General features: G+C 42.7%; 3 protein-coding genes and 1 long non-coding RNA gene across 5 annotated transcripts; 3 read left to right on the forward strand and 1 right to left on the reverse strand.

Annotated features, from left to right (window-relative positions):
• Nucleotides 1-12,115: 12,115 nt before the first annotated feature.
• LOC115175219 (B2 bradykinin receptor-like) lies at nt 12,116-14,890 on the forward strand. The gene is made up of 2 exons (XM_029734466.1): nt 12,116-12,197; nt 12,952-14,890. Exon 2 carries the CDS (start codon nt 12,959-12,961, stop codon nt 14,108-14,110), a length of 1,152 nt encoding a protein of 383 aa, XP_029590326.1. The 5' UTR covers nt 12,116-12,197; nt 12,952-12,958; the 3' UTR covers nt 14,111-14,890.
• Nucleotides 14,891-38,058: 23,168 nt separating this feature from the next.
• Nucleotides 38,059-50,727, forward strand: LOC115174581 (uncharacterized). Of its 2 annotated transcripts, XR_003871803.1 has the most exons (4): nt 38,059-38,314; nt 38,519-38,533; nt 41,574-41,689; nt 50,416-50,727. It is a non-coding gene; the product is annotated as an uncharacterized LOC115174581 (long non-coding RNA). The 2 variants fall into 2 exon arrangements; XR_003871802.1 differs by lacking the exon at nt 38,059-38,314 and having other exon boundaries at nt 38,341-38,533.
• Nucleotides 47,089-76,137, reverse strand: LOC115174580 (potassium channel subfamily K member 10). The gene is made up of 7 exons (XM_029733247.1): nt 75,708-76,137; nt 71,412-71,797; nt 58,025-58,142; nt 56,447-56,607; nt 54,960-55,152; nt 50,392-50,534; nt 47,089-49,477 (listed from the first exon to the last, which is right to left on the reverse strand). The coding sequence occupies exons 1-7, from the start codon at nt 75,760-75,762 to the stop codon at nt 48,794-48,796; spliced, it is 1,740 nt and encodes a 579-aa protein (XP_029589107.1). The 5' UTR covers nt 75,763-76,137; the 3' UTR covers nt 47,089-48,793.
• A 48,927-nt stretch (nt 76,138-125,064) lies between these two features.
• Nucleotides 125,065-142,988, forward strand: LOC115174582 (homeobox protein Meis2). The gene is made up of 13 exons (XM_029733249.1): nt 125,065-125,653; nt 125,931-126,163; nt 126,537-126,678; nt 126,895-126,945; nt 127,629-127,679; nt 127,905-128,051; nt 130,875-130,989; nt 135,483-135,622; nt 138,043-138,119; nt 139,243-139,301; nt 139,553-139,642; nt 140,433-140,530; nt 141,696-142,988. The coding sequence occupies exons 1-12, from the start codon at nt 125,636-125,638 to the stop codon at nt 140,489-140,491; spliced, it is 1,182 nt and encodes a 393-aa protein (XP_029589109.1). The 5' UTR covers nt 125,065-125,635; the 3' UTR covers nt 140,492-140,530; nt 141,696-142,988.
• The last annotated feature ends 1,191 nt before the right edge of the window (nt 142,989-144,179 follow it).

Here is a 144,179-nt window from a genome sequence, read left to right on the forward strand (position 1 = left end):
GTTCCAACCCCTGCTGTGTGCCACCCATATTAGCACATAGATTTACATTGTACACAAGTGATTGGACATGGATTGGAGTGCAACATGGATAACACCAAACCAGAGGACCTTCTTCCTCATGCCCCCAACACACACCTTAGTCTCCCACTAAAATAGTCCTATACTGCTACAAACTTTAATTAAGTCGTTCATCTCGGTTGACAGGCTGATCTGCAGATTGTGGTGCAGTTTGCCTTCCTGCATGCTCCTGCCTGACCTGATTCAAGAGAGAGGGAAAGAGAGAGAGAGGGAGAGAGAGAGAGAGAGAGAGAGAGCGAGAGAGAGAGAGGAGTGAGCGATAGTGAGCGAGAGAGAGAGAGAGAGAGAGAGAGAGAGAGAGAGAGAGAGAGAGAGAGAGAGAGAGAGAGAGGCAGCAGTGACAGAGATAGCTCGGCCAGCCTGTCACAGCAACAGCGCTTGGTTGTTCTTGGCACAGCTGTGGCTCCTAGGCATCGAGAGGATCTCCTTCCGATAAATACATGCTGATCGACATGATGGATGGCGAAGACTAACCTGGTGTCAGTGTGTTGTCTTTTCCAGGGAAACGGGAATCGACCCAGCATGCTTTGTTCCTGGCTTAGATGACCCCCTGGGGAACCAACTGTGGCCAGCGTCTGCTGCTCTCCTCTGTAGCCTCTGGACAGGATGATACCTGATTATCATGTGAATGGGGCACACTCGCCGCCCTCACCGGCCTTTCATTCATTTCTTGATTGATTTAGCTATTCTAGCTATTTCAGCTTTCAACCATGTGGCCAATGGATAACTCACAAATATACAAAGAAAGTGAAGATAAGCAACAGAGTGTTAAGCCTGTTTTTGTGCGAGAAAGAGGTCTCTATTGTGGGGAATGCACTGAATGAGAATGAGACAATATTAAAACGAATAAGACTATTGGAAATGGCTACTGGTAATATAGGCCTAGAGAAAATAGAGTAATTCTCACACCAATAAGTGGGACTGCGAAATTGATTTTTGTCATTGATCTACACAAAATACTTGAGGAATTCTTGAAATGTGGTCTTAAATGCTGTCCCTTGACTTTGGCACCATGTAAAAAATGACATATAATACAGTAGGATACTAGAAGCACGGAACTAGAATCACAAGCATTTCGCTGCACTCGCTACACTCACATTAACATCTGCTAACCATGTATATGTGACCAATAAAATCTGATTTGATTTGATATACAGCACCTTCAGAAAGTTTTCAGACCCCTTGACTTTTTCCATATTGTGTTACGTTACCGCCTAATTCTAAAATGGATAAAACATTTAAAAATCCTCAGCAATCTACACATAATACTCCATAATGACAAAGCAAAAACATGTTTTTAGACATTTTTGTAAATGTATTAAAAATGAAAGACAGAAATACCTTATTTTCATGAGTATTCATCCCTTTGCTATGAGACTCTAAATTAAGCTCAGGTGTTTCCTGTTTCCATTGATCATCCTTCAGATGTTTCTACAACTTGATTGGAGTCCACTTGTGGTAAATTAAATTCATTGGACATGATTTGGAAAGGCACACAACTGTCTATATAAGGTCCCACAGTTCACAGTGCATGTCAGAGCAAAAACCAAGCCATGATGTTGATGGAATTGTCCGTAGAGCTCCGAGACAGGATTGTGTCGAGGCACAGATCTGGGAAAGGGGACAAAAAACATTTATTTAGCATTGAAGGTCCCCAAGAAAACAGTGGCCTCCATAATTTTAAATGGAAGAAGTTTGGAACCACCAAGAGTCTTCCTAGAGCTGGCCGCCCGGCCAAACTGAGCAATCGGGGGAGAAGGGCCATGGTTAGGGAGGTGACCAAGAACCTGATGGTCATTCTGACAGAGCTCTAGAGTTTACCTGTGGAGATGGGAGAACCTTCCAGAAGGACAACCATGTCTGCAGCACTCCACCAATCAGGCCTTCACGGTAGAGTGGCCAGAGAGAAGCCACTCCTCAGTAAAAGGCACATGACAGCCCGCTTGGAGTTTGCCAAGAGGCACCTAAAGAACACTCAGACCATGAGAAACAAAAATGAACTCTTTGGCCTGAATGCCAAGCGTCATGTCTGGAGGAAACCTGGCACCATGAAGCATGGTGGTGGCAGCATCATTGAATGGCGCCTGAGAAGAAGGCAGACGTTTTACGTGTCCCAAAGCAATTGTGTTTTTTGTTCGTTTATTTGCGGTTTTTGTAACTTATTTTTGTACTTATTTTGTAAATAATGTTGCCACTACCGTCTCTTATGACCGAAAATAACTTCTGGACATCAGGACTGCGATTACTCACCACGGACTGGCAGAATACTTTTTTCCCTTTAACGAGACTGACGAGCCCAAAGCGAACGATATACTGCTTTCTCGGGAACAAGCCCAGATCCCCGTGATTTGCGTGAAGAGGAGGCGGAGAAAAAGGGGTCACTTCCTTCCATTCTGCTAGCAAACGTGCAATTTTTGGAGAATAAAATAGATGACCTACGTGCAAGATTAAACTACCAACGGGACATTCAAAACTGTAATATCTTACGCTTCACGGAGTCGTAGCTGAAATACGACACAATCAACATCAAGTTGGCTTGTTATACGCTATACTGGTAGGATAGAACAGCGGCGTCTGGTAAGACAAGGCAGCGGACTATGTATTTTTGAAAATAACAGCTGGTGCACGATATCAAAGGAAGTCTCGAGCTATTGCTCACCTGAGGTAGAGTTTCTCATGATAAGCTGTAGACCACACTATCTACCTAGTTGTGGTCATCTGTATTTTTCGTAGCTGTTTATATACCACCACAGTAAGAGGCTGGCACTAAGCAGCATTGAATGAGCTGTATTCCGCCATAAGCAAACAAGAAAATGCTCACCCAGAGGCGGCGCTACTAGTAACCGGGGACGTTAATGCAGGGAAACTTAAATCCGTTTGACCAAATTTCTATCAGCATGTTAAATGTGCAACCAGAGGGGGAAAAAACTCTGGACCACCTTTACTCCACACACAGAGATGCATACAAAGCTCTCCCTCGCCCTCCATTTGGAAAATCTGACCATAATCTTATCCTCCTGATTCCTGCTTACAAGGAAAAATTAAAGCAGGATGCATCAGTGACTAGATCAATTAAAAACTGGTCAGATGAAGCGGATGCTACGCTACAGGACTGTTTTGCTAGCACAGACTGAAATATGTTCTGGGATTCCTCTGATGGCATTGAGCAGTACACCACACCAGTCATTGGCTTCATCAATAAGTGCATCGATGACGTCATCCCAACGTTGACCGTACGTACATACCCCAACCAGAAGCCATGGATTACAGGCAACATCCACACTTAGCTAAAGGCTAGAGATGCTGCTTTCAAGGAGCAGGACTCTAAACCGGAAGCTTATAAGAAATCCAGCTATGCCCTCTGACGAACCATCAAACAGGCAAAGCATCAATACAGGACTAAGATCGAATCGTACTACACCAGCCCTGATGCTCGTCGGATGTGGCAGGTCTTGCAAACCATTACAGACTACAAAGGGAAACACAGCCGAGAGCTGCCCAGTGACACAAGCCTATCAGACAAGCTAAACTACTTCTATGCTCGCTTCAATGCAAATTGCACTGAAACATGCATTAGAGCACCAGCTGTTCCGGAAGACTGTGCAGCCGATGTGAGTAAGACCTTTAAACAGGTCAACATTCACAAGGCCGTAGGGCCAGACAGATTAGCAGGACGTGTACTGCGAGCACGCACTGACATTTTAAACCTCTCCCTGTCCGAGTCTGTAATACCAACATATTTTAAGCAGTGCCCAAGAACACTAAGGTAACATGCCTTAATGACTACTGACCCGTAGCACTCATGTCTGTAGCCATGAAGTGCTTTGAATGGCTGGTCATGGCTCACATCAACACCATTATCCCAAAAACCCTAGACCCACTCCAATTTGCATACCGCCCCAACAGATATGTGGGATGCCCATTTTAAAGATACACGTCTCGTTAATCCAACCACATTGTCCGATTTCAAAAAGGCTTTACGGCGAAAGCATAACATTAGATTATGTTAGGTCAGCGCAGAGACAAGAAAAACCACACAGCCATTTTCCAAGCAAGGAGAGGCATCACAAAAAAACAGAAATACAGCTAAAAAACCCCATTTTACATTAGCGCGTGATGTTCAGAAAATGTATTTCCCCCAAAACTGCCGGTGAATCAGCACAACAATATACATAAATACTTGTCATAAACGTTGATAAAATATTAAACTGTTATTCAAAGAATTATAGATTATTATCTCCTGAATGCAACTGCTGTGACAGATTTCAAAATAACTTTACTGGGAAAGCACACTTGCAATAATCTGAGTACTGCGCTCAGAAAAATACATCAGGCAATTACAGATAGCCGCCATTTTGGAGTCATCTAAATGCATAAATAGCATTATAAATATTCACTTACCTTTAATAATCTTCATCAGAAGGCACTTCCAGGAATCCCAGGTCCACAATAAATGTTGTTTTGTTCGATAAAGTTCATAATTTATGTCCAAAAAACTCCATGTTGTTTGCGCGTTCAGTAAGCTACTCAAAATGTAGGATGCGCGAGGAAAATGTCACGAAGAAAAGTCAAAAAAAGTTATATTTACGTTCGTTCAAACATGTCAAACGTTGTATAGCATCAATCTTTAGGGCTTTTTCAATCAGAACTTCAGTAATATTACAACCGCACGATTCCAGTGTCTTGAAAAACGTTTTGGAACACAGCTAACTCTCACGTGAATGCGCGCAAATGAACTGATGCCCTTCCCTGGGTCACCAACTTCCAACTTCCTTTGTTGGCTCTCTGTTCACCATAGAAGCCTCAAACAACTTTCTAAAGACTGTTGACATCTAGTGGAAGGCTTAGGAAGTGTAAAATGAACCCTAACTCACTGTGTGTTCGATTGGCAATGACTTGAAAAAACTACACGAACCAGAATTTGATTTCCTGCTTGTATTTTTCTCAGGTTTTTGCCTGCCATATGAGTTCTGTTATACTCACAGAAATCATTCAAACAGTTTTGGAAACTTTAGAGTGTTTTCTATCCACATCTACTAATAATTTGCAAATATTTGACTCTGGGCCCGAGTATTAGGCCATTTACTCTGGGCATGCTTTTAATCTGAAATCGAAAATACTGCCCCCTATACCTTGACAGGTTAACTTCTATGGGCTAGGTGGGACGTCACCGTCCTACTCTATTCAACAGCCAGTGGAACAGCGTGGCGCGAAATACAAAACCTCAAAAATGCAATAATTTCAATTTTCAAACATACAACTATTTTACACCATTTTAAAGACAAGACTCGTTAATCTAACCACATTGTCCAATTTCAAAAAGGCTTTACAGCGAAAGCAAAACATTAGATTATGTTAGGAGAGTACATAGCCACAAATAATCACACAGCCATTTTCCAAGCAAGCATATATGTCACATAAACCCAAAACACAGCTAAATGAAGCACTAACCTTTGATGATCTTCATCAGAAGACACTCCTAGGACATTATGTTATACAATACATGCATGTTTTGTTCAATCAAGTTCATATTTATATCCAAAAACAGCTTTTTAAATTGGCATGTGATGTTCAGAACATGCCTTCCCACCCAAAACTTCCGGTGAATTTACTAAGTTACTCATCATAAACGTTGACAAAATACATAACAATTATTTTCAGAATTATAGATACAGAACTCCTTTATGCAATCGCGGTGTCAGATTTTAAAATAGCTTTTCGGCGAAAGCACATTTTGCAATATTCTGAGTACATAGCTTAGCTATCACGGCTAGCTATTTTGACACCCGCCAAGTTCGGGGCTCACTAAACTCAGAATTACTATTAGAAAAATTGTATTACCTTTGCTGATCTTCGTCAGAATGCACTCCCAGGACTGCTACTTCCACAAGAAATTATGTTTTTGTTCGAAATAATCCATAGTTATGTCCAAATACCTCCGTTTTGTTCATGCGTTCAGGTCACTATCCAAAGGGTAACGTGCGAGCGCATTTCGAGACAAACAAATTCTAAATGTTCCTTTACCGTACTTAGAAGCATGTCAAATGCTGTTTAAAATCAATTTTTATGGTATTTTTCTCGTAAAATGCCGATAATATTCCAACCGGACAATAGTGTATTCATTCAAAGAGTAAAAGAAAAAACAGCATGGTCGCAGGACCGCGCATATCCAATCTCTTAGTCACCAGGCAGACCACTGACAAACTGAGCTACCATACTCTGCCCAGAGACAGGAGATGCCTCAATCCGCTTTCTGAAGGCTTTAGAGAGCCAATGGAAGCCTTAGAAAGTGCCACGTAACCCCAGAGATACTGTAGTTTCGAAAGGGACTAGAAAGAAGAACTACAAATTCTCAGACAGGCCACTTCCTGCTTGGAATCTTCTCAGGTTTTTGCCTGCCATATGAGTTCTGTTATACTCACAGACACCATTCAAACAGTTTTAGAAACTTCAGAGGGTTTTCTATCCAAATCTACTAATAATATGCATATTCTTGTTTCTGGGAAAGAGTAGTAACCAGTTTAAATCGGGTACGTTTTTTATCCGGCCATGAAAATACTGCCCCCTAGCCCAGATAGGTTAATGTAACCGCTGTGTCAGATTTCAAAATAGCTTTACGGCGAAAGCACATTGTTCAATATTCTGAGTAAAGAGCTCAGCCATCAAAGCAAGCTATACAGTTACCCGCCAAGTTCTGGAGTCAACAAAACTCAGAAATAGTATTATAAATCTTCACTTACCTTTGCTGATCTTCGTCGGAATGCACTCCCAGGACTCCCACTTCCACAAGAAATGTTCATTTTGTTCGATAAACTCCATATTTATGTCCAAATACCTACATTTTGTTCGCGCGTTCAGATCACTATTCCAAAGGCATAATACGCAAGCGCAAAACCCGAGACGAAAAGTCAAAAAGTTCCATTACCGTTCGTAGAAACATGTCGAACGATGTTTACAATCAATCCTTACAGTCTTTTTATCATAAATATTTGATAATATTCCAACCGGACAATAGCGTATTCATTACAGAGGAAAAAGAAGGAACGGCACGCCTGCGTGACTGCGCAGTAAACAACTAATTTGCCTCAGGCAGTCCAATTGTTGAGTCAGCTCTTATTCTCTCCCCAGTAACAGTAGAAGCATGAAACAAGGTTCTAAAGACTGTTGACATCTAGTGGAAGCCTTAGGAAGTGCAAAATGAACCCTAAGTCAATGTATACTGTATAGGCAATCACTTGAAAAACTACAAACCTCAGATTTCCATACTTCCTGGTTGGATTTTTCTCAGGTTTTTGCCTGCCATATGAGTTCTGTTATACTCACCGACATCATTCAAACAGTTTTAGAAACTTCAGAGTGTTTTCTAGAGTAGCAGGCAGTTTACTATTGGCATGCCTTTCATCCGGATGTCAAACTTCTGCCCCCTACCCTAGAGAAGTTGAAGGTAAGCAACAACACATCTGCCACGCTGATCCTCAACACAGGGGCCCCTCAGTTGTGCATGCTCAGTCCCCTCCTGTACTCTCTGTTCACTCATGACTGCACGGCCAGGCACGACTGGAACACCATCATTAAGTTAGCCGATGACACAACAGTGGTAGGCCTGATCACCGATAATGCCGAGACAGCCTATAGGGAGGCTGTCAGAGACCCGTGTGGTGCCAGGACAACAACCTCTCCCTCAACGTGATCAAGACAAAGGAGATGATTGTAGACTACAGGAAAAAGAGGACAGAGCACACCCCCATTCTCAACAACAGGGCTGCAGCGGAGGAGGTTAAGAGTTTCAAGTTCCTTGGTGTCCACACCACCAACAAACTAACATGGTCCAAGCACACCAAGACAGTCGTGAAGAGGGCACAACAAAACCAATTACCCCTCAGGAAACTGAAAAGATTTGGCATGGGTCCTCAGATCCTCAAAAGGTTCTACAGCTGCACCATCGAGAGCATCCTGTCTGGTTGCATCACTGCCTGGAATGGCAACTGCTCGGCCTCCGACAGCAAGGCACTACAGAGGGTAATGCGAACGGCCCTGTACATCACTAGGGTCATGCTCCCTGCCATCCAGGACCTCTATACCAGGCGGTGTCAGAGGAAGGCCCTAAAAATTGTCAGTCTCCAGCCACCCTAGTCATAGACTGCTCTCTCTGCTACCGCATGGCAAGCGGTACCGGAGTGCCAAGTCTAGGTCCAAGAGGCTTCTAAACAGCTTCTACCCCCAAGCCATAAGACTCCTGAACACCTTGACATTGACTCTGTACCGGTACCCCCATGTATATAGTCTCGCTATTGTTATTTTACTGCTGTTCTTTAATTACTTGATACTTTTTTTTCTTATTCTTATACGTATTTTTTTATTTTTAAACTGCATTGTTGGTTAGGGGCTCGTTAGTAAGCATTTCACTGTAAGGTTGTATTCGGCGCATGTGACTAATAGAATTTGATTTTGATTTGATTTTGATCATGCTGTGGGGATTTGTTTCATGGTGGCAGCATCATGCTATGAGGGTGTTTTTGCTGGTGGAAGCATCATGCTGTGGGGATGTTTTTCAGCGGCAGGGACAGCGAGACTAGTCAGGATTGAGGCAAAGGTGAACGAACCTCAGTCTGGGACGAAGGTTCACCTTCCAACAGGACAATGACCCTAAGCACACAGCAAAGACATTGCAGGAGTGGCTTCAGGACAAGTCTCTGAATGTCCTTGAGTGGCCCAACAAAGTAAATAAAGGGTCTGAATACTTAAGTAAATGTGATATTTCAGTTTTTTATGAATCAGCAAAAATGTCTATAAACCTGTTTTTGCTTTGTCATTATGGGGTATTGTATTTAGATTGATGAGGGGGAAAAAACAATTTAATCAATTTTAGAATGAGGCTGTAACGTAACAAAATGTGGAAAAAGTAAAGGGGTCTGAATACTTTCCGAAGGCGCTGTATTTGTATGCATTGTAGAAACTACAGGGGACAAACAAATTGGCTTGTCCCACTGGTGATGTTTAGAGGTGTAGTGACATGTTTTGGGGATTTAGAGAGAGCTATCTATTATTTTGAATGCTAGACAGTGAGCAAAAGTATTTCATATATTTATAGATCAATTTAAGCAAAGATGTCTATTAAAATACCTATTTTTTTTACTAGTGTGTCCCTCAATTGTGTGTAATTGGTGTGACCGCCTTGAAAAACCCTGATTACAAAGATATGCAAGGACCTTGAGCATTCTGAAGAAAAAAAAACGATTAGCTAATCAAACTCTTTTAGAATGTCATACATTTAAGGATTCCGTCAATAATTTGGTGTATAAATCCAAAGTGTCATTTCAATTTAAATGAAGGGAAATAAAATAGACTGTAACTTTATTGTCCATCCAGGATGGAAATGTTTCTTTGGCATCATCTTACATTAAAAGGATCACATACATTCTCACATTATACACATTTATACCAGTCAGTCCATCATACTGCATACACTAAAATCATGGAGGACATTGATGCATTCACTCACAACTAACTGCTGCCCCAACTGCACTGGATAGATAAGTACATATACCGATACAATTGCATTTAGTAGCCCAAAAGCACAAGGAACAAATCCATGTTTGAGCATGTTCTTTTAGGCCATGGGCATTCTGAAGCGCCGGCCAGAGGGAAGCCTCTCGAACTGAGGGTGTAGAGGTTGGCAGGGGTCCCCAATGACAGCCAGTGCCTTCTTTTTGGTTGCCTTGTGGAACAAACTGCTCCTGTGCCTGTGGTCGACCAATTACTTTTTTTCCTCACGCTCAGATTACCATACCAGACTGTCATATTGAACGTGAGGATGCTTTCCATCAAGCTGCTTTCCAGAACATCCTGGCTGAGCCCAAACCCCTTCAATTTCCTGATTAAAAGCTTGCGCTGTCTTGCTTTAAAAAAAGTATGCATTCTCTGTAAAACTCAGCTTGTTATCAATTTGTGTCCCTAGGTATTTTAAACACTTAACAACATCCACTGGTTGAGCAAAATGATTAATCATATCACTTTAGTAAATGTTTTTTAAAGGATGATTTAGAACGTGAAGATGTACCCAAATACATTTAAATAAAGACAAAGTAAAATAAAAAACGGGGCAATATATTTTCTAAAATGCCAGGATCAAATGCCACCGTTATGAAAGAACGTCCCACTCCATAACGTCAAATTGAAAAGCAAATGCTGTAAATATTTACAAATTATTTTTTTTTAAATAACTAAAATGTCTTGGTTGTATATATATATATAAGTATTCACCCCCTTTGTTATGGCAAGCCTAAATAAGTTCAGGAGCCTTATTAACAATTCACATAATAATTCCATGTTCCTCAGTGTGCAAGGACTGGGAGTTTTTCAGGATGAAAATAAACGGAATTGACCTAAGCACAGCTAAAATCCTGGAGGAAAACCTGGTTCAGTTTGCTTTCCTCCAGACACTGGGACATGAATTCACCTTTCAGCAAGACAATAATCTACACTAAATCTGCTTGAAAATCTATGCAAGATTTGAAAATGACTGTCTAGCAATAATCAACAACCAACTTGATAGAGCTTGAAGAATTTTTAATAGAATAATGGGAAAATACTGCACAATCCAAGTGTGCAAAAGCTATTACAGACTTGCCCAAAAATACTAACAGCTGTAATCGCTGCCAAAATAATAATAATTTGGGGAGTGCATATATTTGTCCTGTCACACACAACCCACTGTTACACACAACTGAATTCAACATTGGTTCAATGGTATTAAGTGGAAACAATGTTGATTCAACCAGTGTGTGCCCAGTGGGAAGTGTGTTTCTTGTATATCCCAACTCCCCCACAGGGAGTGGAGTCAGAGCCGGGGTCACCATTGTCCAGCACCCCTGGAGTTAAGTGCCTTGCTCAAGGGCACAGGAACAGATTTTTTTTACCTTGTCGCCTCCGGGATTCGAGCCAGCGACCCTTTGGTTACTGGCTCAAGATATATTCATTATTTTTCATTAAAAACATTTTTGGGGACATTACAGTGTATTTTGTGTAGATCGTTGACAGAAAATAACAATTAAATCCATTTGAATCCCACTTTGTAACACAAAAATAATTGAAGAAATCCAAGGGGGTGAATACTTATGTATTTTACTCTACTTTCTGTAATATTATAGAACAATGCCCTAGAAGCAAAAAAAAACAGCAAGGATGGCAAGTAAATTTGATCCCTGTAGTGACCATTTACCTAGATTCAGGTCCAGGCCAAGGTCATAAAATATATACCCTAAAGACAATGACAGGCTTTATAAGGAGAGAAAACCATATGTTCCACAAATCTAATAGCTTTTCTGTGCGAACATGATAAACAAATTATATCGGGGGTTGCTGGCCGTACTTTACAAGATTAGGCTGTAGAAGCCCAGAGGCTCAGGGGATTCAAAGGCCAGTGTTCCCACTGGTCCAGAAATATTTAGGAGGCTGGTTGCTTTAGTGCAATACAGTCTTATATCCTAGCCATGGCTCTTTTCTGTAGAAATTGTTTCATTATTAGTGCTGGAAAAACCGTCCAAACTTCCAACCAAATTTACATTGAACGCGACAGAAAAAGTTCCAAAATGTACAGTGTGTTCCATCAGTCACATAGACTTTTTAGTTTACCCTGTGAAATGAATCTGGCAAGTTTGTTGGAAAGAGAACTGAGACAAGCTCCGCAGCCAATTTATAATATCCTCAGATTGAATCAAACAAAATAGGACAAGGTTTAACTCTGGATACATGTATTCAAAATATTTTTACTTCTCTAATGGACTTTCCCACACTTATATGGATCTAGCACAATGCAGTTTACTTGCAAAACATTCCTACTGTAAATATGCCTCCTTTTATATCTCTCAAATGAAACAGTGGGTCACGGTTTTGATAAATAGCTGAGCCAGAAGAAGTAGGTCTACTTAGGGGAAAAACTGGTTTGTGTTGGAGGCCAAGTGACGACATTGTGATGATCTGTGTTCGGCTCATATAAGAGTGGCCATCCTCCCAGAACGCTCTTCAGAGGAGGCCAGATGGTGATGATGATAATATATGGCGAATGAACACGGAGAAACAGCACATCTTGACTGAGACCACAAAGCACTGGAGATAAGGTGAGTTAGCCTCAAGGGCAACTGGGATCTTCGTGGAATGAGAAAGATAAAGGGGGGAAATGTTTCGTTGTGATTAACGGCAGTGTTTTATGTTTTTTAAGTTTATTGTATGAGGTGCATGCTACATTTGGGCAAGATGGATAAAGTTATTCTAAGGACGTAAAGAGATATAATTCAAAGTGGCTGAATTGGGATGGATCCAAGTAGAAAAAATAGGTTGAACACACATCTCAACATATAATGAATGGGCCATTTTTACGGTCAGGAAAAGGAATACTGTTTAAAAATTGAGCACAGATAGACAACACACGCAGAAGCTAAACAGAGGACAAACTGAGCTTTTATTTTTTTTGCATAGTTTTGAAAATGTGCTATTGCTTCAGTTATGTAATGTACCAACACAAGTCAGGGCGCTGCTATCTTTTCTTATCAGAATGAATCAAGGTCTAGTAATGTTAGCAGACTTGAGGGATTCCTGAGCAGTTAGTCTACTCCCATCAGTGAAACACCACACTGGTACCTGTTTCTTGTTAGTCATGAACAGTATTTCACATTTTCCACTGTTAAAAGTACAGGAATGACTCAGTACGCACAGGAAAAACCCATGAATCCTTATGTCACCCCTTATGTGGATTCTAAAATTGTGTCTCCTTTTCCTTAGGATGTTGCAGTTCAATGATTTCAAAAATGTTTGACACCCGTGTGAACAAACGTGGAAAAAAAGACTAATAGATAAATCATTATTTTCTTCCAGGTTCCCAATGTTCCGGAACACAACCGAGAGGCTCCTCCCCACTGAGGACCCTCACTCAGAGCTGGATTGGACTGAGTTTGACCCCTACAACTGTACACTACTGTACAACTACACTGCAGCCTGGGACTGGCTCTCCACCTACCAGCCAGCCTACCTGGTTCTGCTCAGTGTGGTAGGCGTGTTGGCCAACGGCCTGGTTCTCAATGTCTTTTGCCTGCAGAGAAAGCAATGCACCGTGGCCGATGTCTACCTGGGCAACCTGGCCGCTGCCGACCTGGTCATAGTGTCCTGTCTACCCTTCTGGGCCGCTACCATTGCTAACGGCTACCACTGGGCGTTCGGCGAGCCAATGTGCAAGCTGGTCAACGTGGCCATCTCCATGAACTACTACTGTAGTGTTTTCTTCCTGGTGCTGGTTAGTGTCGATCGCTACCTGGCTCTGGTCCGGCCCATGTGCCAAAGCCGACTGCGGAGGGCGGCCTGGGCCAAGCGCATCTGCCTGGGGATCTGGATCATGGGGTTCCTGCTGAGTTTGCCCATCCTGTTCTTCCGCAAGGTGAAATACGTGGCCAAGGCGGGGGTGACAGCCTGCTACTTGGCTTACCCCCATCCGGACTGGGAGATCCAGCGCAATATCACCAATAACGTGGTTGGGTTCCTGCTTCCTGTGATAGTGGTGGCGTACTGCAGTCGCCACATTGTGATCGCTCTGAAAAATGGTCAGATCAGAAAAACTCCTGGTGTGAGGTCAGAGAGGAAGGCCACACAACTGGTCCTAACCGTCCTCACAGTCTTCCTCATCTGCTGGACACCCTACCAGGTGGTGCGCTTCCTGGACACGCTGGATTATTTCCAGGTCACTCCAGGGTGCCTCTGGGGTCACATTCTGGACATTAGCATACAGCTGTCCACATACCTGGCATACGCCAACAGCGCCATTAACCCTTTCCTGTATGTCATTGTGGGGAGACACTTCAGGAAGAGAGCAAAAGAAGTGTTCAGGACAATGTTAAACCGCAGATTGACAGAGAAATCGTTCCTGACGGTCAATTTCACTTCCAGTGGAAAACTGGACACTCAAAGGATACAATGTAAACAGCTAGTGAAACAAACTGTGATGATACAATGTGAACAACTTGTGAAACAAATTGTGACGTGACAAGAGTGTCTGTCTTGAAGTCTGTCCGTTCGTCCATCTGAACTGATCCAGACTGAACATTTAATTTTCAGCTGTTTTTACTTGTAAATTGTAAATATGTTCTTTCTTCTAATCGGATCGATCTCCATCAGTCGTTTGTGTGAGACCAAATGAGGTGAACAAGTGATCAGGGACTTCCAGATGATTTCTGTCTTTGTTAAACTTGTAATTACCGGAGGACATCTGTTCCGGATCATTAAGACGTTTATTAATACAAATAGTCAATTTATCTGTCTACAATATTCTACCTCGTAAGCAATCTAACTCCTGTTTTAATTCCTTTTTTGATTTATGGAGAAATACAGACTACAGACTCCATTCGGGTGCACGACACTGAAGATTTATGCTGTAATATAGGCACTAAATTACGACTGTCCGGTGTAGAAGATGAATCTAAATGTGATCTATGAAGTATTTTATTGTCATTGAGACCCTTTTCACTTTGATGGAGTGTGCGACTATGAGAAATGATTCTCCTAGAGCAGGACCAGGAATGGGACGTGTTGCACTGTGGACTAATTTAAATGTAAAAGGTCATATTGTCCTTTAAGCTCATATCATGTTTGCTTCTTGGCCACTAAATCAAGAGGTTCTGGTTGAAAGGTCAGTATTTCTTATCAATCCGGTGCAAAAAAATATTTTGTTGTAAAAATAACTTTTGTATGTATCAAAATGCTGTCCACTACCGTGATGACGTAAATAAATCAATGCGGGGTTTGAGTGCTAAGCAGAGCTCTATTACCCAGTAGTCTTTGTGCTCTGTTGACCAGACTAATACTTGTGTTATGACAACTCCTAACACTGATATACTGCGTGGAGCACTTTGCTTGTACCAACAATCAGCTTGTCTCAGACCACACTGTTCTCACAATTCTTCTGGCTACTTACAGTACACCCTCTATGACATCCCTCTAATGATACATTCATCAAGTGTTAGACTAAATATTTTAGATTTTTTCCCCCATTCATAGTGGATGTTGAGCCAAAAATGAGAGTTTATATGAGCATAAACTGAAAACCTGTGGGACATTCTCTAAACTTAAATGAACCTTATAAAGAAACATTCCAATGTACCTGGAGTTGTACTGTATGCTGTTTGAAGGTCACAGAGTAATTACCAGAAAGGTCTTTCTCCTCTGTTGTCCTGCGTGCAGGTTTACTACTGTTTGCCCTCGTTGGTTCCGAGACAGATGGAAATGTTCTGCACAGGCTCAGTAGGGCCACTGTAAAATGGGCACACTGGCGCTGCCAATGGCAGCCATCAAATAGCTTTCAAGAGGTCTAATAGAGATTGGCATAGATTACGGTGCATGTGTTTAACTCACCTCTAATCAGGGCGAAACACTGTTTAACTCAAACAAGTATATTTACATTAAAGAAACACCTTCACCCCATAGACATAGCATGGCACTGCTCCATTGTTCATTGTATTGCATGATAATATATGAGCTATGATAATAGCCCATCAATCTGCCTATGATCAGGTTCTTCACATGCTAACCAGGAATAGACTATGCTCCTTCTATGCCCCCTTGGGGTGACACACTGGCCATTATGGCAGTGTAATGATGTTTGAAGAGTCTGCCATGATGCTGCCATTAGAGATAAGGCGCATCTGGAAATAACAACAACCGTAACATTGGGGCTCACTGTGCTTCACTGCTATTGGATCGATCATTTAGGCGGTTATGGATAGAATACATGAATAAAATGAGCTCCCTCAGGGCATGTAGTTGTACTGGGTTATAAACTGGGTTGTGTTCAGTCGGGACAAAACGTTTTGAAATGGAGTGAAATGGGGTGGTACTACCTGAACGTGTCCAATAAGAATACACATCTTTGTCTTTCGTGGCTAAATGTTATGCTACAGCGTGCCCCACTGAGCATGACCCTGATGTTAACCCATAATACATTGATGAGTGTAGATGGACTTGGATCTGTCGGCCGTTCAGAAGGCAGCCACAAGAGGTCAGTATGTTACCACAGATTGCAATTCATTGCAACGCACTCATAAATGATGTTAAAAAGAATAACAACTATGCTGTAAATGACTATGTTCAGACTACTTACATACATTGCACAAAGGAAAACAAGGGCATATTCCCTATATGCATTTGAAAGCAAGACACACACGGGCACTCACTGCAGACATGTACCAAAAAGAACAACTCATATCACAAAAGAAATCATAACTACTGCAACTGTTTTTCATGCCTTTGCTATTCAGTCAGGACCCATAATGGTATACTCATTGCGGTGGTATAATCAATGGTTTGATCATGATCAGGTATTTCAATTATGACTTTAAATATAGACTTCCACAGGGCCTCTCTGTATTCCCTGGCATTCTTAGCTCTGATGTCACATACCACCTATTGGGCTTTAGCACATCTTCAGACATTTACTTCTGTATAACCAGTTGCCCCACTGAAAAAAATGGCTGTTTAGACAGCATATGCTGCCCCCTAGTGCTTACAGAGATACCATAGTATTGGCTACATCAGGAAATAACTTTCAAGTTTAAAGTGTTTGTATTAGTCCTGTGTTACGGTATACGCATGGTATACATCGTCAGACAAAATGCTTTCTTGCAGGTTCCTTATCAACAGTGCAACAGCAATAAGAACTAGTAAAAAATAAGAATATGAACATAAAGTAAATGGCAGCAGAATATATATATTTTTAGCATAAATATAATACACGTGTATTGGGGAAGGGGGAGCAAGTGTATAAATGTAGCAGTATAATAAGAGCCTGGTAGCAGCAGTTGTGATGTGTGCTAAGGTGTGGAGAATCCGAGCAGGTGGTCAGTTGAAACCACTTACAGTATGTGTGATAATCATACATTTACATGCTCACATAAACACTGAGTGTACAAAACATTAAGGACACCTGCTCTTTCCATGACATAGACTGATCAGGTGAATCCAGGTGAAAGTTATGATCCCTTATTAATGTCACTTGTTAAATCCACTTCAATCAGTGTAGACGATGGGGAGGAGACAGGTTAAATGAAGGATTTGTAAGCATTGAGACAATTGAGACATGGATTGTGTGCGTGTGCCATTCAGAGGGTAAATTGACAAAACAAAAGATGTAAGTGCCTTTGAACGGGGTGTGGTAGGAGGTCCTGGGCGCGCTCACTTGAGTGTGTCAAGAACTGCAACGCTGCTGGGTTTTTCACGCTCAACAGTTTCCCGTGTGTATCAAGAATGGTCCATCACCCAGAGGGCATCTAGCCAACTTGACACAACTGTGGGAAGCATTGCAGTCAACATGTGCCAGCATCCCTGTGGAATGTTTACAACACCTTGTAGAGTCCATGCCCCAACCAATTGAGGTTGTTCTGAGGTAAAAAGTGGGTGCAACTCAATATTAGGAAGGTGTTCGTAATGTTTTGTTCAATCAGTGTATACTTTTCTTTTAGACATATAGACATAGCTGGACTCATAAGAGCCCATTCATTTTATCCCTAAGTATTTCCAATGAAATTATGCATCTAGTGGTCTAGAGCTCTTGAACTTCACATTATTTCAACAGGTTTGCTATGAAGCTTGTATCTAACCACCACCATTCTCTGGAGGCAGTAAGCTGTTGGACACAGACATCGCCACAAAAACACTATGAATGCCAGACGGCCAGGCTTCAGTTGCCTTGGTAACAATACACAGACGTCTGGCGTATCATCTTGAACAGATTTCAGAGCTGTAAAAGTTGTCACTGCTCGTTGGCGAATAAACTCTCTGTCTCTACAGCCTTGAGAGTAATATACAGTTTAATCCTTTTCATATATACTCCCTCTCTTTGCAGATCTTTACTTGCAGATATTCATTAACCTCTAAGGACCTATGACTCAACCTATCCAGTTTATAACCTCTTTCAATGGTGGTTTTGTACAGTACAGTCAGTTTGCTGGAAATTCTTCATACTCTGTTGTGACCAAGGACATGAGTCTCTTTACTGACATCAAACAGAAAGTATCGATCTGAAGAGAAATCCTGACTCAAACTATAAAGCCCTGTTTAAATCCACTCCGCTGCCCCTCCAGTCCTCGGTGCTGTGGGCTCCTGTCCTCTCTCACACATTATTACAGTGCAGAGAAAAAAACAGGTCTGAATTGGATACGGTTATTAATATGGATATAGCCGCTGTTTCTAGTCTGTTTTTGTCAACAACCAAGAGAGTGAGTCATGATGGTAATACATTCTGCCTAATCCCTGGCAGAGGAGCCTCAGCTGGAAACAGACAGAAGCAACAGAAGCCTGTGGGATGTGCTCCCCACACAGCCTCAGACCTGTGCTTTAAATAGCATTTGTTTTCTTTCAGCATTTGGTTGAGCCTGCTTGGAGAGCCAGGTGGACGAGGTTTGGGGGTTTGCACTAGTTGCTAGTCCATTGGGTTCCACTGTGCCAGACGAGCTCAATCGAGCCCAGCTAAAGTATTTGGAAGAAAACTAAGCCTTTTTGAACCCAGGTCTGTCTCACCGTAACCCAGACGAAGAGAAGACTGTCACAAAGCCCACTGCCAGCAAAGCTTCTTAATCCTACTGTGACAAAGGACATGAGCATTGGACCAGGTAGACAATAACTGACCTAATAAAACAGACAGCGCACCTTCCAAATCTACAATTGAATACAAGTGTAATCTGAATTAGACATGACACCAGAGATGTGATTATTTGACCTGCTCAGTGCAGCCTGCTGCATATCTTAGCCAGTTGAATGCATATGACATGCAGGAATTGGAGGGTGACTGATTCAGAGCAAGAAAGGTATTCATGAAATAGAAACAGCATATTCCTCCACTAGCAGCAATGAAAAAGGTGTACGTAGGCAAACAGAGTTTGACTAAATCAAAAAACCAACCGAGCCTTACTCACATTCATCAGTCATCTAGACTAATGCAACATGGCGCATCAAGGACTCTCATTACCCAAACCTAATCCAAGTGATTTGTCCTCTTCACTTATTAGATTATTTATATGAAATATACAGCACAGGCCAGGCTGGGAAAGTCTCCAAAAGCACAGAGCTGGGATGCCTGGTGGGGTAATAATCCACTAGAGTCCTCCAATATTGACAGAGTCTTGTCTGATTGGCTAAGATCATGTCCATTTAAGTTGTTATTCCATTCCAGATTTGTCACTAATCTCTCGTTGCACTTATAACTGAAAAACAAATGAAAAACCATGTAAAGTCAAACAGTGATGGTCCCAGTTCTAACAATGACCTAGGAGTTGGCAAGACAGCACAAACAGGTCTGGAACCAGGGGAGTAAAAGCATACCCAAATGCATTTTGGACTCCAACATTCATTAGTTTAGCGCATAAACCATTTGTTAGTGTTTCAGATAATATTAGCTTGTGCTATCATTCTTTTTGTGTATTCAAAGTTCCAACTTAGAATTTTGTAGTCGAATGGGAAGAAGTTTGTAGCTGGACGCCATCTCTCATTAATTCGTTTTGCTAATGTTAGCTCATAGCCTACTGTACTATCATACTTTTATTTAGGTATTAGCCTAATGTAACCACTACAAGTGCACATGTTTTGGGATTGAGATCGCTATTTCCATATTAACAAATGCTTGGCTACCTTTATTGCTCGTAATTTAAGAAGTGAATTGTTTGGTCCTTCCTGCCATGCTCGGATAGCAAACAGAAGCTAAATCCCAAATCAGTCCTTCGCCCCTACCAATTCGCTTGGAGGGCCCTCTGTCGTCACATGTTGCTGACGAAACACAGGATGACTTCAAGAGTACAGAGGGGATTGTATAAACCAATCAACTTCGGGACACACTCATAACTTGAATGCTGTAATTCAAGTACCACATTTAAATAATAAAACAAGCATGAAATTCAAATGCAAAAATTCCCCCTGTAATTTTACAAGATATAAACCTCAGAAATGTATAAACATTTAATTTGGGAGGTATTTCATATGTTGCATGTGTGAAGCCTTAATATCGGACATGAACAAATAATTAGGCATGCCTCTCCATTCTTTAGTGTGAAATTGCGTTATGGGATACCCCCTATCTTTTGAAGCCGGCAGCGTAGCTGACTCGGTCAGAGTGGCTATCGGAAGGTCTAATTAGCCCCTACACCCTCCATGATTTGCACTGCCTCAGCTTTTGAATACTTTTGCTTATGGCAAAAGTATGAGTGAATGCGCAAATGGAGGAGCAAGGTGAATAGGGAAGGAGAAGTGGGTGATTTTGGATGCCAGCCAGAGCATAGAGAATGATAGAGGCCTCTAGTGGCCAAAAGTCAGTATTAGTATGAGCAGCGCCACTGAGGGCTTCCACCATGCTTATGCCATTTTAAAGTAGTCAAAGTAGTTAACTGGTTGGGGATTACTGGGGTTGTAGCCTCAATAGCGCTGCCCATGCTGTCATAGACACTATAATGGCACAGATGTAAAGATGAGTCTTCTATCTATCTCTATGAGCCAGAGCTACTTTTTGTTCTTTTTTGAGATTTAATGGCGGACTACAACCTCTACGTTGTATTGCCCCCACCGTCTGTACGGGGTAGTGAACTGGAGAAAAAATAAAACGACAGCATACAAGAAACTAAAATAGGTTCATCAAAAACCCATCCCACTCCTTCAGTTACAGTCCAGTCAAGATCACATCCCTCGGGGGCCTGGGAGGGGGGACATCTTCTGACAGTATTCGCTCTGCATTGTTTCAGCTGTTAGTTCCTGAAGACAGAAAAACCTTTCAGCCGCAGATAGAATTATGTCCAGTTTCTTTGACTCCTTGTTAGTTTAGGCAGTACAATTGATCACCTGCGCAATAAACGCCACAAATTCCACCTTCTGCATGATCAGTGTGTCAGTTTCCCTCAACTGGTGAACAACATTCTGAATCTTCATAGGCTGCGGGGCATACACTGTCATAGCTTCCTCAGCTCCACTCTCTCCTTCAAATACGTCCTTCGACCTCCCTGTAAGAGACCTGCTTGACAGCCCTGACCCTTGTCACTTCAAACTCCTTCACCCAGCAGGGCACTCCGGGGATTTGGGAGATCATATGATTCTTCAACAACACGTCCCCTGAACCGTATAGTGGATGGAAAGAGAGAGGAAAGCCTATAGGTTTTATTGACGTTTGATGAGTATCTAACCTATTTTTCTTTCCATTCACTACACGGTTCAGGCAATGTGCATCAACTACTCCTGGCATGTTCATGCTAACTCTGAAGAGTACATTTCCAACGAGACCCCCGAGGTGATACCTTTTTACCTGAAATTTTCTAATATAAACTCTCATTTTCATTGCAAAACGTTTTCTGTTTGGAGTAAACAGTTTCTGTGAAAATGTTTTGCAACCATTTGCTACGGTCTTGGTTTGAATGAACACACCCCAGGTGAGGGCAATACTGGGAGAATAGGCATGCCTGTCATTCCTCTGCTAGGGAGACGGGCATGATTAATGCCTTGTTATTTTGAGTGCTACTTGTCTGCCTCCTCACTGAAACCTCCACCGCCTAGATTGGCACTTTACATACAGTGATATACTGTATATTTACTTGTTAGATCAACCCATGTCTACTTGCTACTATTGGCATGTACTATTGAGGCCATTCAATTAAGCTAGCCTTGGTGGTATAGAGTTTTCATTGTGACATATATTTGATGTAAAAGACATGTGTGTTTCTGAACATTGCACTATGCTGTCTTGTTGACAGTATGACCAGGCTGTGCAGTTTACTGGGCACTACTCGCTAATCACTTTTGCCCGGTCATATGGTGGTTCATAGCCCGGCCCTTACAAAAAGTCCTACAGGAATCCTGCAGGAATTCAATCTTTTGTGAAGGAATTGTGCAGGTGTCCTGCAGGAATCGTGTAGGATTGACAAAATCCTGCAGGAAAAGTCCCTGATGCTCCTGTAGGACTCCTGTAGGACTAGAGAAAAAAGGAGTATGACTTACCTGCAGAAATGTTGAAAATCATGCACAAACATGACAATTCCTGCAGGAAACCTGCAGGACTGAAACCTGCAGGATTTTAATATTCCTGCACGATATGTCAATTCCTGCAGGACATGGCAATTCCTGCATGACCAAGTAAATCCCAGCACAAAACCTGCAGGATTTTGATATACAGTTGAAGTCGGAAGTTTACATACACTAAGGTTGGGGTCATTAAAACTCGTTTTTCAACCACTCCACAAATTTCTTGTTAACAAACTATACTTTTGGCAAGTCGGTTAGGACATCTACATTGTGCATGACACAAGTAATTCTTCCAACAATTGTTTACAGACAGATTATTTCACTTATCATTCACTGTATCACAATTCCAGTTTACATCCTCTAAGTTGACTGTGCCTTTAACCTGTTGGGGTGTAGGGGGCAGTATTTTCATGGCCGGATGAAAAATGTACCCAATTTAAACAGGTTACTACTCTGGCCCGGAAACTAGAATATGCATATTATTAGTGGATTTGGATAGAAAACACTATGAAGTTTCTAAAACTGTTTGAATGGTGTCTGTGAGTATAACAGAACTCAGATGGCAGGCAAAAACCTGAGAAAAATCCAAGCAGGAAGTGGAAAGTCTGAGAATTGTAGTTCTTCTTTTGATTCTCTATCAAAACTACAGTGTCTGTGGGGTGACGCTGCACTTCCTAAGGCTTCCATTGGCTGTCAACAGCCTTCAGAAAGTGGTTTGAGCATTCTCCTGTCACTGGGCAGATAATAGGAGCTCAGTTACTGAGTGGACTGCCTGGCAACAAAGTGATTGGATATGCTCGGTCCCGCGAGCGCGCCGTTCCTTCTTTTTCTTCTTGAATGAATATCCTATTGTCCGGTTGGAATATTATCGCAATTTTACGTTAAAAATACCATAAAGATTGATTTTAAACAGCGTTTGACATGCTTCTAAGTACGGTAATGGAACATTTTGACTTTTCGTCTCTGGTACCGCGCGAGCCTTTGGATAGTGACCTGAACGCATGAACAAAACGGAGGTATTTGGACATGAATATGGATTATTTCGAACAAAAACAACATTTCTTGTGGAAGTAGCAGTCCTGGGAGTGCATTCTGACGAAGATCAGCAAAGGTAAGACAATATTTCTAATACTAATTCTGAGTTTAGGTTGCCCTGAAATTGACGGGTGTCTGTATAGCTTGCTGTGATGGCTGAGCTATGTACTCAGAATATTGAAAAATGTGCTTTCGCCGTAAAGCTATTTTAAAATCTGACACAGCGGTTGCATCCAGGGGTAGTCTATCTATAATTCTCTAAATAATTGTTATATATTTTGTCAACGTTTATGATGAGTATTTTTGTAAATTGATGTGCACATTCACCGGAAGTTTTGCTGGGAATACATTTTCTGAACATCACGAGCCAATGTAAAATGATGTTTTTGGATATAAATATGAACTTTATCGAACAAAACATACATGTATTGTGTAACATAATGTCCTAGGAGTGTCATCTGATGAAGATCGTCAAAGGTTAGTGCTTCATTTAGCTGTGTTTTGGGTTTTATTGATACATGTCCTTGCTTGGAAAATGGCTGTGTGATTATTTTTGTCTATGTACTCTCCTAACATAATCGAATGTTTTGCTTTCCCTGTAAAGCCTTTTTGAAATTGTACAATGTGGTTACATCAAGGAGAAGTGTATCTTTAAAATCGTGTAAAATAGTTGTATGTTTGAGAAAGTTGAATTATGACATTTTGTTGTTTTTGAATTTGCCGCCCTGATATTTCACTGGCTGTGTTCCGCAGATGGGACGCTAGTGTCCCACTTAGCCCATAGAAGTTAAACAGCTTGGAAAATTCAGAAGTTTACATACACTAAGTTGACTGTGCCTTTCAACAGCTTGAAAAATTTCTGAAAATGATGTCATGGCTTTAGAAGCTTCTGATAGGCTAATTGACATCATTTGAGTCAATTGGAGGTGTACCTGTGGATGTATTTCAAGGCCTACCTTCAAACTCAGTGCCTCTTTGCTTGACATCATGGGAAAATTAAAAGAAATCAGCCAAGACCTCAGAAAAAAATGCCACAAGTCTGGTTCATCTTTGGGAGCAATTTTCAAATGCCTGAAGGTACCACGTTCATCTGTACAAACAATAGTATGCAAGTATAAATACCATCGGACCACGCAGCCGTCATACCTCTCAGGAAGGAGACGTGTTCTGTCTCATAAAGATGAACGTACTTTGGTGCGAAAAGTGCAAATCAATCCCAGAACAACAGCAAAGGACCTTGTGAAGATGCTGGAGGAAACAGGTACAAAAGTATCTATATCCACAGTTAAACGAGTCCTATATCGACATAACCTGAAAGGCCGCTCAGCAAGGGAGAAGCCATTGCTCCAAAACCGCCATAAAAAAGCCAGACTATGGTTTGCAATTGCACATAGGGACAACGATCGTACTTTTTGGAGAAATTTCCTCTGGTCTGATGAAACAAAAATAGAACTATTTGGCCATAATGACCATTGTTATGTTTGGAGGAATAATGGGGAGGCTTGCAAGCTGAAGAACACCATCCCAACCGTGAAGCACGGGGGCATGTTGTGGGGGTGTTTGCTGCAGGAGGGACTGGTGCACATAATTTTGTATATTAGCTAGATAGTTTTTGATTTAAAAAGTGTTTTAAACTCTCCTTTACAATTTACAACAAGAAGACGAATAGTCATGTGACATCTTGGTCACAGTGGACAGTTGGCAGTTGAGGAAATGGCTGCAGGCAGTTTAGCTAGCTAGTTGAAGTACTACTTATGAGTATGTTAGCTAGTTTAGCTAGCATGTTCTTTACCACTGGCTGCTAGCTAGCCAGCTAGCTTTGGCAAAATAAATACATTTAAAACTTTTACTTCCATGGAAAGTGACAAATGACGTTTGATATCCCTCTGTTTATGTCTCTATCCCAGAATGGAAAATGTGAACATGAATAACAAGTAACAGAATCGATTTTCTCAGTACCTGTTAGGGAATTAAGCTGACATCGTGCAGAATAATTTTACGCAGGGTCCTTTTCTCGCAAATTGCTTGGTCTGCTGCTATATCGTTGTGGACGTATGACAGGTAAGGTTTCATGCATTGTACAGAGGCTGAAGCTAAAAATAAATAAAAAATAGCTATTTTGCTTGCCATTTAAAAAAATTATAAATAGCCAGAATAGTGGTGTTTCACTGTGAAGCTAATATTGCATTGCATTAGGACTGCTGGTTTTTTATTTACAATGAGCAGGTTTGCATTGGGATAAATTCATTCAACTTTAACACCCATGCATATTATTAAATGACACTGCTATTCACAATAGCTTGGTTTTATATTCACCTTACGCATTGATAACTAAATTATAGACGATATGTTGCAATACAACTAGATTAGAAGGCCTAGACTAATTCATCCTAATGTAAGATAACTTCCCTAGGGTAGGGGGCAGTATTTCGACGTCCGGATGAAAGGCATGCCCGTAGTAAACTGCCTGCTACTCGGGCTCAGAAGGTAGGATATGCATATCATAAGTAGATTTGGATAGAAAACACTCTGAAGTTTCTAAAACTGTTTGAATGATGTCTGTGGGTATAACAGAACTCATATGGCAGGCAAAAACCCGAGAAAAATCCAACCAGGAAGTGTGAAGTGTGGAAATCTGAGGTTTGTAGTTTTTCAAGTGATTGCCTATACAGTATACAGTGACTTAGGGTTAATTTTGCACTTCCTAAGGCTTCCACTAGATGTCAACAGTCTTAAGAACGTTGTTTTATGCTTCTACTGTGAAAGGGGAGAGAATAAGAGCTCCTGGAAGTAGATGAGTGAGAAAATGACATGAGCTCAGTGGCGCGCGCTCACATGAGAGTTAGTTGTGTTCCTTTTCTTTTTTGAAGACAAAGGTCTTGTCCGGTTGGAATATTATGGAAGATTTATGATAAAAACATCCTAAAGATCGATTCTATACATCGTTTGACATGTTTCTACGAACTGTAATATAACTTTTTTGACTTTTCGTCTGAACTTAATGCGCGAGCTCAGCGCATTTGGAGTACTCGACCGAACACGCAAACAAAAAGGAGGTATTTGGACATATATTTGGACTTTATCGACACAAATAAACATTTATTGGGGAACTGGGATTCCGTGCATTCCGACGAAGATCATCAAAGGTAAGCAAATATTTATAATATTATTTCTGAGTTTTGTTGACTCCACAAAATGGCGGGTTTTGTTTCGTGTCTGACCGCTGTACTCAGATTATTGCAAAGTGTGCTTTCGCTGTAAAGTCTTTTTGAAATCTGACACAGCAGTTGCATTAAGGAGAAGTGTATCTATAATTTTTTGAATAACAGTTTAATATTTTATCAACGTTTATGATGTGTATTTCTAATAAATTGATGTGCTCATTCACCGGGAGTTTTGGGCGGCAAAACATTTCTGAACATTACACGCCAATCTAAAATTGGGTTTTTGGATATAAATATGAACTTTATCAAGCAAACCATACATGTATTGTGTAACATGAAGTCCTATGAGTGCCATCTGATGAAGATCATCAAAGGTTAGTGATTCATTTTAGCTGTATTTCTGGTTTTTGTGACACCTCTCCTTGCTTGGAAAATGGCTGTGTGGTTTTTCTTGTCTAGGTGCTGTCCTAACATAATCTAATGTTATGCTTTTGCCATAAAGCCTTATTAAAATCAGACAATGTGGTTGGATTAACGAGAAGTTCATCTTTAAAATGGTGTAAAATAGTTGTATGTTTGAGAAATTTGAATTATGAGATTTTTGTTGTTTTGAATTTGGCGCCCTGCTATTTCACTGGCTGTTGGCAGTGTGTCCCGCCGGTGGGAAGCTAGCGTCCCACATACCCCAGACAGGATAAATGCATTGGATACAAAATAAATGCTGTACAATTTTATTATATGCATGCATATCAAACAGGAATATGTATTCAATTAAATGAATACACCATTGTAATATTATTAATGCCTTTCTCTCTCCCTGCAGGGGATTAGACAGATGATCTGCAGCTCCCAGATGCCCAAGCCTCAAAACCAGAACTGTGGGGAGACATCAACACTTGTTATTTTTAAGAAATATTAACCCTTTTATTGTGTTTCCTGTATCTGTGCATGAATGCTTAGAACACAGTCCATTGTGCAACAGTTTTATTAGTCCTATGTTGGCGGCACCTTAATTGGGGAGGACATTGATGGGGAGATGTAGCCAAATTGTAAGCCACGCTCTTTTTGCTCCGTTAGCCTAATATTTTATTTTGTCATTCAGACTACCTCACATTGTGTACAAGTTTTTTAATGTCAACTACTTCAGTGGAATTCCAGACTAACTCGTCATTAGCAGTGGATAAGATCCACAAATGTGGGAATTACCCCATAGCATCCATAAATTGCTAGCAAGTGAAGGCTCCCCTGAGCAGTCCCGACTATGGTCTGGAGGCGAGGCAGGAAAGGAAACACTGGGAGCTCGTCTGGGATTTATCCTGCCTGAATCGGTGAGTTATTCACATATCATAGAGAAATCAACCTTTCAAAAAAAAGAAGTTAATCATCGTTGTCCGAGTAGTGGCTGACGTTCTAGCTAAAGTTGTGAAATGGCGGCTACATGCAGGAAATCTGTTATTACGAGAAAACATTTGCCTGAGGATTCGACGTGCTACTCAAAAGCATTCATGTCGCTAACTACAGTGAATGAAGACATGCAATCACAAATCTCACTTGCCAACTGGATGATCGAATTTGATGTTGCAAATGCAAACTGTAACTGCAAACCAAGTTCAGATAGTTTGCAGCCAGCCGCAGCTAATATGGCTGACTCGTGCCGTGAGTCAAAGATGTCTCCTCAACGGCCAAGGAGAGAAACTTATCCATTCAAGTCTCGTGAAAAACGGAAATGTGGGTGACAGTGGAATCAAATCACAGCTAAGTCACAACCAAAACTATGCCTGCAGCTGAAAATGCTATCTCTGGAAATGCGTTTCAACCAACTACTGAAATGCTGTATATTCCATGCACTAAACCTTTCAACTCTGCCAACCACAGACTCTATGCAGCGAGTACATCTGTAGATGCTGCTTAGTCCCATTACCCACGCAGGATGCCAGCAGCTCTGCCCTCCACTCCAGCCATGCCTCCTGTGGAAAACCCCCGCTCACAGTCGCAGGACAGCCATGGATGTATCCGGCGTGATGCTCTGCCCACTGAAGGTAATGACATCTGCTGTTATGAAAACGAATAGTCTCTCCCCAGGCGAGCAAGATCCAGTTCACATGGCAGGCAGCCCCAGCATGTACGTTATGATATCTCATCTGACAGTGAGGATGAATACGCTACTCAGAAGGAGAGGATCCCCGCACTACGACCAGGTCAGTTTGATGGTTCGGCCTCATGGAAAGAGCTCTTACATCACTTTGAGAGCTGTGCTAGAGCTAATCACTGGTCAGAAAGGACAATGTCAGTCCAGATGAGATTCTGTTTAGTGGGCACTGCAGGGCCTGTGGTCCACAAGAACCCTAGGTCTTCCCGTTGGGACTACTCACGCATAGTGGAGGAAGTAGACTCGGCATACGGGCCAGCATCAGAGCAGGCAGCTGCCATTGGCATTGAGTTGAGGCAGAGAGTGCGCAACCAGGTGAATCACTGCATATATTGAGAAATTAGATTTATGAGAAAATGTCCATTGTGTATGCAGATCACTCTGAGGGAGAACAGGACTCCATCAGTGTGGAGGTTTTCACTAACACCATGGGAGAAGCTGGCATTATGCAGAAGCTACTGGAGAAGCATCTAAGCACATTGGCATGAGCCTACGAGGTCGCCCACAGGTACGAAACCCCCAAGCAAGTAGCTAACAGTGTTACTCAACTAACGCAGTCTGGTATGCGAACTACAGGGCAGAGAGCCAGAGCAGCTACCTTATGGGAATGCATCGACCACAGCAAAGATGAAGGCGAGAGTTGGACGACACCAGCTGTAGAGCGGAGTCAGAAACCTCAAAAGTCCAGCTTCAAGCCACACAAACCAAAGACTGGTGAGCGCAAAAATACAAATTGGAACGAAATCAGATGCCACAATTGCCAAGACATTGGACACATGAAACGGAGCTGTCCATCACCAATGAAGCCAGCTAAGTCGCGGGCAGTCCCTGAATCACCCAATTCCACCGAAAGCCAAAACACACCTGTTCTGTGTCAAGGGCACAGGTCCCAAAATGTGTATCCACCTACTAATGTACAAAATGGAAATATGTGCTCTTTTGGACAACAGGGCACGGAGAAATGTGCTGCATTGCCGCTGTTACGACACCACTCACCCAGACATTAACCTCCACTCCAGCTATCGACTGTGCAGTCTCTGCAGGCCGTTGCTCCTGTAAATGTCAATGTTTTTGGATAAGTTCACCTGCCCATTCAGGAAGTGTTAACTTCATCATTGCAGACGTCGCGGAGTACACCGAAGCCATCCTCGGGTCATCAATTCCTGGAGCAGGCAAGGGTACGCCTTGATTTCGGCAGCCAGAGGATTGTGCTGTTTTGTGAACTTCAACCCGAAGTACAGACCGAAGGTGCATGTCGTAAGAATAGCATGCACAGCCGTTCTTGAATCAGAGTGTGAGTACATCGTGCCCGGGAACACAAACTTCTGTGAACCTGTCAGAGGCGACATGGTGCTGAGCCCAACTGAAAGATTCATTGAGAAGCATTGTCTACTGGTGCCATGGGTTGTGGTTGACGCACAGCCCAATAACCAAATCCACATCAGGCTCTACAACCAAGGAACAGAGTCAGTGAAAGTAAAGAAGGGCGCTATATCCAAATTCCTCCAGAGCTCGTTGTACTCACACCCAGAATCGAGAACAGCTGTGTATGCACCTTCAGTCTGTTCTTCGGGTTGAAGTAGGTCCCACTGATATTTCTTCCGTCACCACCAACAAGTCTCGTCTCCCCAGCAGTTCCTGCTCACTTACCATTGGTGTATAAGGAGAGCTCTGCTGCGCTAAGTGCAGACAAATGTTGTGGGCTGGCTCAACTCCTTAGGACCTACAGGACCTCTACTGGACCCACTAATCTTGGTCTTGCTAGTCTTGTACAGCATGACATTCAGACGTTGCCTGGGCCACCTGTGAAAGGGCAGATGGCATTCGAAAAACAGCTCAATGCAGACCAGCACATCCAGCAAAGTCTTGAAACTGGAGTAGCGTCTCCAAGCCACGGTAGCTGGGCTTCAGCAATAGTAATGGTACGCAAAAATGACCAGACATACCATTGCTCCTGCAAATGAGCAATGTGTGGACTGCAGGGATCTCAATGAGCATACTGTTAAGGATGCATATCCACTTCCTCGTATCCAAAACACTCTAGATACCCTGTCATCAGACAAATGGTTTAGCACTTTGGACTTAGCGTCAGACTAAGGGCAGGTAGAGCTTACTCCCAGGGCCCGTAAGGTGGCCACTTTCTGCAGCAGGAAGGACCTGTCTAGTATATCTAGATGACATTATCATCCTGGGAAGGGATGTCACGGATGCTCCAAAGATCGTCTACGCCAAGCCAACCTGAAATTGAAACCCTCCAAGTGCTGTCTCTTCCGCCGACAAGTAACCTACCTTGGACACATTGTTTCCGAACACGGCATCGCCACAGATTGCCAGAAAATTCAGAAAGTCCAAGAATGGCCCGAGCCTACCTGCGTTTCAGAAGTCCGTCAGTGCGTCGGCCTGGCCTCCTACTACCGACGATTTGTCAAAGATTTTGCTGCTGTAGCCAAACCCCTTCATGAGCTTACAAAGAAGCATGCTCGTTTTCCAGTGGATGCCAGAGTGTCAGGAGGCATTCAAATAATTAAAGAAGCTACTGACCACCACACCCGTCTTGGGCTATCCACTCAACAGCGGCGACCTCATCCTCGATACAGACGCCAGCAACTTCGGCATTGGAACAGTCTTGTCCCAAAGTCAGGACGGTGAGGAATGCGTACTAGCATATGGGAGCCGGCGGCTGTCCTCCACCGAGCAAAACTATTATACCACACAGAGGGAGCTACACACTTCAGTCAATACCTGCTTGGAAGACAGTTCATCGTGCGCACCGACCACAGCAGCCAGAAGGTCAATTGGCGAGATGGCTCGAGAAGAATGGGGAGTATAATTTCAAGGTCATACATCGTCCAGGACGCCAACACAAAAATCCTGACATCCTGTCCAGGAGGCCCTGCCGCCAGACTTGCACCTGCACTACACAGGGCTCCACCCAGAACAATGACCATTTCAGGCACCAGGAAGTGCAGTGTGACCTCAGCCCCAAGCATAGATGATTACACTGTGGAAGCTACTTCTATGGAGCTCCGCTCAGTGGGAGTAGGAGAAGACCCCAGCCTACAGCCTGCACTCCCTGGAGCTTCTGGAGCTGCCTTCAACGTGGAGTCAGGTGATCGGGACAGTGAAGATGACACGTCGGACGTGGACAAGATTTGCCTCACTGATGCAAGTAACATTGTTCTGTTCCATGGAGGGACTACTGGGAAATTACATCAAGCTCAGATGGCTGACTCTGACATGGGCCCCGTCAAGAGATGGCTCGAGGAAGGACAGGAACGCCTATAGGAGCCAGTGGAAAAGACTGTATGTCAAGGACGGCATTCTCTTACGGCGCTTCTACTGCATGACAGCCTAGTAGGCGGTCACTTTGGCGCGGAACGCACACTTACCTGGCTGCAGACAAGATACTACGGGTACCGAATGAGAGAGGATGTCCCACTATGGTGTCGTACATGTACCAGCTGTGCCGCTAAAGCCAGACCGTCTAGGAAGCCCCAATCACCTATGGGCACTGTCCGCGTGGGAGTACCTATGGAGAGGATCGCCTTTGATCTCATGGGCCCCATGAACGAGACAGAACGCTACAATCGCTACATATTGGTGGTTCAAGACTATTTCACAGTGGGTGGGTGCCTACCCTGTGCCCAACAATCAAGCCGCGGGCAGTCCCTGACAGTGGCTGAAGTCGCGGGCAGTCCCTGACAGCTGAATGGGTGTGTCTCTATGGAGCACCACAGGCACTCCACAGCGATCAAGGCTCCAACGTCAAGTTTGAAGTCTTCCAAAGAATGTGTGAACTGTTAGGAATCGAAAGACTCGCACAACCCCTTTTCAGATTGCAATCTCATGGGCAAGTCGAAAGATTTAATGCAACTCTACAGATGATCTTCGCCACCACCACAGAATGTTGTCATTGGGACTGGGACCTCCTGATTCCATTCCCCGTGATGGCCTATAGAGCAACAAAACACAGCTTAACAGGGTTCACTCCGAACATGATGCTCCTTGGAAGAGAAGTAACAGAGCCCCTCGACCTGGTGGCTGGCTTGCCACCCAATCATGAGCACACCAAGACCCCTCCACAGTATGTTGCACAGCTACGAGACAGATTGGAACTTGCTCATCAGATTGCAATGGAAGCGCTGGGTCAGTCTGTGGAGCGTGCCAAAAAGCAGTATGACACGAATGTCGCGAGGACATGAGGGTCCTTACTTCATACTGGGACAGCTGGACAACTTGGTTAACCGGATCCAAAAGAGTCTGAGAACAAAGGTGAAGGTTGTTCATCGTGACAAACTCAAGCCGTACAACTCCTGCATGACTAGACAACAGCTGGGTGTTCACACACGTCAAAGCGTGGCACCCTGTCGTTTGTTCTGGATGCAGGTCTCCACAACTCTGATCTGGATCTACCCAACCTGTTAATGGACAATCAAAACAGTGACAGTGGCAGTGAGAAGGACGCAGAACTTTCTTCTGATACCTCTTCTTTTGTGAGTGGGTCTGCGACACCAGATGTAGTTCAGTCTAGTGGGGGTAGCATAATGCAACAAGACCAAGCATGGACTGTTACTCACCCTGCCTTGTGTCAGACACCCACTCGGAGGCCCAAGAGGAACAAAAAAACACAACAGGTGATTGGGTGGTTCCTTGATTTTGAACTATGATTTTGAACTGAACTGTAACATACAAACTGTTCTGAGACGTTAATTGCTGCGTTATTACTGCTGAGCATATATATATTTTTTAAATAAATAAGAACAAAACACCCTGAAGTATGTGGGACGGTAAATTGTGACAGTTTTATATTCTATGCATTGAGTCATGGGCCATTTATGTTTTGGGAACTGTGCTATTTTGTATTGGAAGAAAGCCAGGTATTTTTGTAAACAGAAAGTAACATTCTTGAAATAGAACAGTTCTTGTAAGTTGCAAGGTTAACCTTTTTCCTTTTCAAGAGATACATTGGGATCCTGCATTCACACTGGAAAAACAGGGCTCCCGAGTGGCGCAGCAATCTAAGGCACTGCATCTCAGTGCAAGAGGAATCATTACAGTCCCTGGTTTGAATCCAGGCTGTATCACATCTGGCTGTGATTGGAAGTCCCATAGGGCAGTGCACAATTAGGGCAGTGCACAATTGGCCCATTGTTGTCCGGGATAGGCCGTCATTGTAAATAAGAATTTGTTCTTAACTGACTTGCCTAGTTAAATAAAGATTCAATATTTGTTTTAAATACATGTGCAAGCCCCTTAATGGACTGTTAGGTACTGGAACCACTGGCTTGCCTTCCTTTCTCTAGGTATCCTCATCTTAAACCAACAGCCTTTGTATTGTGCTACCTACCACTCCATGTGCTTTTGGGCAATTAAGGAACATTAACTGTCTTAATGGACTGTATAGACTATTTGCTCTGCCAAGTGGAGTTGTCACTGAATAGGACAAGTTCAGAAGACTTTAAATCAAATCAAATCAAATAACATTTTATTGGTTACATACATGTGTTTAGCAGATGTTATTGCGGTTGTTGCCAAATGCTTGTGTTTCTGGCTCCGACAGTGTAGTAATATCTAACAAGTAATATCTAACAATTTCACAACATATACCCAATACACACAAATCTAAGTATAAAATAACAGGAGTAAGAATATATAAATAATATTTATATATTTTTAATCCCATTCCTTTACTTAGATTTATATGGACGAGCAATGTCAGAGCGGCATAGACTAAGATACAGTAGAATACTATAGAATACAGTATATACATATAGTATGTGATGAGTAATGCAAGGTATGTAAACATTATTAAAGTGACTAGTGTTCCATTTGTGATTTCAAGTGTATGTATATAGGCAGCAGCCTCTAATGTGCTAATGATGACTATTTAACAGTCTGTTGGTCTTGAGATAGAAGCTGTTTTTCAGTCTCTCGGTCCCAGCTTTGATGCACCTGTACTGACCTCACCTTCTGGGTGATAGCGGGGTGAGCAGGCAGTAGCTCGTTTGGTTGTTGTCCTTGATGATCTTTATGGACTGAAAAGAAGAAGGAAAAAAATAACTTTCAAGAGACCAAAGTGGTCCATGTAACTGAAATGAAAACCATTGGGTGTCGCGCCTTTGTATGAGTGTTGGAGTGGTGTTAGATCTAATCACCATCCAGAGTGGGGGTAGTGTTGCTAAAGTAGGGGTATAGCTTTAAAACACTGAGGTGCATTATGGGTAACATAACTTTCGTCTTTGATGCAATTGTTGTAGTAGGAAAATGTAGACAATTTGTGAGCCACACTCTTTTCGCTTCGTTAGCTCACTATTTTATTTTGTCAATCAGACTACTTCACATGGTGTACAAGCTTAATAAATGTCAACTACCTCAGTGGAATTCCAGACTAACTCGTCATTAGCAGTGGATAAGATCCACAAAGGTGGAATTTACCCCAGAGCATCCCTACATTGCTCTGGCCCTGGAGCTAGCAAGTGAAGACTCCCCTGAGCCGTCCCGACTACGGTCTGGAGGCGAGGCAGGAAAGGTAACACCAGTATTCACTCTTTGGAGAGTTTTTCACAAGTCAGCCTTGGAGAACAAAAGCACCTGGTCATCAGGAGCCACGAGAGTCTTCCTGGATGGCTCAGTATTGTCTGCCTCGAAGCGAGCATAGCCACTGAGCAGAGACATTAGTTCAACGTCTAGTTTTGATGTACATTTGGTTGAGTTGTCAACTAATGTGAATTCAATGTGAAATCGACAAAATAAATCAAGAAAATTCCCCAAAAAGACTAAATGTCCTTATGTTGATTACTTTTTTCAAATCAAATCAGTTTTCCACGTTGATTCAAGGTCCTCACATATATTTTGGTGGTTGAAATTATGTGTAAACAACGTTGATTCAACCAGCTTGTGCCCAGTGGGTAGAATGTGTTAAGCTCGTCTGGAGAGAGGCTTCGGTGGGAACCACACAGCTGGATTTGCCTTTGTAGTCCATGATAGTCTGTAGTCTTTGCTCATTGACATTTCTATTGGGACAAACCCCTGCTGTTGCCTCCCATCTTTTCCTACGCAAGGGTCTGATGAGTGCTTCCTACGCCAAAACGTACACCTGTTTTGGTTTGTTTTCCCCGTGAATAAACTCAGACCTATGCAGAAACAGTGCTCCTTTTTCTTTCTTTTCCTAGATGTATACCTGTTGAAGTATCCCGGGGTAGGGACATTTCCTTGGATCTGGTACTAGGCTAAGACAATATTGCATAATAACAACAAAAACATCTCATTCATGAATGGACTTCGGATGTTAACATTTTCCACAGAAACTCTTTTGGTCACAGCCCAGGAGTATTCGCCAAGTAAATCCGCCAAGCTAGATGGACGGATGTACATTTTTGTTCTCCATTCTTTGCCCTTCTTTGTTCTTCTGTGGATCTCTCTCTCTCTCTCCCTATCTCTCTCCCTCCCATTCTCTCCGTCATTGTTCCTATGGTTCTTGGCCCTCTCCCTTAACCTCCCTCTCCCTCACGCTTTCATCCCGCTGACGGTGGCTTTTATCCTTTGAAGTTGTTTCCCCGGAATATCTTTCCAAAGCACTTTCTCTTGTTTTCTTCCTCTGGCTAAATGGCTTAACTACAAAAGACAGCTCCCTTTGTTCAAATACAGATGAGGATGAGCCTCTTCTAGTTTCCATTGATTTACTGTGCAGAGAGGAAGACCTCTTCATCACGTCATACTCACTCCGGCCTCCATACTAACAGCGTGAGGGTGAGCGCAGAGTACACGATACTGTACATGCATTAAGGATTGTTTATCATCAGTATCTGCATCAATATATCTGCATCTGTACACTCTAATCAAAGTTGTTGTTTGGAATAATCTGATATGACGGTTGAAGTACGATGATAGTAAACATTGAAAATCTCTATCATTTCAGGTTTATTGATCCTCTTTGGGAGTGAGGAAAAGGGGAGCGACCCAGAAGAAGGGGTGGAGTGACCCAGAAGAAGGGGTGGAGTGACCCAGAAGAAGGGGTGGAGTGACCCAGAAGAAGGGGTGGAGTGACCCAGAAGAAGGGGTGGAGTGACCCAGAAGAAGGGGTGGAGTGACCCAGAAGAAGGGGTGGAGTGACCCAGAAGAAGGGGTGGAGTGACCCAGAAGAAGGGGTGGAGTGACCCAGAAGAAGGGGTGGAGTGACCCAGAAGAAGGGGTGGAGTGACCCAGAAGAAGGGGTGGAGTGACCCAGAAGAAGGGGTGGAGTGACCCAGGCCCCAAGCTTGTTGTTCTGTTTGTCTCTTTGTCTGTCCATCCATCCATCTCTCTGTCTATCAGCTCACATAGGCCTACCAGCCATGGGGGAGAGGCCTGGGTAGACACTTTATTGTTTACAGCGACAGAGAACATCTTGTCCGCTGAGACTCACGTGTGACGAGGCGAGAGCCAGCATCAGTACAGCTATTATACCCAATGCACTACACTGATTTTCTTATATGGCGCTTTCGTCTAACAGGCTATTGAAAAGCCTGTTTTCAAAAGAAAACTGTTGCGTAGAAATTGTTGGCGTGGGTGGATGGTTAGTCTGTAGGCCGATCATGGACATGCAGAAACTCACTCAGCTCAATTACAAGGACGTCGGTTTCCATGGCAACCACTCACCGCGCCGCATTACACATTGTGTGATTCGTTTGGCACATCTTCTCAAGGACTCTTAACCCTGTGTGTCTGCACGTGAGCGAGGTGCATGAGTGTGTGCGTGCGTGTGTAAGTATTTGTGTATGACATGCGTGTATGTCGTCTTCCTCTTCAAACTGTACCCCCATGTACTCCTCTACTAAATCTAAATCAATTCAAATAGAATCAAATAGAATCAATGCATTGTGTCCCTGTTAGAGGGTAACGCTGTAGAACATACACCGTTGTTGAGCTAAGGCACAGTTCAAGCTACGGGCTTAAGCGGCAAAGTCAATGTGACTCTCAGCAGACTGATCCTTGAAACATTTTCCCAGTTAGTCACATGACCGATCTCTAACTGCCGCAGTGCTATCATAACACTGTCAGAGTTGGCTACACTCATGACTGGCAAAGGCAATTGTGATTCTATGGCTGTTCCCCTACTGACAGATATCCTGGAGTTTGATAGAAGGAAAATACCCCAGGCCAAGCTTGTAAAGATCATGACTCATTCATCACTATGAGACTTGGGGCATCAGTGAAGGAGAAGGCCTGAGGTGACCATATGGCACTGCAGAATAACACAGCTGGTCTTCCGTCTGCCTGACTGGCGCTGACCAGAGTGACTGAGGGAGACGATATGAAGGGTAAGGGAGCTCAAGTCATCACCGACTGGGGATATCAGTTACAGTAGAAGTGTGTGTCAAACCAAAACAGAAGTATAGAAGCCTGACCTGAAAGTTATACCCTGAATAGCTGAGCCTCTATAAATCATTAACAAGGAATGGGTTCCCACCATGCACACACTGGTTGAATCAACATTGTTTCCACGTCATTTCAATGAAATCACGTAGAACTAACTTGAATTGATCTCTGTGCTCAGTGGCTTGGGTCTTTGAGTGTGTTTGTTTGTGTGCATGCAAGTATGTAAATATGTGCGTTGGCGTGTGTGTGTCCCTGTGTGTGTTTAATGTTCAGTGACATTCCCTCTGTCCTCAGAGACACTGCATCATTGCTGTCCTCCTTAGATCGCTGTGACAGGTTGGGTGGGAGTTCAGACACACTGCCAAGGCAATATCTCTGCGTGGTACTCAGGGGAACCCAGGAGAACACCCAGGAAGTCACGGTCGTTGACTTGCAGGACGTTTATAGTAGTCACAGATGGACTGACACTGTGGCCAGTGAGCCTGCGAGAGGACTGTTTAAGGTAGTGTTTTGAAGTACGGCAACACTTTCAATCATCCTACTGATGACAAATATTCTATTTTTGATTGCCTGTATGGATTTGTCCTTAGCTGGCTGGGGGTTTTGTGGTTTATTCAACAACACGTCTCCTTTAATAACCTGTGATTTTCCTCCATTTGTCATGTATGTTGCGGTAAACTACCCATCTGTGTTCCTGTGGCTGAAGACAAGGCAATGACAGGTCTGTAATGAAACACAGTTAAACCTGTACAGATATATAATTTATATTCCATGTTAGAGATAGGGTGGAATCTGTCACCTTTAATCTAATAGAAAATGTGATAGGTTTGATGGTTTGTCATACTGTACAAAACATACAGTTGAAGTCAGAAGTTGACATACGCTTAGGTTGGAGTCATTAAAACTAGTTTTCAACCACTACACAAATTTCTTGATAACAAACTATAGTTTTGGCAAGTCGGTTAGGACATCTACTTTGTGCATGACACAAGTAATTTTTCCAACAATTGTTTACAGACAGATTATTTCACCTATAATTCACTGTATCACAATTCCAGTGGGTCAGAAGTTTACATACACTAAGTTGACTGTGCCTTTAAACAGCTTGAAAAATTTCAGAAAATGATGTCATGGCTTTAGAAGCTTCTGATAGGCTAATTGACATCATTTGAGTCAATTGGAGGTGTACCTGTGGATGTATTTCAAGGCCTATCTTCAAACTCGGTGCCTCTTTGCTTGACATCATGGGAAAATCAAAATAAATCAGCCAAGATGTCAGAAAACAAATTGTAGACCTACACAAGTCTGGTTCATACTTGGGAGCAATTTCCAAATGCCTGAAGGTACCACGTTCATCTGTACAAAAAATAGTACGCAAGTATAAACACCATGGGACAATGCACCCGTCATACCGCTCAGGAAGGAGACATGTTCTGTCTCATAGAGATGAACGTACTTTGGTGTGAAAAGTGGAAATCAATCCTAGAACAACAGCAAAGGACCTTGTGAAGATGCTGGAGGAAACAGGTACAAAAGTATCAATATCCACAGTTAAACGAGTCCTATATCGGCATAACCTGAAAGGCTGCTCAGCAAGGAAGAAGCAACTGCTCCAAAACCGCCATAAAAAAGCCAGACTACAGTTTGCAACTGCACATGGGGACAAAGATCATTCTTTATGGAGAAATATCCTCTGGTCTGATGAAAGAAAAATAGAACTGTTTGGCCATAATGACCATTGTTATGTTTGGAGAATAAAGGGGGAGGCTTGCACGCCGAAGAACACCATCCCAACCGTGAAGCACGGGGGTGGCAGCATCATGTTGTGGGGGTGCTTTGCTGCAGGAGGGATTGGTGCACTTCACAAAATAGATGGCATTTTGTCATGTTGTGCCATCTTCACCACACTGTCTGTGTGAGTGGACCATTTCAGTTTGTCTATGATGTGAACACCGAGGAACTTTCCAACTTTCCACCTTCTCAACTGCTGTCCCTTCGAAACAGTGTTGGTGTTACCACAGCTCTATAACTGTTTATTGCGATAGACATAGGAGGATGTGAGTCTTTGAGAATTGCCAGTGTGAGATCTGTCTGAAATGGGTACAAAAACTACCCTCAAAATAGTACCCGCAAGACACCAGTCTCAACGTCAACAATGAAGAGGCGACTCCGGGATGCTGGCCAACTAGGCAGAGTTCCTCTGTCCAGTGTCTGTGTTCTTTTGCCTATCTTAATCTTTTCTTTTTATTGGCCAATCTGAAATATGGCTTTTTCTTTGCAACTCCACCCAGAAGGCCAGCATCCCGGGGTCGCCTCTTCACTGTTGACATTGAGACTGGTGTTTTGCGGGTACTAATTAATGAAGCTGCCAGTTGAGGACTTGTGAGGCGTCTGTTTCTCAAACTAGACACTCTAATTTACTTGTCCACTTGCTCAGTTGTGCACTGGGGCTTCCCACTCCTCTTTCTATTCTGGTTAGAGCCAGTTTGCGCTGTTCTATGAAGGGAGTAGTACACAGCATTGTACGAGATCTTCAGTTTCTTGGCAATAGCATGCAATAGCCTTCATTTCTCATGACAAGAATAGACTGACGAGTTTCAGAAGAACGTTCTTTGTTTCTGGCCATTGTGATCCTGTAATCGAACCCACAAATGCTGACGCTTCAGATACTCAACTAGTCTCAAGAAAGCCAGTTTTATTGCTTCTTTAATCAGGACAACAGTTTTCAGCTGTGCTAACATAATTGCAAAAGGGTTTTCTAATGATCGATTAGCCTTTTAAAATTAAAAACTTGGATTAACTAACAACGTGCCATTGGAACACATGGTTTCTGATAATGGGCCTCTGTAAGCCTATATAGATATTCCATTCAAAATCAGCCGTTTCCAGCTACAATAATCATTTACAACATTAACAATGTCTACACTGTATTTCTGATCAATTTGATATTATTTCAATGGACAAAAAATTTGCTTTTCTTTCAAAAACTAGGACATTTCTAAGTGACCCCAAACTTTTGAACTGTAGTGTTTACAGATATATTTTTTAAGAATGTCACTTTTAAATGCTTCATAATTTGCTCACTCAAGCTGTATATGAGTTGATCAACCTGACCAGTATCAGGCAAGCAACAAAAAAACATCTCTATCTGGAGCTCAATTCATTCCAACTCGAGACAATAGAGGTCATTGATGTCAATAACACTGACAGGTTCCAGCTCCTGTGAGCTTTTCATGGCTCAATAACACACAGTTGCCAACACTGGCACTAGAACTCTGTCTGTTATGGAGGGGTCCCTGTAGACACGGCAGAGAAAGACAGCCACGCAGCGCAATCCATCTTACAGCACATAAGCACTAAGCCTCTTCAATTAACCTGCAATTGATCTGCATGCACTTGGTAGTTTTCTCATTGGCCATTTGGCCCATGTTCAAAGTGCCACATAGGAAATAAAATGCCAAAGTTCCTGATTCAATCTCCTATCTTTCTCCACAGCTTCTAAACAACCTTAATGTAAGAGAAAGAGTACTCTGTAGTTGCTAAATAATGTAGCTTTCCTCTGATAAATAATTTAGCTTTCCTTTGCTTTAAAAGAACTTTCCAGAACCTTTAAAAGTTCATATACTCAAATAATGTTGTTGACTCGTCCTATACTTGTATTAGTGGCCAAAGCATACATTTGAGAAGAAACACTTCAAAAACCCACTTCTAACTTCTTTCTCAAACAGACCGTTTAAAAAATGCTTCCTATTTCCTCATAGAGTATTATGCCATACTCCCGAGGAGGATGAGCTGGCCAATCAGCAGTCTAGAGGAGGATGAGCTGGCCAATAACTCGCCAAGATGATCATCAAGGACCTCAGCCACCCGAGCAAAGGTCTGTTCACATCGCTACCATCTATTTTATTTATCCCTTATTTTACCAGGTAAGTTGACTGAGAACACATTCTCATTTACAGCAACAACCTGGGGAATAGTTACAGGGGAGAGGGTATGAATGAGTGGTGCAGTTGTCTAAGGCACTGCATCTCAGTGCAAGAGATGTCTCTGCAGTACCTGGTTGAAATCCAGGCTGCATCACATCTGGTCGTGATAGGGAGTCCCATAGGGCTGCGCACAAATGGCCCAGCATTGTCCGGGTTTGGCTGGGGTAGGCCGTCATTGTAAATAAGAATTTGTTCTTAACTGACTTGCCTGGTTAAATAAATAAAAAATGAGCCAATTGTAAACTGGGGATGATTAGGTGATCATGACGGTATGAGGGCCAGATTGGGAAATTAGTTGGGACACCAGGGTTAACACCCCTCTCTTACAATAAGTGCCATGAGATCTTTAGTGAACACAGAGAGTCAGGACACCCGTTTCACATCCCATCCAAAGGATGGCACCCTACACAGGGCAATGTCCCCAATCACTGCTCTGGGGCATTGGGATATTTTTTTAGACCAGAGGAAAGGGTGCCTCCTACTGGCCCTCCAACACCACTTCCAGCAGCATCTGGTTTCCCACTTCAGAAGCAAGCCCACAGTGGGATGTAGGGTAGTATGCTGCTGGCTAGAAGGCAAAGACAGTACAGGTGGATCAAAGCTGGGACGGAGAGACTGAAAGACAGCTTCAATCTCCAGGCCATCAGACTGTTAGCTGTTAAACAGTCACCACTAGTACTCTGCACTGAACCTTATACTGTATTCTAGTCATGGCTCAACCTATATAACTTATGTTTCTATTTTTCTGGATTATGGGTGTATTTTTTTTTTATTGCTATATATTGCTGAACTGTTGGAGCTAGGAACACAAGTATTTTGCTGATATACCAACTGCATATCTGTGTATATGTGACCAATAAACGTTGAATTGATTTTATATGAATTTGTATTTTTAGCGATCGTATACGGCCACACCATTCTGTTGTTAGGAACAAGCCCACACCATTCCAACATAGAAAAAACATACTTAAATAATAATAATAATGGGAAGGAAAACTATTTCACTCATATTGTAAGTAGTTAGTCAAATGTCATATACATCTGGAAACACTGGACAGTTACTTTAAGATATAACATAGTTGCAATAGCGTTCTAGCATCAGCCTAAGCAGAGATCTCCTGTACATTTTAATTCAATCAACTTTTTTATTTTATCTAAATAAGTATTGATTATATATATATATATATATATACTGCTCCAAAAAATAAAGGGAACACTTAAACAACACATCCTAGATCTGAATGAAAGAAATAATCTTATTAAATACTTTTTTCTTTACATAGTTGAATGTGCTGACAACAAAATCACACAAAAATAATCAATGGAAATCCAATTTATCAACCCATGGAGGTCTGGATTTGGAGTCACACTCAAAATGAAAGTGGAAAACCACACTACAGGCTGATCAAACTTTGATGTAATGTCCTTAAAACAAGTCAAAATGAGGCTCAGTAGTGTGTGTGGCCTCCACGTGCCTGTATGACCTCCCTACAACGCCTGGGCATGCTCCTGATGAGGTGGTGGATGGTCTCCTGAGGTATCTCCTCCCAGACCTGGACTAAAGCATCCGCCAACTCCTGGACAGTCTGTGGTGCAACGTGGCGTTGGTGGATGGAGCGAGACATGATGTCCCAGATGTGCTCAATTGGATTCAGGTCTGGGGAACGGGTGGGCCAGTCCATAGCATCAATGCCTTCCTCTTGCAGGAACTGCTGACACACTCCAGCCACATGAGGTCTAGCATTGTCTTGCATTAGGAGGAACCCAGGGCCAACTGCAGCAGCATATGGTCTCACAAGGGGTCTGAGGATCTCATCTCGGTACCTAATTGCAGTCAGGCTACCTCTGGCGAGCACATGGAGGTGCGGCCCCCCAAAGAAATGCCACCCCACACCATGACTGACCCACCGCCAAACCGGTCATGCTGGAGGATGTTGCAGGCAGCAGAACGTTCTCCACGGCGTCTCCAGACTCTGTCACGTCTGTCACGTGCTCAGTGTGAACCTGCTTTCATCTGTGAAGAGCACAGGGCGCCAGTGGTGAATTTGCCAATCTTGGTGTTCTCTGGCAAATGCCAAACGTCCTGCACGGTGTTGGGCTGTAAGCACAACCCCCACCTGTGGACGTCGGGCCCTCATACCACCCTCATGGAGTCTGTTTCTGACCGTTTGAGCAGACACATGCACATTTGTGGCCTGCTGGAGGTCATTTTTCAGGGCTCTGGCAGTGCTCCTCCTGCTCCTCCTTGCACAAAGGCGGAGGTAGCGGTCCTGCTGCTGGGTTGCTGCCCTCCTACAGCCTCCTCCACGTCTCCTGATGTACTGGCCTGTCTCCTGGTAGCGCCTCCATGCTCTGGCCCCTACGCTGACAGACACAGCAAACCTTCTTGCCACAGCTCGCATTGATGTGCCATCCTGGATGAGCTGCACTTCCTGAGCCACTTGTGTGGGTTGTAGACTCCGTCTCATGCTACCACTAGAGTGAAAGCACCGCCAGCATTCAAAGTGACCAAAACATCAGCCAGGAAGCATAGGAACTGAGAAGTGGTCTGTGGTCCCCACCTGCAGAACCACTCCTTTATTAGGGGTGTCTTGCTAATTGCCTATAATTTCCACCTGTTGTCTATTCCATTTGCACAACAGCATGTGGAATTTATTGTCAATCAGTGTTGCTTCCTAAGTGGACAGTTTGATTTCACAGAAGTGTGATTGACTTGGAGTTACATTGTGTTGTTTAAGTGTTCCCTTTATTTTTTTGAGCAGTATATATACAGTGCATTTGGAAAGTATTCACAACCCTTGAATTTTTTCACATTTTGTTATGTTACAACCTTATTCTAAAAAGGATTGAATCGTTTTTTTCCTAAACAATTTACACATAACACCCCATAATAAACATTTTGCTCATTTATAAATACAAAAACTGAAATATCACATTTACATAAGTATTCAGACTCTTTACTCAGTACTTTGTTGAAGCACCTTTGGCAGCAATTACAGCCTCGAGACTTCTTGGGTATAACGCTACAAGCTTGGCACACCTGTATTTGGGGAGTTTCTCACATTGTTCTCTGCAGATCCTCTCAAACTCTGTCAGATTTGATTGGAAGCGTCGCTAAACAGCTATTTTCTGGTCTCTCCAGAGATTTTCGATTGGGTTCAAGTCCGGGCTCTGGCTGAGCCACTCAAGGACATTCAGAGACTTGTCCCAAAGCCACTCCTGCGTTGTCTTGGCTGTGTGCTTAGGGTCGTTGCCCTGTTGGAAGGTGAACCTTCGCCCCAGGCTGAGGTCCTGAGCGCTCTGGAGGTAGGTTTTCATCAAGGATCTCTCTGTGCTCCGTTCCTCCTTCCCTCTATCCTGACTAGTCTCCCAGTCCCTGCCACTGAAAAACATCCCCACCATGTTTCACCGTGGGGATGGTGCCAGGTTTCCTCCAGACGTGACTCTTGGCATTCAGGCCAAAGAGTTCACCTTGCTTTCATCAGACCAGAGAATCTTGCTTCTCATGGTCTGAGAGTCCTTCAGATGCCTTTTGGCAAACTCTAAACAGACTGTCATGTGCCTTTTACTGAGGAGTGGATTCCGTCCAGCCACTCTACCATGAAGGCCTGATTGGTGGAGTGCTGCAGAGATGGTTGTCCTTCTGGAAGGTTCTCCCATCTCCACAGAGGAACTCTGGAGCTCTGTCAGAGTGAACATCAGGTTTGGCCGGCCGGCCAGCTCTAGGAAGAGTCTTGGTGGTTCCAAACTTCGTCCATTTAAGAATGATCAAGGCCACTGTTTTCTTGGGGACCTTCAATTCTGCAGACATTTTTTGGTACCCTTCCCCTGTGCCTCGACACAATCCTGTCTCTAAGCTCTACGGACAATTCCTTTGGCCTCAGGGCTTGGTTTTTGCCATTCCAAATCATGTCTACTCAATTGAATTTACCACAAGTGGACTCCAATCAAGTTGTAGAAACATCTCAAGGATGATAAATGGAAACAAGATGCACTTGAGCTCAATTTCAAGTCTCATAGCAAAGGGTCTGAATACTTACATTTTTTAAAAATGTGCTAACTTTCTAAAAACCTGTTTTCGCTTTGTCATTATGGGGTATTGTATGTAGATTGATGAGGAAAAACATGTATTTAATACATCTTAGAATAAGGCTGCAACGTAACAAAATGTGGAAAACGTCAAGGGGTCTGAAAACTTTCCCGAATGCACAGAATATATCGATCGACAATCTGCAAGTCAGTTGGTTCACAAAAAAAGCTGAAAGGCTAGCTACCAGCTAGCTAGCTACCTTGCTATTCTTTTTATTTGAATTAAGAATAAGTGGCAGTCAGGGCCTTGGATATGGCAGAGGAATGTTGAAAGTGAGATTATCTCTCAAGCGGTTACTCCACGGTGGACTATTCCTGTTATTGATGTTCAGTAAGCTTTGACGCTGGAGTGACGATGGAGTCTACAGGGAGCGACAGGGGATGGGGTTCCCTGAACATATGCTCCTGACCTGTCCTCCCGTCTTTCCCCCTGCTGGAGGTGACCACCCACCCCCCTGCACAAGCCTGCTCCATCTGTGCCTGCTGATGAGCAGGACTGTGAGGCGGACGACTGTGTGCTAAGATAGTGAAGTGGAGACAGTCCGAGTCAGATAACATCTGGACTTACACCTCCGTGGAAGATCTTTGTCCATGCAGCCCATAAACTATCGATTCTTGTTTTAGCTCTTGTAAAGAATCTTTGAGATTGTTCTTGTAATTCCATTTTATTTTTAGAGCCCACAATGGAAATAAGTCAGACTTTGTGTTATCCCTGTCATGTTCAAATGTATGTGCTGTGTGTGTATATGTATTTTTAACTGGCAAAATGCAATCTATCAATCAAGAATAACGTAGCCTGATGTTTTATTTTTGCTAGAGCTATTTTTACCTTCAAAGATGCTATTCTACAAGACTCTATCCTCCAGTTTAAGAGGAACAATCGCACCTTCTCACTGGGACGGAAGGTGTTGATCAGTATAAAAGAGTGTGGATTTTATATTTTAGTGTCTATACAGGATGTTAGAGCAGGAAACAGCCCTGGAGGTGAAACAGACAGTCTCTTGAGACGGACACAGATGAAAATGACTGCAAAAGTGTATGGTTTGTTTCAGCGACAACAAGGTCATTGCCAATGAGAGTGAAAGCGATACACTGCCGGAGACATCCTTTTTCCGGCTTGATGAAAACCTCTAAGGTAGAGACTGAGAAATAGAGATGTTGGCAACACAATAACTCTGCACTCAGAGGGGAAACAAGCAACTTCCAATAGCAGTGATATTTATTTCCAAAAGGCACTCACTACATTTAATGTAATGGTGGCACAAGTAATACTGTGAACAACATCCAAATACTGAGCAGGTGTTGCCCATTCTACCTCAACATGGGCAGTTACAAAACGCTAGGCTAAGCATCGTCTTGTGAAGCATGTGGTGGTATACAACTAATACCAAATAGCATGATAATATATTTGGAAACTATCATGCTTTTTAGTTCGATATCTTATTTAAGCTTTAAATGTTGCATTTCTTTGTAGCGTTTTTTATAACAAACATAGATTGAAAGTTCATAGCTGCATTCACACTAGGCTAATGCTGCACCCATATCAATGCAAACACAAATAATGGGAAGACTGTGTACATACATAACATTTTTGGTGGGGATATACGTGTGTGTGTGTGTGTGTGTGTGTGTGTGTGTGTGTGTGTGTGTGTGTGTGTGTGTGTGTGTGTGTGTGTGTGTGTGTGTGTGTGTGTGTGTGTGTGTGTGTGTGTGTGTGTGAGAGAGAGAGCGAGAGGGAGAGCGAGAGAGATTGAGAGATGCGTAGAGGTATTGTTATTTAACCCATGCACCTTAAAGGGTTTGTAATGACATTATTGTAATACAATTAGTAAACCACAGTCAAGACGCAAAGTGCACGTTTGACTCATGCACGTTCTCAGTGTCATCATCTCTCCTCTGTAATATGAACATATAAATGTACTTCACAGACGTTACATGGTACACTTAAATCAAGTATAACAAAGATGTCAGCTAACAGTAACACACTGTATTCAAGCAAATCATTGTATCGATGTATCATACAAGTTTGCGCCAAAAAACCCTCCGCCTCCCAAATTTGACAGTATCCTGTCTAAGCAATTAGGGCCATTTTTCCTTCCTGCATTATGGCTTACCTTCCGTTCCATTGTCATAAGCTGTCATCTTCAGAAAAACAATTCTAAGTGCAACCAAAGCTCCTCTGATGCTACAAAGTGTGAATGCAGTATACTTTAGAAATATTTCAACGACAACATTAGGACCACAAGCCCTGAGATTGTGTTAATGAAAGTTCATGAACTTAATAGCGTAATCACACACTTTCTAGACAGTTTAGCTCAAGGACCATGCACAGACAACATTGCGGTTGTTTTTTATAACTTTTTTTCGTCAATTTTCAGAGTTTATGTGTCGTGACGGAATGAGAACAAAGTCGTACATTTCACAATAACCAAATCCAGGTGACTCTCCAGTTGTTGCTCTTATTCATTTGTTGCTCTCAGCAGCTCAGTTCTCTTGTCCTAAAATGACCTCAGATATGTATTTAGGACCAGCACCGTCTCGTCGAAGTCCACTACGTACATACAAGTCACAGACATGTTCAAAGCATCTTACTTGCTTTATTATCGACTCTTCTGAATAGCAGCCATCTTCTCTTTCACTCAAAATAAACCCCATCATTTTGGTTGTTCTGTACCACAAGAACCTCCAATCTAAAAAAAGTTTTACCAGGTGACTGTAGAAACGTATGATGTTAATGTCTTTCCTTCAGGTTATTAGGGCACAGTGAATATTGAATAACATTACATAGCACACAGGGACACAACAGTTCCCCCAATATCAAGCACACAAAGGCGTGACAGAGATGTAAGGCACGTACGGTGGTGACGTTTAAAACCTCCTTTACCTCAGAGGAACAACCAACATTTTTAAGGATCCATCTGGATACGCAGCTCCCTTTCTTCAAGTTGAAGTGTTTCCCCCTCAGTCTTTTTTTCTTTGGTCTGTAGTGGTATGAATGGTACTGTGAAACCGTTCTGGGGCTTGCACACTTCCACGAACAGCGGCAGATCGGACATGCTGGTGTTGAACTTTTTGTCTAACCCCTCATCTTCCTCCTCCTCCTCCTCTTCCTCCTCTTCCTCCTTCCTCTTCCCCATCTCCATAGGCGGAGTACTAAAGGGCCTGCATTGTAGCTCATCTGGGATATTCTTCTTCAGCTCGCGGTTCTTGTTTCTCTTGGCCAGCTTGGTGACGGAACCCAGGCGATTAAAGATGTTGTCGTCTGAGGAGGCCACACTTTCGGACCGGCGCGGATCACACTCTGCCCCCCTTAGACGCAGGTTGTTGAGTTTCATGTCGATGCTCTCCTGAGATGAGGTCTTGTAGGGGTTGGTGTCCAGGCTGTTGAAGGCTGCACGGCGTTCCGGGGAGAGCATGTCCGTGGAGACGGCCCACTGGTCCAGGCCCAGCTGGCGGCGCTCCATGCTGCGGATGGTGGCGGTCCGCTGGAGCTTGTCGCTGACCTCCACACTCAGGCGTCGCCGCGTCTCCCGGAACTCGGCGCGCACGTTGGCCTTCCACTCGGCCGCGTGGGCCTTGATCTCTCCGACCTAGAGCACGGGAAAATAAAAACAAGGTCATTCCACACTATAAAATACTATAATGCAATTGGATAGTTAATCCAAATTACAGAATTGGTGGCAGTAGCTAGGTAAACAAAATGAAAGCATAGATTGCAGTCTCTCCTTTCAAGGTAAAAAAGCAACCAACAACTATTTTCATGTTTTAACCATTTTAATGTCTATTTTAACCCTTTAAAACTCTTAAGGATTGGACCCTTTTTTTCAATTTTTGCCTAAAATGACAAATCTAACTGCCCTAAAGAAAGGATATGCATTTTCTTGGTACCATTTGAAAGCAAACACTTTGAAGTTTGTGGAAATGTGAAAGGAAACAAATGTTTTTTAGTAATTTTTTTTAACATTCATCTTTGAAATGCAAGAGAAAGGCCATAAGGTATTATTCCAGCCCAGGTGCAATTTAGATTTTGGCCACTAGATGGCAGCAGTGTATATGCACCGGTTTAGACTGATCTAATGAACCATTGTATTTCTGTTCAAAGTTTTGTATCAAGACGGGACAAATGTGCCTAATTTGTTTATTAATAACTTTTCATGTTCAAAACTGTGCACTCTCCTCAGACAATAGCATGGTATTATTTCACTGTAATAGCTACTGTAAATTGGGCATTGCAGTTAGATTAACAATAATTTAAGCTTTCTGCCAATATCAGATATGTCCATGTTCTGGGAAATGTTCTTGTTACTTACAACCTCCTGCTAATCGCATATGCCTACGTTAGCTCAACCGTCCCGCAGGGGACCCACCAATCCTGAAGAATTAATGTTCTTCTAATGGGACATTTGACAAAATACTAAGCCCATGTAGTGTTCAACTATACCATTACAGCTCTATACCATAGTAGTATGGTCATATAATGTCACCTACAAGAAAATTATCTTACCTCCTCTTTTGTCTTCTTGGACAGGACCCTCAGCCAGTCACCAATCATGCTCAGTACAGCAGCGAAATAGGCCAACCCCACCAGAATCCAGAACCACACCAGTGGTCTATACCAATTACGATACACGACCCTCCGGTCCCCTCCTATTGAATGTAAACAAACAATGAAACATTCAGCTTGATGAGATACATGGGTCGTGTTCAGAAGAGCTAACCATAGAAAAACATTTTTAAATGGTAAACAAAAATGTGTTTCTTATTGGACAAGTGCAGGTAATCCCTCCCTGTATCAGTCCATTTTCTTCCGTTTGGTGACTATTAAACATGACCCTGATAACCTCTTGACGTTACCCTAGGATAGGGGGCGCCACAGCGCATTTTGAAAAAAAAACGTTCCCATTTTCAACGGCCTTCTAATCAAACTCAGAAGCTAGGACATGCATATACTTATTTTATATGGATAGAAAACACCCTAAATTTTCTAAAACTGTTTGAATGGTGTCTGTGAGTATAACAGAACTCGTATGGCAGTCAAAACCCCGAGACCGATTGAACCAGGAAGTGGGAATCTGAATTGTGGACTCGACTTCACAGCCTTACCTATAATTCACAACGTGAAAAAATGATAATTGAGCACTTTCCAGTGCTTCCACTAGATGTCCCCAGTCTTTACAAAGTGTTTTGAGGGTTCTACAGTCGAAACTCAGTGAAAGAGACGATGTGGCAATTGGTCACTGTAGTAGGGCCATCAGCATTGTGACGTCGGCGGCCGTGTCTGCCCCCACCTTTGGAAACCTTTTGAAACACAATGAAATCGTCCCACTCGAATCTGATTGGCTCTCTTGTTGAAACAGGCCCTGACGATTATTTTATACAACGTTTGACATGTTTGAACGAACCTAACTCATAGTAAACAGTCATTTTGCGTTAGCCAGGTGCCGCGCACGGATCAACATTTGATTACAGCCTTAGGACGCGCTAACAACAGGAAGCTAATGGAACATAAAGCATGGACTTTTTCGACCGAAAATACATTTGTCATGGACCTGGGATATCGGGAAGTGCTTTCTGATGAAGACAACTAAAGGTGAGGGATTATTGGCGATATTATACAATATCAGATGTGATTTGCAATTGTTCAAAGATGGCGCCGAGCTAGGCTTTCGAGCTCATTTTCTGGGTATCGCATCCCCTTTGATCTCAAAGTGTGATTACCCTGTAAAGTTAATTTAAAATCTGTTATGACGGGTGTTTTCAAGAGATATTCATCTATAAATCTTAGATTGACAATATAAAAAAAAAAATCGTTTTCGAATAGTAATTTATAAAATTGTAGCACTGTTTCCCGGGACGCATTTTATGGGAAAATAGTTAGTCAACGTCAGGTGCCGATGTAAAATGCTGTTTTTATATAGAAATATGACCTTTATTGAACAAAAGATTGCATGCTGTGTGTAACATGATGTCCTAGGTGTGTCATCTGATGAAGTTTGTAAAAGGTTAGTGCTGCATTTAGCTGTTTTTTGGTTATATGTGATGCATGTGCTTGGTTGGAAAATTCATATGATGCAATTTTTACCATGTACTCCTCTAACATAATCTAATATTGTGCTTTTCCTGTAAAACCTTTTTGAAATCGGACAACGAGGGTCGATTCAAGAGAGGTGTATCTATAAAACGATATGAGACAGCCCTATATTTGAAAAAAAAAAATATTGAATTTCGTTATGCTAATGTCGCTAGGAGTTTTCGCTGGAAAATGATCCCGCTAACGGGATGATATGCGCAAGAGGATTTATAAACAATGATTCTATTGGCCCATTTTCTACTTGAATATCTTAAGGTGATGGGCTAAAATCCAGAGAACAGAAACGAACAAAGCTAATTTTCTCAGACAAGTGCTTGTATGTCAAAGAGTGATTGGGAAATAAATAATCTGTGCAGTGTTGCAGCAGCTTGGTCAGTGAGATCAAGCTATGAGAGCCTCCTGATACAACTACCTTTTCTTTTTAAAACGTCGACATCTAAGACAAGAAACAACTGCATGTCTCAATATCAGCACCCTCCATTAATGAGGAATCTTGAGCCCTTGTAATAATGGCACAGCACAAGGTGCAAAGTTGTGGTAGGAAAATGTTTGAAAAGTAGGTCCTCCAACCAGAAATGTCATGCCCATAGGAGGCACAGGGGCAATTGCCCCCTCAGATTTGTCCTGTTTAAAAAAATATATATATATATATTTTAAATATTTTGTTGATTTTTCTCTGTAATACTATTAGCCACCTAGCAATTTTATAAAGTTGGCTTTAGCTAGCCTCTTGGGGCTAGGGGGCAGTATTTTCACGGCCAGATGAACCCAATTTAAACAGGTTACTACTCTGGCCCAGAAAATAGAATATGCATATTAATAGTAGATTTGTATAGAAAACACTCTGAAGTTTCTAAAACTGTTTGAATGGTGTCTGTGAGTATAACAGAACTCATATGGCAGGCAAAAACCTGAGAAAAATTGAATCAGGAAGTGGGAGAAATTAGAAATGTAGTTTTTCTTTTGAATCCCTTGAAAAACTACACTAGTGACATAGGATTTACCATGCACCTCCTAACTCTTCCATTGGCTGTCAACAATCTTTAGGAACTGGTTTCATCCGTCACCTGTTACCGGGCAGAAAATTGTGGCTCAGTCAATCACTGGCCAGTCTGAGGACAGGTGTCTCGTGATGAGCGTGCACGTGACTTCGCTGTTTGTTATTATTCTTCTGGGATGAATACCTATTGCCCGGTTGTAAAATTATGGCAATTTTACGTTAAAAAATACCCTAAAGGATTGATTGTAAACATCGTTTGACATGTTTCTACAAATGGTAATGGAACTTTTGAACATTTCGTCTATGGATTTGCGTCCACGCCACATGGCATTGTAAAGTGTTCTGGATGGGTCAACAAAACGGATGTATTTGGACATAAATGATGGACTTTGCAGAACAAATGAACATTTCTTGTGGAAGTGGGTGCCCTTCCGAGTGCATTCCGCCGAAGATCAGCAAAGGTAAGAAAATATTTCGAACATATTTTTAGAGATTTGTCGACGCCGTGGTTGTAGGCTAACTGTATAGCTTAGCATTGAAGGCTAAGTTCTGTACTCAGAATATTGAACAATGTGCTTTTTCCGTAAAGTTATTTTGAAATCTGACAAAGTGGTTCTATAAAGGAGTAGATTATCTCTAATTCTTTAAATAATTGTTATACATTTTGTCAACGTTTATGAGTTCTTCTGTAAATGAATGTGCCTATTCACCGAAAGTTATGGGGAGAAAACATTTTCTGAACGTCACGCGCCAATGTAAAAATTGGGTTTTTGGATATAAATATGAACTTGATCGAACAAAAAATGCATGTATTGTCTAACATGATGTCCTAGGAGTGTCATCTGATGAAGATTGTCAAAGGTTAGTGCTTCATTTTAGCTGTATATCTGGTTTTGTGACGGCTATCCGTGCTTGGAAAATTGCTTTTTTTTTGTTGCTAAGGTGCTATCCTAAAATAATCTAATGTTTTGCTTTCAGCGTAAAGCTTTTTTGAAATCGGACAATGTGATTGGATTAACGAGTAGAGTATCTTTAAAATGCTGTATAATACTTGAATTTTAATTTTGAGATTGTTTTATTTTTTATTTCGCACCGTGCTATCTCACTGATTGTTGTCCAACCAATCCCGTTAACGGGATTTTATCTCGAAGGGGTCCTCAAGAGGCTAGCCTAGATAGGTTTCCAAGCCACCAAGAAGCCATTTCAAGCTATCAATCAATTTAGAGTAGCTAGCTTGTCCAACTACTGTAGCTTAGCTGGCATGCCTGCTGGCAAGGTTGACAGACTTTAGAAAAGCAAGCGATAACTAAATGTACTGAATAAGACATTCTTTTACACAGATTTTAGCAGAGATCCAGAGAAGCATATTTAGTTTATTTATAAAATGAACCACCAGGAGAATACAGAGTTCAAGAGGTATGCTTAGATATGCAGAATTTTTTAAAATATATTTTACACAGAATTAAGAATAATTATTGACGTATGTTGTGCCCCCTCAGATTTTTTTGGGTGCATGACGTCATTGCCTCCAACCATAACCAAGTTTGGAGCAAAATGAATGGCCGCAACAGTTGTTATAACGACAACTTTGGTAAGACTTTAATTAAAAGGATGTATTAAATCAAATCAAATTTGATTTGTCACATGCGTTGAATACAACAAGTGTAGACCTTACAGTGAAATACTTACTTACAAGCCCTTAACCAACAATGCAGTTAACACTTATTTTTCTTAAGTAAAAAATAGATAAGTGAAAATGTGAAAATAAAAGTAACAAATAATTGAACAGCAGCAGTAAAATAACAAAGGCAAGTTGTTATTAGTTGTTATTAGCATGTACTGTATGAGCCTTTATGATGTATTAGTGTAGAAAACTGACTCGAAACGGCTGTTATTTAAGTAAGAATCACTTTCAGATAATCATCTCATTATGGAATTATTCACAACAGAAACATGAACTAATAATTAATCTAGCTCTCACCTGCCACATAGTCTCCTATTCCAATAGTTGTCAGAGTGATGACAACAAAGTAGATGGCCTCCAGTCCAGTCCAGCCTTCTATGTGTTTGAAGATGACCGCTGGAATGGTGACAAAGAGGATACAACCCGCCAGGATGAAGAGTAACGTGGAGGCCACTCGGATCTTGGTCTGGCTGATCTGGTTCTGTTTATGCTGGGAGAGGAGAAGACACACATATGCACACACACAAACAAACACAGCGCACACACACACACACACAGAAGAACAGGCACACACACGGGCCATAAGGCCAAGGCCATTCTACCAGAGTGCACACAGTGTGTTGTCGTTCTGTGGTGGCGTCACCACTGCGTTCGCATGATGAGATTCATGACTCTGACAAGGTGGCATCTACAGTATTTCCACACTCTGACACCGCCTGGTGATAAGCTAAAGATGCATAAGATGCATGATTAGCTCAAACGAGGCGTAATGGTGATTGTGACTGTGGGCTGTCACAGAGGCACAGCTCACTCAGTACAGCTCTCACACTAGGTGTTCCTGTTCTGAGAAATGTAAACACACTGTAATACACCACAGGCCAGAACAGAGCGGAGGGTAACTGTTGGGCCAATCAGAATAAAGCACAACAGCCAATACCCCCTGCTCATTGACAACCCATAATGTAGAGCCCACATATCATTAGGAGATGATAACACCTCACTCAGTACTGAACACTTTCACTTTCAACCTGGGGGCATAGGCAAGGATGGGGAGCCAGGCCTACCCACTCAGATTGAGAAGAAAAAAAAGTTGTTATTATTATTTATTTTTTATGCCCTTTACATACAGTGTCAGTGTTCCAAACGCGACATTGTGTATTTTTACCTAAACATGCAAACACCATCAGATATAATTCATAGCAAGCAGTGCACTGGATTAGTCAGATTTGATTAAATATATCAGAACAGATGAATTGGAATGACATTCACTCTCACAGGATGGGTTGCCAAGAAGAACTAACTGAAAGCCACACCCCAAAAAGCCACGAATATGACTGCATTGAGGCATGTCACTGTGCTTCTATGGCTACACACAACATTCCACTGTCCACTTAATTTGTTCATTTAGCACACAAGACAGCTCATAATCAAGTGCCTTTATCACAGTCAACACATCAATATTTTTTTTACTTTAATGAGTTGTGTTGAATAACATAAGATCAGCTATTAAACTGCACGTTTCTCTTTGCCCCATGGCAAAATGTGTAAAATTGCAGGAAGTTAGCTGCATGCTGGCCCACCCACCAACTAATTTCTGGCTACACCACTGCTTTCAACTGGGTAAAAACCCATGTCTCTCTACTCTCCAGCCTATCAATACCTCACATTTAAAGTCATTGTGACGATAGAAGCAATCATTTATAACTGTTTTCATAATACATTAAAACATCATTATTTTTTATATTTGTCATGTTGTTGTGGATTACTGTATGCTGTGAACTTACCCTGAACATTTTCTCCACCTTGGCGATGCTTTTCACGAATATGGTCCCTAGCTGGTCCCCCACACCGGCTAGCAGGAACCCAAACAGAGGGATGCCAAATATTGCATATAGGATACAGAAAATCTTCCCGCCCTCAGTGCTGGGAGCAATGTTACCATATCCTGTGAAAGAAACCGAGAAAGAGAAAGGCATGTTTTCTGGATGTGATGAGACTTGAATCTCTTTCTTATCAATGGCAGACACAACCACAGTGGGTTTATGCAATAGCAATTCCATCTCCTTTCCTCTATAGACTTATACACATGCTGCTATCTACAAAAGGCTAACATTCTGTCTGCTAGCTAAGCTTCTGTCCCTTTTTTCCACTGCTTGCAGTGTCAGTTTCCATTTGGAATCACAGAGGTGCTAGTCGGGTTCTAATATAATCACAAATATGCCAATGAATTGGAAGTAAAATGCCTCCTTCCACCATCCATCAAATTGAAGACATTCAGTAGTCAAGAGTGCTAATGGTTTAGAAGGTTCTGTTGAAGACAATGCTATGATTGATAATGTGATTTCAACACAGATAACACAGAAACTATAATGCCAGTTTCCCAGACACAGATTAATAAAACACATTTCTGGACTAAAAAGCACTTTTAATAGATATTGTCCATTTAGCATGCTTTTTAGTTTGGGTCTGGGAAACTGGCTCCTAAAGTCTTGATTGTCTCTAGTCAATGTAAAAAGGCATTACCTCAGGTGAAATGGCAGAATGTTTCATCAGCCCTTGCACTTGACTTGAACTACAGCTACACCGCCTGGTACAGTAACTACCATAGCTGTGGAAAGTAGGGGTGATGAGGTTGCTGCAGCACCCCCTGAAAAAAGTAGTGCACTGGGCCTTTACTAGTCCTGTATTAGCGGACCGATATAGCCGTCTGTAGAGCATCAACAAAACATTCTCAGCACCCCCTTATTCCTAGGAGTGGAGCAGCTCACTTCATTTCATCTGACAGATGACTCACACTCACATACCAATCCCATATCTATCTCATATAAGAAACCTTCAAATGCAGTTTGCAGGTATAGACCTGATTCACAGCTGAACGTTCTACCAGCTAATGTGGGTAGCTAATAAACTGTCCCGTGTTCTCAAATCAGGGCAGATGACAATGACAATACGCTAGCAATGCTTTTCTAAGTATCCCAAATCAAATAATATTGTTTTACCGTGTAGGTGTGCAGTGGTTTTAGTCTACAGGTCACACTTAAGAAATATTTTTTCAATTGGTTTCAATGGAGCACTTCACTTTCTACCCTGCAAAAAACTTTGGTCAACGAACAATGGCCGCAGTGCAAATAAGGGGAATTGCCAGTACTATTATCATTGTTTCAGCGAGAACGATCTATTGCCTATTCCTGAAAGGACCATTGTAAATAAAGGGTTGAATGGATGGTAAAGAATAACAAGCAACAGTGAGAGTAACCACAGATGTGACCGATCACATAGGCCTCAATGGAGTTTCGATAATAGTGACCAATGTAGTACTGTAACAGGTGTGTGTAGTACTAATCCAATACTAAAACCATTACCTATGGTTGTGATGACGGTTCCAGCGAAGAAAAAGGCACTGCCCAGGTCCCAGTGACTGGAGTTATAGGACGTGTCTCCTATCGGGCTGACCCCAGCATTCACTGCATCTACAGAGTGCTGGGCACACATACAAAGACATTCATCAGACCATAAAAAATAGACTACATCAAATGGGTAAAGATGATAGCATTACGTTCAAAATTGCAGCAATCTTTGGTGGTATAGAGTCTCTTGAGAGTCTGTCTATTAGTGATCCTATAGTTGCATTTTGAAAAGATGATTTCTCAGGGGGGATTCCGCATAAGGATCCATCAAATTTTCCAATGTGATTTCCTAAAGCAGACAGTTGCGTAACATATGACTGCTGTATAGCTTACCGCTGATGACGCTTCTGCATGGTGAATCATCATGACAGTGCCACAATGAGAGAGGTACCATGGGGGGGCGGGGCACATGATGCCCACCATGCCCTGAGCAGCAGTCACACTCTGTGCCAGTCAGCCAGTCTACCCGGCAGGAAGCCGGCACGCCAGATGGAGCTTCGGAGTGGCGAGCAACAGGATGTAGCTCAGGGTGTGAAGGATGGTGGGATAGGTGTGTGGATGCGGTTGAAGGGCAAATAAACAAGGGCAGAGGAGGAGAGGCCATGACAGTCCAGTGGTAGAGTACAACGGAGGTGGTTTGGCAAACCATGCTTGAGTGTTAACTAACCTTGCCTGAGACCTGAAGACTTGCTCTAACTCTCAGAGCAAATGCCCTGGCTTTAGTTTAGCGGTGTAACACAGGATTGGCATGCACAGGAGACCCGGGTTTGAAATCTGGTTGGTTACACATGCAATCAGCTCCACTTTCCAAACTGACAGTCTGATATCTGATAGCTTAAGATGAGCCATTACTGCATTGATCTAGTTTCAGCGTTGGGGAGTAACGTGTGACATGTAATCCATTAAATGTAAGGGATTACAACAAAAAAAACAGTAACTCAAATCCGTTAGGTTACCAGCTAAAATATTGTAATCAGATTACATATACTTTTGAAAAACTAGATGAGTACTTCAAGGATGACTTTTATATTCAGAAAGGATGTTTGCCCAAAAAATATTTGACACTTTGTTTTCACAAAGACATTCAAATCAGCATTGAAAAAAGGTGCAAGTTTAAGTTTGTTCCACCTGAGCGAGTCTGACAACAAGTCAGAGACCACTATGATGACACACCAAACGTGTTTTTAATCGATCCCAGGAATAGGCTTTTGTAGGCTACAGTCCAAGGTATGTCTTCCAGTGGTGGGACTGGTGTCGGCATCCAAAGATTATGCAACTTGAATAAACGCTTGGAGGTAAGGATGACAGCAGTGTTGTAGTCTACGGCTGTATGGATATCACTTACTATTGATATCTACATAGCGTATTGATGTGAAACACACTGCTGCTTTCTCATTTAGCTATTTGCACTTTACAGATTGTGGTTGTTGTGGATGGCTGTCAGTCTGTCAAATTTGTCAGTCTATTCTTGTTCTGAGAAATGAAGGCTATTCCTGTCACGTCCTGACCATAGTAAGAGGTTATTTTCTATGGTAGAGTAGGTCAGGGCGTGACAGAGGGTGTTTTGTGTTTTTCTATGTTTTCTATTTCTATGTTCTTAGGTTATAGTTTTTGTATTTCTATGTTGGCTTGTTTGGGATGATCTCCAATTGGAGGCAGCTGGTCCTCGTTGTCTCTAATTGGAGATCATATTTAAGTAGGGTTTTTCTTCCTGGGGTTTGTGGGGGATTCTTTTTGAGTAGTGTTTGTTCTCCTCTGCGTCACGGTTTGTTGTTTTTGTCTATTCAGTTATTTTGATGTATTGCATGAGTTTCACAGAGTAAATAAAATGTGTAACTACACACATGCTGCGCTTTGGTCCCCTCTCTACGACAGCCGTGACAATTCCATGTGAGAAATTGCCAAGAAACTGAAGATCTCGTACAACACTGTGTACTACTCCCTTCACAGAACAGCGCAAACTGGCTCTAACCAGAATAAAAAGAGGAGTGAGAGGCCCCGATGCACAACTGAGCAAGAGGACAAGTACATTAGTCTAGTTTGTCTAGACTACATTAGTCTAGTTTGAGAAACAGATGCCTCACAAGTCCTCAACTGGCAGCTTCAATAAATAGTACCCGCAAAACACCAGTCTCAACGTCAACAGTGAAGAGCCGAGTCTGGGATGCTGGCCTTCTAGGCAGAGTTCCTCTGTCCAGTGCCTGTGTTCTTTTGTCCATCTTAATCGTTTATTTTTGATGGCCAGTCTGAGATATGGCTTTTTCTTTGCAACTCTGCTTACAAGGCCAGCATCCCGGAGTCGCCACTTCACTGTTGACGTTGAGACTGGTGTTTTGCGGGTCTGGTCATGCTGTCTGGTCTTATGTAAATTTCATTAGGAGTCCTTTTAGAAACACTTGGGGAAATTGGGCATTCCCTCCTTTTGTCATAATGTCTGTGCTCATGTGGACATGGTAAAATTTTACATGAAAGACAAATCTCATTTAGAAGGCTAAAATCACATTTCATCTTCTCACAAATAGTTTCATATTTAATCATGTAAGTTCCACAACATCTATATGTAAATCTGATAACTGGGATGTATACATTTGTAGAGTTACTGTTATTTGGTTATACCGTCCTTAATGATATCACAAAACAACAACTGATCTGACATAATTGTTCTTTAAGTCCCTCCTGACCAAATCCCACAATCTTTGTGTTGTGAATATTGTCTCAATGTCCAACCTTTGATGTTGCAGTACTGCAAAGTCTCTCTCTGTTGTAACAAAGGGATTTTTAACTTCAATTTCTGCAGAGTGGGAGAGAGAGTTCCTGCAAGTTATTTACAACTGTCATAAAACTGCCAATTTGATTTCTCTCTGGTAGGAGAGAGAGGTGGGGGCTCTCTCTGATCCTCACCCAGGAGGGAAAGTCATGACAATGGTTAAAGCAATAATTTTGATATCATGGATGGTCAGTCCTTGCATCCATTGCTCTGTCTATTAATCTGAGAGTGGTTACATTTATCCAGGCCCATCCCTCAGCTTTTTACCAAAACAGAGGTGGGGTGCCTATTTTGTTATTGTTTTATCAGTGAATTTGCACTTTAAACAGCTGCATATTATCAAGATATCAAAGTGTCACCAACAAAAGGTAAACAATAGGCTTATAGCAAATGCAGCATATGGCATTCATTTTTCACATGTAAATAGACACTTGTCAGTGGGGCTCAAAGTATGCCATTCTATGAGCGCAGCATTTATTTTTCAACTCGAATCAATGAGCCCAGTCAGTCCTCCATGACAACAAAATCATAAACAACAGAGTAAGGCTGGCTAATAAGTCCATAGTTTTGGGGTGTTACGCTCAGGTAAAACAATTTGGCTAATCTATACTTCCATATTTCCAAGTCCTATTCTTGTAGATCAAGTGGTATAACATTTATTGGAATGACTGGAATTCTGATATACTTTAGTTTTTAATGTAAAGATATTATTTAATCGTATTATTATATGTAGTATAACGCAATGGGTTAGAAGAAGCCTACATAACCAACCCATAAAGTAAAATGTAACATCTATATATGGCCAGCTATGTAAACTTTAACACTGATTTATCCTGCAACAGATGTCGTTCAATTGGTGACATACATTTTTGTCTTCTTCTAATGCCTCTTAAGGGGAAAGTAATCTAAAAGTAACTGAATGTAATCAGATTATATTACTGAGTTCGGGCAATCCAAAAGTTGCTGATTAAAATGTTGGACAGGTAACTAGTAAATGTAATGGATTACATTTAGTAAGTAACCTACCCAACCCTGTCTACTTTACATCTGTCCCACACTTTGTTTGAATGATCCTTATTTAATGCAAGAACTCTGACTCAGATCTTTGTACACGCTAAACTTTGAAGTACAAAATAGCTTATTTTTTTTCCTGTGATAAGACTTTACTATTCATTCAGTCTCTCTCCTCTCCCCTACAACGGGTTGTTGCCGTAAATGAGAATGTATTCTCCGCCAACGTATTTGGTAAAACGATGTTTAAAGCTAGAATCTTAAGTTGCCTCATCCATTTTTTTGACTTAGAAATTCATGATATATCCCCATTGACTCTTGAAGAATATAACTTATACATTCCTAATGATCTCAGTTCTACTGTCATACCCCATCAGAACCCAAATTAAAATGTTGTTTTACTCCAATGTTTGTAAATAATGTAAATGTAAACACACACTGTATAGCCTCCAAACATGTTTAAAACTATAGTTTTGATATCATGGATGGTCAATCCTTGCATCCATAGCTCTGTCTGTTAATCTGAGAGTGGTTACATTTCTCCAGGCCCATCCCTCAGCTTTTTACCAAAACAGAGGCAGGGTGTCGCTTTGTTATTGGTTTCTATTAAGGATTCTATCTTTAAATAAAATGTAAATAACAAATGTTGAGTCCCATCCTACTGGAAGTGAAGAGGACATTCAGCAAATCTTGGAGGACAATGGAAGTTGATAAAAATTCTTTAAAAAACAATGTGCTTCGACATGTGTTGGTTTTAAAGGTCCAATGCAGACATTTTTATCTTCCTATCAAATCCTTTCTGGGTAAAAATTGAGTACCTTACTGTGACTTTGTCAAATTTAAATGGATAAAAATAAACAAAAATGGCATTTTAGCAAAGAGCAATTTCTCAAGCAAGAATTATGGTAGGACTGTCTGGGAGTGGTCTGATTGGAGTGTGGAAAACGGAAAACGAACTGTTATTGGCAGAGAGGTTTGGAGCTATCTTTCTTATTGGTCTATTAACTGATATACCGCCTGGTGATCTCTCCAGGCAGGCCAAAACTCCATCCCACCAAAACAGGTTGGAATTTCAGGCGGTCATTTCAAACAGCTCTTACTCTTAAAGGGCATTATCATTATCACAATTTCACGGTATTATTCCAACCTCATATTGTGGAAAGATATATAAAACACAGAACATTTAACATTCACAGGGACTTTAACAACAAACAAGTATTTGATCAACTTCCACTGTCTTGCATCTTTGCTCCTCAATTCATGCACCTTGGTTGGAGAGCGCCATCCTATTCCCCAGCTCATTATTTACATTTCCAATCAAGATGTAGAAACATCTCAAGGAACAGGATGCACCTGAGCTCAATTTCGAGTCTCATAGCAAAGGGTCTGAATACTTATGTAAATAAGGTATTTCTGGGGGGGGGTTATAAATGTGCAAAAATGTATAAAAACCTGTTTTCGCTTTGTCATTATGGGGTATTGTGTGTAGATTGAGGATGATAAATATTTATTTAGTCCATTTTAGAATAAGGTTGTAACATAACGTCTTCCCTGTGGCTAAGTTGGTAGAGCATGGTGTTTGCGGGGGGGGCCAGTACAAAAAATAAAGAATTGCATGAAATGGTATGAAATGTATGTATTCACTACTGTAAGTCGCTCTGGATAAGAGTGTCTGCTAAATGACTAAAATGTAAAAATGTTTAAAAAAATAACAAAATGTGGAAAAAGTCAAGGCATCTGAATACTTTCTGAATGCACTGTATATTCCCATATAGGTATGGTTTTAAACATGCTCACACCAATGTTTTTAAATTTATCTGATTACTCAAACTCTTGATGTTAAAGTTTAAACACTGAATACTTATGTAAATATGGTATTTCTGTTTTTATTTGTAATACATTTGCAAAAATGTTTAAAAAAATCTGTTTTCACTGTTTTCACCCTCGGTTGCCCATTTTGTTTTTTTTCCCTAGCACCTGATTCAAATAATCAAAGCTTGATTATGAGCTGGTTATTTGAATCAGCTGTGTAGTGCTAAGCCAAAAAACAAAACGTGCACCCAGGGGGGCCCCCAGAACCAAGTTGGGGAATCCCTGGATCAGAGGACTGGTGAAGATTTGGCACTGGGGCAGCGCAGCAGCATTCAAGAAAAATAAAAGGCGTTTAGCATTTCTATCTGAATGTGGTAAACTCCTGATGCAGCCAACACCATATTTCCACTCTGAAATATTAATTTAAAACGTAGCCTTTGTGGAAGGCCTTCTCAGTTAACCAATACATGCCACATGCTTATAGTCAGGACTAGAGGTCGACCGATTAATCGGAATGGCCGATTAATTAGGGCCAATTTCAAGTTTTCATAACAATCGGAAATCGGTATTTTTGGATGCCGATTTGGCCGATTTTTATTTATTTATATATTTTTTTACACCTTTATTTAACTAGGCAAGTCAGTTAAGAACACATTCTTATTTTCAATGACGGCCTAGGAACGGTGGGTTAACTGCCTTGTTCAGGGGCAGAACGACAGATTTTTACCTTGTCAGCTCGGGGATTCAATCTTGCAACCTTACGGTTAACTAGTCCAACGCTCTAACCACCTGCTTTACATTGCACTCCACGAGGAGCCTGCCTGTTATGCAAATGCAGTAAGAAGCCAAGGTAAGTTGCTAGCTAGCATTAAACTTATCTTATAAAAAACAATCAATCAATCATAATCACTAGTTAACTACACATGGTTGATGATATTACTAGTTTATCTCGCCTGTCCTGCGTTGCATATAATCGCTTAGGTACATGTTGCTCCAACATGTACCCAACCATAAACATCAATGCCTTTCTTAAAATCAATACACAAGTATATATTTTTAAACCTGCATATTTAGTTAATATTGCCTGTTAACATGAATTTCGTTTAACTAGGGAAAATGTGTTACTTCTCTTGCAACAGAGTCAGGGTATATGCAGCAGTTTGGGCTGCCTGGCTCGTTGCGAACTGTGAAGACTATTTCTTCCTAACAAAGACAGCCGACTTCGCTAAACGGGGGATGATTTAACAAAAGCGCATTTGCGAAAAAAGCACAATCGTTGCACAACTGTACCTAACCATAAACATAAATGCCTTTCTTAAAATCAATACACAGAAGTATATATTTTTAAACCTGCATATTTAGTTTAAAGAAATCCAGGTTAGCAGGCAATATTAACCAGGTGAAATTGTGTCACTTCTCTTGCGTTCATTGCACGCAGAGTCAGGGTATATGCAACAGTTTGGGCCGCCTGGCTTGTTGCGAACTAATTTGCCAGAATTGTACGTAATTATGACATAACATTGAAGGTTGTGCAATGTAACAGGAATATTTAGACTTAGGGGTACCACCCGTTAGATAAAATACGGAACGGTTCCGTATTTCACTGAAAGGAAAAACGTTTTATTTTCGAGATGATAGTTTCCAGATTCGACCATATTAATGACCAAAGGCTCGTATTTCTGTGTGTTATTATTTTATAATTAAGTCTATGATTTGATAGAGCAGTCTGACTGAGCGGTGGTAGGCAGCAGCAGGCTCGTAAGCATTCATTCAAACAGCACTTTCGTGCCTTTTGCCAGCAGCTCTTCGCTGTGCTTCAAGCATTGCGCTGTTTATGACTTCAAGCCTATCAACTCCCAAGATTAGACTGGTGTAACCGATGTGAAATGGCTAGCTAGTTAGCGGGTGCGCGCAAATAGCGTTTCAAACGTCACTCGCTCTGAGACTTGGAGTAGTTGTTCCCCTTGATCTGCATGGGTAACGCTGCTTCGAGGGTGGCTGTTGTCGATGTGTTCCTGGTTCGAGCCCAGGTAGGAGCGAGGAGAGGGACGGAAGCTATACTGTTACACTGGCAATATTAAAGTGCCTATAAGAACATCCAAGAGTCAAAGGTATATGAAATACAAATTGTATAGAGAGAAATAGTCCTATAATTCCTATAGTAACTACAACGTAAAACTTCTTACCTGGGAATATTGAAGACTCATGTTAAAAGGAACCACCAGCTTTCATATGTTCTCATGTTCTGAGCAAGGAACTTAAACGTTAGCTTTCTTACATGGCACATATTGCACTTTTACTTTCTTCTCCAACTCTTTGTTTTTGCATTATTTAAACCAAATTGAACATGTTTCATTATTTATTTGAGGCTAAATTGATTTTATTGATGTATTATATTAAGTTAAAATAAGTGTTCATTCAGTATTGTTGTAATTGTCATTATTACAAATAAATTTAAAAAATCATCAGATTTATCGGTATCGGCATTTTTTTGTTCCTCCAATAATCGGTATCGGCATCGGCGTTGAAAAATCATAATCGGCCGACCTCTAGTCAGGACCTATTGACACCACATGCAGTAACGTATGCAAGCCTGCCAAACTAACTTGGCAAACGGTTATAGTGTTACATTATGTTATTGACACTTGTGCAATGCAGCAAGAGACTAGACATGACTTGGCACAGGGGGACTTCATTCTTTAGTGGATGGATACTCAAAGTCACTCCCTAACCCCATAAACAGCTGGAGGAAAAACGATTCCAGAGGTTTCACAGGAGGAGGCTATCACTGTCGCCGGCACAGAACTGACAGAGAATGCTGAGGAGATAGGTATTCATCTCCTCCCAGTAGTCTGGCTGAAGCCCTGCCCTGCCCTACCTGTCCAATAGGCTGTACCTCTGGGCTAAGACACTAAAGCAGCAGCCTGGCACATGTCCCAGAACTGCTTATCATCTGCCCTTTTCTCTGCTCTGCCGCTGAATAATCACCTTTCACGTTAAATAGGAGGCCTCATGGTGCTTTGTTATTCTTAGATATACTGTATGATTAGAATATGCGCATACGGTATATGTTAGCTGACATTGGGCAGGATCTCTGCACGTTCGCAGAGACTGCCTTCACAGTAAACGCTGCATATGTCGGCTCAATCGGAAATCACCTTGAATTTCAACCACGCTACAATGCAGATCTGCCACGCATTTAATCGAGCCCTAATCCGAGGACATAGGAAAGTTGAGGTTTCATTATTAAGTATGCAAAGGAATGCAGGTCCCAAATGAATATTTAAAGTGGTAATAGTCAAAAGGGTGTCTGGGCCCTGCCCAGCGGGCAATTACATAATTATGACGTATTTTATGAAGTTATGCCATAACGGTTATGGTCAGGTTGTATATTGGTTAGATAAGGACATTTGTTCATATATTTTTAACAACCAAGGAGAGAAAACATCTTTATCTGGTTGTAATCTGATTATCTGTCTTTCCCATAAAGTATTGATCTTGTCATGAAAATAAATCTTTACCCCCGTTTTAACAAAGAGCAGTTATAATTGGGTTATGTCTTATCAGGCATCTAGAGGTCGTGGGACATATCTTGCCCGCTGGGTTTGCTCTCCCCCATGTTAAAGGCCTTTTGCAACTTTCATCACCCTGTCAGCAGAGGGAATGTGTCAGCAGTCGCATGAAAACCCAAGAATAAATGTATCCTCAAGCGAGACATGCTGGAGAAGGAGAGGGGGTAGTGGGGGAAGAGGAAGTGAGTGGGTGAGTCAATGCACACTCACACAGACACACTCCACACCTCTGAATCATGGCCCTAGTGTTGGGTAATTAGTAAGCACCATGGTAGGACCTCAGTGGGATGGAGTGACACACAATGACACACCAATCCCTCCCTCTGAGAGTCCCCCCAGCCTGCTACAGTCTACACTACAGGCTGCAACCTACCTTATGTTTGACAATGCTGACTCAGTCGCTGAGAACAATATCATCTGGCAATATCCAGTACCCAAACAATGAGTCAGAATAAAAGGCCAAGTAACTCAATGGCTTCAGAAAATGTTCAAAAAAGATCTATTGATCCTCCAGAATCAGTGTGATGGAAAGACATGGTCGCTAGATTGTTGTGGGCACTGTAGTACATCAAGCTATGCTTATAACACGATGTGGCACATTACTGGACTTCGAAGGTCTGATGAACAAGATGCTGTAATGAGTACTCGGTTTAATCCCAAGCAGCAGTAATCACACCAGACTAGAGACCCGGAAGAGCAGTCGACATTCCCCAAGCCACACCTCCATCCATCGTGGGTCCTTCAGAACTAGAGTCCCCAATGAATAATTGACTCCCCAGCAGATGCTTTTAAGACTTGCGGCTAAATTTAGCCTTCCTGCTCTGCAAATGTCGGCAATTATTACTGCATATATCAGAAGGGATACCGTTGCTTTAACCTACGGCAAACACGCCTGGAGATCCTTATCAAACGTAAAGCACTCAGAAGATGATGGTTCAATGAGAAATCCCATGTTAACTGTTAGATTACAAAATAACTTGCATGCTGCAGCATACGAGTCACAAAGATCCACTCATGAAAAAAAGTACATCTATGTCTGATATTCCTATTTCAGATAATGTCAGTGTAGTATTTTTAGGTGGGAATGCATTTGGGATTGCAGATGCTCTGAATGCAGATGCTCCCTATGCACTAAAATACAGTACATTCGGAGGTATTCAGACCCCTTCACTTTTTCCATATTTTGTTACGTTACAGCCATATTCTAAAATTGATTAAATAAAAACATGTCCTCATCAGTCTCCACACAATACCTCATAATGCTTATCATCTGCCCTTTTCTCTGCTCTGCCACATAATAAATACCTTTCACGTTAAATAGGATGCCTCATGGTGCTTTCTTATTCTTAGATAATATTCAGAAGGTATTCAGACCCCTTCACTTTTTCCACATTTTGTTACGTTACAGCCTTATTCTAAAATTCATTAAATAAAAACATGTCCTCACCAATCTACACACAATACCTCATAATGACAAAGCAAAAACAGGTTTTTAGAAATGTTTGTAAAAATTAAATAAATTAAAAAACTGAAATACATTATTTACATAAGTATTCAGACCTTTGCTATGAGACTCAAAATTGAGTTCAGGTGCATCCTCTTACCATTTATCATCCTTGAGATGTTTCAACAACTTGATTGGAGTCCACCTGTGGTAAATGCAATTGATTGGACATGATTTGGAAAGGCACACACCTGTCTATATAAGGTCCCACAGTTGACAGTGCATGCCAGAGCAAAAACCAAGCCATGAGGTAGAAAGGAATTGTCCGTAAAGCTCTGAGACAGGATTGTGTCGAGGCACAGATCTGGGGAAGGGTACCAAAACATTTCAGCAGCATTGAACATCCCCAAGAACACAGTGGCCTCCATCATTCTTAAATGGAAGAAGTCTGGAACCCCAGAGTCTCTTCCTAGAGCTGGCCGCCCGGCCAAACTGAGAAATCGGGGGAGAAGGGCCTTGGTCAGGGAGATGACCAAGAACCCAATGGTCACTCTGACAGAGCTCCAGAGTTTCTCTGTGGAGATGGGAGAACCTTCCAGAAGGACAACCATCTCTGCAGCACTCCAACAATCAGGCCATTATGGTAGATTATCCAGATGGAAGCCATTCCTCAGTAAAAGGCACATGACAACCCGCTTGGAGTTTGCCAAGAGGCACATAAAGGACTCTCAGACCATGAGAAACAAGACTATGGTATGATGAAACCAAGATTGAACTCTTTGGCCTGAATGCCAAGCATCACATCTGGTCAAAACCTGGCACCATCCCTACGATGAAGCATGGTGGTGGCAGCATCATGCTGTGGGGATGTTGGAGACTAGTCTAGATTGAGGGAAAGATGATCGGAGGAAAGTACAGAGAGATCCATTAGGAAAACCTGCTCCAGAGCGCTCAGGTCCTCAGACTGGGGCGAAGGTTCACCTTCCAACAGGACAACAACCCTAAGCACATCGCCAAGAGAATGCAGAAGTGGCTTCGGGACAAGTTTCTGAATGTTCTTGAGTGGCCCAGCCAGAGCCTGTACTTGAACCCAATCGAACATCTCTGGAGAGACTTGAAAATAGCTGTGCAGTGACGTTCCCTATCCAACCTGACAGAGCTTGAGAGGATCTGCAGAGAAGAATTGAAGAAACTCCCCAAATACAGGTGTGCCAAGCTTGTTTCGTCAATCCAAGAAGACTCAAGGCTGTAAACGCTGCAAAAGGTTCTTCAACAAAGTATTGAGTAAAGGGTTTGAATACTTAATGTAATACTTACATTTCCTATTTTTAACACATTTGCAAAAAACTCTCAAAACCAATTTTAGTTTTGTCATAATGGGGTATTGTGTGTATATTATGGGGGGGACTATTTAATCAATTTTAGAATAAGGCTGTAAGGTAATATAATGTCAAAAAAGTCAAGCGGTCTGAATATTTTCCGAATGCACTGTATGTAAGCGAATTAGTGCTGAGTTGCCTATTTTGGCTCTGGTTCTCTGCAGGAAAAGATCCATTCTGCATTCCAAGCATTACGGGCCCCCAGCAGGACCCTACGAAGGCGGTGAGCATTAGCAACTGCATTGGCATCCCTCTGTTCCCCAACACCGTTTTTTTCCAGAGAGGAATTGATCCGAAACTTTATTGCCCTATGCTTTAGCCCATTTCCCTACTACTTCAGAGTTCTTCATTAACTAAGATAATTGACCACCTCTTGTTTTGCAGTTAAAACAGTTAAAAACAAAAACAATTACAAACCCTCTCACTTCCATTCATTGCCCAAGCCCAAGATCCTTGAGTTATTGTGAGCGAAGTGTTTCCAATTCATTCATGATTAAAATTCACACTGGCACCCATGTGTTTCAATGTGTATTGTTGGTGAGCCGGCCAGGAGAAACTTGGCTTGGTGCCATACCCTGCGTCCATTATCATCCAGGGTTTTCATGGATGAGGCCTCAATATCTGGCTGATCCAAACACTTGAGTGTCACTCTGGTTGTTATATGAGGAGCTGGAAGCATTCGGCCCTGAGAACCCTGTCGGCCCCTATCAGAAGTGAGAGTGCTACAGTACAAGTCAAATTCTCAGTTTATGATGTTCCTCCTATCCAGATGAACCTATTTCCATTTTTTCTTTTTCAGGAAGTGAAACCTTAGATTGTAGCAACTATCGTTTTCTGGAAGCTGTCTTGAGCTCGGTCCAAGAAGTTTGTCTCAATATAGACTAAAAGGGAGCAGGACTTGAAGAAATGGCAGGCATACCCTTGCAAGTCAAATTGATCAAGGTGACTCTAAATAAGGAAATCTATGGAATTGCTTAATGTAAAAGGCATACAATTACAGTGACAGGGGTCACTCGTACCCTGTTTATCAATCACAGTACTGTACACAGTCACCCACAACGTGGTGGTCAGTGGTCACTTTCAATTCAGTCTGACACACAGCTAGACTCTATAGTTATGTTGATACACAAGCCTGTTTATTGTGGTTTGTATCCAATTTCAGGATGGCTGGTGGTGTTTACTGTATAGTGTATGTGTGTGTGTGGGGGGGGGGGCTTAAATAACATTGGATCGATACAGAGTTCAAGTTTCAGTAGACCTGAGTCCCCACTAGGGACCCCAGACAGAGCTGAAGGAGACAGGAGAGCTCCAGTATTGACTGCAGACTGACCTAGTGGCTGCTGTTGTCTTTCCTTACCTTGATAAGCACCTCCAGCTCCGCCGGTGAGACACAGGGGTGCTTCTGCAGGAACGCCGCCTTCTCTGCGGTGATGGTCACCTTCTGGTTGCTCTCGAAAGGCTGCTCCAGGGCCCGGAACATCAGGCCTCCCCCCACCAGATAGGCAACCACCACCACAAACACCGCCACCACGGTCTTCCACTTCATGACCGTGAAAAGGGGCGAGCCATCCTCGCCCACCGCCTCCATGCTGGCCACCATGCTGGCAGGTCGCGATGGAGAGAGCCGGGGAACGGTGCAGCCCATGGGGTTCTGCATGGTGGCCACACTGGCCTGGACCAGGCTGGCACTCATCATGCCTGGCTGGACCTTCTTGGGGGGGAACAGGTTGGTCTGGACCGCCACTGCAGAGAAAAACATGAAATGTTATTGTTAGGTGCTGCAATATAGGAAAAGTGAATGTGTAGTCATATACTGCACAATCCAGATGTAAGAAAATGGGAGGAATAAAGAACCCTACAACCCTACAGTATGTAAATAAGTTTAATGTATTGTCTGGGTATGACTTCTACATGGAACTGGGCTTGATATTTTGAGCAGTTTGGGCTTAAGAATTTATTTCCATCTATCAGCCACAGGAGTATGACAATGAAATATAAATGGAGTTTGTCTTGATGCTTGAGGTTTTGAGCAGCACAAGGTGGCAGAGAGAGAGAGAGAGAGAGAGAGAGAGGGTGAATCGCTAATGTGTTCTGTGGGCTTTCTGAAAACCCATTATTGTTAAAGGGATACTTCGCAATTTTGGCAATGTGGCCCTTTATCTACTTCCCCAGAGTCAGATGACCTCGTGGATTCCATATTTATGTCTCTGCGTGCAGTTTGAAGGAAGTTGCTAACTAGCATTAGCACAATGACTGGAAGTCTATGGGTATCTGCTAGCTATCTGCTAGCACACTAGCAGATACCCATAGACTTCCAGTCATTGTGCTAATGCTAGTAGAATGCCAAAATCCCAAAGTATCCCTTTAAGAGCAGGTATCTCAGAGCAGTGGCATGGAGTGTTCCATCAGCACACTCCATCAGACAGTGGATTCACATACTCAGGCCATATATGGCTAGCAGCCCCAAGCACAGGCTGAAAATGCAATTTTTTATGGATTAAAAAGTGAGCCTTTATATATGAAATAATCATTGGTTGATAAATGATTTCCTAATGCTGTACTGTCTGAAAGATATTTGAAGAAAATCCAGGAGTTTTCTGTTTGTCCCCTCGTGATGCCTTTGTAGTCATAAACATCCACAATTTATAGCCAAAGCATTCAAACATGTTTTGCAGCTGTGTTGCTTCAATTTCATGCTGATACCTTTAAGATTCTTACTTTCAACAATACATTACAGTGAGGGAAAAAAGTATTTGATCTCCTACTGATTTTGTACGTTTGCCCACTGACAAAGAAATGATCAGTCTATAATTTTAATGGTAGGTTTATTTGAACAGTGAGAGACAGAATAACAACAAAAAAATCCAGAAAAACACATGTAAAAAAATTTATAAAATGATTTGCATTTTAATGAGGGAAATAAGTATTTGACCCCTCTGCAAAACATGACTTAGTACTTGGTGGCAAAACCCTTGTTGGCAATCACAGAGGTCAAACGTTTCTTGTAGTTGGCCACCAGGTTTGCACACATCTCAGGAGGGATTTTGTCCCACTCCTCTTTGTAGATCTTCTCCAAGTCATTAAGGTTTCGAGGCTGGCGTTTGGCAACTCGAACCTTGAGCTCCCTCCACAGATTTTCTATGGGATTATGGTCTAGAGACTGGCTAGGCCACTCCAGGACCTTAATGTGCTTCTTCTTGAGCCACTCCTTTGTTGCCTTGGCAGTGTGTTTTGGGTCATTGTCATGCTGGAATAGCCATCCACAACCCATGTTCAATGTCCTGGCTGAGGGAAGGAGGTTCTCACCCAAGATTTGACGGTACATGGCCCCATCCATCGTCCCTTTGATGCGGTGAAGTTGTCCTGTCCCCTTAGCAGAAAAACACCCCCAAAGCATAATGTTTCCACCTTCATGTTTGACGGTGGAGATGATGTTCTTGGGGTCATAGGCAGCATTCCTCCTCCTCCAAACACAGCGAGTTGAGTTGATGCCAAAGAGCTCCATTTTGGTCTCATCTGACCACAACACTTTCACACAGTTGTCCTCTGAATCATTCAGATGTTCATTGGCAAACTTCAGACGGGCATGTATATGTACTTTCTTGAGCAGGGGGACCTTGCGGCGCTACAGGATTTCAGTCCTTCACGGCGTAGTGTGTTACCAATTGTTTTCTTGGTGATTATGGTCCCAGCTGCCTTGAGATCATTGATAAGATCCTCCTGTGTAGTTCTGGGCTGATTCCTCGCCGTTCTCATGATCATTGCAACTCCACGAGGTGAGATCTTGCATGGAGCCCCAGGCCGAGGGAGATTGACAGTTCTTTTGTGTTTCTCCCATTTGCGAATAATCGCACCAACTGTTGTCACCTTCTCACCAAGCTGCTTGGCGATGGTCTTGTAGCCCATTCCAGCCTTGTGTAGGTCTACAATCTTGTCCCTGACATCCTTGGAGAGCTCTTTGGTCTTGGCCATGGTGGAGAGTTTGGAATCTGATTGATTGATTGCTTCTGTGGACAGGTGTCTTTTATACAGGTAACAAACTGAGATTAGGAGCACTCCCTGTAAGAGTGTGCTCCTAATCTCAGCTCGTTACCTGTATAAAAGACATCTGGGAGCCAGAAATCTTTCTGATTGAGAGGGGGTCAAATACTTATTTCCCTCATGAAAATGCAAATCAATTCATAACGTTTTTGACATGCGTTTTTTCTGGATTTTTGTTGTTGTTATTCTGTCTCTCACTGTTCAAATAAACCTACCATTAAAATTATAGACTGATCATTTCTTTGTCAGTGGGCAAACAGTACAAAATCAGCACGGGATCAAATACTTTTTTCCCCTACTGTATGTACTATTATTAAGAGTCGTCACAGTTCTGCCACATATCATGTGCCTACCCACTGTATACTAGGTTTTGATTATGAAAACAAATATAATGCATTAGTGGTGGTGATTTATGTAACCATTCAAACACACTGTGTTGAAAAACATTCACTACACTGGTCTGGCAGGCGCAAATCATTTTGATGAGCAACTCTCAACACATTGCTGGCTGCATGAAGACCATAAAACACGGCTGACATTTCTCCCAAAAGGTCATATCGATGAAAACAGATAGCCACCTGCTGCACTGGTGGCTGGAGAGGCGGCTGGGTAAACATTTGATCGTGAGCGAGAATAGGACAGCCGCAATGACGTGCCATACATGCAGGATTGGCGGGAACTACCCATGCAGAGCTCCAGCTCTACCTAAAGCCGATGAGGTAATGTGTTTTTACCCCATCTCTGAATGCATCACAATACTGCACCAGCTGTAACACACCAAGTGCTCCTTTATGACATTATATTACCGACTGACAGTTCACCTTAGCCATTTCGCCTTCACCTCAACCGACATGTTTTAGACTAGAGTCCGGCCATGGTCAATTCCCCTCAAAAACAACATAAACAAGGAATCAGACCTTGATGGGTGGCTAAATTATGTTAACATTCATTTATACCTAAAATGGCAATAGGAAACATGCTACCAGCATGAGGTAGACTAGCTACAAGGAGTCGTGCCTGTCCCTGGACCTAATCTGATGGGAATGTCAATCACCAAAACAGCCGTGCGTTTCTAAATCAAGTTGAATGCATTAAACTCATTAATGGCAGGTAGCGTTATCCCTCGCCATCTCTCCTACTTTATCTATCTGGACAATGTGTGCTGCTTTGGCGCGTTGCAGGCAGACAGTTTCCCCTAGGCACATCAGTGCCCACCAAATGTAGTATCTACATCAACAATAAATGTATTATATTCTTTAGAGGTGGGATCAAAGAAATAGCCAACATGTGGCTCTAGGTGTTACTAAAGGTAATAAGGAAAACAGCTGTGGTATGCGCCATTCCTCGTTGGACATTGGTCATGCAATGCATGATCATGTGTGTGGTGCACTCAATCACTGCAGTTATAAATTGACTTAGCCTATGTCAATAACACCAATGTATGTGTATCAATACATTTCCAACTTCACCTATAGACTAATGATACGAATGTTACTTTAAGTATGTGCAGTTAAACGAAATCACCTATATAGACTCAATATTGGAAGCATTTAACTCAATCGATCTGCTTTCATTGATTACCGACAAACGTTCCAAACGTTGAAATACAAACCTGGCGTAGGGTTGGGATTCCCTGGTTTTCTTGGGTTCTCCGTGGGAAATTTCATCTTGATTTTCGGTTTGCCACAATGGACCAAACCTTTGCCGAAAACAACTGACTGGAAAGAAAAAACCCTCGTCTTTATGTAAAATCTTTCAACGCTCTTTCTATTGAATCCTTTGTTTTTAACCGAGAGAGAATGGAGAACGGTAGGGAGTAAAAACACATCATCCGTGTCTTCTTTTGCTCTTGTCAGTGAGAGCGAGGTGCACACCCGGGTAAAAAGGTAATTATGAGCTCTCCTCTCCCCGCAACAGACTCTAGTAGGAACAAGAGCAAAGCGCACACCCACTATTGCTCGTTGCACCACAGTCCACGCCTGTCCTTTTTTTATTGTAAACAACGACAAAACGCAGGAGGAGTCGGAGCTCCAACAGCGTTGACGAACTTCACGATTACATGTTCAATAATTGCTCTCTTGGCCGCTGCAGCAAAGACTTCGGCAGGGCAGTACAAGCCTATGGTATCCAACGGTCGCGCTGCGCGTGCGTCTCTCTCGCTCTTTTTCATGGTAGTGCGAGCTGGCGTAGTCTTATGACAACACTCCAAATCGAAGAGGCATATGCCAGCCAAAGTTCAACATGGAGAAGTCGGGATTGCGAGCATTTCTGACGGGCAAAGCATTGGCTAATACACCTTGTCATGTGTGCCGTCCTACAAAAAAAAACTGATACTTGGATGAGGCTCACGGAATAAAGCTTCTTTATACGCGAGGCTGAATGCGGGAGCACCCATGTAACTGGCAGATAGTGGTCCCTGCGGCAAAGCTTTATCATAATAACCTGTGCTTCGGGAGACGTCATTACATCATCCAAACATGCAGAAGAAATCAATCACCTATGGATATCCTTGCCCACCTCTTCCATTTCTCATTGTTTAAGTTGTGCTGTTACGTTAACATGTTGGGCGTAAAACGTGTCTTGGTGCGTCAGACAATGCATTGCCATGAGGATTCATATTACCGCGTTGCCAATAATTGGAAGACAATTGAAAAGGATCATATTGTGATCCGAGAATACTGGATTGTTTTTCCATGTGCCTAAAACAACGTTTTGTCTTGTTGATGTGTAGTGGAGTCACAAGCATAACAAATGTTAGAGCCTTTTGTTGAATTATTGGCCTATTGCGTAGAATATATTTGTCATTGATTATTCCCACAATGTTAATAAATTCATGACTTGAAAGCGTATTTTATGTTGTAACTGTAAATACATGAGTGTATATTGACAAGTATTGCGCCAAGTAGAACACCGAATATGAGCACTCTGAAATCCACATGCCGCCGCATTATTTCAGCACCGTGGACAGCTCCTCCGGGCGTTGGGCGAATGGTGCGCTGATGTGGAACCTTCACACTGTTGTTCATACCTCTCTCGCTCTCTCATCATATCTCCCCCTCTCTCTCTACACACACACACACACTACACAGAACCATGGGCTTTTCATCAAATATTCTTTGTAGTCTTTAAATAGCTTAAAAGACTTCAGAGTACTTCAAATGCAAATGTCCTGCGAGACAAGTGTGCATGAATAATGCCAAGTACAGCAACCTGGTCTCAGACTAGATGTAACATAGAACACATAAATCCGGGAGACCTAAATGAGTATCATACGTTACGTTTCTTATGGTTACATAAGACAGATGGTACCATAAGGCAAAAACTAAAGTAGGGTGGATATAACGCTAACTTCTAGCAACCCAAAGGTAGGGAGTTTGTATCTCATCACGGATAACTTTTTAGCTAATCAGCAACTGTACAACTACTTACTACTTTTTTAGCTACTTTGCAACTACTTAGGATGTTAGCTAACTCTTCTCCTAACCCTAACTCCGACTAGCTAGAATTTGTAAAATATCATATGTTTTGAAAATTCTTAGCATATTGTACATTTTGCAATTCGTAACTTATATGAATTGTAATTCGGGGTCTCAGATTTACGTACAGAATAATACGAAATGCTCTGAGACCAGGTTGAGCACAGTGGGGAGAGTGATCATAATGACTATGATGGATGCGATGATGAAGGGATGAGATAGCAAAGTTATGCCCAGCAGGTGCTTCTATCAATGCATGCTTTATTCAACTCAGTGCTATAACGTGGGGTGGCAGGTAGCCTAGTGGTTAGAGCGCTGGGCCAGTAACTGAAAGGTTGCTGGATTGACTCCCCGAGCTGACAAGGTAAAAATCTGTCCTTCTGCCCCTGAACAAGGCAGTGTTCCCCAGTAGGCCATCATTGTAAATAAGAATTTGTTCTTAACTGACTTGCCTAGTTAAAAAAAAATGCAAATTAATCTGTGGTGATAAAAAAAATACCTCTTTGAATTTCAGACAAAGCTATTGAAAGACTCTTGGAATCTGTGTGGGTAGCTGGACAGGTAGGATGACTGACAATAGTGAAGGTGAACAGGTGACAGAGGAATGGTTGAGACTGAGGCAGGAATTCCTTTAACCTCTCTAGGGTAGGGGGCAGTATTTTCACATCCGGATAAAAAAACGTACCCGATTTAATCTGGTTATTACTACTGCCCAGAAACTAGAATATGCATATAATTGTTTGATTTGGATAGTAAACACACTAAAGTTTCTAAAACTGTTTGAATGGTGTCTGTGAGTATAACAGAACTCATATGGCAGGCCAAAACCTGAGAAGATTCTGTAGGGGAAGTGCCCTCTCTGACCATTTCTTGGCCTTCTATACTCTCTTTATCGAAAACAGAGGATCTCTGCTGAAACGTGACACTTTCTAAGGCTCCCATAGGCTCTCAGAAGGCACCAGAACGTTGAATGATGACTTTGCAGCCCCTGCCTGAAAAACAGTAGTGCATTTGGATAGTGGTCGATCTGAGAACAATGAGACGGGGCACGCTTGCACGTGAAGAGGCCATTTTACATTTTCAGTCTTTGAACAAAAAAGACGTCTCCCAGTCGGAATATTATCGCTATTTTACGAGAAAAATCGCATTAAAATTGATTTTAAACAGCGTTTGACATGCTTCGAAGTACGGTAATGGAATATTTTGAATTTTTTTGTCACGATACGCGTCCGCGCGTCAACGTTCAGATAGTGTCTTGAACGCAAGAACAAAACAGAGGATATTTGAACATAACTATGGATTATTTTGAACCAAAACAACATTTGTGGATGAAGTAGAAGTCCTGGGAGTGCATTCTGATGAAGAACAGCAAAGGTAATCCAATTTTTCTTATAGTAATTCTGAGTTTAGTGAACGCCAAACTTGGTGGGTGTCAAATTAGCTAGCCCGTGATGGCGAGCTATCTACTCAGAATATTGCAAAATGTGCTTTTGCCGAAAAGCTATTTTAAAATCTGACACCGCAATTGCATAAAGGAGTTCTGTATCTATAATTCTTAAAATAATTGTTATGTTTTTTGTGAACGTTTATCGTGAGTAATTTAGTAAATCACCGGAAGTTTTCGGTATGTTTGCTAGTTCTGAACATCACATGCTAATGTAAAAAGCTGTTTTTTGATATAAATATGAACTTGATTGAACAAAACATGCATGTATTGTATAACATAATGTCCTAGGAGTGTCATCTGGTGAAGATCATCAAAGGTTAGTGCTGCATTTAGCTGTGGTTTTGGTTTTTGTGACATTTTATGCTACCTTGAAAAATGGGTGTGTGATTATTTCTGGCTGGGTACTCTCCTGACATAATCTAATGTTTTGCTTTCGTTGTAAAGCCTTTTTGAAATCGGACAATGTGGTTAGATTAACGAGAGTCTTGTCTTTAAAATTGTGTAAAATAGTCATATGTTTGAGAAATTGAAGTAATAGCATTTCTAAGGTATTTGAATATCGCGCCACTCGATTCCACTGGCTGTTGACTAGGTGGGCCGATTTCGTCCCACATACCCTAGAGAGCTTAACTGCAACAAAGTGGTATATTTACTGTGTAGTTTGTCTGTGCTGCATAACAAATGAAACATAATAACATGTATCCAAGCAAATTCATAATCACAAAAGTCAAATCGTAACAATCACTCATTATTAACATAATTAGGTCATTGTAACGGTCGTCGTATGTAGTGGACCAAGGTGCAGCGGGTTGAGTGCTCATATTAACTTTTATTAGAACACTGACCAAAAAAAAAAAAAAAAACGAACGAACAGTAATGCAGGCTACACACACAGCAGTGCAAAAACAACTTCCAACAAGGGACATGTGAAAACAGGGCTACCTAAGTATGACTCCCAATCAGCAACAACGATGTACAGCTGTTCCTGATTGAGAGCCATACCAGGCCAGCACAAGAAAATACACAACATAGACAGAGCATAGAACTACAATACATAGAACAAAACCAAAAACCCCGGAATACTTTAAACAAACACCCCTCTACATAAACCACAAACCCCGAACCACATAAAACAAACACCCCCCCTGTCACGTCCTGACCAAACTACACTAACAAATAACCCCTTTACTGGTCAGGATGTGACAGTACCCCCCCCCCCACCCAAAGGTGCAGACCCCGGATGCACCTCACACAAAAATAAACACAAAAATAAACCCCCCAAACTAAAGGGAGGGAAGGGTGGGTGGCTGCCGTCACCGACGGTTCCCGTGCTACACCCCCCCTCCCCAATCCTCCTACTGTGGAGGTGGCTCAGGCTCTGGCCTTAGTCCCCCACCTAACCTGTCCACCCCCGCTGAATACCTTGGGCTGAAGCGCGTCGCTGTAGACCTCGGGCAGAAGGGCGACTCTGGGAGCTCCGGACTGTAGCACGACTCTGGGAGCTCCGGACTGTAGGGCGATTCTAGCTGCGACGGTTCTGGACTGTAGGGCGACTTTGGCTGCGCTGGTTCCGGACTGTAGGCCGTCTCACTCGGTCCTGGACTGTAGGCCGTCTCACTCGGTCCCGGACTGTGGGCCGTCTCACTCGGTCCCGGACTGTGGGCCGTCTCTCTCGGTCCCGGACTGTGGGCCATCTCTCTCGGTTCCGGACTGTGGGCCGTCTCTCTCGGTTCCAGACTGTGGGCCGTCTCTCTCGGTTCCGGACTGTGGGCCATCTCTAGACGGGGCACTGTCGCCGGACACTCTGGACGGGGCACTGTCGCCGGACACTCTGGACGGGGCACTGTTGCCGGACACTCTGGACGGGGCACTGTTGCCGGACACTCTGGACGGGGCACTGTTGCCGGAAGCTCTGGACGGGGTACTGTCGTCGGAAGCTCTGGACGGGGACTGCGCACTGAAAGCCTGATGCGTGGGGCTGGTAGTGGAGGTACCAGACTGGAGACACGCACCCCAAGGCTAGTGCGAGGAGCAGGAACAGGACGAGTTGGACTGGGCTGACGCACTGGAGGCCTGGTGTGTGGGGCTGGTACTGGAGATGCCAGACTGGATACACGCACCTCAGGGCTAGTGCAAGGAGCAGGAGTAGGACGAGCTGGACTGGGCTGACGCCCTGGAGGCCTGGTGCGTGGGGCTGGTACTGGAGATGCCAGACTGGATACATGCACCTCAGGGCTAGTGCGAGGAGCAGGAGTAGGACGAGCTGGACTGGGCTGACGCACTGGAGGCCTGGTGCGTGGGGCTGGTACTGGAAATGCCAGACTGGATACATGCACTGGAGGGCTGGTGCGAGGAGCGGGAACAGGATACACTGGGCCGTGATGGCGCACTGGTGGTCTCGAGCGCAGTACTGGCACCACCCTTACTGGCTGGATGCCCACTTCCCCCTAGCAAATGCGGGGCGCTGGCACCGCGCACACCGGCCTGTGAATGCTTGGCCTCGACGCCGTGCGCATCACCCCATAGCACGGGGCCTGACCAGTAACATGCTGCCTCCGGTAAGCACGGGGAGTTGGCTTAGGGCTTAACCCTGGCCCAGCCAAACTACCTGTGTGCCCCCCCCAAAAAAATGATTGGCTGCCTCTCAGGCTTAAATGCCAACCGTGTACCAATATAACAGTCCCGGTCCACTCCAGCCTTCCTCCATGGTCCCTCTCTGGCTAAACTCTCCTCCCAAGTCCACGACTCAAAATCACTCCTTTCAAGCTCCTTACCCCGCTGCTTGGTCCGTTGGTGGTGGGAAGTTCTGTAGCAGTCGTCGTATGTAGTGGACCAAGATGCAGCGGGTTGAGTGCTCATATTAACTTTTATTAGACCACTGACCAAACAAAACAAGAAAACGAACGAACAGTAATGCAGGCTACACACACAGCAGTGCAAAAACAACTTCCCACAAGGGACATGTGAAAACAGGGCTACCTAAGTATGACTCCCAATCAGCAACATCGATGTACAGCTGTTCCTGATTGAGAGCCATACCAGGCCAACACAAAGAAATACACAACATAGACAGAGCATAGAACTGTCTATGTTGTGTGGAGGCTGTGCTTTGGCAAAGTGGGTGGGGTTATATCCTACCCGTTTGGCCCTGTCCGGGGGTTTCATCGGATGGGGCCACAGTGTCTCCTGACCCCTCCTGTCTCAGCCTCCAGTATTTATGCTGCAGTAGTTTATGTGTCGGGGGGCTAGGGTCAGTCTGTCACATCTGGAGTATTTCTCTTGTCTTTTCAGGTGTCCTGTGTGAATTTAAATATGCTCTCTCTAATTCTCTCTTTCTCTTTCTTTCTTTCTCTCTCTCGGAGGACCTGAGCCCTAGGACCATGCCTCAGGACTACCTGGCTTGATGACTCCTTGCTGTCCCCAGTTCACCTAGCCGTGCTGCTGCTCCAGTTCCAACTGTTCTGCCTGCAGCTATGGAACCCTGACCTGTTCACCGGACGTGCTACCTGTCCCAGACCTGTTGTCCCAGACCTGCTTGAACCCTGACCTATTCACCAGACGTGCTACCTGTCCCAGACCTGCTGTTTTCAACTCTCTAGAGACAGCAGGAGCGGTAGAGATACTCTCAAAGATCGGCTATGAAAAAGCCAACTGACACTTACTCTTGTGTTACTTGTTGCACCCTCGACAACTACTATGATTATTATTATTTGACAATGCTGGTAATTTATGAACATTTGAACATCTAGGCCATGTGCTGTTATAATCTCCACCCGGCACAGCCAGAAGAGGACTGGCCACCCCTCATAGCCTGGTTCCTCTCTAGGTTTCTTCCTAGGTTTTGGCCTTTCTAGGGAGTTTTTCCTAGCCACCGTGCTTCTACACCTGCATTGCTTTCTGTTTGGGGTTTTAGGCTGGGTTTCTGTACAGCACTTTGAGATATCAGCTGATGTAAGAAGGGCTATATAAATACATTTGATTTGATTTGAACTACAATACATAGAACAAAACCAAAAACCCCGGAATACTCTAAACAAACACCCCTCTACATAAACCACAAACCCCGAACCACATAAAACAAACACCCCCCTGCCACGTCCTGACCAAACTACACTAACAAATAATCCCTTTACTGGTCAGGACGTGACGACAGTCATTCAGCAATTCAGTTCAATAAGAATTCACCAGGAGTTGTGATTGAGTCATTTAGGCTCATAACTATTCATCATAATCATGAGAATAATAATACAAATAAATCAATCAGTTATCAATTATTCAATCTACAATCTCAATCAATTTGATACCAGGATTTATCAAATCAACAAATCATTACGTTTCATACTTCATCCTTCCCGGTTAGTCTTCATATGTACATGTCATTTCATTACATTTCAACCATATGTCAATGTCATAATTGGCCTGTAATGATCTATAGGGCCGTGATCATTGTCCATTGACATAACACAATAGGTTTAAAGCGTGCGCTCCAAGCCGCGCTCCGCGGTAATAACTATAAACAATAACTGATGGCCCGCTCTCCCGATCGCAACAGATAGTTCAGACGAAAGGTACATTCGGTGGACTTACGTTGATTCATGGACGTACAAAATGTCTAGATTTGACGGAGTTGAGGAAGCGAAAGCAGCGAGTTCGGGCGGTGGCGATTTCATCCTTTTAATTAATGAGTTGAGATCTGTCGGACATTTCCACCTGACCTATTTAAAGCGCCCCTGGCCCAGCTGAGCAGGTGTCCATGAATTAAAGGTCGATTCCACCAAATCCATGGGCCTTTCTACAGCTATACTGTTTTCTGCTCAATCTACAGTCGAAGTAGGCCTCCGGGCATGTGTGTGTGTGGGGGGTCACTTCCAGTACTTGAGGGTGGGAGGGATAGGTGGGACAGCTAGGAGAGGTCTTACTACCTTCCTGGCGGGTGGGAAATTGGGAGGGTGGGGATTGTGGGAGGAGGGAGGGAAAGGGGTTCTTCTTATGGTCAATCACACACTGCCATGTCCGAATTCTACCATTCAGCAACTGATAATGTAATAACTGACAAAATCAAATCAAAGTTTATTTGTTGTGCACACCGATTAGCAGATGTTAAAGCAAGTGCAGTGAAATGCTTTTGTTTGTAACAACAGCAGTGCACTAACAGTACATTACTAATACACAAATAATAAAAAAAATGTTTTAATTAACAAGAGTTTAGCAACTTCAGACTCCGGGATATAAATAACTTTTATAACTTTTGCATTTATAATGTAAAAATTGTTGATAATGTGATAAATTGCCAATAATGTAATAAATATGCTGAACACATAACATAATGCCTTTGCACATAATGTAATGACTATTACATTATGTGTTGATTATTACATTATAAAAAGGGTAAAAGAAAGTTTAATCAATTGTGTAATAACTTAAACCAATAATGTAATAACAACCTAAATTCACTATTTTTCTTTAATGGAATGTACAGTGCCTTCGGAAAGTATTCAGACCCCTTGACAATTCCAGATTGTTTTACGTTACAGTCTTATTCTAAAATATATATATTTTTTATCCTTAGCAATCTACACACAATACCCCATAATGACAAAGCGAAAACAGGTTTTAATTTTTTTTCTCCAAATGTATTAAAAATCAGAACAGAAATACCTTATTTACATAAGCATTCAGATCCTTTGCTACGAGACTCAACATTGAGCTCAAGTGCATCCTGTTTCCATTGATCCTTGAGATGTTTCTACAACTTGATTGGAGTCCACCTGTGGTAAATTCAAGTGATTGGATATAATTTGGAAAGGCACAGACCTGTCTATATAAGGTCTCACAGTTAACAGTGCATGTCAGACCAAATACCAAGCAATGAGGTCAAAAGGAATTGTCCGTAGAACTACGAGACAAGATTGTGTCGAGGCACAGATCTGGGAAAGGGTACCAAAATATTTCTGCAGCATTGAAGGTCCCCAAAAACACAGTGGCCTCCATCATTCTTAAATGGAAGAAGTTTGGAACCACCAAGACTGTTCGTAGAACTGGCCGCCCGGCCAAACTGAGCAATCGGGAGAGAAGGGTTTTGGTCAGGAAGGTGACCAAGAACCCGATGGTCACTCTGACAGAGCTCTAGAATTCCTCTGTGGAGATAGGAGAACGTTCCAGGAGGACAACCATCTCTGCAGCACTCCACCAATCAGGCTTTTATGGTAGAGTGACCAGACGGATGCCACGCCTCAGTAAAAGGCACATGACAGCCCACTTGGAGTTTGCCAAAGGGCACCTAAAGACTCTCAGACCATGAGAATAACATTCTCTGGTCTGATGAAATCAAGGTTGAACTCTTTGGCCTGAAAGCCAAGCGTCACGTCTGGAGGAAAACTGGCACCATCCCTACGGTGAAGCATGGTGGTGGCAGCATGATGCTGTGGGGATGTTTTTCAGCGGCAGGGACTGGGAGACTAGTCAGAATCAAGGCAAAGATGAACGGAGCAAAGTACAGAGAGGTCCTTGATGAAAACCTGCTCCAGAATGCTCAGGACCTCAGACTGGGGTGAAGGTTCACCTTCCAACAGGACAATGACCCTAAGCATACAGCCAAGACAACGCAGGAGTGGCTTCGGGACAAGTCTCAATGTCCTTGAGTGGCCCAGGCAGAGCCTGGACTTGAACCAGATCGAACAGCTCTGGAGAGACCTGAAAATAGCTGTGCAGTAATGCTCCCCATCAAACCTGACAGAGCTTGAGAGGATCTGAAGAGAAGAATGGGAGAAACTCCCCAAATGCAGGTGTGCAAAGCTTGTAGCGTCATACCCAAGAAGACTCAAGGCTGTAATCGCTGCCAAAGGTCCTTCAACAAAGAACTGAGTAAATGGTCTGAATACCTATGTAAATGTGATATTTCAGTTTTTATAAGTTAGCAAAAATGTCTACAAACCTCTTTTTGCTTTGTCATTATGGACTATTGTGTGTAGATTGATGAGGAACAAACACAATTTAATCAATTTTAGAATAAGGCTGTAACGTAACAAAATGTGGAATAAGTCAAGTGGTCTGAATACTGTCCGAAGGCTCTGTTGGTTAAGTGTTACACACTTGAGGAACACTTTGCATTTGCATCCATTGCCACAACAAACTTGCAATGTGGGGGTTTGTTAGTATTGGACTTTCAGTCGGACCTAGCAAACATCCAGTCTCGTCAGAGAAGGAAAAAAAACACTCCTCAATTTGAAGACACTCCTTGAAGTCATGTGATTAGCCAAATTCTAATGATCACAAAAATATTCAACAGTAGTTTCCCTCCTGCTTATTCCAAATCTGTTGTTTTCACTACATTCATTTATCTGCCTCTACAGTCCTCTTATGAGCCTCACATATGGAAGTGGTACACCTTTTCTTCTTCAGGTCAACCAGTACAAAAAGCATTTTAATAAAAAGTTGGCTCCATTTTACATATGTTCTGGTCTTCTGTAGATATGACAAACATTTGGGACTCTGTATTATCTGTAATATCTAAGCGTGTCGGAATTCAAATGCCACAATCTCCCTGTCACGCCCTGATCTGTTTCACTTGTCTTTGTGATTGTCTCCACCCACCTCCATGTGTCGCCCATCTCCCCCATTATCCACTGTGTATTTATACCAGTGTTCTCTGTTAGTCTGTTGTCAGTTCGCTTTGTCCATTCATACCTACCAGCGTTTCCCCCCTTGCTCCTGTCCTGTCTATAATGCCTGTTTTCTAGTTTTTTTACCTTTCTGCCTGCCCTGACCCTGAGCCTACCTAACGTCACGTACCTTTGCCCCACTACTCTGCATTACCGACCTCTGCCCGACTTGACTCTGAGCCTGCCTTCCTTCCTGTACCTTTGACTGCCCGTGTTTCGATTAAATAAACTTTTGTTACTTCGACATTGTCTGCACCTGGGTCTTACCTTCAAACGTGTTAGTACAAACTGGTCATGACTGGGCCAGTTGCGTGACGCCATCGCCTCCCAAGGAGCTACCATCGGAAGGCACGAGGAACTGCTTCGTGGCCTTATGGAGGGGGTCCAAACGCTAGCTGAACACCATGACCCGGGCATTGGACATTTTACTGGAGAAATTCCATGGGTTGTCTGAGAGGCAGCCTACCACAGTGGTAACCCCACAGCCCCTCAGTAACCCAGCTGCTAGCAGCGCCATCTCATCGGTCACTCCAACTTCTCAGGAGCCCCGCTTACACCCCCCCCCCCCACTCGTTTTTGAGCTTCAACCCTCCTCCTTCCCCTCGGATCGCTCCAAGATAGCCTATCTCATCACGCTGATGTTTCGGGAAGGCTCTCACCTGGGCTACTGCTGTATGGGAACAACAGCCGGCCATATGCGTTAGTCTGGAGGGGTTCGTGGGAGAGGTGAGGAAGGTTTTTTACGCCCAGTTCTCCGGGAGAGAAGCTGACCGGAAGCTAATCCAGCTTCGGCAGACTCCCATAGTGTGGCAGACTATGCGGTGGATTTCCGCACATTGGCAGCCGAGAGTGCTTGGAACCATGAAGCACTGTTCGATATGTTCCTGCACGGCATCTTGGAGGAGGTCAAGGACGAACTTGCCGCTCGGGAGTTACCCACGGATCTCGATTCCCTCATCGCTTTGAATATCCGAATTGATGGGCGACTACGGTGGGACATATGGAGAACTTTCCTGCTTCCCTTGCTCACACTCCTTTTCATGCCATTCTGCTGTGGGGAAGCCAGTCCAAATCTCTCCAGGTCCTCATTGACTCTGGGGCCGATGAGAGCTTTTTGGACGCTACCCTGGCTTCCGAGTTGAAAATCCCCACTCAGCCCCTCTCCACTCCCATGGATGTTAGAGCGCTGGATGGTTGCTATATAGGCCGGGTCACTCATAATACCACTCCCATCAATCTATGGCTGTCAGGGAATCACAGCATGACTATTCAATTCCTGCTCATCAAGTCTCCTCAGATTCCTGTGGTTTTGGGATTCTCCTGGCTCCAGCGACACAATCGCCTCATCAACTGTTCTACTGGTGCTATTAATGGGGTCACCTTGTGGTCATGATAGGGGCTGCACCAAATGATTGATGTATTATAATAATTGATTATGCTTATGTTGTATTAATAGAAGGGGAAGGGCTATAAGACCCCTCCCCCACTACATTTATAGGGTCCTGGACTACAGATTAGCAATATGTATATAGGTTTAATATTGTTCCACAGTCATTTTCTAGTCTCTGCCTCTTATAAGAAACAGTCTGAGAGGTGTGTGAGTTATTGCAGTCAAAACAGTGAGAAAGCGTCTCAAGGCTAAAAGAGATTCATAGACATAGAACCCTGCAGGGGAGTGAAGGAGATAAGAGACAAGTCAGACATACCACTGTTAGCCACACGGGAGTGGAAAATGACTGCTGAGCCCTTAGAAAACACTGGAACTATTGTTTTCTCCTGCAAGTTTGTATAACTGTATATGCATGGGTTTGGTCTCATGAGTAGAAGGTGTTGACGTAAGCAGTTACATCACTAGTGGTTGACTGCAAGCATATTAAAGCAACTAGGATCTTTTTTATTTTGCAGAACATACTCGGAAATATGCGTGCTATGTTCCCATTGTCAACTTCTGTCTGCAATTGCATTAATAAAGGTTTGATTGATTTACTTAAAGATATTGACTGATTGCTGATTTCACCAATAAGCAAATGATTGACAAGGAACAAGGAATCTACCCCAACACCAGCATGGGCTGGAGTCCATTCTGCTACTCCCATTGTCTGAGGTCAGCACAAATAGCCCCGGGACGTCTTCCTGGGGGGCTCAGAAGGTGCCCCGGATCTCTCCACCATTCCCGCAGAGTACCAGGACTTTCGGGAGGTGTTCAACAAGGCCCGGGCCACTTCGCTTCCGCCGCACCGACCGTATGACGGCGGGATTGACCTTCTCCCTAGCACCACTCCGCCCCGGGGACGACTGTACTCGCTGTCCGGACCGGAGACCAAGGCTATGAACACCTACATTGGGGACTCCCTAGCTGCGGGATTTATACGTCCTCCTACCTCTCCCGTCAGCGCAGGGTTCTTCTTTGTGGAGAAGAAGGACAAGACCCTGCACCTGTGAATTGACTACCGGGGCCTCAATGACATAATGGTGAAGAACCGCTACCCGCTACCACTCATCTCCTCGGCCTTCGAGCCACTCCAGGGGGCCACCGTGTTTTCCAAGCTGGATCTACGGAATGCATACCACCTTGTGTGGATACGGGAAGGGATGAGTGGAAGACCGCCTTCAACACAGCCAGTGGCCACTACGAGTATTTGGTCATGCCATTTGGCCTCACCAATGCCGCTGCTGTGTTCCAGGCTCTGGTAAATGATGTTCTACGCGACATGTTGAACGGTTCATCTTCGTCTACATTGATGACACCCTCATCTTCACCCCCTCCCCCAAAGAACATATGCTCCACGTCCGACAGGTTCTTCAACGAACCAGCTGTTTCTTAAGAACTAGTTCCATCACTCCACCATCCCCTTTCTGGGGTACATCATCTCCGCTGGAAGTGTCCAAACGGATCCCGGAAAGGTGAGAGCGGTGGTGGATTGGCCCCAGCCTTTGTCCAGGGTGCAGCTGCAACATTTCCTGGTGTTCGCCAACTTCTTCGCCGCTTCATCTGGGGTTACAGCACCCAGGCTTCCCCCCTGTCAAAACTCACCTCTCCCAAGGTTCCATTCACGTGGTCCCCTGCTGCTGACCGGGCGTTCCGGGACCTAACCTGTTGAGGACAGACGTTCCGCTAGCGGAACCCCATTCCGCCTGCAGAACCCCTAGCCAACAGCCAATGGCATCGCACGGCGCGAAATACAAAACCAACTAAAATACCACAATTCAATTTTCTCAAACAATCAACTATTTTACACAATTTTATAGATAAGACTCTCGTTGTCCGATTCAATTTTCTCAAACAATCAACTATTTTACACAATTTTAAAGATAAGACTCTCATTGTCCGATTTCAAAAAGGCTTTACAGCGAAAGCAAAACATTAGATTATGTTAGGAGAGTACATAGACACAAATAATCACACAGCCATTTTCTAAGCAAGCATATATGTCACATAAACCCAAACCACAGCTAAATGCAGCACTAACCTTTGATGATCTTCATCAGATGACACTCCTAGGACATTATGTTATGCAATACATGCATGTTTTGTTCAATCAAGTTCATATTTATATAAAAAAACAGCTTTTTACATTAGCATGTGATGTTCAGAACTAGCATACCCACCGAAAACTTCCGGTGAATTTACTAAATTACTCATGATAAACGTTGACAAAATACATAACAATTATTTTAAGAATTATAGATACAGAACTCCTTTATGCAATCGCTATGTCCGATTTTAAAATAGCTTTTCAGCGAAAGCACATTTTGCAATATTCTGAGTACATAGCTCGGCCATCACAGCTAGCTATTTTGACATCCGCCAACTTCGGGGTCACCTAAACTCAGATATACTATTAGAAAAATTGGATTACCTTTCCTGTTCTTCGTCAGAATGCACTCCCAGGACTTCTACTTCAACAACAATTGTTGTTTTGGTTCCAAATAATCCATAGTTATATCCAAATACCTCCGTTTTGTTCGTGCATTCAGGTCACTATCCGAAGGGTAACGCGCGAGCGCATTTCGTGACAAAAAAATTCAAAATATTCCATTACCGTACTTAGAAGCATGTCAAACGCTGTTTAAAATCAATTTGTATGCTATTTTTCTTGTAAAATTGCGATAATATTCCAACCGGGCAATGTTGTATTCATTCAAAGACTGAAAGAAAAACATGGCGAGTTCTCGTGACCGCGCATATCCAGTGTCACTGTCCCCAGGCTGACCACTTACAAACTCTGCACCTATACTTTGCCCAGAGACAGCAGACACCCCATTCCACTTTCTGGCGGCTTTAGAGAGCCAATGGAAGCCTTAGAAAGTGTCACGTTACAGCACAGACGCTGTAATGTTGATAGAGATGCAACAGAAGGACAACAAATTGTCAAACAGGGCTCTTCCTGTATGGAATCTTCTCAGGTTTTGGCCTGCCATATGAGTTCTGTTATACTCACAGACACCATTCAAACAGTTTTAGAAACTTTAGAGTGTTTTCTATCCAGATCTACTAATTATATGCATATTCTAGTTTCTGGGCAGGAGTAGTAACCAGATTAAATCGGGTACGTTTTTTATCCGGCCGTGAAAATACTGCCCCCTATCCCAAAGAAGTTAACCTCTTACATCTAGGCGTTCCTCTAGCGGAACCCCTAGCCAACAGCCAATGGGATCGCATGGCGCGAAATACAAAACCTCAAAAATCCAATAACCACACAGCCATTTTCCAAGCAAGCATATATGTCAATAAAACCCAAAGCACAGCTAAATGAAGCACTAACCTTTGATGATCTTCATCAAATGACACTCCTAGGACATTATGTTATACAATACATGTATGTTTTGTTCAATCAAGTTCATATTTATATCCAAAAACAGCATTTTACATTGGCGCGTGATGTTCAGAAAATGTATTCCCACCAAAAACTTCCGGTGAATTTACAAAAATACTCATCATAAACGTTGACAAAATACATAACAATTGTTTTAAGAATTATAGATACAGAACTCCTTTATGCAATCGCTGTGTCAGATTTTAAAATAGCTTTTCGGCGAAAGCACATTTTTCAATATTCTGAGTACATAGCTCGCCATCACTATTCAGACATAAACTCAGAATTAGTATTAGAAATTGTCACTGGCGTCGTATGAATTGGACCAAAACGCAGCGGGAATGTGAATGCTCATTATCTTCTTTTATTAAATAAAATGAACACTGAACAAAAAGAACGACGAAAACAGTCTTGTTAGGTGCAACAAACACTAAACAGGAAACAACTACCCACAAATTCCATTAAAAACACCCCTACTAAATAGGACCTTCAATGAGAGGCAACGAGGAACAGTTGCCTCCAATTGAAGGTCAAAACAATAAACTAGACATAGAATTAAAAAAACTAGAAAATAGAACATAGAAATACAAAACATAGAACACTACCCAAAAACCACGACAACACAAAACAAACACACCCCTGCCACGTCCTGACCAAACTACAATAACAAATAACCCCTTATACTGGTCAGGACGTGACAGTACCCCCCCCCCAAAGGTGCAGACCCCGGATGCACCTAAACATAAAAAACACAAAAATACACCCAAACTAAAGGGAGGGATGGGAGGGTGGCCACCGTCACCGACGGTTCTTGTGCTACACCACCCCCAACCTCCTACTACGGAGGTGGCTCAGGCTCCGGCCTTACTCCCCAACCTAACCTGTCCACCCCCGCTAACTGCTTATTATATTTTACCCCTCCCGAAGTCTCTGGACTAAGGCGCGTCGCTGAAGACCTCGGGCTGAGGCGCGTCGCTGGAGACCTCGGGCTGATGCCCGTCGCTGGAGACCTCGGGCTGGAGGGCGACTCTGGGAGCTCTGGACTGGAGGGTGACTCTGGGAGCTCCGGACTGGAGGGCGACTCTGGCTGCGCCGGTTCCGGACTGTAGGGCGACTCCGCTGCGCCGGTTCCGGACTGTAGGGCGACTCTGGCTGCGCCGGTTCCGGACTGTAGGGCGACTCTGGCTGCGCCAGTTCCGGACTGTAGGGAGACTCTCTCGGTTCCAGACTGTAGGCCGACTCTCTCAGTTCCGGACTGTAGGCCGTCTCTCTCGGTTCCGGACTGTAGGCCGTCTCTCTCAGTTCCGGACTGTAGGCCGTCTCTCTCGGTTCCGGACTGTGGGCCGTCTCTCTCGGTTCCGGACTGTAGGCCGTAGCCGGAAGCACTGGACGGGGAACTGTCGCCGGACGCTCTGGACGGGGAACTGTCCCTGGAAGCTCTAAATGGGGAACTGTCGCCGGAAGCTATGGACGGGGAACTGTCGCCGGAAGCTCTGGACGGGGAACTGTCGCCGGCAGCTCTGGACGGGGAACTGTCGTCGGAAGCTCTAGACGGCGTACTGTCGTCGGAAGCTCTGGACGGGGACTGCGCACTGAAAGCCTGATGCGTGGGGCTGGCTTTGGAGATGCCAGACTATTTACACGCACCACAGGGCTAGTGCGAGGAGCAGGAGCAGGACGTACTAGACTGGGCTGACGCACTGGAGGCCTGGTGTGTGGTTCTGGCTTTGGAGCCGCCAGACGAGAGACACGCACCTCAGGGCTAGTGCGAGGAGCAGGAACTGGATACCCCGGGCCATGAGTAGGCACTGGAGGTCTGGAGTGCACCTCCTGCACAACCCGTCCTGGCTGGATGGTAATAGTAGCCCTGCACGAGCGGAGTGCTGGCACAGGGCGAACTGGGCTGTGCAGAGGCCTGATGGCTGCCGTGCATAGAGCAGGCATAGGGTAGCCTGGGCCTAGGAGGTGCACTGGTGGCCAGATGTGCTGCGCAGGCATCCTCCTTCCAGGCTGGATGCCCACTCTAGCACGGCACTTGCGAGGGGCTGGGATCGCTCGCACCGGACTGTGCATGCGCATGGGCAAGATCGTGTGCACTTCCGCATACACCGGCACTCTCCACTCCACACGCTCCCCATAATAAACAAGGGGAGTTGGCTTAGGGCTCACCCTTGGCCCAGCCAAACTACCCGTGTGCCCCCCCAAAAACATTTATTGGGGGTGCCTCTCAGGCTTCTTTGCCAGCCGTGTCCCAGCATAGCGTTCTCTGTCCTCTCCAGCCTTCCTCCATGGTCCCTCTCCCGCTAGTATCTGCTCCCAAGTCCAAAACTCCTTATAACTCTGCTGCTGCTCCTTCCTCCGCTGCTTGGTCCGTTGGTGGTGGGTAGTTCTGTCACGGGCGTCGTGTGAATTGGACCAAAACGCAGCGGAAATGTGAATGCTCATTATCTTCTTTTATTAAATAAAATTAACACTGAACAAAAAGAACGAGGAAAACAGTGTTGTCAGGTGCATACAAACACTAAACAGGAAACAACTACCCACAAACCCCAGTTTAAACCGGGTACGTTTTTTCATCCGGCCGTGAAAATACTGCCCCCTATCCATATCAGGTTAAACCCATGTCTCACAGCCCTTTGTCTCCTGTTTGAGAAACCCTGAGACAATATGTAAATCCAACTATGTAATAATGCCTGGTACTAAGTTGGAGGAAAGCAAGCAGAATAATATACAGCTGTATTCACTTTGTCCTGGGGGGAAATTGATTAAATGATCTCAACCCATATACATTGAGCTGATATCCTAAAATGGATTCTATAATCCTTGGAGAGGCACAGAAATGCCAGAGGAAGAAAAATAGCCTGCAGTTGTCATTCTGGTGAAGTGGATTTTGAAGGTAGGCACAAGGCTTCTTTATTGTCCTCTGCTGGCTGGTGTGAATGAATGACCAGAAAACCTAACATCGTATATCCACATACTCATCAGAGCCTCACTGAAACTACACTGATACCGTGACGAGGTTACCGTCATATCTCCGTCAACAAGGTTTTCAGGGTGCTACATTGGGACCATGACAAGAATGTAGAATTTCATGGCATATGCCAACGTAATTGTCATGAAAATCCATAATAGGCCTAATCAGCCCTATACATTTTAATCTTAATCTGTAGTCTATTTAGCATAAGGAAGATCATGACGATTCCTCTAATTCCTTTTCTGCAAACGACCCACTTGATCTGTAGACCAGATTTGATCAATTTGAACCACTATCATGGACTTTGTTTGAACTATCAATTAAATCTGCTTTAAACTACAACAGTGACAGCCTACTGTCAAGAAATGACATTGAGAACATTATATAAATTCCCGAAACGCATCCAGTTGAGAAATGTAGGCCGATAGAATGTTGTTACATTCATGCATTGCTACACCGTTTATCATAAGCCGCAGCCTATACATAATTGACAAAAGAATAATAGGATGCCATGTAAAATACATTGTGCCCACATATCATAATGTGAGGATATTCTTGCAACGTCAGCAACAATTTGCATGTTTGTTTTAATTAAAATGATTTAAATTACACTGTTAAAATAGTAAGACTCAAAACACCATCATTGTGTAGTAAAACCATGAAAAGTAGTGTCCCTAAGCTGAGATCTGGTGTTTGGAGGGTGTTTGAATCTAAACCCAATGTACGTTTTATGATACACTGAATGTATTTCGAAACAGAATGGAAGTACTCTAAAACATCCAAAATGGTTCTTCAATCTGAATAATTTTTAAGAGAGCGTTGTGAAAACACTTGTTGGTGTTTCAGTGCATGTTAAAGGCAGCATCACATCACAAAAACAATATTTTGGCGGACTGTGTCTCTCATACAACCAAATGGTTTTAAATTGCAAATGATTTATAGCATAAATATTGATTGATATATTGAGTAACATTTTAAGGAAGGCATTGGGAATTAAATACTTTTCCTAGGGTAGCCTTTGGCACTAATTATAGACTACAGTTGCCAGGCCCATTGTAATATTATAAATAATGTTACAATCAAAATGTTTAGGGCTATAAATTATAGCAGAGGTAAAATGTGAAAAGTGGGCATTTATCACTGGTATTCATGTTAGAAGGTGGATGTGAACCCAGGTCTTCTGCTTGTGAAAAGACTGCCTTAGTCCACTCATCCAGCCTTCAGGACAAAACAGTTGTGCTGAATTACCCTTGTTACACTGAGCATGTTTAGACAGATTATAAACAGAGAACTCTCAAAAAAAGGTGCCATTGAAAGTAGTGATTGCTAGGGTAGGGGTAAATGTGAAAGTTGACCAACTGAAGAGGAAGATTCCCGGTGTTTGTGATGCTCATCGTTTGGCACGACTCAGACAAGGTGGCGTGAGCGGTGAAGCAGAAGAGTCGTAGTCAGTTCTTTTGAGTTTTGATGTTGAGTCTTTGCCTAACGCCAAAATCCAAGCTGGCTTCCCTTGACACTTTTTTTGTGAGCCAAGATCATTCACAGTTGAGCTCACTCAGTTTAGCTCAATGCTGATTGGCACATTTTTTTATACTTTATTTTATCAAATGCTCGCTGGCTTTCTTTGCCTTCAATGCTACGGGCAGCAACAATGTCATGCTTGTTTGGACCTGACAAAATCAAATAGATGGCCTAAACATCGAGAGACCGAGGGGCCCTGTTTGCTCGCATGTTTTCTCCTGTGAGATACATGCAGACTCTTGCGAATTGAAGGAAAATTATAAAACACAGAGAGTTTTTTTTATTATTTTCTTGGTCAATTTTTGGGGGAAGCCTGCCTTCCCTTGGCATCCATGAATACACACCACTAGTTGTTAAAGGTGTCAAGCTTATGGGCATGTGGCAGCAATGTGTAGGAGGGAGGCTCCTAGGTGTGAGAAGTGTGCAGAAGGGCATGAGACAAAGAAATGTGTAGCATTGGGGAAAGTAGTGGTATGTGTTAATTGTAGGCTTCCCATGGAGCTGGGGATCAGAAATGTCCGGTGCAAGAGAGGCAGGTTGAGGTTTCCAGGGTTAGAGTAGTGCAGAAGTTGTCATATGCTGAGGCAGTGAAGAAAGTAGAGGAAGATGGGTCAATGGGGAGAGATCCTGAGAGGAGTGGTGTGAGTAGTAGATCTATACCAGTACAGAGGGACAAACCAACAAGTGATATATGTTTCAGTAAGATTGGATTTTTGGCATTTATAGTAGTGGTTATCAACTTTACTGCAGGGACAGAAAGTTAAGTCACAGAAAATGGACTTTGTGGTGGCAGCTGCAGAGAGGTATTTGGGTGTACGATACTTGACATCAGCAGAGTTACAGGGTGTGTTGAATGGTGGTGTCCCGTCCTTTCAGGCTGTTGGCCTGAGGTAGGACTAGATATATTTAAATAGTGGAGTAGGGTGGTGGGTTTTTAGTGAGTGTAGGGTTAGATGGTAGATTCATGAGCTGTATCTATTGTTATATGCTACACTAAATAGCCACTGCCAATTTAGCCTACTCTAGCTTTGGCCTACCACACTATATGTTATTGCATCCCGCTTTTAACATTTATATTGTTATTGTGTTGCTATATTTGGCTAGCTTAATCATGTATGCTTATTGCTAATGATACGTTTAATAATTGTATTTTCACATTGCCACTACGAGTCTGCCATTTGTGATGTTCGGATGTACCGATCCTGTGCAGGTGTTGTTACACGTGGTCTGCCACTGCCAGGACGATCAGCTGTCTGTCCTGTCTCCCTGTAGCGCTGTCTTATGCGTCTCACAGTACGGACATTGCAATTTATTGCCCTGGCCACATCTGCAGTCCTCATGCCTCCTTGCAGCATGCTTAAGGCACGTTCACACAGATGAGCAGGGACCCTGGGCCTCTTTCTTTTGGTGTTTTTCAGAGTCAGTAGAAAGGCCTCTTTAGTGTCCTAAGTTTTCATAACTGTGACCTTAATTGCCTACCGTCTGTAAGCTGTTAGTGTCTTAATGACTATTCCACAGGTGCATGTTCATTAATTGTTTGTGGTTCATTGAACAAGCATGGGAAACAGTGTTTAATCCCTTTAAAATAAAGATCTGTGAAGTTTTTGGATTTTTACGAATTATCTTTGAAAGACAGGGTCCTGAAAAAGGGACGTTTCTTTTTTTGCTGAGTTTATAAATCATACATATTATTTCACAATAGTATGCTTTATTACCCAATAAGTGTTTATATGTGTAAATATATTTTGGGGAAAGACTGTTTTTAAATGTATTTGTCTTAGAAAGAATGCCTTGGGATCTGTCTCTCTCTCTCTGTGTATAAGCTAACAACATGCCTCTCACACACACACACACGCTCACACACGCTCACACACGCTCACACACACACTCTCTCTCTCTCTCACACACACACACACACACACACACACACACACACACACACAGAGAGAGAGAGAGAGAGACATAGGGCCATAGGAAGAGCTGTCATTCAATCAATGTAAATTACATTTTCTTTTAAAATCTTTAGCACCGAAATGCATACATATTACACATTATTATTGAACAATTTTCCATGATATATCAACCTTCTTGCCTTTAAGCCCAAGTTATGTCTTGAGGACAGAATGGCCCGTCTTCGTAAATGTTCACAATGTTGTAAAAGTTTTTCCACTTGTTTCATCTTAACACGCACTTTAAAATAATCTCCCCACCTAAAGCTAACGACAGGCACAAAATAGTTGACATCTGTGCATCCTTTTGAAAATACATACGAACTAACAGATTTGGTTGCATTTGAGCTATTGAATTCGGCACAATCTAAAATTGTCACTTTGGAGTCTGGACCATATGCCACTGAAGAGATTCTTATGGCTTTCAAATCATCTTGCCCACAGACTTCCTTTTCCTGTCACGTCCTGACCAGCAGAGGGTGTTGTTGTGTAGTTTTGGTCAGGACGTGGCAGAGTATGTCTGTGTATGTGTGTTCTGGGTGTTGTATTTCTATGTGGGTCTGTGTGGCTCCCGATCAGGGACAGCTGGTTATTGTTGTTCCTGATTGGGAGTCAAATAATTAGGAGTATGTTTGTAACTTGGGGTTGTGGGTGGTTCTGCTAACAGTCCTAGTCTTTGGTATGTACGTAGCCTGTTAGCCTGTTAGTCGTTTTTGTTTATTTTTTTTTCCCGTTGATACTTTGCTCTTATATATTAAAAAGATGAGTATCTACATTTCACCTGCTGCAGTTTGGTCTCTTCAACACGGCTGTAATTATGACACTTCCAATGCGTACCCAAGCAGGGATGTTCCACTCAGGGCCTGTTCCGTCTGACATAGAGCAAGTCTTATCTTAACCCATTCTCTCAAGCGACACGCAGGAGAACATGGCTTAAGATGGTTTTGTCATTGTGTCCCAGACATGAAAAAAATAAAGGGAACACTTAAACAACACATCCTAGATCTGAATGAAATAAATAATCTTATTAAATACTTTTTTATTTACATAGTTGAATGTGCTGACAACAAAATCACACAAAAATAATCAATGGAAATCCAATTTATCAACCCATGGAGGTCTGGATTTGGAGTCACACTCAAAATTAAAGTGGAAAACCACACTACAGGCTGATCCAACTTTGATGTAATGTCCTTAAAACAAGTCAAAATGAGGCTCAGTAGTGTGTGTGGCCTCCACGTGCCTGTATGACCTCCCCACAACGCCTGGGCATGCTCCTGATGAGGTGGCGGATGGTCTCCTGAGGGATCTCCTCCCAGACCTGGACTAAAGCATCCGCCAACTCCTGGACAGTCTGTGGTGCAACGTGGCGTTGGTGGATGGAGCGAGACATGATGTCCCAGATGTGCTCAATTGGATTCAGGTCTGGGGAACGGGCGGGCCAGTCCATAGCATCAATGCCTTCCTCTTGCAGGAACTGCTGACACACTCCAGCCACATGAGGTCTAGCATTGTCTTGCATTAGGAGGAACCCAGGGCCAAGCGCACCAGCATATGGTCTCACAAGGGGTCTGAGGATCTCATCTCGGTACCTAATGGCAGTCAGGCTACCTCTGGCGAGCACATGGAGGGCTGTGCGGCCCCCCCAAAGAAATGCCACCCCACACCATGACTGACCCACCGCCAAACCGGTCATGCTGGAGGATGTTGCAGGCAGCAGAACGTTCTCCACGGCATCTCCAGACTCTGTCACGTCTGTCACATGTGCTCAGTGTGAACCTGCTTTCATCTGTGAAGAGCACAGGGCGCCAGTGGCGAATTAGCCAATCTTGGTGTTCTCTGGCAAATGCCAAACGTCCTGCACGGTTTTGGACTGTAAGCACAACCCCCACCTGTGGACGTCGGGCCCTCATACCACCCTCATGGAGTCTGTTTCTGACCGTTTGAGCAGACACATGCACATTTGTGGCCTGCTGGAGGTCATTTTGCAGGGCTCTGGCAGTGCTTCTCCTGCTCCTCCTTGCACAAAGGCGGAGGTAGCGGTCCTGCTGCTGGGTTGTTGCCCTCCTACGGCCTCCTCCACGTCTCCTGATGTACTGGCCTGTCTCCTGGTAGCGCCTCCATGCTCTGGACACTACGCTGACAGACACAGCAAACCTTCTTGCCACAGCTTGCATTGATGTGCCATCCTGGATGAGCTGCACTACCTGAGCCACTTGTGTGGGTTGTAGACTCTGTCTCATGCTACCACTAGAGTGAAAGCACCGCCAGCATTCAAAAGTGACCAAAACATCAGCCAGGAAGCATAGGAACTGAGAAGTGGTCTATGGTCCCCACCTGCAGAACCACTCCTTTATTGGGGGTGTCTTGCTAATTGCCTATAATTTCCACCTGTTGTCTATTCCATTTGCACAACAGCATGTTAAATTTATTGTCAATCAGTGTTGCTTCCTAAGTGGACAGTTTGATTTCACAGAAGTGTGATTGACTTGGAGTTACATTGTGTTGTTTAAGTGTTCCCTTTATTTTTTTGAGCAGTGTAGTAATTTAAATTGAAAAATTCGAAGTTTTGAATCTGACGTTGTTTTGCTTATCAATTCATAAACCATGTGCCATGGAATGAGTACATCGAAAATCTCTTCCCAACTATGTTGCAATTTATATGGCACAGCTGTCAGTTTTTTGGTCCTTAAATGAAATTGGTATATGTTTTTATTTATCAAACTTTTCTTTAACCATTTATGTTCTTTAATACAGGGCCAACATACAAGTTCCTTACTTTTTTCCCCTTCTACTTTCCTCTTCTATTTTTGTAGTAATGCTGCAATTAATTGGTTGTAATTTTGGGTAGAGCAGACATTTCCATATGTCTGTGTTAGCTGCATGTGTGACATCACTCCACCAGTCCTATTTATAATATCATTCACTAAAATTATACATTTTTTAAACATTTCTTCTATACTATATTTGAATTTAACCACAATATTTGTTGTATTATTTGTTCTGTCTTTTCAGGTGGATTAAACTGAAATTGCAACCAACTTTCTAAGGCTTGTTTAAAAAATAAAGATATTTTGGAGATTATTTCCTTTTCAAACAACTGAAAGTGGGCAGGTGTAATCTGAATAAAGGGAAAAGGGCCCTTCTTGAACATAGGATGAGACATTCGTACCAATTCACTAGAAAACCAGTTTGGATTTAAGTATAACTTTGGTATGACTGATGTGTCAACAGTGTTGCTAGGAGTGGTGGTAGGAGTCAGGCGCAGAGAGCAGAGGTACGGAACTTCGTGTTTATTTGAACAAAAAACAACACGATCAACGCCAACACAAACGGCGTGGGAAAATTGCCAAGTGCCCAAAACAGGTGCACAGCATGTATACAATATTAAGTAAATAATCGCCAGCACATCCAACGACAAAAGTACAACCTGACGCTAAAATAATCCCGCACAACACTGGGCGGGCTAACCAGGTTTAAATAACCAAAATCAAAAGACCAAATGAGGAACAGGTGCAAACAATAAGACATACCAAACGAAAAGGAAAACGACGACCGCCGAGCGCCGCCCGAGCAGGCAGGGGAGCCACCTTCGGTGGGATTCGTGACATGATGCCTTTAGTGAGAGGTCTAATGCTTTAATATTTAATAATTTCTGCCCTCCGATTTCATATTTGTTATATAAATAGGCCCTTTTAATTTTATCTGGCTTGCCATTCCAAATAAAATTGAATATTTTCTGTTCATATAATTTAAAAAGCAGGTGGTGTAGGCAAAACCATAAGCAAATAGGTAAACTGTGATATGACTAAAGAGTTAATCAGGGTGATTTTTCCACAAATAGACAGGTATTTTCCTTTCCATGGTAGCAAGATCTTATCTATTTTTGCTAACTTTCTATAAAAATGTATTGGAGTGAGATCATTTCTTTCTTTTGGGATCAGAATCCTATTGGACTACTTTTTCCTACTGGAAATAGAAAGTAATCCTATTGGATCCAATTTGATTCTCACAATCAAATAGGATTTTGTATCACCTCTACTAGAATCCTATTGGAAATCAAAAACAATCAGATTGGATCCTATAGGATTTTGATCAATCTTGTGGAATTTTGTCTCCCCAATCAGAATCCTTTTAGAACTTTTTTCTTAATTGAATACATTAAATTATAGTTTGTTGTCGTTAGTTCCAGTACAATACAACAACATTAATTACAAAATATTTGTTGATCAGAAACAACAGTTATATATTAGTTTCTGTTTGTTAACCTGTAAGAAAGCCTGTCCCTTTAAGAGTGACTGAAGTCACAGTTAGCACAAGCTGGCAGTGTTAATTAGCAGGGGTTAGCTATTTTCCTACTTAGTTTTAGGATTACTGAGATTGTTTGTGAATTTATATTTGATTATGTGCAACTACCACGTCTCTGCAATGCTTTTGCTGACGAGGAAAATAGTGTAAAAACGCTTCAAGCGAGCCTCGCTTCGCAGACGTGCTGCTTTTGCTTGCAGTATAGCATGTCTCATAAGCTGTATCTACACTTGACACTTACTTATATGCGACTTCTGGTATTAGCCATACAAAAGTCTCATTGTGGTCAGATTGTGTTCAGATCTGGCTGACAACTTCAAGAGGGGGTCAGGGATGCATTATGTGCGGGTTTCTCCTTCGTCTGGACGCAATCAGGCTACTGAAAGCATATACAGTGCGACATCATTGGCACTCCGCCCACAAGTCTCCAGAAAACTTGTGTTTGGGAGCGAAAGGCACCTTTTTTTTCATTAAACGTTGGAGGAAATAGATTCCTAGTGTGTGAGGAAGGTGTTTGCTGGCTTCATAAATGCTAGCCAGCAAGCTTATTTAGAAAAAAAAATTAAAATAAATTATGCTAGAGTTATGCTAAACTATTTGAAATCCCTTTATCATTGCTAGCTAGCTTGCTGGCTAGTTAGAGATTTGCTGGCTAGTTAGCTACAGCATTTGCTAACTTGATGGCTAATTTATTGCCATCAAGTTGTTGTTGTATTATCAGATTTTGCCTGTTCCACCATTTGCAGAATGCATACTGGCATTTGAATATAGCGCAGGAAAAGGGAATCCAGACACAATGTGGACATGGTAGACACATTTAAATGTAGTTGTAGAAGCATGACAAGTTCAGAATTCCAAAATCAGAACTCCGTGATCAGAATACAAAAGCTGCATGAACTGTCAAGTCTAGACATGGCCATAGTTGTTACTGCAGCTCACGTTATGGGAACCGTCACCATGACGTGACGGCATTGGCCTTGTTTAGCCGTCAGGGCTATGATCAGTGTCAGCACATTTGAGCAAATGGTATGCGTAGGGCAAATCATTTGAGTTGAAAAGTTGGGACCGATAGGTTTAATAGCCATAGTTTTTAGACCTATGAGTCTGGTCAAGCTGGCCCAGCCTCTGGTCAAGATGACCTTACCTTGATCCAAGCTGGCCCTGCCTCTGATCAAGCTGGCCCAGCCTGTGGTCAAGATGACCTTACCTTGATCCAAGCTGGCCCAGCCTCTGGTCAAGCTGGCCCAGCCTCTGGTCAAGATGACCTTACCTTGATCCAAGCTGGCCCAGCCTCTGGTCAAGCTGGCCGAGCCTCTGGTCAAGATGACCTTACCTTGATCCAAGCTGGCCCTGCCTCTGATCAAGCTGGCCCAGCCTCTGGTCAAGATGACCTTACCTTGATCCAAGCTGGCCCAGCCTCTGGTCAAGCTGGCCCAGCCTCTGGTCAAGATGACCTTACCTTGATCCAAGCTGGCCCTGCCAGGGGTTGTTGGTGTGTATTGGGGGGTCAATTAAAAGTATTGATATTACTGCTAATGTCAGATTTAGAGCTAGGATTCAGGACAGTGGTTTGGTGTGTAGTCAGCTATAACTGAAGCATGACATTTGAATTTAGTTTTTAAGGTTATTACATTATTGGTTGAAGGTTTTACACTGTTCATGAATACAATTTTACCCATTTTGTAATGTAATCAAAATTGTCACATGTACCGGATACAACAGGTGTAGACCTTAGCGTGAAAAGCTTACTTACAAGCCCATAACCAACAATGCAGTTCAAGAAATAGAGTTAAGAAAATATTTACTAAATAAACTAAAGTAAAAAATGAAATAAAAAGTAACACAATAAAATAACAATAACGAGGCAATATACAGGGTGTACCGGTACTGAGTCAATGTGTGGGGGTACAGGTTAGTCAAAGTAATTTGTAGGTAGGGGTAAAGTGACAATAAATAGATAATAAACAGGAGTAGCAGCAGTGTAAAAACAAAGTGGGGGTCAATATAAATATGTATTTAATTAATTGCTCAGCAGTTGTTCACCAAACTTACGGCTTGGGGGTAAGAGCTATTAAGGAGCCTTTTGGACATAGACTTGGCGCTAAGGTAACACTTGTCGTGCAGTAGTAGAGAGAACAGTCTATGGCTAGGGTGACTGGAGTCTGACAATCTTTTGGACCTTCCTCTGACACCACCTAGTATATAGGTCCTGGATGGCAGGAAGCTTGGCCCCAGTGACGTACTGCGCCATACGCACTACCCTCTTGTGCCTTACGGTCGGAGGCCGAGCAGTTGCCATACCAGGCGGTGATGCAACCGGCCAGGATGCTCCGGATGGTGTAGCTGTAGAACTTTTTGAGGATCTGGGGAAACATGACAAATCTTTTCAGTCTCTAGAGGGGGAAAAGGTGTTGTCGTGCCCTCTTCACGACTGTCTTGGTGTGTTTGGACCATAATTATTACATTATGTGCAAAATAATTATTATGTTATGTGTTCAGTTTATTTATTACATTATTTGTGATTTATTACAACATCAGCATTTATTACATTATACATGCAAAAAGTATTACATTATTAGCAGCTATTACAATATTGTCAGTTATTACATTATCAGTCGATACAAACCATTAAAAAAAATGACCAAACAGTACCATTGTATATTCTACTGCTGTTTCTCATGATTGGTATCAATAACAAATGTAAACACAAAGCTATACCATTTAGGTTTATGATCCAAGATGTATAAACTTACCTTTGATTAATGTGTCATGATTCATTAATTACATTCTCACAAGTCCTGTGTGGCTCAGTTGGTAGAGCATGGTGTTTGCAACGCCAGGGTTGTGAGTTCGATTCCCACGGGGGACCAGTATGAAAAAAAAAGAAGGAAAAAAAATGTATGCATTCACTACTGTAAGTCACTCTGGATGAGCGCGTCTGCTAAATGACTAAAATGTAAAAAGTCCATTTCTGGTTCCATTACATGACTGTACTGATTATACTTTAGCTGCAGTAAGGCGCTTTCGTTTTGTCCTGCAGAATTGAAGTGATGTTTATTGGCTGACATTGAGTGGTGGGTGTTGTTTATTGGCTGACATTGAGTGGTAGGTGTTGTTTATTGGTGACAAACTTCTCTGAGAAAGTGCTTGCAGGCACCATCTCTTGGTATGTCCATGACATAACCATTTCTTCCAGTGGGAGAGGAGACCAGGTAAGCATGCCATCTTCTGGCCATTCTGAGAGATACACAAATAGATCAGGTTGAATGTGGATGATGGTCCTCCCTCCAAGAGTTATGCCGACGAGAAACGACTGAGATAAAATAGGAAACAAATATGGACCAATGCCATAGTATAGACTGATACCTAATCATCTTAATGTAGGGTCACAAAATAAACTATTTGAGTCAAAAAAAAAACTGAGGTCACAAACACACCAGTACAACCCCAACCTCTGCTGGCCTCCTTTCCCACCACACACATAACAATACACTTACTTGGCCAATAGCTAAATTACCTCGAGGACTAAGGGAAAACTCAAACACAGAGCAAAACGCCCATGAACTCACACATCTGAGTATTTTGTGCAGCTATCCTACTAACAGCATGTTACCTAAACAAGGACATTGGCTTGCGAAAGTATTCACCACCTTGGCATTTTTCCTATTTTGTTGCCTTACAACCTGGAATTAAAATTTTGGGGGGGTGTATCATTTGATTTACACAACATGCCTACCACTTTGAAGATGCAAAATATGTTTTATTGTTACACAAACAAGAAATAAGACAATCAAACCGAAAACTTGAGCGTGCATAACTATTCACACACCCCCCCCCCCCCCCAAAGTCAATACTTTGTAGAACCACATTTTGCAGCAATTAAAGTCTTGTGGTATGTCTCTATAAGCTTGGCACATTAGCTACTGGGATTTTTGCCATTCATCAAGGCAAAACTGCTCCAGCTCCTTCAAGTTGGTCGGGTTCCACTGGTGTACAGCAATCTTTAAGTCATACCACAGATTCTCAATTGGATTGAGGTCTGGGCTTTGACTAGGCCATTCCAAGACATTTAAATGTTTCCCTTTAAACCACTTGAGTGTTGCTTCAGCAGTATGCTTAGGGTCATTGTCCTGCTGGAAGGTGAACCTCCGTCCCAGTCTCAAATCTCTGGAAGACTGAAACAGGTTTCCCTCAAGAATTTCCCTGTATTTAGCGCCATCCATCATTCCTTCAATTCTGACCAGTTTCCCAGTCCCTGCCGATAAAAAACATGGTGGATGGTGTTGGTGTTCTCAGGGTAATGAGAGGTGTTGGGTTTCCGCCAGACATAGCGTTTTTCTTGATTGCCAAAAAGCTAAATTTTAGTCTCATCTGACCAGAGTACCTTCTTCCATATGTTTGGGGAGTCTCCCACATGCCTTTTGGCGAACACCAAACGTGTTTGCTTATTTTTTTCTTTAAGCAATGGCTTTCTGGCTACTCTTCTGTAAAGCCCAGCTCTGTGGAGTGTACAGCTTTAAGTGGTCCTATGGAGACATACTCCAATCTTCGCTGTGGAGCTTTGCAGCTCCTTCAGGGTTATCTTTGGTCTCTTTGTTGCCTCTGATTAATGCCCTCCTTGCCTGGTCCGTGAGTTCTGGTGGGCAGCCCTCTCTTGGCAGGCTTGTTGTGGTGCCATATTCTTTACATTTTTTAATAATGGGATGTTAAACATTTCTGATATTTTTTTATAACCCAACCCTGATCTGTACTTCTCCACAACTTTGTCCCTGACCTGTTTGGAGAGCTCCTTGGTCTTCATGGTGCCGCTTGCTTGGTGGTGCCCCTTGCTTAGTGGTGTTGCAGACTCTGGGGTCTTTCAGAACAGGTGTATATATACTGAGATCATGTGAAAGATCATGTAACACTTAGATTGCACACAGGTGGACTTTATTTAACTAATTGTGTGACTTCTGAAGGTAATTGGCTGCACCAGATCTTATTTAGGGGCTTCATAGCAAAGGGGGTGAATACATATGCACGCACCACTTCTCCGTATTTTTTTTTTATTTCACTTCAACAATTTGGACTATTTTGTGTATGTTCATTACATGAAATCCAAATAGAAATCCATTTAAATTACAGGTTGTAATGCAACAAAATAGGAAAAACACCAAGGGGGATGAATACTTTTGCAAGGCACTGTAGCTCTCCAAGAATGAGAAGCACGGGAATCCCAAAGGACCTACCCTCACCTCACCTGGTAGCTTTAAACAGGTCCATTCTTAATGAACATTGATATAATAATGCATTTTACCGGGAAGCACATTTCCCCATTCCCCACTGGCGAAATACCCTCACAATGATCTAAAACTGTGTTTTTAATACGCAATGAAATTAAACACAGACTACCCCTTGCTAATCAGGAGACTCTCGGGTATGTTGTGGTGGACTGTCATGACAATTGCTTCACAGGAACCTGGTAAAATGAAGGTTGTAGTGTGACTAGACACTGGATGGCTCTGATTGAATGCACTGTCAGCATGCAGCCAAAGCTACAAACCTTTTGGAGCTAACTAGTGCTCTCAGATAGTATCCTGATGTCGACAGCAGATAAGTTGTATTCATAACATGGCTAATTTAGCTAGCTAACATGCAATAAAAATGAAGTTATTCATTGTCTAGCTTGCGTTAGCAATGTTGTATGGTCAATGAGACTGAGACTGGGAGCTAGCTAACCAGCTGAGCTAGCAAACAATGTAAAAAATGTATCATTTTAGATTAGAAAAATACTCCAACAGGCTCTGCATTTCAGGAAACACAGTATCAAGTACCCCTGGTGCACTGTTACATTATTTAGCCATTTAAACCATTTGTTTTTGTATGACAACTCTCAATGGCTTCCAATGCGTTTAAAACATGAGCTTGTTCGAGATGTCGGACTAGACAACGGTTGCTATCCATTGGAGCACTGCGATTGGTTGCCTCAGAATAGCGGGGATAAGCGAAGGGTCAATTGCCAATTCTTAACTCGGTATAATTTGCATAAACATTTGTGTTTCTGGTAAACAACAAAACGGGAGAACCAAATAACAAGAGGCGCACAGCTGTGGCTAGACGTGAACATGACTGGCTAAAGCCGTGAACATGACTGACACACGTTCACCTAGGAAGCCAGTTCAACAGCGGTGGTGAGTAAACATGTTGGCCATACCAAGCAAAGAGAAAACAAAATATAACACACAATGTTTGATGGGAGTACGATAGCATAGTTAATTTATCAACCAATGTTTGTAGACGACCAAACGAATAGTCTGTGTTTGTGCGGCGAGAAATGGAGGGAAATGTCTGGAAGTGATGCGTCCCGATCCAAAAAGATGTCACAATGTTTATAGGGCCTAGTTATTTATTTTAATATATGCTACTTACTAGCCTATATACATTTTATATTATCCAATCCAATCTTACTCTATCAGACCTGCTACTGCTGGTTGTAATTATACACATGCCGCGTTCAACCAGTTCCTAATTCCGACTAGCACTTGAACGCGGCATTAGCTGTGGAACGCACACAATGTCTACAGCCAACTGAGACACCCCCGGAATGGCCTCCAGTGTAGCCCTCCCCTGAATAATGTACACTGTAAAATAATATATACCTTGAACCCAGTTAAAATGTACACTCAGAAATATACTTATCAACCAGACATGTTGTGGAAGGCAGCAATTAATAAAATATTACAAATGTTTGAGCAAGACTGAAAACAAAATCCTGACACTCCCCACACTGTTTTTGATTTTCTTGTAGATCATTCACTTTCACTCAAACAGTACCAACATGAGGACAGTGACACTGGTCCCCATGTACCTTATTAGGGCAAGTACCACTGACATGACCAGTGAGCCATTTAGCATCTATATTCTCTGGCCCTGCAGGGAGACTGGCACTGGAGTTTAAGTATTTGGTTGGCTCTCACTGGTGTCAGCAGGGCACATAATCAGGGCCACTCCACTGAAATGTGAACAAATATAGGGCTGGAGTCGCTAGACTAAGAAAATGACAGCATGTAGGTAGTGGGATTGAGATACAGTACTATGCTAAACCCTAGTTCAAAAACCGCTCTTTTGGCGCACTGAACCAAAAAAGATGTAACTTTCTCTTTGGAAGAGGGCGGATAGTGTAAGGGGCGGACTTAGTGCTTTGGATGCCCCAGGCAGAGGCCAGGCTGACATGCAATACTACTTTTGGCCAGACAGCATCAGATACATGGGCTACATATGCAATAAGTATACGAAACATTAAGAACATCTTACTAATTTTGAGTTGCACCCCACCTTTTTGCCCTCAGAACAGCCTAAATTCGTTGGGGAATGGACTCTACAAGGTGTCGAAAGCTTTCCACAGAGATGCTGACCCATGTTAACGCCAATGCTTCCCACAGTTGTCAAGTTGGCTGGATGTCCTATGGGTGGTGGACCATTCTTGATACACACGGGAAACTGTTGAGCGTGAAAAACCCAGCAGCGTTGCAGTTCTTGACACAAACTTGTGCGCCTGGCATCTACTACCATACCCGGTTCAAAGGCACTTAAATCTTTTGTCTTGCCCATTCACCCTCTGAATGGCACACATACGCAATCCTTGTCTCAAGGCTTAAAAATCCTTCTTTAACATGTCTCCTCCCCTTCATCTTCACTGATTGAAGTAGATTTAACAAGTGACATCAATAAGGGATCATAAGCTTTCACCTGGTGAGCCTATGTCATGGAAAGAGCAGGTGTTCTTAATATTTTGTGAACTCAGAGTATGTATACATTTCTTTATATCGATCTCATGAGGCCCCTTGATGATGTGAGGCCTGAGGCAATTGCCTCTTCTGCCTAATGGTAAGTCTGCCAGTTGATACTGTGCAGTCTGGAACCATTGGGTGCGTTTTGAGTGGTAAGGTGAAAGCAACCGACTGTAGACGACAGTCGAAGGGTTATGTCGGGGGAGGTGCATCTGCGACAGCCGAAGGGCTGACATTAATGTGGTTTCCAACAGCAAGGCTCAGATCAACATGGCAGAGTTGCCATTGTTTAGAAAGAAGGTTTTCTTTATGATGTCGAAATAAACATGGCTCCACCACCCTTATCACATGCTCACAAACTAAAATCATATGTGTTCATTGTACAATCAATTACTGAGAGAGTCTCAGATATCACATTCATTTGTACAGTGCTTTCATAAAGTATTCAGACAACCTTAAATCTTCCACATTTTGTTACGTTACAGCCTTACTCTAAAATAGATTCAATCGTTTTTTTTCCTCAACAATTTACACACAATACCTCATAATGACAAAGCAAAAAACAGGTTTTCAGACCCTTTACTCAGTACTTTGTTGAAGCACATTTGGCAGCGATTACAGCCTTGAGTCTTCTTGGGTATGACGCTACAAGCTTGGCACACCTGTATTTGGGGAGTTTCTCCCATTCTTTTCTGCAGATCCTCTCAAGCTCTGTTAGGTTGGATGGGGAGCGTCGCTGCACAGCTATTTTCAGGTCTCTCCAGAGATGTTAGATCAGGTTCAAGTCCGGGCTCTGGCTGGGTCACTCAAGGACATTCAGAGACTTGCCGAAGCCGCTCCTGCGTTGTCTTGGCTGTGTGTTTAGGGTCGTTGTCCTGTTGGAAGTTGAACCTTCGCCCCAGTCTGAGGTCCTGAGCGCTCTGGTGCAGGTTTTCGTCAAGGCTCTATCTGTACTTTGCTCTGTTCATCTTTCCCTCGATACTGACTAGTCTCCCAGTCCCTGCCGCTGAAAAAAATCCCCACAGCATGATTCTGCCACCACCATGCTTCACCATAGGGATGGTGCCAGGTTTCCTCCAGACATGACGCTTGGCATTCAGGCCAAAGAGTTCAATCTTGGTTTCATCAGACCGGAGAATCTTGTTTCTCATGGTCTGAGAGTCATTTGGTGCCTTTTGGCAAACCCCAAGCAGGCTGTCATGTGCCTTTTACAGAAGTCTGGCCACTCTACCATAAAGGCTTGATTGGTGGAGTGGAGAGATGGTTGTCCTTCTGGAAGGTTCTCCCATCTCCACAGAGAAACTCTGGAGCTCCGTCAGAGTGACCATCGGATTCTTGGTCACTCCCTGACCAAGGCCCTTCTTCCCCGATTGCTCACTTTGGCCCGGGTGGTCAGCTCTAGGAAGAGTCTTGGTGGTTCCAACCATTTTCCATTTAAGAATGATGAAGGCCACTGTATTCTTGGGGACCTTCAATGCTGCAAACATTTTTTGGCACCCTTCCCCACGTCTGTTCCTCGACACAATCCTGTCTCGGAACTCTACTGGCAATTCCTTCTACCTCAAGGCTTGGTTTTTGCTTTGACATGCACTGTCAACTGTGGGATCTTATATAGACAGGTGTGTGCCTTTCCAAATCATGTCCAATCAATTGAATTTACCACAGGTGGACTCCAGTCAAGTTGTAGAAACATCTCAATGGTGATAAATGGAAACAGGATGTAGCTGGGCTTAGTTTTGAGTCGCATAACAAATGGTTTGAATACTTATGTAAATAAGGTATTTCTGTTAGTTTTTTTATATAAATTTGCAAACATTTCTAAAGACCTGTTTTTGCTTTGTCATTATGGGGTGTTGTATGTAGATTGATGTTTTATTTAATCCGTTTTAGAATAAGGTTGCAATGTAAATCCAGGGGTCTGAATACTTTCCGAGTGCACTGTATATAGGCTATCCACTGCATAGTCACTATCCACTATCACTCCAGTGTTAATGCTAAAATTGAATTATTTCACCACTATGGCCTATTTATTGCCTTACCTCCCTAATTTTACTACTTTTGCACACACTGTATATAGATTTTTCTATTGTGTTATTGACTGTACGTTTGTTTATCCTTACCGTTATGTAACTCTGTGTTGTTGTTTTTGTTGAACTGCTTTGCTTTATCTTGGCCAGGTCGCAGTTGTAAATGAGAACTTGTTCTCAACTGGCCTACCTGGTTAAATAAAGGTTAAATAAAAATAAATAAATATAATAGCTTACATGAAGTTGGTTCCTGTCTCTGATCACATTCCTCAAACACATGGGTCAAATAAAAGCACCCTAATGATTGGTTGACAATAAAGCCTCCCACAATGCAGGCGACGGCTGCAGGATGAAGTTGGTGAAGAGCATCTGCCGAAAGTTGCCGTTGACTGCAGTCAAAACTTCATGACCTTTGATAACATGATTTCTGTAAAATTCATGCAGTCGATATGTAGCTAGTCGTACAATTTTTAACCCCATAATGGTTACCGACTTGACAAACATGATCCGCTCAAACGTGCCCAATAAGAGTGCCTCAACTGACTATTGAAAGTAGTTTGGCAGCATCTGTCACTCTTTTGGAGTGGTGCCGGTGTGAAGTGTGCCGGTGAAGCGCACCTCTGTTTTGTGCAATGGTAATGAATATTAATATGTTAATTGCAAGAAAATATCCACACCCCTGGATGGCTCCAGCCATAAGCATCATAAGGGGTCACTTAGGGCCCCGGCCACTAGGGTTAGTCAGGGTCTCAACTTACTCTTGAGAATACACAAGGTGCAGTTTTTAAATATGGTTTTGTTTCAGCAGTTTTCCTTTTGTTATGTCAGTCAATGACAGTCACTCAATTGTCACTCACTAAACATTTTTAGATAGGTAAATTAGTCTAGTAAACTATCTTGACTTGTTATCATTGTCAAATTACCAACCGAGCATGAAGGGCACGTGCCCAGGGGCCTTGACCTCCAGGGGGCCCCCATTGATTTTGTTAACCACTCTCATTCAGAGATCATTTTAACATGGCAAAAGTCATGGCAAAATGTGTGGAATTTCAGGAAATTAGCTTTAAAACAACAAAATGTTCTACTAAGCTAACATATGTGTCACGATCGTCGTAAGAACTGAACAAAGGCGCAGCGTACGTAGCGTTCCACAGCTCTATTATAAAGTGAAACTTCAGCAAAAACAAAACAATAAACCAACAAACAAGACATGACGCAAGTGAATTGCTCACAGGCAACTACACAAAAACAAGATGCCACAAAACACAGTGGGGAAATGGCTGCCTAAATATGATCCCCAATCAGAGACAACGAAAAACAGCTGCCTCTAATTGGGAACCATACCAGGCCAACATAGAAATAGACAACCTAGATTACCCACCCTAGTCACACCCCGACCTAACCAAAATAGAGAATAAAAAGGCTCAGGGCGTGACAATATGGAATTGTTTTAAGATGGTCATACCATGGATGATTTAGCTATTTGACTTTGAATTTTATATTTAAAAAAATATTGAATAAAATATTGAATTTGGTCTTTGCTACCATAGCTCATAGAAATGCATAGAATAACACATTCATAAATGGCAAACAAAAAAGACAGTCAAAAAGTGTCTGTATTATATTTAGGGTGTACTGTATTTTAATTGTTTTTGGACACATTTAACCCCTTATTTTTCATGCCACAAAACTACCTCCATACTGTCTTTCATTTGTATGGATCTCCCCTTTCCACACTGGGATCATAATAGTTTGTAGCCCAAACAGTTTGGATGCTACAGACGGAAGTTGGCACATCAGCGTTACCGACTTCAGACAAGTCCCCTGGGGCTTGTAGGGGTTGTAAAACGGAAAGGGTTTGCAAAATGGAGAATATGTTCGTGAGAGTCTCGTCTTTCCATAAGGTGGTCATAACGGTTAGAGTAGGCCAAACTGTTTGGACGCTACAGATGGTTTATAGACGGATGAGGTGGATTGAGAGGCAGCCCACGCAAAAACACATATCTCTAGTTTAACCTGACAGATTTTGATGTGGATTTTGTTATTATGTTACTTAGATTAATGCACGGGTGAATCAAAAGACTTTTAGGGAAGCTCTTAACTGTGCCAGCCGGCTTTTAATTTATATTCAGTTCGACTCGCCATAAGTTTGGCGTCTGAAATGTGAGTAAGAGAAGCAACTTTGCGTTTTAATTGTATTTTTCTTCTGCTTTAGTTGTTGAAAAGTGACGTATTGCTATACTCTACGGCTGATTTACAGAACATATAATATGTCCCATACAGGTCAGTTGGTACAGCATGGAGCTTGCAACACCAGGGTTGTGGGTTCAATTTCCAAGCGGGACCATCATAAATGCTGTAAGGATAAGAGCCTCTGCTAAATGGCTAAAATGTAATTGTAACACCCTTGGATCTTATTGTGTAGTACTGTCACATGGCCAGTGGGTGGAGCCGTCTACCTACTAGACAGCAGGTGGTGCTGCCTCAACATAGCCAGCAGGGGGCCCTCTAACAATTTCCATGATACACCTCATATAGGCTTACTGAGATTACCTTTCACGTATATCTCTTAAATGCACGGTGTTTGGTGGTCTCAACAAAAATATGATGATTAAACATTCTCAAATCAAATATTTTGCTAAGTCTTTCAACACGCAGTGATAGCATTTTGATTGTGTGAAAGGTGAACTGCTGAGGTTAAAATAGTTTAATAACACAGTTTTATGACGATAATAACATGCTTTAATGATCTATTTAAAGTTGTGAATTTATGCTACTTTATGAAATTAAATGATTGAATAATTACAGGATAATGTATCTCTTCTCTCTAAAGCTATGCCTCGTTAGGTAGGTGGAAACTGCACACTCCACGTGTGTTGTTGTTAATAACTTAACCAATATAGATCCAAAATGATGAACGAGAGTACAGTTAGGTACATTGTTTGGCACAGGCCTTTAACGATAGACCTATACCCTATAAACCACACAGGCCTCCTCTAAGTGACTGGATAATGCTATCAGTCCCTCCACACCCACATCCACGCCAGGTACATATTGAAGAGGGGTGCGGTGTTGCAGAGGGACACACACACATGCACAACGTGTGAGGCATGGCACACAACAGAAGTGGCCGCAGAGACCAACAGTCTTTGTTTAGGATGAACAATTAAAATGCTCCAAAGGACCCGTAATGAGCTGGCTGGCTTCTAGCCCACAATTCCCTAGGGGAGGGGAAAACAACACACTCCAGCGGCGTTGAACGGCTAATGACCAATCAGATCCTTATTGACAGTAGAAAGCATAGGCATACAAAGAATCATAGATATGGATTCATGGTGCTAGTGTTTTGTAGCAATTGGGATAAACATTGTTGGCTAATATTTAGCCATTTAGAAAAAGGTTCAAGGAAAAACTGGAAATTACTATATGGAGGTAGGATTTGTTATGGGCAGGGGCGAAAATCTGATATCAACTTTGGGGGGGACAATTACATGAAATTTTCTCAAGAGCAATTCCTGAGGGGGACACCAAAAGTAGTGCTGTAACACATAGCCTACATTGTAATATGGTAAATGTATATTGAGGAACCAAAGAAATAAGGTGTTTGCCGTACTCCTAACTACCGGTACCCAAAACTACACAACTACTCACAACAGCAATACCATTGCCTTTAACAAATCTTAGTTCAGTCACCAGTTTAAGTTGAGAGTGGGGGTATCCATGGCATTTTCCAATTATGTTCCTATTTTACTAGTCAAAAAAATTGAGAACCTTTCATAATGTTGCCAAACAAAGACTCAACAAACTTACCTGAGACTCCGTCTCTGCCAGTCTGTCCCTGCATATCTGTCCCCAACTCTGCTGTCTGTGTGCCATCTGTTGCCTGCTCTGCCTAATGACATCATTGTGAAATATTTCCATTAGAATTTCTTTCTTATGAACATTTTATCAACTAGTCTTTGAGATATTAGGCTACTAGGGTTCTTACTTTGCATTTTGGTGTACTGAAAAATACTCTGATGTCCGTCTTTTATTTTTCTGCCATTTTTCTACTTGGCTGGCTGGCTACACACACACACAGTGTGTAGGTTATTTACAGTAGGAGTTGGGCTTCTATCATCTTATCTTTTATCATTCTATTTGGGCTTCGATCTAAAAGGTAGCTAGCAAATGTGAAACAGATTAAAATGACAAGAGTTGACAGCTGTATGAGTTCACCATTTACACAACATATGCTGCAACCTTTTGTAATTTTAATAGTTTGTTTCATATTGGCTGGCTTCCAACAATAGCTGAATTTGCAAAGCAAGCGAGCACCAATTCAGTTTCAGTGGTGTTTGCTATAATCTTTGCTACCCAGGTTAAATAAAATAAATAAATAAATGTTCCCTTGCGACAATTTAGCTTTTGCAACGAGACCATTAAATATATTTAAGACAATGGTAGAAGAAGAGTGTAGTTCTGTTCAGTTTGGACTTCAGTTTATCGCTAACCTTATCACAGGGACTTTGATGCACTAACTTACATCATCTGCATGCTGATCTCAGAATAAATTGACGATAGCAAAGATTCCATCTTTGACGAGGCCACATAAATAGAATAGGTACTAGCTAGCTTAATAGTTAATATTTGCACGCTAGCTCTGCATATTCAGCTAGTGTGTGTGTGCGATTGACTGGATTAACTTTACGTCAGTTACGTTCATTGAGTGCCTTTCAGACAGTAGACACGACCCCTTTGTTACCTTGCCAGTGGATCAAACCATTGTGAGGAAAAGGGTGGGGGGGGTCGCAATCTTTTTAAACTTAAAAACGCGCTATTAAGTGTCTATAATCAGCACAATTGCTTTCATTGCGTATTATTAATATTATTTAAATTACATAGTTATGTTTCAGTGATATATTGGGGGGACAAATCATATTTTTCCCAGGATGGGGGGGTCATGTCCCCCCCGTCCCCCCCGGGATTTCCGCCCCTGGTTATGGAGACATCATGGGAATATCTGGTGCTCCTTTTTCGGTGACACTTTATTTGAGGTGTACCTACATAACACATTCCTAACCCGTAGTCTAATGCAGTACATATGAATTCCATGAAGTCAAACTTCCTGTAATACTTGCCTTTTTGTGGAATAAGAAAGAGTTTTATACAAAAAGTGTGACTAAAATGTACTGTGATGGGATTAGTAGTATTGTCATTTGCATCATGGAGGTGACCTTATCAGAAGTGATTTGGCTTTTGTTATACTTCTAACACTGTTCACTCCTAGCAAGGCTTAGCTCATCTGTGAAAACTATTGGTCGAGGTATCCTTTCTACACCTTTGAGGGTTGCACCTCACCTGTGCTAGATGAATGTAATCTCACTCTGATTGAACTCACCATTATTCCCACCAACATTGAGCTGAGCCTGTTTTTTTTCTTCTACCTGATAGTCTTCTACTGGCTTGCCTGTATTAAAAGTAAGCACCTGCCTTTGAAAGTTGATCTTTACTGTGTACTTACTGGGATCTTTTGTTGAAGGCAGCGACTGGGCGTCTGATCGCATGCCTCTCGCCCTCTGCGGGGTGTGGTCTACAGATAGGTGGCAGTGTGACTCATAGGGTTTCTGTTTTGAATGGACTCCACCTTCTTGGCTTCTTTCACTCTGCCTCCCTGGGTAAATATTGTGGATTTGTTGTGGTTACTTACCACTGTTTTTACTACGGTAGTGGTGAGGTGCTGATAACTGACCAAGCACACAACTGTGAGTGGGGATAAGCACGCAAGCTAACTTTGATCTCACTGCTACTACAAGAAATTCGATGTGGCCCTCATAGTTACACTTGTAGACGGCACTTGTTTCAAAATTGCAGGATATTAAATCATATCCAATTAGACAGGTCATTTTTCCCAGCTCGCTGTGCGAGATAAGCTTTCTACGATCTCTGAATGAATATAAGGTGACTTTTTTTTTCCTATGCTTGGCTCTTTCTGTGCTGGGTGACTGCTACAGGGTGATTAATGTGTTCATTTCCTATTATTAAAGACTAGACCCGCGCTGCAGGCTACAGATATAGGGCCTGTCATAAATCTTAGCCAAATGAACAGTCAAATGATCGCTCATCGGAAATGAAATCCGGGCTCATTAATACTGACACCCAGACTAGGAAGGGAGAGTACACACACACACACAATGCGTCTGGGACGTCTCGTTTGTGTGTGTGAGCAGTAACACACACTTGCACACGGACACGTTGCAATTATAAATCGCACACAAACATACATGCCTTAGAGGGGACTCCGCCACCCTGGCTCACCACTCAGAACAATGACAGGCTAATCATTACAAGCTAACATTGAGGATCTTATTGTGTATCTTTCTCCTCTAGAGATCGATGTGGGCATCACACAGTGATCAGTGACCCACACTGTTAAGACAAAGAAATGAGCATCGCTGAACGATGCAGTAAATGACCTCTATAGGCCTCCGAGGCATCACAAACTGGCATCCTCTCATTCATCCTGTTTATCTATGGCTCTCATAAGCTGTTTGTGGAGAATACACACACGTGATCGCGCAAGCGCATACACCACACACACACACACACACACACACACACTCGCGAATACACAACCATGGAAACATATACACACTCAAGCTCCCTCTCGCTCTCTCTCTCTCTCTCACACACACACACACATACATACGCTCCTTAGGGGTCTCCCATCTCCTATCGCGGTGATGGAGTAAGAGGTGAGGACAGAGTGTGTCGTGGCTTTGCTTTAATGACTAACGGCGTGCATGGGATTGATTATACGAATGATTAATGGTATGTATGGGTTGCATTAGGCCTGGGATTTATAATAGGCACTGTCTGGATTTATGGTTAGAGGGAACTCTACCTTCACTCTGAGCTCAACACTCACTTATGTGTCTCCAATACACGCAGAGACACGACGTGAAGGATAGAATGGTGTAGAATGGTGTTTTAACAGAATGAAGAAAGCAATAGATCATTCGGTATTTTCAGTCCCACCGCGTGCTTATTGATAATCAGATGCTGTGGCATGCAAAGGACGTGTTAACCCCTTAGAACGCTGGGCTTATTTGTGGGTTGTAGTACTGCTTATAGGAGAAGCCATGCGGTCTGCACACTGACAGTTCACCATCTGTTTGGTGATGTATAAGCAACTCTTCACCTTTAATAGCATATTACTAAACATACAACAATCTGCAGTATTGTTACTAACAGTTGTGTATCAACGTATGAATTCATATTAAGGAAACCATAAACAAACAAAATGATTGTACTATTTTCAGTATTCATACTTGCCTTCCAGTGATCGACATCTTTATATGTACAGCATGTGCTTCAACACAGAGGTCGTTAACACATCCAGATACACACAGCAACATCTCTCCTATCCACAGCCCCATGCACAGCTCCACTCACGCAGACACTGAGACCTGCCACATGTATACTGTTTACCATTCATCACCCACCCTCTCTCCATCGCTCCCTCTCTCTCTAGACACGACACTGTGTACCATTCCACTACACTGCCTCACACACATGCACACAGATTTGCATGCAAGCACACACACACATACACACACACACACATACAAATGCATGCAAGATAAAAATGCATGCACGCACACAAACACACACCATCCCAGTCTCTGCTGGCCTCCTTTCCCGGCCCAGTCCTGACAACGCTAATGATTCTCACTGAGGCACTGGTTGACGGGTGACAGAGGCAGCCAGACCAGGGCTGAGGATAGGGGGTGGGTGCGGGGAAGACGGGGGGGGGGGGGTCAGGGATGGTGGTTTGCCTGGGTCCTGCTTTCTGGATGGTGGAAGGTTGGAGGATGCTCAGACACGAGGAAGATGGTAATTTATTACATTTAAGACAGGCATGACACCCTGAATCAGCCTGCATTCAGATCACTAGCCGGGCGAGAGAGTGGGAGGGGGAGGTGGGAAGGTAAACACAAAGGAGGAGAAATGGGGAGCAGAGGAAATGGAGGAGTGTAGTAGGAAATAATGTGCAATGGGAGAATTTGGCCTCAGGCATGATGCATGTTTTGCCTATTTCTGTATAGTTAGTGTATTTATAATTCAAATAGCCTATATGCCTTCAATAATTCACCAGAATAGAATATCAAAGGGTAGTGCATAATGATATTTTTAAAGAGAATAAATAATAAAAGTGTATTGTTTTGCAAGAAGAAATTAACACATGATTAAGGCTATTCCATTTCTTCCTCACTCTGTTGGTAATGATGAAGATAAAAGTAAATGGTTGTTTTTCATTTGCTTGTCAATATAATTATATAAAGATGTTGTTTTTTTTTGTTAGTATTTTTGTTAGTTTTATAAGGTTATGAATAATATTTATTACACATAACCAAATGCCTATATATTATAGGCAAAACTATTTTTAACACATTTAAACAAATATTGTTCACAAACACCGGGAGGCTTATTTCCTCTAAACGGTAGATGGCATGTAATTCAGTAGTTTCATAAACCATTTCAGATCCAATTGACTTCCTGTGTTAACTTCAGAAGGTTGGGCAGGTGACTCCTAATGCTTCTTCAATGCTACAGAGAAATTGGAGTAGCCTAAGAGTCACATCAGCTGCAGTAGGCCTTCAGTTGGTAGCTATAGGACTAGCCTACAGATCTTCTGAAATCTGTGAGCACTCAGGCTTAAATGTTTTAAGTGGAGAGTCAGAATTCATACAGTATGTCAGTGGAGTGAGGTAATGTTCTTGTTGACCAAAACCTTATTATTTTAGTAGGCTAGCTACTTACAAAAACTCTTATGCTGCATCCGCAACCAATTGGGAAATGGGAATTTACTACCATAGATAAACCCCTTTTGGCATGGATTTCTGACACCACCTACTAAGGAAATGACCTCTAACAGCATTTTAATCAGTTAAAGGCAACTACCAAACTGAAAGGTTGATGGTTCGAATACCTGAGCAGACAAGGTGAAAAGGTGAAAAGTATGTTGGCACTTAACAAGGCAAGGCAAGGCACTTAACCCAAATTTGCTCCAGGGGTGCCGTACTACTATCACTGGCCCTTTAAAAAGACTGTTGGAAAAGCATTCCAGGTGGCTGGTTGAGAGAATGCCAAGAGTGTACAAAGCTGTCATCAAGGCAAAGGGTGGCTACTTTGAAGAATCTCAAATATAAAATAAATGTTGATTTGTTTAACACTTTTTTGGTTACTACATGATTCCATGTGTTATTTCATATAGTACTACTTGTAGTACTACTTATAGGAGAAGCCATGCAGTCTGCATACTGACAGTTCACCATCTGTTTGGTGATGTATAAGCAACTCTTCACCTTTAATAGCATATTACTAAACATACAACAATCTGCAGTATTGTTACTAACAGTTGTGTATCAACGTATGAATTCATATTAAGGAAACCATAAACAAACAAAATGATTGTACTATTTTCAGTATTGATACTTGCCTTCCAGTGATCGACATCTTTATATGTACAGCATGTGCTTCAACACAGAGGTCGTTAACACATCCAGATACACACAGCAACATCTCTCCTATCCACAGCCCCATGCACAGCTCTACTCACACAGAGTGAGTGGAGCTCACTCATTATTCTACAATGTAGAAAATAGTAAAAATAAAGAAAAACCATGGAATGAGTAGGTGTGTCAAAACTTTTTACTGGTACTGTACTTCCATCTGGAATGTGTGATTTGAACAGGTTTAAAGTCAAGGATGATAATTTACTGCCCCCTACAGTTATGGAATGTTTGCTCACGAGCATAATTCATTGGCTAATCCCTCCAGATGACCCGGATGGAATCACGTTACCCTTCCTTCACCCATAGGAAGTCCCACCCAGTTGACTACTTTAAAATGGTGTAGACCTCAATGGCAATGTCCATGCCAAAACAGGTTTTATCCATGTAGAGTCCTGTTCTATGGTGGTAAATTTCCACTTCCCACTTGGTTACGAACGCAGCACTAGCCTGCAGGAGTCCTATAAGAGGGAACAGATTTACCAAGAACCAACTTTTTATTTTTGGATTCCACATTTTAATCATTTTAAACAAACAAACAGAAGGCATTTGGTCATTTTCTGTTTTAAACATAGGAATAAAACAAATTCCAGCCTCCATAAGCTTAGTCCTAGAACAAGATGGTTTAGGCCATATTATATTACTAATATCGAGTTTGTATTACTCCAATGCACTTTATTGACATGTCATGTATTTAATTTCAGTGGAATAAAAATCTAGGACTGTTCTTTATTACAATGAATATTTGTATTTTGTTATTTGGGTGTGCATACATTGCCTTCGGAAAGTATTCAGACCCCTTGACTTTTTCCACATTTTGATACGTTACAGCCTTATTCTAAAATGGATTAAATAAATACAAATCTATGCAATCTACACACAATAATCCATAAAGACAAAGCAATTTTTTTTATGTATTAAAAATAATAAACAGAAATACCTTATTTACATACCTTTTCAGACCCTTAGCTATGAGACTCGAAATTGAGCTCAGGTGCATCCTGTTTCCATTGATCACCATTGAGATGTTTCTACAACTTGATTGGAGTCCATCTGTGGTAAATTCAATTGATTGGACATGATTTGGAAAGGCACACACCTGTCTATATAAGGTCCCACAGTTGACAGTGCATGTCAGAGCAAAAACCAAGCCTTGAGGTAGAAAGGAATTGTCCGTAAAGCTCTGAGACAGGATTGTGTCGAGGCACAGATCAGGGGAAGGCTACCAAAACATGTCTACAGCGTTGAAGGTGCCCAAGAACCCAATGGCCTCCATCATTCTTAAATGGAGAAGTTTGGAACCCCCAAGGCTCTTCCTAGAGCTGGCCGCCAGGCCAAACTGTGCAATCGGATGAGAAGTGCCTTGGTCGGGGAGGTGCCCAAGAACCCGATGGTCACTCTGACAGAGCTCTAGAGTTCCTCTGTGGAGATGGGAGAAACTTACAGAAGGACAAACATCTCTGCAGCACTCCACCAATCAGGCCTTCATGTTAGAGTGGCCGGACGGATGCCACTCCTCAGTAAAAGGCACATGACACCTAAAGACTCTCAGACAATGAGAAACAAGATTCTCTGGTCTAATGAAACCAAGATTGAACTCTTTGGCCTGAATGACAAGCGCCACGTCTGGACGAAACCTGGCACCATCCCTACGATGAAGCATTGTGGTGGCAGCATCATGCTGTGGGGATGTTTTTCAGCAGCAGGGACTGGGAGACTAGTCAGGGTCGAGGCAAAGATGAACGGAGCAAAGTACAGAGAGATCCTTGATGAAAACCTGCTCCAGAGCACTCAGGACTTCAGACTGCGGTGAAGATTCACCTTCCAACAGGACAATGACCCTAAGCATACTTACGTAAATGTGACAGTGCATTTCAGATACTGATATTTCCGTTTTTTTTATTTGTAATACATTTGCAAAAAAATTATACAACTATTTTTGCTTTGTAATTATAGGGTATTCTGTGTAGATTGATGAAAACAATTTAGTCAATTTTGGAATAAGGCTGTAATGTAACAAAATGTGAAAAAGTCAAGAGGTCTGAATACTTTCCAAAGGCACTGTATACTGTTTAGGATTCTTTTTTTCTCAAGTAAATTATTTTGTAACACAAAATGAACATTTTATAAATATTAGAAACTAATTTCCAATTTTAACATGTATTATGGTAAATGTTCCTGTTCTTCAAAATGTAATCATAAGACATGCCTATTATTAGCCATATTAAAATACTGGCTTCATGTTATGTGAATAAAAGTTTACATGATGTGTAAATGCATTTCATAACTGCCAATGCAACGAAATATGTGTTCATGTACAAATCATTTAAACTTGGACTAACTACACCTTACCACCGAATCTGCATGTTTCATCATGTATTTCACATGCAGTATTTGTCACCACAAAGTAATAAGGCTATCTGTCTTTATCTGTCCACACATTCCTTCATACACATGTTGGTCCTGTAGGCATGACTTGGTCGAGAGAAAAAAGGAGGAATGGAACGTCGAAAGGCAGAGAGAATTCGAGCCAACACGCCTACAGCATTCTAACAATTTGAAACACAATCTCTTCATACGCTGCCCACAATATACATGTATAGAGTCTGTAGCCTAAACTCGGTTTACGACTGCATTGTTATCCAATCCTGGCGCTGGACCGGAAGGCTTACTTCAAGGTACCCATATCTGCCATAAAGAGCAAAATATGTGCCCAAAATATATCAGATTCAAGCTATATATATGCCACACTCATAGAAAAAAAGGTTCTAGATAGAACTAAAAAAGGTTCTATGCTTGCTTCATACATGGCACCTCGTTCTATAAAGAACCGATTTTGGTTCCACATATAACCTTATATGGAACCCAAGGGTTCTACATGGAACCCTACAAAAAGGTTATAAATAGAACCTTTAGGGGTGCCATATATGAAGCAAGCACTAGAACCCGTTTTGGTTCTATCCAGAACCTTTTTTTCTAAGAGTGTATATCAAAATATGACTGAGTGACCAATGTCAAGGCTGAGTGAGGCTATTTGCGCCGAAATTCATCTCCTGTTTTATATCCTATCCATAGCCTATACTATGCATGCTATGATGTAAGCCTATGCCTTCATCATTAGTACAGAAAGTGGAATATAATTATATTTTCTCAAGACTGCTCTAAAAAATAATCAGACATTTGGAAAAGTTAGATCATTAAAACAAATAAGTACAGTTTTCTTGACGGTTACGTTCAAGGGGAATAGTTAAAGTGTTGAATTGTCATCTACCAAATTCCTTTCTAGCGCTAATTGCAATGGATATCCTCACCGCCTTGGTGACAAGATGTGACAGTTATTTTGCGTCACCCTCTGCCTTATCCAATGCAAACAACATTCGTTGGCGTGTCATGGGCTTCACTCAAGCCCCTCTTTATTTAGCAGTATGGGACTGGTTAAACCCTCCCTCTTTCCAGGTTCCGTCATCACCTTCTACCGCTGATCAGTGGAGCCAGTCTATCCTATAAGCGCGCTCACAGCCAACCTGCGAACATTCGCTGACACCTTCACATTTCAGAGCAGGAGGCAATGGCCACGAGGACCGACGCATCGATATAGCCTGTTTATCCTGGGAAGTTCTTTCTTCTTAGGCTACATTTCATTCAAAAAAGGAAAACGGTGCGTTGGAAGCAATATACGGCCTTCTGGAACTAATCATCTCTATCAACTGTATAGGCTATAGATTACCTTGACAAGCATTCTCGGTGATTGACAGCAGGACCGACACACGAGGGTTGTCGATGCGCGTATTAGAACAACTTTTAACCGAAGGTTCTTAGTTAGTATTATCCGTCATGGTGATTTCGCCATTTAGACTATAGCATTAATTATTATTGAAAAATAATAATTCTTCACCTTGCTGCGGGTTTCCTTTTTATTGCCACTGCGGATTACAATATTCAATTGGACGTAAAAGGCATCAACTTCATACACCACCTTCTCTGCGGACTGAGACAGTAGCTGTTTCTAACCTCTCTGTAATCTCCAAGACAAGCGCATGTCGATGGCGCAAAGGGTAGGTCTTAGTGCACTTGCAATGTGTCATTTCTGAGTTGATCAAACTGAATGCATTTTCCTTTTGGAATACCCATAAGAAGTCTGGACCCTGTGTTCGATACATTGTTCTGTTTTCCATGCATGGGCAATTTGATTAGATTTATGTTCACTGTCATCCTCATGCATAAAGGCTTGTGTTCGGAGCGGATGTCTGTAGCCTCTCTTGTATCCGTGTTAGAAGCATGCCACCAGACAGTCCTCGAGTTTCTCACACTTCACTGTATTTCTCCATCCAGTACGATGAGCTGGCCCACTATGGTGGTGGGATGGACGGAGTTGGACTCCCGGCGTCTATGTATGGAGACCCGCATGCTCCCCGGCCGCTTCCGCAAGTCCACCACCTGAACCACGGTCCGCCTCCACATCCAACCCAGCACTATGGAGCCCACGCACCTCACAACATCATGCCCAGCAGCATGGGCAGCGCTGTCAACGACGGACTAAAAAGAGACAAAGATCAAATCTATGGGTGCGCATCAGAATGTCACCCTTGGTTTACACTGGCTTTTCTTATTTTTGTTATAGCCTACAAATTACAGTTACAAGTGAAGTATTTAAAAGCATTTAGTCAGAAGTTAGACCCAAATCCTAACTTGACATGATTGAGTAAATCGAATTTTATTCCTTTTGCGCCCCCCGCAAAAAAATCTAGGCCTATTTTACGAGCATATTGCGTCTCTAGATTCGGCCCTTACTCTGAGTGGAGACACTTCTCTTTAGTCAGCTATTGTAGTCCATCCAGGAATATAAAACACGGATCAAGTGCAATGCAGTCCACTTTTTAACGAATATTCCTGGAAAGTGGGAACGCATATTCACGTTTTGTTTCCATCATGTTGCAGTCACCCGTTATTCCCTCTGCTAGCACTGGTGTTTGAGAAGTGTGAGTTGGCGACCTGCACACCGAGGGAGCCTGGAGTAGCGGGCGGCGATGTCTGCTCCTCAGACTCCTTCAACGAAGACATCGCTGTCTTTGCAAAACAGGTAGGCTACTTGTGGTTTAAGCCACGTTTTGTCAGCAAAAAAATAGGGATACAGATATTATTGTTGTGAAGGCTACTGTAAATGTTAAACATGTTTTCCTTAATTTATTTAATGTTTGATTGATAGGTGGATGGATTGATTGACTGATTAATTGACCGATTGATGGACTGATTGATTGCTGTATGCAGTAGACTCATGTTATATATTTTTTTATAGATACGTGCAGAGAAACCGTTATTTTCATCGAATCCAGAGTTGGACAACTTGGTAAGCAAGTTAACCTGCATATCCACTGTTTACGCATCAATTGCGCAGCTGGACAAATAGTGTGATATGGGCTTGTTTGAGTTCACTTTATTTGAACACAACACGAATATTCAGAACGTTCATTTGAAGGAGCAACAGGAAACGCAGACGAGTCATCTATCCAAAGACATATTCTGTTCTTCTGCAGTGGGAAGCCGCGGAGGTCCTTGCCTTGGGCATCCCCAAAGCAGGGACTCTAGGAACCCTTTCTGTGCTATTGAATCCATTTGAATAAGAAAATACATTGTTTTAAGTCATGTAGAATACTGTTACATGTCACTTTCTTTACTGTATATGCCTGCAGTGTGCGTTCATGCATTTATGGGGTTATTACATAGCGTCGTTGTCTAATGAAAACCTATCTCCGTTTTCGCCAATTTTCATATTTTTTTATTTAATTGAAAGCAGTAACTCCCCTCTGTGTACTCTGAACATTTCATGACTCTAGGACCAAGAAAATATACTCAGAATAGCTTCTTAAGTTTTATAATATGCTCGTTAATAGGAACATATGGGCGTTTTATTCTTTTGTTGTTGTTGAAAAGTTTCTGTTGATGAGCTTTTCATCAGACAGCGACGATAGGTTAGTTACTATCCATTTGAGGTCAACATGCCAGCCTAACTCGTATATTTTCCTTTTCCAGATGATCCAAGCTATACAAGTGTTACGATTTCATCTTTTGGAATTAGAGAAGGTACATTATGTTGTTGTATTGTAGACCTACATTTAATGCTTTACTCTGTGCTTTTTTTGTGTTATTCTATATTTTGTCCAAACGTCCCGCAATCACTGATAATCGCACAGTTGTACTCATAACTGCGTATTTTACTCGAACACACTAGGCATATAGTTCACCTGGCTGCTGCACGGATGTCCTGTGTTATTAAAAGTGCCGCTAACACGAATTTTCATTGAATAGGTGCACGAGCTCTGCGACAACTTCTGCCATCGGTACATCAGTTGTTTGAAAGGCAAAATGCCCATCGACTTGGTCATAGACGACCGAGATGGCTGCAAATCCGACTTCGATGACCTGACAGGATCCTCCACAAATCTAGCAGATCACGTGAGTGGCTCGGCTTTGACATTAGCCTACATATTGCTGCTAATTTTGACAAGGGGTCCCAATAACAGGGTGTTTGTGATGTACACAAATATCATTTCAAGAAATGTGCGTAATTGTGAGTAAGTTTAATAAATAACAAATGTAATCAACAGCTTTTAAAATAAACGGTCAAATGTAATTTACTGGTATTAAACGATTTTTTTGTATTAATAACCTGTCAACAAAACGTTATCTAATGCACACTAGTGTGTGCAAAACTGTGACACTCAGTCCCTTTATTCATGTGTGTGTGTTCCCATTATATTTTGTCCTGGTGGTGTGTAGGGAAGTTTCATAGAGCTTTCATGTCTTCTCAAAAAGAGGAGGAATACGAGAGGGAATGATTTATTTCGTTCTTAACCTTCTTCTGCTCTATTGTATAAATCATCTACTTTATCTGTTTATCGGAGAGGGAGCGAGAGAGAATGACAATTGTATGCACGCATGACTGTAAGCCGCTTTCGTCTGCCAATGGCATATGTTGTATATTAGATGAGAATGTGCTTATTAGAAATCTCCTAAATCAATTTTCTATCATTTTCGATTCTTTCCTAAATTGCATTTTTGATGTTTTTACTTTGAGGTAATGGATTAGTACAGCTGGATGTGTCCTGTTTGGTCTTTCTCCTCTCCTTCCCCTTCTAGTGTTTGCTTTTACACTTGAATGCTAATCCAATCAGATTATTATTGTCAGTAAAGAGGGGGGTCTTTGTCAATCCATGTGCCCATAGGGTGCCCCCTACTCTGGCTCTTCCTCTTCCCAATACCCACTCCCCCTGTCACACACGTCATCTCAGGTGACATGATTCCTTAACCTTAGTATTGGAGCACTGGCAGGAACTTTGTGTTGGGGAGATTCCTCATATTAGATTACTGTCATGTATAGTCTATTTTTCGGAAGTAAGTCAAAAAAAATTGTATCCGCCGTCCACTTCCATTTTTGGATGATGTTGCACTTTGTTGATTCGGCGGTTGTAGACACAAACAAACATTGTCACGGTTCATTCGTCTGACCAGACAGGACATTTTCCTGCTGCTCATCCTGGGATCCAGTTCACCTTCGTAATATGATATATGCCGTTTAGCAGACGCTTTAATTCGAAAAGGACTTGCAGTCATGTGTGCATACATTTGATGTATGGTAGGCCCCGGGAATCAAACCGACAATCCTGGTGTCGCAAGCGCTATGCTCTACCACCTGAGCCATACAGGACCACTTCCCCCACTGCATTATGTGTGAGCTGTAGTTCTCTGGGTGTGAGGGCACATGCCGCACACACACACAGAATGGTGTATGTGAACGCCAACCGCTCCGTATGTTGGGCCTAGTTCAAGTTTGAGAAGAAACACCAGCTGTTTGTTTATGTCAGCTCTATGTTGGCGAAGGCCACTTTAGCCTCCGTTTCCAGTCTTGCCCATTTGCATGATTTCAGTAACATTTGTCTGACTTGTGAGACTAAAGGCGACTAGTGTACGGGTGAGAAGTTAATAAAAAAAATATTGTGGAGATTAGAACTATGTTTCCTCTACTCATTATATTTCTATAGTGAAGGCTAATCCTCACAGTGAGGGCAAGAAAGTATATTGGTCTGAGTATGCCTCTCTAAGTGACATCAAATTCTGCCTCTCTTTTGCCATCCCCTGCTCTTATGCAAATTTGAGCTCATCTCCCTATTTGAGTGCACAACCCAGCCTATAGCCAAGAGACAGAACCTTTTTATACCCATGTTTATATCGCTCAATTACAGAGTGATAAGACTCATTTGAGTTAAGGTACGACTGGCTTGAAAAAAATGCTATTTGAATCAGGTTAACCAGCCAGTTGATACTGCCATTTTTACTATGATTTGAAGATCATGTGAGTTGAGAAATCAATCCCGATACCATAATGTCTTATTTATCTCGTCAACTTCTCTGCCTTTATGGGTCTCCGTTTTCATGATTCATTTTAAAGAACGATAGACCACGCCGTATCAGTAATTAATGTCATCTTAACAGCTGGAGTGTGTGTGAGTAAAGAACCCCCTTCGTTTGCTTGATAAATGTGAAAACACATGGCACTTTGAATGGGGCCGCCACACAAACAGCTTTCTAATTACTGTGTGTTGGGATGGAAAAGGGGGCCTGCTCGCCGAGCTCGTCGAGAGGCCTCATTCACACTGCGCTGCCATTGTTGCCGTGATTATTCTTGTCGTTGGCTGAGCTCTTCATCTGAGCACCATCCGGCAAACAGCTGACGCCAGGAGGCTGAAGAGGTTGCTCTGCTGTTTGGCCCTCAGCTTAAGTCTGTCTAAGTACCATGGTCCCTGCCCTTATATGGCCCAATAAATAGGGGTTCGGACAGATACTGGGCTTCTGTATCAGGATAGGGAGGAGTGTTGCTGGAGCTCTTTTGCTGATCGGTTTTGCTCTACAGTATTAGCAGGTTTAGCTGAATATAAGCTCTATTCGTTTCTATTTGTTCTTTTTTGGGGGGCCATCTCAGTTTCAGGGAAAATGGTAACTTAGAGTTTGGGATTATCGATTGTTTGGAACTTGTTCTATTTTCTTATTGAGGTCAGGGTCATATTGTTCCATATTGTGTGCTGTGGTATATCGGCTAATAATGAGGAGAGAGAAGCGGTGCGTGTGTGTCCGGGAGTTACATTGATATTGAGTAATGGCATACTGTCCCACTGCTCTCTAAATGTGATCTCTCTCTCTCCCCCCTCTCTCCCTCCTCTCCCGGTGTGTGGCCGGGATGTGGGATATGTTTATGACCCGATGAACCTCTGTGGACCCCAGAACCCGGCGTCCTGGAGAGACCTGGAAGACGCCCACTCCACGCCTTCTGTGGGCACCCCGGGGCCCTCCAGCGGGGGCCACGTCTCCCAGAGTGGGGACAACAGCAGTGAACTCGGTAAGAGACCCACAGCTTCTCTTTAGACTCAACTCCATATCAAAGGTTGACCTCAGTGCTGACCCCATACAAAGGCAATGGTCTTTTCTTTGTAGGCTATGGGGTAAACTTAGTCTTTCCAGAGATCCTAATGATAAGCGGCTGTTGTCGCTCTATCCTTATCATTCGGATAAAGTTGACAAGATGTTGTTGAATCAACAGCTATTTGATTGAGTTTTGATAGTGACTTTGTGGTGTATCACTTATCCAGGTCAGGTTATGGAAATAGTTCTATAGTTTAATCTGCTCTCTGTTATATGATGGCTTGTCTGATGAGTGTCATTACTGCCAATTACTGGTTTTTGCATGATACTGCCAAGCATTGCTGTAGTGTAGCCTACTTGGGTTGCTGTCCATGTGCCGGCTGTTAATTTGGCAAGTGATTTGCTCAGTGGAGGCTATAAGGGTTTTATGACTTGTTTTTCTTTTTCTCTCCTATGGCCACAGTAAAAATAGAATAGACTTTAAAGCAACTTACCACCCTCTGCCCATCAGGCATCAATAGCCAGGGCATTGAGCTGAACAATGGGAGGATGCTTTGCAAGACAAGAGCAATTCAGGGGATGAAAGGACAGTCAGAAACACAGATTAAGTCTCTTCCTCCTCTGATTTTTACCACGGTTTTCTTCACTTATCCTAACGATCTGAAAACATGTCAAACAAATGACACTTAACAACCATGCCTGCATTATTTGTAATGCAACTGGATGCTTTAACACAGTAACACTGTGTATCTGACTTGTATGTCAGCAAATACAGGGGAAGAGGATGGGTGTGAATGGCTTTTTCCTTGGTTCCTCGAGAGGGCTTTTTTTAAACAACAGCGGGGGAACACCCAAGGTCCATGCCTCCCTGCCCTTTTGACCTGGGTAGAGAATGCATAGAGGACGGGGGAGGCACAATAACCCCTGCCGTGGAGCTGGAAGGACAGAGCCACTTTATGTATGGAGGAACAAAGAGGAGAAAAATCCCCTGGTAGCAGGATCTGATGCTGCCGTGCCTACCTGCTGCTCCTCGTGCTCCTCCTCGGGCCCCTTTGCCCTTTTTTCATCCCTCGTTTCCATCCCTTGTTTTCATCCCCTTTTCTCATTCAAGGGGATGAGGAAAGCAAACACTTTTAACATAGGAAGGGAACTGGGGGCCAAAGTGGGGCCCTTACGTCAGTAGTGCAGACCTGGGTAGGAGATTACCGATGCCCTTCAAAGCACCTGCTACTATGAGGGAGCTCCTATTGTCCTAATAGACATTAGTCATGGTTTTCTGGGCCAATGATAAAAGCCTTTAAAGGGTTAACCTACAATCTTAACTAATCGGGGAGTCTCATGGATGGTTGCCGTGTGGTTGTCGTGTAGTATCAACCACAGGTATTTGATATGTGGTTAGTTGGTGGTGGTATGGTTCTGGCTGTGTGGCTATGTTAGCCATGTGGCTAACCGCTAACCCACGGCTGATACAGTCTTTGGTTGTTTCCTTGTAAGCTGTGTGATATGCAGAGGGATTTCTCTTTGATAACACCTCCCCCGGGGTGACTCTCTCGGATGGGGCACAGGGGCAGAGCTAAAAAGGCTGAGATATCCTAGGAATGTTTTTTTGGGGAGGGGTTTTGAATGTCCATGACAAAGGCAAAAATAAAAGGAAAGGAACCCAACCCATTCCCCCTGTACAAGAGGGGAATGCAGAGAGGGAAGAAACAGGATGCAGCCAGTGCATCTTTTAGTCTCCTCCGGATTCCACCAAAGATGGAATCCAGAACAGCAATGACACTGCAGGCTAACGTCCCTATGGAACCTGTCACAAAATGTTCTCACAAATAACAAGGGAGTGAGACAGGAGAACTATAAGTGTTCATCTCCATCTAACCCTTATCAATCACCACTCACCATCAATAGGACATAGACCTACGGAAGGCACAATTCTGGAAATATTCATGATCCGGGGAGAAGATTCAGCAATTATCAACGTCTTCACACTATGGATTCGCCGCGTTTTGGCAAGCTGCCAGACAGCGGCTCCCATTTAGCAGCGTGCATCATGGGTAATAACAGGAGGGCTGAGAAGTGTCACTGGTGATGGATCAGGTCCCGGTGAGCTCATTAAGCAAGCTGCACTGGGCTCGCATCACCGATGCAGGACCGGGATACAGCAATCAGTTCTGCTAGCTAGTAGCCCACCCTGCACTTTGTCTTATATGGACATGTCATCATGTGGATTCTCTTGCCTCGAGTTGTCCCAGTTTACACCTGACTGTAGGAAAACTGGTCTCTGCTGTTGTTGATGAGAGAGAGGGAGAGAGAGAGAGGAAGAGAGATAAAAAGAGAGAGAGGCAGGGAAGTGGGGGGGGGGGGGTGGAAGCGGATGCCAGACAAGGATGCCTCTCTTCTTCATATCTTAGGGTACTGTTTTTCCTAAAGCGCCCGAGGCGATACTCCAGCTTGCCTTGCAGCAGCAGGCCCCCCCCCCCCCCTCTATGTAACGCGTGTAGACACTGGGGCAGGCAGGGAGGGAGCTGGGCAAGCAGGCAGGCGAAGGGGGCTAGGTCACGGGAGGAGAGTTCCATGGGTACAACTTTGTGAGTAGTGCACCATCACACTGGTTAGATTGGCTGAGTTGCCAGGGAACAGTCAGAAGCGATTAGCGTAGCGGAGGATCTGCCCTGAGGCCTTCCCTCTCTGGAGCAGGAAAAAAGAAAGGGATGGGGGAGAGGAGGAGGGGGCCGGGGGGGGGGGGGGGGGGTTGACGTTCCTTAGATATAATTAGGCCGTGCTAGTGAGTTCTGTCCTGTCTTTCTTTCTTTTTTTTCTCTTTTTTTCTCTTTTTTTTTCAAATTACTTATAATGACCAATATTGGTTTTGGTCATTTTGATTTCCCGCTAAGCCCGAGCGTTTAATGATTGATTGGCATAGTTTGTATTGATTATTTGACCACTCAAGGCATGTCTTGAGTGGTGTCTCTCTCAGCCTGTGAGACGGTATACTAACGGTCCTCTCTGAAATGACAGATCGCTTCAACACCATCCTTCAAGTACTCTGCACCCACAACAAACCTCATCATTTCCTTAGAGAATAAAACTGTTATAACAACTTGTTATAACGTCTACAGATAGAGAAGTTGGGGTAAGGAGAACAAAGTGAAGCATCACCTATGCCCTGTCCGGTCCACGGATTACACCATCCGTCAAAACTCCCACCACCCCCCCACCCCCCCCCCCTCCTCTCCCTCCCCTCCCCTCACCCCCGTCCCACCCCACTCAGTCCAACTCATCCTTTTTAATGTCAATATTCATTAGCTTAAATATTTATGCATGAATATGGGCGCATATATAGAAGCCCCTTTGATTGATGCATCCCCAAAAACAAAAAGACATGCCAGGGCGAATCTTAAGAAAAGTAGGGTTCCTGTCCCGCCCTGGGGGAGGGGTCTCTCAGATACATTATTCACATGCCCTCCAGGCAGGCTTTCAAGGCATCTCTGCCCCGAGGGCAAGAAAAATAACCACCACTGTTAAAAGTAAATCATCTCTGCTGATGCACAATTAATGGCGGAGGGGGAGAAGGGGAGACATGGAGAGAGTGCACAGAGAGGGCTGTGATGGGGAGGAAGGGCAGGGGCGGAAGCCGCGGAAATCTCAGTTTAAAAGGAAGCCTTGATCCGTGTGAAGGTTCCCGCAGAAAGCGAACGAAGATGCCCTGCTAATAATGCCAGGTGGAGAGAGGTGGTGTGCGTGTGTGCGTGTGTGCGTGCGTGTGTGCGTGCGTGCGTGTGTACGTGTGTGCGTGCGTGCGTGCGTGTGTGTGTCCGACAATCCGACACAGACAGACTGGAGGGGGGCGTGGAAGGGGTGGGGTGTGGGTCACTGAACACATGGGGGGGGGCTTGAGGGGAAATGACCACAACCCCCCCATCCATCCACCAACACATCCCTAGCCAAATGGTTGATATGTTATTGTCCTCTCATAGCTTTAACCATGAGGTTACAACTGTTGTTTCTGTTATTGTTCGTCTTTTGCTTTTTTTATAACCAAATCATTAGTCTATATCAAACGGCGGCGTATAGAAATAAATACGCTACTGCCTGCGCATTGTGTCCGGCCACGGCACTAACAGTCATTATTCATGTCAAGTGAGCAGCCCGGATCCCGCAATCATTACTTCATGTCAAACTTGTAGCTCAGATTGAGTTAATAGCTTGGCTTTTTTATTGAGGTCTCTCAGTACAGTATACTGTATGAACCTCTCTTCAACATCCAGACACTGTAGCAGAGTGTGGATGAGGAGATGCAAATGTGAACGATATGTGGAATATTGTGTTGCTATGCTGTTGCCATGCCCTAGACCCCTGCTGCACTTTTAATGTGCGTTCGTGGCGAATGGAGGCGACGTGCCGAAATGAAAGCCTCCTCTCTCCTAACGTATCCCGCCACCTCTCTTCTTCTACTTCTTCCTCTTATCGCAGGAGACGGCCTCGACAACAGCCTCGCGTCACCGGGCACAGGGGACGAGGATGACCAGGACAAGAAGAGGCAGAAGAAGAGAGGCATCTTCCCCAAAGTGGCCACCAATATCATGCGAGCGTGGCTCTTCCAGCACCTCACGGTAAGGCGGCAGGCCGAGCCTAGCACCGGCTCCAGACATTCTCCCTTCATGCAGTGGTTCTCAACCTTTTTTTGGTTATTGTACACCAATCACACCGTCGGGTGCAACTGGTCATGACTATTATCAATTTAACCATGAAGCCTATGTTTTGCACATATCTTATGGCTCTTGTCTAGTACCCCCTGAGGGTAGGCCAAGTATCCCTACGGGCAATAGTAATAACGGTTGAGAACTGAAGGTCTTGCATCCAACACTCAACGCGCAACAGCACAAGGGCGTCGGCCTGTGGCTTTGTAGTCCTTCGCCGAGCAGTTTTCTCTCGGATGTTTTCTTAGTGAGAACAGTTGTTGAGACAAAGGCACAGAGAGCTGTGTAAAAGACAAGTAGCGCATGTTGTCTAAACGTGGCCTCTCCATCATACCACACTTGTTCGGAATGATGCCACTTTACTCAGCGTCTGAACTGCGTTTTACAAAAACAGAATAGGCTACTTTCCCAAAGTGAAAGGACTAGCTCACATTCCAACGACTTCCAACCAATCCTCAATGAGGAGAGTTTCACCTTTTATCTACGGGCCCAAAAGATGCCGCCACTGCCTCTTACTCCTCAGTTTTTCTACCTTTCTCCTCTTCCCGCTCTTAGATGTTTTCATAGCCTCTTATTTGGTTGCCGGGTGAAAAGCGGCCACACAGCTCCTGTACAGGCAGCAATCCTTTCCTCTACAAACCCACCTTTAGATTCCCCAGTTAAAAAAGAAGCTGCAAAGAGGGGATAATTTCATTATCCCCTCTCTGTTCCCCCTTTTCAGCCTAATTAGTTAAGCACAAGTGTTTGTCGTGGCAGGATGTGCCTCGTGAACACTGTGCGAGGGCCCCTCAATGTCCTCTGAATGGTCCAGTTGAAACACCCAGGCGATCAAGCATTCATCGGGCCGCGGAGGGTGTGAATTGTGAAAGGAGCCGGATTATGTTTTGTCCCGACTTTACCGTTGAGGCTGGCACCGGAGAAGGGACGGAGGGGGGGGCTTCTCTGGATGGTCTTAGCCTCCAGCTTTTGTGGTCCCTATTCTGAGGAAGAACTCTAAGGAACCTCCTCTACAAAGCTATAGAGAAAGCAGCTGTGTAAGGTTTACATTACTTCTAGGATTCCTTATTGGCCCATTAGCATGGTCATACAGTAACTGTTGGTTTCCATGCGAGCCATGCTGTTTGAAGACCTCCATCTGCATGCTGATTGAGACAGATCTTTGTGAAGCTCTGTTCTAGACTATGTATATAATTAGTTACGACAAACATACATTGCGTTTTGAAATGCAGCTGTAAAAGGGTCCTCTTGTTCAACCATCAGACCCTTTCCTCTGCTAGGAGATAAAAGGATTAAGTCCACAGCTCAATGACAGGTTGCCCCAGAGTGACCTGAGTAAATGTGGTTGTACATTGGAGAGAGGCCCCAATGTGACAACAGTCTGTGGGACATTAGCAAAGTGTTTTTTAGTTTTTTTAGACAGAGGGGTTCTGCTGGGTTGAGGGAGGAGCACTGAGCCATCCGTCACTAGACTGTCAGCCACCAAGCTGGGAGGTGACCATGACGATCACTTGTGGTAACAGTGGCCTTTGTCACCACCATGTCGGTGTGTGTGTGTGTGTGTGTGTGTGTGTGTGTGTGTGTGTGTGTGTGTGTGTGTGTGTGTGTGTGTGTGTGTGTGTGTGTGTGTGTGCGTGCTATATGCTTGCATGTGTGTGCAAGCTTGTGTGACTGAGTGTGTGTATGCGTGTGTGTGCCTGAAAGCCCTGTTTAAAAATGAAGTGCTTGGAAGCTCATCCTTCACCCGATGACCACAGGAGGTGGCTGCGGCCCTGACAGCGCCAAAAAGGGGACGCGCCTCCGACCCTGCACCCTGTACATGGGTCACCTCTGTCTGCCATCTGCCACCCTCCTCCCTCTGTCATACCGCCAGCGGAGAGGCAGGGACAGGGAGACAGGGGCCGGGGCCCCTATTCAGGCCCTAACAAAGGTGGCAATTGTGTCCCTTTGTATCGCGTCTGATCATTTGTCAAATAATGTCAAATAATGTCAAACAATGCCACACGCTTTGAGCCCAAAGTGTTAGGGGCGGGGGCCAAGCAGTGGTCAGTCTTGGTTGTTCACTTGTGCTTATGCTAACTAGAGAGATAGACTTCTGTGTGTGTGTGTGTGTGTGTGTGTGTGTGTGTGTGTGTGTGTGTGTGTGTATGGCCAAGGATCACTGTGGATGGGAGTCGGTCACAGGGCTTGATTACATTTCCTGAGCGACTTTCCCTTTAAAGGGTGTTTCAGGGTGTTTCATTCTAGACGTGATCATTCTAAATGAATGCACGCTGGGTGTTGTTTTTTTCGACTGAAGCACAGACTCTTCTCTTTCTGTCCTCTGTGTACCACAGCACCCTTATCCTTCAGAGGAACAGAAGAAGCAGCTAGCGCAGGACACAGGCCTCACCATCCTGCAAGTGAACAACTGGTGAGTCGCTAACCCCCATGTCCCCACTCTAACCCTAAACCCCTGCGCTTCCTTCCTTCCTTCCCTCCTTCTTTCTTCCTTTCCTTCTTTATGTCTGCCCTTTCTTCTTCCTTTTTGTCTTTCCTTCTTGCCTCCTCCCAGCACTGGTGAACATGCTCCCCTTCACATCTACGCTACAGCCATGTGTTAGGAGAAGCGGAGACGTTCTAAGCTCAGCTCTTTGGAAATGGAACTGTTTTTTACATGCTCTATCTATCTTCACTGTCTGGGGGACACACTGAAACTTTAAAGGGGAGGTGTGTGTGTGTGTCCCTCCTCCCCACACAATCCCCAAGCCTCATTTTACATGTATAACATGATGGATTAAAGTATATTTAAGGCCCAGCACCCTTGCCCCTTTGTAGATGGCTTAGCATATTTTGGGAAAGAGGAAGAGATACAGGGGGATTTGGGATTTGGTTTAGAGGATACAGTTCTGGCGTGTCATCTAAAAGGCGTCATTTTACTTGGGGCTTACACAGGGTCAGTTTTGGATTAATTGAGATGACATTGGCTTCTCGCGATTAATCCCCCCGTCCGTCACCCCCGTCCCCGTCCCAGAATCCCATGGTAGGGTCTTTTTTAAGTGTATCAGATTCTCAACAGACCTAATTACATAGACGTGTACCTCTAATCCCAAGGAGTTAAGAAGTCTATGGATTTTTCTCATGGATCTACTTCAATACACATATCAAAGCAGGCAAATGCTTAGTTTACCTAGCGGTCCGTTCTTTTGTGTAGTGGTACGTCTCTGCCCAAAATTGGCAAAACGTTTAGCCTTATCACAGCCCAAGGCTAAAGGGGCGAAACCCAAATCAATAGACTTGGTAAGATACTGTATGTGGCTTTCTCCTGACACCCTAGATCATGAGAGATTAGAACTCTAGTAAAACTGGGGTAGGAAATTGTCACATTCTGTTTGATTTATAATGCTTTGATGGTGTAATATTATCTTAAGTAGACCAGGGAGATAAATGCAAAAGGAGATCTAAAGCAAGGAGAAGCTTCATGAACTGTATATTCCATGTTTGTCCGGACAGTGATTGGAATTTTCTCTCCATTCTATCTTCCCTATCTCTCCCAGGTTCATCAACGCCAGGAGGAGGATAGTGCAGCCTATGATTGACCAGTCTAACAGAACAGGTTAACCACAACTTACATTTGTTCATTGATAATAATACGATGAGATGATAATGTTGCTCTGTCATATATTTAATTGTACTATACTATATGATTATTTTTAGGTATATAAGGATTTTTTGAATGCCACTTTTATTGTTACGGTGTATCTCTTCTGTTTTATGGCCTCTAAACATACAGACCCTAGAAATAGAATTATAATCTAGTATTATATCTCTATACTGAGCCATTTCTGGTTTATTTTACATCCACAGTGGGCCAGGGGACAGCATACAGCCCTGACGGTCAACCAATGGGAGGCTTTGTACTCGACGGACAGCAGCACATGGGAATTCGACCTGGCGGTAAGCAACCTTTATTCTCACCATGTCATATGCAGTGGTGGAAAAAGTACTGTATTGTCATACTTGAGTAAAAGTAAAGATACCTTAATAGAAAATGACTCAAGTAAAAGTGAAAGTCACCCAGTAAAATACTACTTGAGTAAAAGTCTAAAAGTATTTGGTTTTAAATATGCTTAAGTATCAAAAGTAAATATTCTTAAATATATACTTAAGTATTGAAAGTAAAAGTATAAATAATTTCAAATTACCTATATTAAACCAACCAGATGGCACCATTTTCATGTTTTTTTAGTTACGGATAGCCAGGGGCACACTCCAACACTTAGACATAATTTACAAACAGAGCATTTGTGTTTAGCCAGCCCAACAGATCAGAGGCAGTAGGGATGACCAGCGATATTCTCTTGATAAGTGCGTGAATTTGATCATTTTTCTGACCTGCTAAGCATTGAAAATGTAACGTACTTTTGGGTGTCAGGGAACATGTATAGAGTAAAAAGTACATTATTTTATTTTGGAATGTAGTGAAATAAAAGTAAGAGTACAGATACATCAAAAATATAAATAGTAAAGTAAAGTACAGATACACCCAAAAACTATTTAAGTAATACTTTAAAATATTTTTACTTAAGTACTTTACACCACTGGTTATTTGTTCCTTTCTACCAATGTAGCCTAGAATCAGTTTTGGTTCTGTTTGTCTATTCATGGGTTAAATATTGCAGAGTTTTATATGAACCTGTGTATATTGTATCATGTAATTGGTTCCTCTCTGTCACTCATTCTGCAGGACCTATGGGTGGCATGGGAATGAATATGGGCATGGATGGACAGTGGCACTACATGTAAACCCTATCCAACCAAGGCAAGCCTGAAGAAGATGGTGAAGTAAGCACTGCCTTAATCTCTCTCCCCTGCTACATTTGTCACCCACAAGCCTCCTTCCTCTGTCGTTTCTCTATTCCTCTCCATCACTCCCTCTCTCTATTTCTCAATCTTTCTCCCACTCCCTCCTCTCCACTCCTCTCCTCCTCACCCCTCGCCTCAATAGTCCCCCTATCCCTCCACAACACCCCCATCTATTTAAAAAAATAATCTTGCTCTCTCCCTCCTCTCCTCTCCTTCTCACCCCTTTCCTCAATCGTTCCTCGATCCTTCTCCATCACTCCATCTCTCTCTCTCTCTCTCTCTCTTTCTCCATTTTCTCCCCTCTCCATCCTCCTCTCATCTCCTTCTCGGGGCCCAATATGATTAAGAGTGTGGGGTTCTCGACTCCCTCTGTCCCCCTCCAGCCCTATCAGCTCTCTAGCCCTGCTGACAGTTCACAAATCAAGATGTATCGCCTGCCGGAGGCACTGGAGCTCACCGTATTTTATTTAACACCCACACTCCACTGCTCAATGAGCCACGCTGTAATGACACTTACCTTGATTAATTGAGCTCTTTATATGTAAATAGGGAACCCCGCGTTTGCCTCACTTTTCACTGGGTGCCAAATCCGCCAACACAGCCCCTTTCCCTTCCCGATAATCCACAGATTTTGCTAATGAAGTCCAAAGAGCATGATGGTGATTGCAGCGACGGCACATCGCCTACATTTTAAATACAGCCCACATAGACATCTTATGCACTCAAGCTGAATAAATGTTGGCAATATAATTTTTGGACTGTTTCATCCAATCATTTCTCATTGAATGATCATTGACCGGTTACTGTAATGGCGTAATACAGGAGGCTGTTCTCCTCACCTAATTTAATCTGTAGTGAGACCGTATGCTGATTGTGATGGCAGTAAATTTACCCAAGGATCCATGTGGGGTTGTTTTGCAGTAATATGTGGTTATCCTATGCACGATGGAGTCAGAGCCATAACACTTATCTATTAGGGAACCCTTAAGTATTACACCAAAGAACCAGCACTGTCCCAATGTATGTTAAAGGCCTATGTTTGTCTCTGTCATGTGTGGCTTTGTCTTTAACTTGTAAGATTTACGTAGGTTCCACATTTGTTTTTCTGTAAGAGACTGACCCAGGCTTCTTCTTTGTGTGACAGGCCTCCATGGTTTGCTCAGGGACAATTCCATCCTGCCGCGTGGTCCAATGAAAGCGTGACTCCGCCCAAGTCACACCTGTACCCATCATCTGACCACGCCCACCTCACAACCGCACTGGAGCATAGAGGACCACACCTACCCTGGGACAACCCATACCTGTAAAGACCCTGCCCACATTGACCTTTACTAACTAACCCCATGGCTGGAGGAAGACCAGGATCTAGGAATAAACAACAACAACAACATTTACAGACAACAACAACAACAAAAATACTTCTGAATGAACAACAGAAGCTAAAATGACCTCAACAACATTTTGACAAATTGGTTTTTTTTTTGTAATTATTTATTTATTTTTCTACAATGGTGGACCATTGGGACAAGAACTTTCAAGTATTTGCTCAAGATATATTGTCACAATTGTACAGACACACAGCCCGCAGACAGACGCACACACACACACGCACACGCTCACTTACACATATTCTCACACACTTCATCCTATGAGCACACCATTTGAAAACAACCACTGTGGAATATCTAAAAAGATGATGGAGACTAAGACTTCTAATAACTGTTATGGTGTATAGACTTGTGCTTTTTCATTTGACTGATCTGTCCATGTTTGTGCTTTGTGATCACTAGTTTATAGAGTGAGAGTTTATCACTGATCCCACCTTTATGTGCTGTGGAAGAGAGAGAGAAAGAGAGAGAGAGATTGACTCAGAGTCTGCAGCTCCATCCAGCTCCCAGCAAAAAACCAAGTCCGCTTTTTATAAGAGTAAAAGACTGAAAGAGCTGATGAACTGACTCCATGCTGGTAAGGTGGATCCTGGACTGACTTCCATTTAGATCGCATTCAAATAGTTTTTATAGCACACAGGAAGAAGGAAAGGGTTTCTACACTAAAAACCAAAATAAAAACTCATTTTAAAACTTGACCTCAAATCTTTTGGAGGAATCTTTTTTCAGCACATATTCCCTCTCATCTGAGAAATAAATAACCCGTTGGGAAGAAAAAGAAGAGCTATGCCTTGAGTTAATCATATTTTGTACAAAATATAATACGATATTGTGATCTAATTCATTTGGATAATTTTAAGAAGTGAATGCATTTTTTGGTTTGCTGTTCGGTGGTTATTTGCACATTAGCTACCTCCTGCTCTGTATCTATGGTAAACATTTATGAAATACCGCATATCTTTGTAAATTAAAATGATTTTCGTATTAACACACAACAATTCGTATTCACACATGAGGTCAAGTTACAGTTTTGGTCGATATGGGACGAAATTGCTGTCGCTGTTTTCTTACTCGATTGAGGCTGACAGGAATGATGGATGACCTAGGACTACCGGTATTCGAAATACAGGGAGATACGCTGAATACCAAAGCCACACTAATTCGTTTTTATCAAGACACAATAGGCTTATGCAATAAAACTGAAGTGGAAGCCTCGAGGAAAATGTCATATATTTTCAAATAATTTCGTATGATATCAGTCCCCCGAGAAAAAGGGTAAAAAAAATATTTCAAGATGAGTCTTGTAACGTAGCCTAAGCCAAACGTCGATTGAGATAAATTCTTTGGTATATGGTTTAATAATGAGTCTTGTTGATATTGCTGTATTTTTCAAGGATATATTCGTTTGTCTAGTATGCTGTCTGTATTGCGGGGTGTGAATTGGACTGAGAAAACAAATGTTGTGGGCTACTTGGAGGATCATTTATCAATGTCAACCAGTAACGATATTGTGTGCTGTATTGATGAGAAGAATTACATTATTGCGAGATGAGAGACTCATGGGCCAATGGTAAATGCGTAATTATGAGTTAGGCCTGTTCATTTTTATTCATCATAGCTGGGAAAAATGTCCGTTGATAGGCTATGACTTATAAACATTAGGCTATACGTTTTATATATATATATATATATAATCTATAAATGATGATGATTATTACTAGGCCTATTATTATTATTATTGGTATATTATTTAAGCCGCATTTAATTATTTTTGTTATTTTGATACTTATTATAGGCCTAATCAATGTTATGCCTTTTGAAACAGTTACTATTATTGACGTGTCCTGTTTTTATCTCACACCAAATAGCAATTACACCTATTATACCACCGTCAGTGAACATTTGACATAACTCATCAAAAGATACCATTGGTTTTGTGAGATTCAATTTAAGCTTTCATTTAAGAGCTTTTTACGTGTTAAAATCACAGTTTTCCATCTTCTACCTGTGTCAACTCAATACGAATATGAACAAATAGGCTATATATATATATATTATTTTTGCGACGCTAAATTTTCATTACTGTGAAGATCTTTTCCTCACGAATTGTTCACAAATTCAATACAACTCAGGGAAATTGTTTTGTCGAAATAATATAGATGCTTTAACGTGCATCGTGATTTGTGCAACGCGTGGGTCGGTTATTGGAAATTATTTTCAACGTTAGTGTCAAACATCAA

This window comes from Salmo trutta, chromosome 35 (assembly GCF_901001165.1).
Source record: "Salmo trutta chromosome 35, fSalTru1.1, whole genome shotgun sequence".
NCBI lineage: Eukaryota > Metazoa > Chordata > Actinopteri > Salmoniformes > Salmonidae > Salmo > Salmo trutta.

Coding starts and splice junctions, on each gene's coding strand:
- LOC115175219 (XM_029734466.1), top strand. CDS start 12,959: ATGTTCCGGAACACAACCGAGAGGCTCCTCCCCACTGAGGACCCTCAC.
- LOC115174580 (XM_029733247.1), bottom strand. CDS start 75,762: ATGAAATTTCCCACGGAGAACCCAAGAAAACCAGGGAATCCCAACCCT. Junction 56,608..58,024: donor AACCGTCATCACAACCATAG/GTAATGGTTTTA, acceptor TTTCTTTCACAG/GATATGGTAACATTGCTCCC. Junction 49,478..50,391: donor CCAAGAAGACAAAAGAGGAG/GTAAGATAATTT, acceptor CCCGTGCTCTAG/GTCGGAGAGATCAAGGCCCA.
- LOC115174582 (XM_029733249.1), top strand. Junction 126,164..126,536: donor GACAAAGATCAAATCTATGG/GTGCGCATCAGA, acceptor ATCATGTTGCAG/TCACCCGTTATTCCCTCTGC. Junction 130,990..135,482: donor GGACAACAGCAGTGAACTCG/GTAAGAGACCCA, acceptor CTCTTATCGCAG/GAGACGGCCTCGACAACAGC.